The sequence below is a fragment of the Hakea prostrata genome, chromosome 10 (assembly GCF_041222555.1).
Source record: "Hakea prostrata isolate BN-2017 chromosome 10, UWA_Hpros_2, whole genome shotgun sequence".
Lineage (NCBI taxonomy): Eukaryota > Viridiplantae > Streptophyta > Magnoliopsida > Proteales > Proteaceae > Hakea > Hakea prostrata.
Genome location: NC_142609.1, coordinates 38583332 through 38727510, shown reverse-complemented (window position 1 = coordinate 38727510; position 144179 = coordinate 38583332). Strand labels below are relative to the sequence as shown.

The following is a 144179-nucleotide window of genomic DNA, read 5'->3' as shown; positions in this document are numbered from 1 at the left end:
GGATCCGAAGCATTGGCACCAGTGGAGATATTGGTGGGGACGTTACGGGATCGTGAATTCGAGGAAAAAGCAAATGAACAAGGATTGCTTGATAGTCTTGATCTGTTGGACGAAGTTCGGGCAAAGGCAATAGCACGAACTCAACATTATCAAAGAAGGATAGCGTCTCATTATAATACTCGAGTGAAGAATCGTCAATACTTAGCCGGAGATTTGGTGTTGAGAAACACCCTAGCTTCTGATCCGCGTCACCAAAGAAAATTGGACCCTTCCCCGGGAAGGACCTTATATGGTTGTGAAACCGGTCGGTTCAGAGCTTACAGTTGAAGAACGTCAATACCCGTAAAAGAGTTGGATCGTTCGTGGAATGCTAGGCATCTCAAAAAGTTTTATCCTTGAGGATGATTTCAATTTTGTTCGCGATGTAATCATTTTCAACTCAATCAATGCAATTTTTGGCTTTCAACAAACTATCTTTTGATTGGGGGGCATCATACACCACATTCAAGAACAAGATCCAACTATAAGGCATCGGATGAAAATTCATATGGGTCCTTTAACACTTATGGAAAATTTTCGAACTTTCTTAAGTCGAGGCATCGGATGAAAATCCGAGTGAGTTCCTTGTTGGCCAAGGGCGTCGGTTTGAAACCCGAGTGAGTTCCTTCTCGGACTTATTGTAGGGGGGTATTTCTCCGGAAATCCTTAAGTAAAGGCATCGGTTTAAAACCCGAGTGAGTTCCTTCTCAGACTTATTGTATTTCTCCGGAAATCCTTAAGTAAAGGCATTGTTTCAAACAACTAAGACCTAATGCAACGGCGATTCAAGTGGCTAGCAAAGTTCAAAGATAAAGTAATTTCCTATTTCTTCAAAAGATCCAAAGAGGCCAAAGATCAAAACAATTACAAGAGCTGGATACAATCTTCGATCAAAGAAGAAAGTCATCATAGGTGACTCATTAAGAAGTTATACAAGATCGACGCGACTTTGCTAGAACAAACATATGAGTCAATCATTGGTGGGGATTCAAGGAAAAGAAGAGAAGAAATGAGGATTACAAAAATATTTCGGTATGCATAAAATCCTCCGCAATTTCATACTCTTTGTCCAACTTGTCCAAGAGAAGAATGGTCCTCGACCAAACTCGCATTCAAGACAAGCTCGCTCATAATTGACTTCTTCCAGCGGAGAATAAACAGGAGAATCTTCCAGATATTGCATAATATCTCGGATCGGAAGGTGGAGGATCAATCTTATCCTTGGTCCAATCGGGAGGAGGAATACCCGTGTCGGTAAATACTTCAGGATGGCAAACAAGACCGTAGGGAGTCGTATCAAAATGAGGATCCTTCCTTAATATTGATTCCCATACTTCGTTCTCACCATCCCGGTACGCCTGCAAGTTATAAGCATTCAGCATATCAACAAAAGGCTTACCGTGTAAATACTTGAAGACGCAGGCTCTGCGAACATCGCTTGGAAGGGATTCGGGCAAAGGAACGACAGCTTGCCTTTTCGTGTAACGTTTCAGAACCTTTGGCTCCCGACTTTCCAACTGTTCGCTCCAAGTCGCCGGATCTTCTCCCCGGCATCATCCAAGTCCGACCGAAGACGACCAATCATCGAATTTTTTTCTCCCGCCACCTCCCAAGCTAGATTCCGAAGGCGAGCAATCTCAACATCTTTAGCTTCGTAGATTTCCCGAAGCCTAGAAACTTCATTGCTCAATCTATCGAGCCTAGAAACCGCTTCCACTTGGTTGTGGAAGTTACAAAGAAGACTCCCGCAAACAACTTCCGAGTTAGCAAGGAGCAGAAAAGTAATTTTTCAGAATCGAGGATAATGAAGAAGACTTACATCACCAAGTGACTTCGTAAAGACTTCATCTCGAAGTTTGGAAAGAACTGCGCTCTCGTAAGTCATTCGAGCAGCAAGACACCATTCCAACGCTCTCACAAACTCGTTTGACACTAATTCAAGCGAAGGATGAGAAGGATGAGCTACACCAAGAGAAGGATGAGCTTCATCACTTGTCACCCGACGGCGCTTCCTAGTGGCAAAATGCTCCAACTCGGAAGGAGAGGAGGAGGATGCCAAACAAGCACTAGAGTTGGAAATAGGAGCAGCACCCGCCGGGACCACACCTTCATCGTACGCCAACATAGTTGCCTCGGATGCCCGAAGAGTCTCCTTCGGGGTGCACCAACAAGCTCACCAACTAGAGCGCCGGCAACACCATCGGCAACGGAGTGATCAAGATCTTCCCGGGAAAGACGAGCGATCACTTCGGGCAAAGGAGGCGCAGGGACGGCATCAACAGAAACTCGCGGGAATCGACTCGAAGATTCACCGGCAGCAGCCGCCTTACGCTTGGAGGATTCACTAGCTGAAACCACCGCACCGGCCCCAACCACCACCGACGGAACGATTTTCTTGCAAGATTTTGCTCGATAAAGTTCGGGTTGATCTTGGGAGCCACTACGCAAAAAAAAAAAAAAAACCAGCCGTATCGAGACAGAAATAAACGACAACAACAGGGGGAAACCCTAGTTTTCTATAACTTCTCACAAAACAACAAACTAAACCCCAAGTATAACTACCGTGCAGCTTTACTCTGGGGGAAGTGGGGAAAGAGATGAGTAATCAAAAAACTCATTTGTTCGTAAGTTGATAGAGCTGTTGTTGGAGTACGAGGAATACGGAAGCAAGCCGAAGGACGAAAGGTCGCTTTGGCACTTTAGCAAATCTAACTTGCGAAGTCAGGGATAGATGGAGAGTACCCACGAAGGCTTTAAATAGCCTCGGGTATTAAGACGACGGTTGAAGGCTAAGGACAACCGACGACCTAGATCGAAATGACGCTTCGAAATCCGCAGAAAAGCAAGATCAACGGTCGGAGGGATGCCACATGGAAACATGTGGAAGCGAGCACCGATGCAAAGATACCTCCAATCGTCGCACCGCCATTAAAATAACGGATGAATTTCCGATTCATTGGAAACAATGAATGGTATACAAAGGCAGAAAACGCTTGAACTTCGCAGAAGGGAAACGTGCGGACTTTGCAATAAATGAAGTACTGGGGAAGATTAATGCATCTTCCCGAAACGCATCTTCACGATTTTTCTACAAGATTATTATTCGGCGAGGAATGAAAAGTTAAGTGATAAGTTTTATCATTAATACTTTGATATTCAAGGCAAGATTTCGGCAGGAGACGGGGAAATATAGAGGCCAACATGAAAAAGAGAAATGTCTATTCATTAAATTGAGGGTAAATCTTTACAAAAAGACAACTCCCTAAGCCTTTTCTTCATTGTTGCCCCGAGGGACCCCGGTCGGGAGAACTTTTCTCAGATCATGAGAAGAGCCTTCCTCAAGAGCGGCATCGGCCGAGTCCTCTACAAAGAACAACTTGAGACTCGGTTTGTGATTTCTCCTCCGGAAGTGCCGGCTCGTCATTCGTGTATGCCTCATATTGAGGGTCACCGGAAAAGGATCATCTTCTTCCCGAGCCCAATCCGGGAGATCCATACCAACTTTCCCGAAGACCTCTTTGTGGCATACCTCACGAAAAGGAGCAAGTGTCGAAGGCGGGGATCGATCCAAGGATTCGCTCCCAAACGTCGTTCCGCCCCCATGCGATAAGCTTGAATGTTGTAGAGACCTAGCAGCTCGGAGAAAGGTACGCTGTTCGTGTATTTCCGAATGCACTCCTTCCGAAGCTCCGGGCTTTATATGCTCGGGCTTGCTAGGGATCGCCAACTTCGTATGTTCTTCGAGCTCCCTACTTTTGATTTCAAGGCTGTCACCAAACAACGTGGCAGCCGCTTTTTGCTTCCCGGCTCGCGCGCTCAGCAGCGGCACGAATCTTCGACACTTCGAGGGCTTCCTTGAGGGAGATCACTTCTTCCTCATGCTTTTTCTCGCAGCTCCACGGTAGCTGCAGTCACACTGGTCTATTTTAGAATTGGCCTTGGCCAATTTCTCTTCACAAGTTTGCAAAGCAAGGAGCCGGTGTGACCAACCCGGCTCAATGCTTCCATGTGTTGATAAAAGCTCAACACAAAGATTCCCGGGAAGGCGGAAGATATCGAAGAAGTCATAAGAAATTATGAAAATATAACTAAGCAAGAAGACCGGTACCTTGTAGATTGACTAACAAGGGAGGTGTCATCCAGGGCTTCAAACTCCCGGCGATCGAAGGAGTAAGACCGAGGGAGCTCCATTCTCGCAGCTTTCTCGGGATCCCGAGTAACCCCGTCGGTCATCTTCGTGGTCCACTGGGGGTGAAGACCTCCTCACCATCCGTCGAAGCTTTGGATTTCTTGTTGGAGGGAGCATCAATTGTGTCATGCCTCCTCTTGGTTCGGGCGGAGGAAGAGACATTAGACCTCTCCACCATCGGTTTCTTCCCTTTACCCGAAGCATCAGCCACAGCCCGATATTCCCCGATACCCCTATAAGAGGGGTCGGGAGAGGGAAGAGAAGCCTCTTGATCTACGGTCAAGACCCCGGGCGATCGTTGCTCGGCTGTCACAACGGCCCTAGCGGCCTTCACCCGCAGGCTTTCAGTGGTTCATTCCGGGAGGCACCGCAAAGAAGAAGGACAAGAGTCGAATTCAAAACATATCACTTCAGTCAAATCAAAGGATGATGGTTAGAAGCTCACAATGAGCCAAGCCCCAAGATCGAAGGATGGAGTTATACTCCACTTCATATCCATGTATCTCTTGATACCACGGAATGGATTTGATCTTCCCGATGGCCGCCTCGTCTTCTCCGGATAAGGGAAGGCCCCGGTTACTCTCGGAAGAAGAAGTAAACCTCCTCCAGTGGGTTGGGAAGTTAAGATCCGATGGAGGCGCTCGACGTAAAAAGTATCGTTCGCGCCATCTTTTGTGGTTAGAAGGGCAAGTTCCTTTGACAAGGATGCTGCCCCTCCAATCAAGTTCAGCCTTATTGCGTTTGGACAGAAAAAACCCATCCGGGAGGATGGGAGATAGAAAGAACATGAAAATGTACAAAGAGAGAAAGAGATGGCGTAATGCCAAGCTCAAAACACAAACCCAAGAAGCCGACGATGAGACGCCAGCTATTGGGGAGGAGCATTCCGGGGACAAATGTTCCAATGATTCAAAACTCATGGAGAACAAAGGATTAAAAAAGGGAAAGCGAACCCCGCTTTCCAAAGGCATCTATATACAGAGAAAATTCACCCGAAAGGGATGAATCAACCCTCTCATCGTGGTGGGGAGCCCTAACTCGATATGAGGAAGGAAGATCAAAATCTTGGACAGCTGAAAGAAGGGTTTCCTCATTGTAAATGGAGGGGAACGCAGCCATGTCCACCATTGGACCCGGAGGTTTGAGGCTGCCTAGAAGACTCGACAATCTTGGAAGATCCAGACTCGAGAAGGACAGGAGAAGTTTTGGTTTTTCTTTCAAAACCTTTTTGAGAAACTTCAGCAAACTCTTGCCAGAGGACAGTTAGGGTTTTGTTATCACTATCCGACTGTTCGGGAGCAGGAGAGGCAAAAGCATCACTGCTATTACCAACAAGGGGTACTAAAGAAGCCCTATCGTCCGCCATTACTCGTTTCAAGAAACTACAAAAAGAAAAAGACCAATAAACTTACCGATTCAAAGGAGACGGAAGCTTGAGAGCAGGAAGGCGCGAAGGCACAACAAAGGTTCAAATTCCAGACAGAAGAATGAAACCTACGAAGACAACGAACCGCTTTTAAAACTCCCGCACGAGTGTTCAGGAATCTGAACGATCGAGATTGATTCAAAATCAGCGATCAAGATTGAAACACGTTTTGAAAGTTTGAACTCACGAATCCGAAATAGGCGTTCGGAAACCGTCGCTTGGATGACGTGAGCCACGACAGATCAACTGCAAGGAGATATGTGGCCTTACACTCACAACGCCGAGGAAAAGTGACCACCGCATTAAATGTGATATGACATTTAATGAAGCACGCAGAGATTATCATCCGACGACGAACCAGTTTAAAAACCAAGCCCTCGGGATCGACCGAACGCTTGGTCCGGGGGGCTCGTGATACGGAGGGATTATGATCGACCGGGTTCATACCTGTCCGACCCTCGACCTCGGTCGAGACGGAAAGAACCGATTTGCTCCCGAGCAAACCGGATCCGAAGATGGCTTGTCGAAGAAGAAAGCTTATTCGGTCGCAAGCGTGCCCTAATCCTACTTATGGATTCGGGTAATCACCCTAATGATGGCAGACTCGAATTGACGGCTGCGGATAATCATTATCGAAGGGATAAACACCGTATAACCTAAAGGTTATCTCAGGAGTCCTCTACTAGTCCAAACTAGTAGAAGTCTATTGCTCAACGGATCTCACTGATAAGATCCAACGACTACGCGAAGAAGGCTCAAGTGCATCCAACGAAGGAGATTCGAAGGTACACTCTATATAAACCTCACTACCATACAAGGTGAGGGGATCGATCGAAAAAAGAATACTATCTGAGACTCAGGTTCAGATACATACTGATAGACCTAAACTATCAGCGATCTGCTATCTAGATCACCTTTCCCAATTCTTCATTCCGTAGCTCGCGGGGGGCGTGCGGCTGCCCCCCGCCCGGCGGCGCCCCCCCCCCGCCGCCCCGGCCCCCCCCCCCCTCCGCCCCGCCCCCCCCGCGCGGCGGGTTCGCCCCCCCTCCTTTTCTGCCTCCTTCCTATGGCGGTGCGACGGTTGGAGGTATTCTTGCATCGGGTGCTCGCCTCCACATGTTTCCATGTGGCCTCCCTACGACCGTTGATCTTGCTTGTTACGGATTTCGAAGCGTCATTTCGATCTGGGCCATTGGTTGTCTTTAGCTCTCAACCGTCGTCTTAATACCTGAGGCTATTTAAAGTCTTCGTGGGTACTCTCCATTTATCCTGCTATCTGTAAGTTAGATTTGCTAAAGCGACATTCCGTCCTCCTGCTTGCTTCCGTATTCCTCGTACTCCAACAATAACTCTATCAACTTCTAAACAAGTGAGTTTTTTGATTACTCATCTCTTTCCCCCTTCCCCCTGAGTAAACTGCACAGTAGTAATACTTGGGGTTTATTTAATCGGGTTTTTCATAGTTAATAGAGAACTAGGGTTTCCCTCTTTTCTTTCGTTGTTGGATATCTGTACTGATACGGCTTTTCTGTTTATATAGTGGCTCCCAAGATCAACCCGAACTTTATCAGAGCGAAATTTTGTAAGAAAATCGTTCCTTCGGTGGTGGTTGGGGCCAGTGAGGTGGTTTCAGCTAGTGAATCCTCCAAGCATAAGGCGACTGCTGTTGGTGAATCTTCAAGTCAGATTCCCACAGTTTCTATTGACGTCGTCCCTACGCCTCTTCTGCCCGAAGTGATCGCTCGTTTTTCCCTGGAAGATCTTGATCACTCCGTTGTTGATGGTGCTGCTGACGCCCCTGCTGCAGAGACCGTTTGTGCACCTCCGAAGGAGACTCTTTGGGCATCTGAGGAAACTATGTTGGCGTCTGATGAAGGTGTGGTCCCAGCAGGTGCTGCTTTTATTTCCAATTCTAGTGCTTGTTTGGCATCCTCCTCCTCTCCTTTGGAGTTGGAGGATTTTGCCACTAGGAAGCGCCGTCGGGTGACAAGTGATGCAGCTCATCCTTCTCTTGGTGTAGCTCATCCTTCTCATCCTTCGCCCAAATTAGTGTCAAACGATTTTGACAGAGCGTTGGAATGGTGCACTGCTGCTCAAATGATTTCTGAGAGCGCAGTTCTTTCCAAGCTTCCAGATGAAGTCTTTATGAAGTCACTGGTGATGTAAGTCTTTCTTCATTATCTTTTGATTCTGAATATTACTCTTCTGCTCCTTTGTACTCGGAAGTTGTTTGCAGGAGTCTTACTGGTTACTTCCACAACCAAGTGGAAGCAGCCTCTAGACTCAATAGGTTGAGCAATGAAGTTTCTAGGCTTCGGGAAATCTCTGAAGCTAAAGATGTTGAGATTGCTCGCCTTAGGAAACTAGCTTGGGAGTTTGCAGGAGAAAAGAATTCGGTGATCGATCGTCTTCGGTTAGACTTGAATGATGCCAGGGAGAAGATTCGGCACCTGGAGCAAGGAGTTGGAAAGTCAGGAGCCAAAGGATCTGAAATGTTACCCCAAAGGCAAGCTGTCGTTCCTTTGCCCGAATCCCTTCCAACTGATGTTCGCAGAGCTTGCGTCTTCAAGTATTTACACAGTAAGCCCTTTATTGATATGCTGAATGCTTATAACTTGCAGGCTTACCGGGATGGTGAGAACGAAGTATGGGAATCAATATTAAGGAAGGATCCTCATTTTGATACGACTCCCTACAGTGCTGTTTGCCATCCTGAAGTATTTACCAAACTGGGCCTTCCTCCTCCTGACTGGACCAAAAATAAGATTGATCCTCCGGCTTCTTGATCCAGATATTATGCATTATCTGGAAGATTCTCCTGTTTATTCTCCCTTGGAAGGATTCAATTATGACGAGCTCACCTTGAATGCAAGTTTGGTCGAAGACCATACTTCTCCTGGACAAGCTGGACAAAGAGTATGAAATTGCGGAGGATTTTATACATACTGAAATGTTTTTTGTAATCCTCATTTCTCCTCTTCTTCTCCTTGAATCCATACCAATTATTGACTCATGTGTTTGTTCTAGCAAAGTTGTGCCGATCTTGTATGACTTCTTAATGATCATCGATGATGACTTTCTTTTTGGACCGAAGATTGTATCCAGCTCTTGTAATCTTATGTTTGATGTTGAGACCGGTCTATTATGGTTTTTTGAAGAAATAAGAAATTAACTTCATCTTGAACTTTGCTAGCCACTTGAATCGCTGTTGTACTAGGTCTTAGTTATTTAGAACAATGCTTTTACTTAAAGATTTCCGGAGAAATACAATAAGTCTGAGAAGGAACTCACTCGGGTTTTAAACCGATGCCTTTACTTAAGGATTTCCGGAGAAATACAATAAGTCTGAGAAGGAACTCACTCGGGTTTTAAACCGATGCCTTTACTTAAGGATTTCCGGAGAAATACAATAAGTCTGAGAAGGAACTCACTCGGGTTTTAAACCGATGCCTTTACTTAAGGATAATTCAAAAATTCAATAAGTCTTGAAGGAACTTACTCGGGTTTCAAACCGATGCCTTGCGGAAGGAACTCACTCGGATTTTCATCCGATGCCTCGACTTAAGAAATTCCAAAAAAATTCCATAAGTGTTGAAGGACCCACACGGATTTTCATCCGATGCCTTATAGTTGGATCTTGTTCTTGAATGTGGTGTATGATGCCCCCCAATCAAAAGATAATTTGTTGAAAGCCAAAAATTGCATTGATTGAGTTGAAAATGTTTACATCACGAACAAAATTGAAATCATCATCAAGGATAAAAATTTTTGAGATGCCTGGCATTTCACGAACGATCCAACTCTCTCTGGGTGTTGATGTTCTTCAGCTTGTAAGCTCCTGAACCAACTGGTTTTACAACCATATAAGGTCCTTCTTAGGAAGGGTCCAATTTTCTTTGGTGACGCGGGTCGGAAGCTAAGGTGTTTCTCAACACCAAATCCCCGGCTAAATACCGACGATTCTTCACTCGAGTATTATAATGAGACGCTAACCTTCTTTGATAATGTTGAGTTCGTGCTATTGCCTTTGCCCGAACTTCGTCCAACAGATCAAGACTATCAAGCAGTCCTTACTCGTTTGTTTTTCCTCGAACTCTCGATCCCGTAATGTCCCCGCCATTATCTCCACCGGTGCCAATGCTTCGGACCCATATGCTAACCTGAATGGAGTTTCTCCTATGGGTGTTCGAACCGTAGTTCTATAAGCCCACAGTACATTATGAAGTTCTTCGACCCAAGAAGCCTTGTCAGCTTCGAGTCTTCTCTTTATTCCTTCAGTAGCGTTCGGTTAGTAACCTCTACTTGTCCATTGCTCTTGGGGTATGCCACTGAGGACATACGATGCTCGATCATATATGTTCCGCAAAATTGCTCAAATTGCGGACAGTCGAACTGAGTACCATGGTCAGTGACGATAATCTTTAGAATCCCAAAGCGATATATGATTGACTCAAGCACAAATTTCTTCACTTTTTTCTCAGTAATTGCTGCCTGTGCACTGGCTTCAACCCATTTCGTGAAGTAATCAATTGCTACTATCAGATATTCCCGTCCGCCTGACGCTTTGGTGAATTTGCCCATGATATCAATTCCCCACATCGCAAAGGGAATGGGATCTAGAATTGAAGTCATGGTTTCCGCTGGGCGCTTCGATACTGTAGCATGAATTTGACAGTTGCCACATCGACGAACATACTCTATAGCAGCCTCTTGGATCTTAGGCCAATATAACCCAAGTCTTAGAATTTTGTGGGCCAGGGCTCGTCCACTCATGTGAGCTCCACAAATTCCTTCATGAACCTCAGCCAAAGCTGACTTTGCTCCTTCGGGGGCCTATACATCTCATAAGGGGTCCAAAATAAGATCTTTTGTATAGTCTCCCATTCTGAATGACAAATCTCGCCGATCGTATCTTGATCAACCTTGCCTATTTCGGATCCTCAGGTAATTTGTCATCTCTCAAATACTCAATTATCGGATCCATCCAGCAACGCTCTGCTTCAATATAAGAAATTTCTTTTTCATAATAACTTGGAAATGTTATCTTTTCAATATAGACCGAAGGGTCTAGATTTTTTTCTTTGACATTGGCTAGTCGGGATAGCTCATCTGCCACAGAATTTTCAGTCCTCGGAATCTGAGATATCTTCAAATTCCGAAATTGGTTTTGAAATTCCTGCATTATCTCTTGATATTTCTGCAAGCGTGGTTCTTTAATACCATACTCCCCCTGGACTTGGTTGATCATAAGTTGAGAGTCACTATAAATAGTAACATCTGCGATAGACAATGCTTTTGACAACCGAAGTCCAGCTATCAGAGCCTCATATTCTGCTTCGTTATTACTTGCTCCGAATGCAAACCTCAAAGCATATCGAATAATAAATCCTGCTGGACTTTTCAATAGAATTCCAGCTCCTACTCCATCTTTATTACTTGAACCATCCACATATACCTCCCAAGTGGTTGGTATAATGGGATCCTCAATGGTGGACTCCACTGGTGCAGTAGTTTCTACTACAAAATCAGCTAACGCCTGAGCCTTGATTGCGGTTCTAGGCTTAAAGCTCACTTGGAACTCGCAGAGTTCAACCGACCAGGACACCATCCTTCCAGATAAATCAGGTTTATTAAGAACTTTATTGGATGAGCCTGAAAGTATGGCCTTAGCTTCCTGGCGGCCATCATGAGAGCCAGAGCCTGCTTCTCAATCTGCGAATATCGTGTCTCCGCATCTAGCAATACGTGGCTCACATAGTAAATCGGCCATTGTTTTTTATCTTTCTCACGAACAAGTACTGCACTGACTGCTGAAAGGGACGTCGCTAGATATAGTTGTAATATTTCCCCCTTCTCTGGTCGGGACAAGATCGGCGGTTGTCCGAGTGCTTCTTTTAACTCCTCGAAAGCTTTCTGGCATTCTTCGGTCCATTTTGCTTCCATGCTGCCCCTCAAATCTTTGAGTGCCTTGAAGAATGGCAAACACTTTTCTCTAGACTTGGAGATGAATTGATTCAAAGCGGCAACTCTCCCTGTTAAACACTGCACATCACGAACAGTTTTGGGAGCCTCCATATCAATCAGAGCCTGTATTTTGGTAGGATTAGCCTCAATACCTCTCTGTGACACCATGAAGCCCAAAAATTTGCTCGAGGAAACTCCAAAGGCGCACTTTTCTGGATTCAGCTTCATTTGATATTTTCGCAGTCCTGAGAATACCTCAGTCAAATCTGCAATATGATTTGCTTTTGTAAAGCTCTTCACAAGCATGTAGTCAACATAAGCTTCAACATTCTTTCCTATCAAATCTTTAAAAATCTTGTTGACGGCTCTCTGATATGTAGCTCCTGCATTCTTCAGGCCAAATGACATGACTTTGTAATAGTAGCTTTCACAATTAGTCATGAAAGCCGTAAACTTCTCATCTTCCTTATTCATAAGGATCTGATTATACCCTGAGTAGGCATCCATGAAACTTAGAGTTTCATATCCTGCAGTCGCATCTATCAAGAGGTCAATCCGAGGCAACGGATAGCAATCTTTAGGGCAAGCCTTGTTGAGATCTATGTAGTCTGTACACATTCTCCACTTCCCATTCGCCTTTTTTACCATTACCACGTTAGCTAACCAAGTTGGGCATTCAATTGGTTTTATGAAATCAGAATTCTTCAGTTTTTCAACTTCGCCCCGAACGGCTTCATACTTTTCAATGGAGAAATTTCTCCTTTTTGTATCACTGGTTTCACCTTCGGATCTATCCAGAGTTTATGCTCTGCGACAGCCCAATCGATTCCTGGCATGTCTTCAGCAGACCATGCAAATATGTCTTTATTCTGTTGAAGAAATAACTTCAACTCATCTTTGAATTCCTCCAAATTGTTCAGACCCGATATAAGTAATCTTCTTCTTATCTTCGGTACACAGTTGGATTTGCTCCAGCTTTTCCACTGGTTCGGGCCTTTGCATTTCTGCTTCTCCCCGATCGTCTCGAATTTCTATAGGTAGAGCAGTCACCTTCCTCGGGCCCTCCTTGTCTTTTAAATAGGCAATGTAACATTGCCGAGAGATCCTCTGGTTAGAGGAAACTTGACCAATTCCCATATCAGTTGGGAATTTTATCTTCAGGTGTTTTGTCGAAACAATAGCACATATATTGGATAAAGATGGTCGCCCGAGGATAACATTGTAAACTGGCAGTTCTCGAACCACCAAAAAATTGATTCGGACTGTTGTTTCCTTAGGAAAACTTCCAATAGATAAGTCCAATTGGACAGATCCTTCCGCCACCGCAGACGACCCTGCAAAACCATATAGATGCGTGGATGAAGGCTCCATCAAGTCCTCATCCACCTTCAGTTTTTGATACACTTCATAAGAAATTAGGTCAGCTGCAGACCCTATATCAACCAAAACTCTATGCACTTCCCGACGTGCAATCTCTACCTTGATGACTATGGCGTCATCATGAGGTAAACAAACGCCTCTTTCATCCTCCTCGCCAAAGATGATAAAATCTTCACCATTTAGCTTCTTTCGCTTCGGCGTCTCTCCGGTTCTGACAAATTTGGATTTTGTCTTTAAACTGCGGAGTGATTCGGGCTCTGGTCCTCCGAAAATGGTAAGGATAGGTGACCGAGTAGCTTCACTCACCTCCTTGCCCTTCTTAGACTTCGGAGCCTCCCTTGATCGTTCTGAACTAACCGAACGATCCCTTTTAGGAGCAGCCGCGCGTGGCTCACGTGGATCCTCCCTTCTTCTGCTAACAAAATTGGACAAGTGTCCCTGAGATATTAATCTCTCAATATCTGCTTTCAGATGACGACAGTCATTTGTATAATGACCATAGTCCTTGTGGAATCGGCAATACTTTTCTCGATCCTGCTGCTCCCCAGGTTTCAAAAGAATTTTAGGTGGCCAATTCAAAATATTTTTCCTTTTGATGATATTTAGAATATCATCCCGAGGAACATTCAATGGAGTATATTCACTTTTACCGGGAGACCTCTGGCGCCAAGCCTGAGATTTTCCAACCCGATCATGGACATTTTTCTTTGGCTTCTGCTTCTGCTCAGGAGCCTTCTGTTTTTTATTGGAGACTTTGTTATCTCCTTGGCGTGCATCTAGTATCTCCATGACTTCGTCCTGCTTCTGGCATCTCTGTACCAACTCAGCATAAGTTGCAGGCATATCCTGTAGTAATAACTCCAGTAGTTTCCGGTTAGTGAGTCCAGTGAATAGAGCAGTTTTGGCTACTTGCTCATCCAAATTTTCTATCTCCATCGTTACTTTGTTGAATCTTTTCAAAAACTCTCTGATTGATTCGCTCTTTCCTTGTCTGACAGTAAACAAGGTTTCTTCCGTTTTCTTGACCTGTATCCCACTCTAGAATCGCCCTATGAATTTGCGCGCCAATTCATCAAAGTTTACGATCCTTCCAGATGGGAGGTTCGAAAACCACTTTTGTGCTGCTCCGGTTAAAGATGAACCAAAAACCCTGCATAGAATTTCGTCAGAATTACCTGAAACTGCCATGGTCTGTTGATAATAGCCAATGTGGGCCGTTGGATCTCCGGAGCCATCGAATGTAGAAAAGGTAGGCAAACGGAAGTTATGGGGAAATTGATATCCCGCAATTGGCTTGGCAAAGGGGGTCTTCCGAATGACTGAGTAAATATCCTCAGTCATCCTTCCTTTAGCCAACTGCCCTAACTTCTGATTGATGTTGGCCAAGTCGGGTGATCTTCAGCGATATGATCACGACCTCGATTAACACGATCTTCACGAGCTATTCGATCATCACGAACGGCCCGTCCATCACGAACATTCCGCTCATCGCGAACTGCTCGATCATCACGAACGGTTCTTCTGACAGTTGGTGAGTGAGTTCTCACCCCTGTGTCCAACCTTGTATTTGAATCGGTTGTACTTTCCTGCGGTCTGTCGAACCGATCGTCCCTCCTAGATTGATCGTCAACTCGTCTAGGTCCTCGGTCGCCTTCATAAAAGTTCTGACCGATAATCCGGTCTTCAGCCAATCTTTGATCACGCGGTTGATCACGTGGTAATGCGCGCCTCCCTGGATCGCGATGGTTAGGCTCTTGTGGTAATACCACTCGTCTGGTGAGCATGCGGAGTGCTTGGCTCACCTCCAAGAGTTGAATCTTTACTTGATTCAATTGATCTTGGAATGTATCAGGAGGATTACGTCCTCCCTGACCACCATCTACTTCGATAGGATTTTGGCTTCCCTGGGGAACATCTGGATTATTCACTCTAGGGATCTGAACACCGGAATCGCGCTGTGCAGCGGCTGCTGCTGCTGCTGCCGATCTAGTCACCATGGCTTCACAAGTCTTTCCCACAGACGGCGCCAAATGATCTTCTCGAGATGACCTACAAAACGAAAGCGTCAGATGCGGCCCGACCGCGGGGGTCGGGAGTCCACCTCCGAAGGCTAAGTCAGTTGATGAACTTAATCACAAATGGCTCTGCTAGAAGTACAGAGCTAAGGAATGAAGAACCTGAAAAGGTGATCTAGATCGTGAGCCCCTGATAGTTTACGTCTACCAGTGTGTATATCAATCTCCGTCCCTCACCTCGTATGGCAGTGAGGTTTATATAGAGTGTACCTTTGAATCTCCTTCGTTGGATGCACTTGAGCCTTCATCGGGTAGTCGTTGGATCTTAACAGTTAGATCCGTTGAGCGATAGACTTCTACTAGTTTGGACTAGTAGAGGACTCCTGAGATAACCTTTAGGTTATGCGATGTTTATCCCTTCGATAATGATTAGCCACAGCCGTCAATTCGAGTCTGCCATCATTAGGGTAACTAACCAATTCATAAGTTGCATTAGGGCGTGGTTGTAGCTGAATAAGTTTTCTTCCTCAGCAAGCCATCTTACGGATTCGGTTCGCTCGGGAGCGAGTCGATTCCTTCTGTCTCGACCGGAGTCGAGGATCAAACCAGGTATGAACCCGGTTCGATCATATTTTCTCCATATCAATAATGAACGCTGATCATGTTCTGCTTGATTCTCAATTCATCAAGCAATCTTTCTAGCCAAATACTTTCTTTACATGTATCTGTAGTTGCGGTGTATTCTGCCTTAGTGGTAGATAATGCCACCACAAATTGTAATAGTGTGAATGCATTAAATGAAGATTGTTGGCATATTTTCCTAGTTAACATGGACGGAACCGTCTATGGAAAAATCTGCCAAAAAGATAGGCTTTTTCGAATCAATAAAAACAAAGAGAGAAAAACTGCTGTTGGGATGGTGACATTTACTATTTAGACACTATTCACTTGTTGAATATGTGTTGAACCGCTGTTGGGATGGCGACATATACTATTAAACACTATTAACTTGTTGAATATGTGTTAAACCACTGTTGGGATGGTGACATTTACTATTAAAACTCTGTTCACTTATTAAATAAAGAAGTTTCTCTTCCCCGCAAAACACAACACAATGCACCGAGCATTTGAGGTGTGCAGGGTTTGAGGGTGATAGAGAACGACTTCTCTATTGAGTGGGTTTTCTTCTAAGTGGGTTGGGTTTTCAACAGTAGAGTTTCCTCAATATATAACCTTTTGGTAATTTTGTATCATTGTGGGTAGAGTGGTGAAGGTAATATTATCAAAATGAGATTCTTGTTGAGTGGGTCTCACATACAATGTGTGTGAGGTGTATCTACTGCAATTTCTCCTTAATTATTGAACTGGTTTTGTGAGATTGCCTTGTGGACATAGGCCATCGTGTCGAACCATGCTACTCATGTCTTTAGTCCTTTGTTAATTTTGTATTATGTTTATATTATCGTATTGGTTTCGTATATATCAATCGGTGCGAGATGAATTTCTACCACAATTGGTATCAGAGCCTCAGATGAAGAACATTGTTAGCACGTGATCAGGGTCGGTGTATGTGTATCAGCTTTGGAGAATGGCTAGATCAACTTCTTCTAAGTTTTATGCACGAAAATTTGAGGGATCAGATTATCCATTGTGGAAGCTGAAAAGCATGTGGTGTTGGTGATAGATGGGTGTGCAATTGCCTTGGAGGGAAAAGACAAGAAGCCAAAAGATATGGAAGTTTCTATCTTTGCAACAAAAGACTAGATGGTGATGGCAGGCCTATTACTTACCTTAGATGATTATGTACTTTTCAATGTCTTTGGTCAAACCACTTCTTAAGGTTTGTGGGACAAATTGAAGAATCTCTATGAAGGGAAATCCACGCCCAATAAAATTTTCCTTCGTCGACAATTATACAGTTTAAAGATGAAGGAACATACCTCATTCTAAGAACACTTAAATGTGTTCAACACCCTATTGAGCAGATTGACTACCAATTGAAGATGAAGAAAAAGGTAAGTCTTCTTCTATGTTCTATGCCGGATTCTTGGGATTCTTTAATTATGAATCTTAGTACTAGAGTTGATCTTAGTATGGAGACTATCATGGCTATGTTGCTTATGAAAGAGTCACGTAGAAAAACACATGAAGGCTCTTCCAATAATGCAATGGTGGCTAGAGGGAGATCCACATACAGAAGTTTCAGTGGGAGTTAATCGTCACGGTTGAAATCGAGACGACGTAAAAGTGGTCCTTGCTTGATATGTGGATAGAAGGGTCATTTGTGTAAAGATTGGAAATCCAAGGAGAATCAACGAAACGTCAAATTTGATTCTCGTCCTGCGTCTATTTCAACAATTTCTCAAAGTAATATTGTTGATGGATGTTTCATTAGATGATGGTATAGGGATGTCCGCGGCCCTAGATGTTGCTGCGGATTCTTGACTTGGGCGCTTTTTTTTCATTTGATGCCGCATAAGAGACTGGTCCGAGTTACCAGTCATGTTGTGGTGGTACAATTTACATGGGCAATAATAACTCATGTAATATTGTGGGAATTAGAGATGTTTGAGCTACGAAGTTCGATGGCACAACTCGTACAATCTCTAGTGTGCGACATGTACCTGGCCTGTGGAAGAGTCTATTGTCCTTAGGGAAGTTAGATGAAAATGGCTTTAAAGTGACATTGGAAAAAGGTCAATTGAAGATTACTAAAGGAGCACTCATCATTGGGAATGGCGAATTGATAGGCGGCTTGTATATAGGCTGATCGGAGATACCATAGTAGACAAAGCTATTGTTGCCAATGTTGTGACTGAGTCTGCTACAATCTAGCATAGGCGTTTGGGACATATGAGCAAGCAGGGACTCCAGATACTTCTTGGTTGATGCCTTTTACCTGGTTTGAAATCTATTAAGTTAGATTTTTGCGAGGATTACCTATATGGAAAGTTGCTTCCTTAATTGCTACTCCCGGAAGAGGTTGTTTCGGGACACTGGCTGGATTACCTTTCGAACCTTCCCCAAAGTCACCAATCTTCATTCTCTTGTCTTTGCCTTTTGTCTTGGGAGGTGACGGCAGCCGCTTACGACTATTATCCCTGCTTGATTTTCGTTGAGAAGGAACCTTAGAGGGACTGTCCTCACTTGAGACTTCGATAGGGTCGTCATCTTCCCCTGCGGCTGGCAGACCAGTTTCTTTCTTCACTTCCTAAAGAACCTCTTCCAAGGTCTTCAGTTCGGAATCGGCGGGAATCTTGGCTACTGGTTGCGGAAGCTTTGCAGGGGATTTGGGGAGTCATTCTTCGATCCTTGGGGATTCTCATGCTCCAATCTGGCGGCTGCCCGAGAAAGATTATATCTCTAGAGGAGGGTTTCCCTATCAATTGGCATACTGGAAACTGCAAAAGACAAACTTCTCAGAAGAAATAAACGAGTAGTTCCTGTCTCACTTGGGGAAAAGAAGCAGGGCTAGGGGGTTCACCAGTCATCACTCCCCACAGAATGAGGGGAGCTTCAAAGTCCATTTCACGACCATGAATGGGGCCCCCCTTCCCTTTCATAAAGATGTCATAAAAGCGCTGCTCCATTTTGCTTAAAGAGGGTTTGTCGTTCAACTTCCTAATGTCTTGTTAGGAGATAGAGGGCCAGGCAGAAGAAACATGTCCTAAGGGGACCTTACAAGCTATGTATCTATCTTTCCATCTCTTGTGGATTTGGGGAAGAGATCCTTCCTCCAAAACCATGAACTTAAGAGTGGTCGTACCATGCTTGCTAAAGTTGTACCATCCTACTCTACCAATGGCTCTGACGGAAAAGATGCATATGAACAAGTTCAGACTATACTCAATGCGGAAACGATGGCAGCACCCCATGAAACCAATGAGGTACCTCTATCCGTTCGGTGTCAACATTCCAGGTTTAAGCCCATAGTACTCTAAAGTCTGTTTGACAAAAGGGCAGAGAGGAAATCTCAAACCATTCAGTAATGAATCAAAATATAAGGGAACTTCCCCTTCTACAAATAGATTTGCCCTCTTGCAGGGACCAGGAAGCCTCACCTGAAAGTCTTCAGGGATTCTAAAGGCAGTCTTCATCAACGCCACATGATGTGGACAAAGTAGGCTGGGATAGTCAAGGGGCCCTAACCTGGATTCTAGGGTATGCTGTTCAACAAAAGAAAGAAGTCGAAGATAGGCTTTAGTAGCCATACCCGCACGGTCAAGAAGAATACTTTGTTGAGGAGTCGTTGGAACGCCAAGGGAACCAAAGACTGATCTTGGGGCTAGAACGACTGAAGAAGGACCACCTGCTTCAGGGGCAGAGACTTCTTTTTCTTCCTCTTCCTTCTAGAAGCCGGATGTGTTCTTGGCACTGGTGAAAGGATTAGTTTTTCTTGCACTCTTCTTTCCCATTTCACTCAAAAAGGAACAGATAGATTTACAAAAAGAGCGAAGATTCGCTCAATCTTGCTAAGATAGTAACTCAAAGAAAGATGATGATAGTTGCAGAATGAACAGTGCTGAGAATCAGCGATTTTCCAGCGAACCAGCAGCGATACTCTTCCATTTGCAACCCGCAATTCAAAAAAACAAAAAAAATCCAACCGTCAAGCAAGCACAGAGACGAAGCAAGAGTGAAAACAAGAGTTTCAACTTGTAAGTTTCAACACAACGGTATGCCTTGATACGAATTATTTTTCACTCTTTCCCTGCAGAGAGCTTCTTCACCTTCTTGAGTTGCTCTGAACTTCCGTTGAGCATCCACGGTAGATTGAAATCCTAAATTGCAATGAAGTTTGAAGTGGGAAGACAAAGAGGGTTGCACGGTAGATTGAAATCCTGAATCTGAAGTTTGAAGTGGGAACTGGGAAGACAGAGAGGGTTGCACGGTAGATTGAAACCCTAAATCTGAAGTTTGAAGTGGGAAGACAGAGAGTTGCATGTGTGGGATAAGGTTGACGAGAGAAGGAATATTGGGTTGAGTGTGATAAATATCACATGAATTGGCATGATGGATAGCTAACAGATGGGGAATTAATGGAAACTTTTTGAAAATTGAATTTTGAAAGTAAATGGGTGCGTGAGATAATAGGAAATTAGAAATTGAGAATTTGAGATTTAAATATTTAATTATAGAAAATTGGGAAACGAAATTAAGGGAATATTCGGCCGATATTCTAGTTTCGGCAAGTTGCGAGATACAAAATCTCGCTTACAAATTTCGTTCCTTGACGAAAACTATAACATTCACTCTAGGATGGTCAATCGATAAATGAAATTACTTAAAAACATGCGTGCTGAATACATTGATAATAAATTGTGCTACAACAAAGTAAATAATCACAGCTCAAATCACAGGTTCGGGTACTCTTATCATCCCAACAAAATAAGAAACTAGCTCATATTAAGGTTCAAATACAAAGAAATAAATACAGCCATTAAAAGAGTTCAGCTATAATAAAGATGAGGTCCCCTGGTGTATGCTTTTTGCGGATGATATTGTGTTGATTGATGAGACCCAAGTGGGGATTAATACCAAATTAGAATCATGGAGATTAGCTTTGGAATCAAAAGGCTTTAAACTTAGTAGATCGAAGACAGAATATTTAGTTTGTAACTTTAGTCATGATCGGCCAGATGATGAGGTGGTGATACTTGACGATAAAGAGATTTCTCAGAGTGATTGTTTTAGGTACCTAGGTTCAATCATAAGTAAAAGAGGTGATTTGGAAGATGAGGTTTCCCAAAGAATTAAAATAGGGTGGATGAAGTGGAGAGGTGCGTCCGGGGTCTTATGTGATCGGCGTATTCCATTAAAGCTTAAAGGAAAATTTTATAGGACCGTTGTTCGACCAGCTATGATGTACGGTGCAGAGTGTTGGGCTGTTAAAAAGAATCATATAGATAAACTCAGTGTAGCAGAAATGAGGATGCTAAGATGGATGAGTGGCAAAACTAGGATGGATAAGATAAGAAACGATCATATTAGAGTTGGGCTGGGAGTTGCTCCCATAAGTGATAAGCTTAGAGAAAGTCGTTTGAGGTGGCACGGCCACGTTCAACGGAGACCTATAAATGCTCCTGTACGGAGAAGTGATATAATCCATATTGAAGGAACTAGAAGAGCTAGGGGTAGACCTAAGATAACCTTAGGAGAAGTGGTGAGAAAGGATATGTATAGCTTAGGCCTTGTATCTAGCATGGCCTCGAATAGAACTGATTGGAGGGCAAGAATCCATGTAGCCGACCCCATTTAGTTGGGACAAGGCTTTTTGTTGTTGTTGTTGTTGTTGTAGCTATAATAAAGAAGTAGGAAATATAAAACCAAATAGATAACTAGGAGAATGCTTCCACAATGCTCCAACTCCTTATCTCCAGTAGCTCTTCCTCTTGCACGAGCTTTCCTTCTCCGTGTCTGGTTTTGTTCTTTTTTTTTTGTTTTTTGTAGCTCCTCCGCCTCCATTCCAATTCTCCCAAACTTTCCTTAAGTGATAGGGTAAAAATGGATTGTAGGATTAGAACCTTTTCTTTTGATATCAGCGGCTGAGATCCTTCATGTAATGACAAAAGGAATATCTAATTAAATAGCCCTCTTTAGTAATTTCACTAGATAATGCCACGTGTGTCCAATCTAGGAAAATCATACTACCACAATGCTGCAGAATCTCTACAACAAACTGAGAAGACTTGTTCTTTGTTCCTCTTCTATGCCTCATGTCATTTCTTCATGCATTATAGTTTTTTTTTCCTACAATGCCAAGAAAAAGAGGACTAATCAATTCCATCCATAAATTCAAGGGAAATTCATGCAAAAATGACATAAAAGACCTTTACAAGATTTAAAACATTAAGACTCACTAAAACAAAAATGATTGAGAATTAACACTAAAACAAAGAGAAGACACTCTTGAATCAAGCTATCTCAAGTATAAAATTACTAGAATTTACTCTATTTCATAGGGTTATCAAACATATTAATCGTAGTCTTATGGATCATGCGAGACATATGCTGAGTTGTGCAGGATTGGAGCAGCGTTTTTTGGCTGAAGTTGTGAATATTGCTTGTTATATTGTCAATTGTTCCCCAACAACTACTCTCAATGGCAGGATTCCTGAAGAGGTATGGTCTGAAAAATCTGTTGATTGTTCGTACCTCTGTACATTTGGTTGTGATGCTTATATGTGGATTCCAAAAGAATTAAGGATTAAGCTTGACCCAAGGTCCACAAAGTATATTTTTCTTGGCTATGCTGAAGAAGTGAAGGGGTACGGGTTTTGGGATCCTACTACCCACAGACTGGTTGTTAACCGAGATGTTGTCGTCAATGAAGATTCATTGCGGAAAGACAAAGAATGGTCAAGTTCTGATTTGCCTCAGATGTTTGAATTCGAATCTCTTAAAGAAGTTCAAACTCAACCTGTTGATGAACAGTTGACTGGTACAGATGAAGGTGATGGAGATGAAGCTAATGATGAGTATATAAAACAACCAGTTGCTGAAACTCAAGGTGACCAACAATGGCAGAGGAGAGCTTTTAGACCTCCCAGTTGGCTTAGTGATTATGTCACAACTTACACATATATCACTAAAGAGCGTGAGCCATGCACGTATCAGGAGGCCTTTGAACCCAGTGATGCTCTGCAGCGGAGAGCATCTCTGGAAGAAGAGATGGAAGCCTTATACGAAAATAAAACCTAGGATCTTGTCAAGTTACTCAAAGGACACTAGGCTGTCGGTTGCAGATGGGTTTATAAGCTGAAAAGAGACACTAATGGGACTGTTGAAAGATATAAAGTCTGTTTAGTGGGGAAAGGGTATGCTCAAAAGTTGCGTATTGATTTCAACAAAATCTTTTCTCCAGTTGTTCGACTGACGACCATTCGTGTTGTATTGAGCATAACAGCTATACTTGACTTAAAGCTTGAAGAGTTGGATGTTAAAACTACCTTTTTGCATGGGATTCTCGATGAAGAGATTTATATGACTCAACTTGAAGGATTTGTTGAAGAAAATAAGAAGGATTTAGTTTGTCGGCAAACAAATCGCTTTATGGCTTAAAGCAGGCACCCAGATGCTGGTACAAGCAATTTGATGCTTTCATTATGAGCTTGGGGTTCAAGAGATGTGAATCATATCATTATGCCTATGTTCACAATCATAGTAATGGTGGTTTCATTATCTTCTTCTTGTTTTTTGATGACATGCTGATTACAGGTACCAATAAAGATGGTATTGCATACCTAAAAGCTCATTTGGTAAGAGAATTCGATTGGAAAGACCTCGGTGCTGTAAATCATATTCTTGGGATGACTGTACTCAGATATCATGAAAATAGGAAGATCCGGATAACTCAAAAGGGTTATATTGAAAAGGTTCTGTGTCCCTTCAATTTATTGAATGCTAAACTAGTTAACACCCCACTTCCTATTCGCTGTAAACTGTCTTATGAAAAGAGTCCTTGCACAGAAACAGAGAAGATAGAGATATCTCGAGTGCCACATGCATCGGCAGTAGGAAGCCTTATGTTTGCCATGGTGTGCACCAAACCAGACATTGCACAAGCAGTGGGAGCAGTTAGTTAATACATGGCAAAGTTGGGTTGAGATCATTAGATTGTTGTGAAGTGGATCCTTCATTACTTGAAGGGTATCTATGATAGGGCTGGCTATCTATTATAATGGCCAAAATTTACAGTTGATTGGTTTTGTGGATGCAGATTTTGTAGGAGACCGTAATAAACAGACATCAACCACTGGATATTGTTTTACTTTAGTTAGTGGTGCAGTTAGTTGGATGTCGAAGTCACAAAAGAGAAGTTCATATGGTGCAAAACTTCGCTTGGGCTTGTTGTTACCTGATCAAATGTGACACTTGGCGATACGGAACTGTGAAGACTATTTTTCAACTAGTCTTCAAGTGAGAGGATGTAGAAAATAGTGTAAATGAAGATTGGTGACAGATTTTCACAAACAACATAGATGGCACCGTCCATGTAAAAATTTGCTAAAGAGAGAGGCCTTTTCAAATCGATGAAAACAAAGAGAGAGAATACCATTGTTGGGATTATGGTAGGGGATCTTGCTACCATGAAAAACCGAGATCTCGACCATCTCGGCGAGATCTAGGTTGAGATATGCCATTTTTTGGGCGTCAACTTGGTAGCCCATCTCAGTGGGTTTTAGGGTCCCAGTTGGGCTAAAACTTGGTGTTTAGCCTATTTAAGGCTTTTTGAACACACTAGTGGCCTTGGATTTGTGAGAAAACAGCCCTAAGTATGATTTCTAAGTCTACCCATAGTGTGAAACCAAAATGCTGGTGGATTAGAGAATGCCAGGTTATATAACATGTAAAATAAAACCATTAATGCTGTAGGATTAGAGAATGCAAGGTTATATAACATGTAATATAAAACCATTAAGGCATATAAAAAATCAAGTGTATCAAATACATCAAATAACTTAAATGTCATCAAGATAACATTCATATGAGTTTTACAATCTTGACTTTCGAGAATAGAATGATAAAAGTATACAACTGTTAGAAGTTCTATATAAGTCATTAACGCATAAGTTCATAAGACAAGTAGAGGATGATTGAGCTTCCTTTGATGTTGTAGATGTGCTAAAGTAGTTGCAAGTGAAACTTTGGCTGAAATCCGCAAAAAAATTTAAGAGTTCTAGCAAAGATATAGCAAGATTTCGGGCGAGATATGGCGAGATATCCCATTTTGCAGATCTCGACCTTGATCTTGTCTCGATTTATGAAAAAACCGAGATATCTCGCAAGATTTCCCACCATGGTTGGGATGGTGACATTTACTATTTAGACACTGTTCACTCGTTGAATATGTGTTAAACCACTATTGGGATAGTGACATTTACTATTGAAACACTATTCATTTATTGAATTTTGGTAAAACCTGCCTTTATTTTGCCTATAAATTGAGAAGTTTCTCTTCCCCTTTAAACAAAACACAATGCACTGAGCATTTATGGTGTACGGGGTTTGAGGGTGATAGAGAGCGACTTCTCTATGAGTGGGTTCTCTTCTAAGTTGGGTGGGTTATCAACAATAGAGTTTCCCCTTCTAGTAATTTTCTATCATTGTGGGTAGAGTGGTGAGGGTAGTATTATCAAAATGAGACTCTTGTTGAGTGGGTCCCACATATAGTGTGCGTGAGGTGTGTCCATTGTAATTTCTCCCCAATTAGTGGATTGGTTCCATGAGATTGTCCCGTGGACGTAGGCCATCGTGCCGAGCCACGTAACTCGTTATTTCTTTACTCCTTTATTAAGTTCATATTTTGTCTTTATTATCATATCAATTTCGTACGTATTGATCAGTGTGGGACGAATTTCTGCCACAAGGAGTTCGAAACTTCTTCAGGTTAGGGATGAAATCCCGCCATATATTTAAATTATATATTGAAAACTATCTTGAGGATATAGCTGAGTAAGTTGTGGTAAAGTCCATACTCAAAGTGGGCAGCCTTCCTTAAATAAATATATTTTCCAAATTCAACTTTTATGGAGGCTTCAATGTGGTATCAACCATCCTGGGGTTGGAGAAGTATATAGGAATGCAGGAATTTACTTGAAGTGGGCCTGATTTGGGGTAAGGATATCTGGAATCTGTTAATTTTATGCAGGACATGTGGATGTGAATAAACATGACAATGAATTGTCTTTTCATTCAATAGTTTATGAGAACTATACAAAGGTATATATATAATAAGTCTAAGACAAGTGTCTAACTCACAGTGTCCCTAACACCCTCCCGCAAACTTGGCCCGGGGCTGAGGCCAAGTTTGGTACATAAAGAAGTAAACACCCTACATGCAAGAGGTTTAGTGAACAAATCAGCTAATTAATGACTGGAAGGCAAAAAACGAGTCATGATATGACCCAGTGCCACTTTCTCACGTACAAAGTGGTAGTCAATCTCAATGTGCTTCGTGTGAGCATGGAAGACTTGATTAACCGACATGTGAAGTGCACTCAAGTTATTGCAAAACTAGGCAACTGGATCAGGCTGAGAAATCCCAAGATCACGTAAAAGATAACCTAACCAAGTGAGCTCAGCAGCAGTGGAAGCCATAGCCTAATACTCAGCCTCAGTGCTAGAGCGCAAAACAGTAGGCTGCTTCTTGGCACTCCAAGAAATGCAGTTAGCACCAAGAAAGGTGCAAAACCCGGTAGTAGAACGACGTGTCAATGGACACCCCCCCGCCCAATCAGCATCTGAAAAACCAGAAAGACGAAGAGAGCTATCGCGACGGATACGAATACCATAATCCAAGGTACCCTTGATGTAACGAAGTATACGTGTGACAGCAAGAAAATCAGTCATCGTCGGAGTTTGCATCGATTGACAAACAATATTCGCCGCATAAGACAAATCAGGACGTGTCATGGTCAAATATTATAAGCCACCAAGTCACCAACGATACTACAAAATAAAGTAACATCATCAAAAAGCCATGAATCAGACACTGCAGGAGCCCGAGATGCCATAGGAGTGGCAATAGGTTACATTCATCCATCTGAGCACAATGAGAAGATCAGTAGCATACTTGGATTGAGAGGAAAACCACTTCATACTTTGAGAAGTCAGTATTGAGTGATGGCCTGATACCATGTGAATAAACGTGACAATGAATTGTCTTTTCATTCAATAGTTTATGAGAACTATACAAAGGTATATATAATACATCTAAGACCCGTGTCTAACTCACAGTGCCCCTAACAGTGGATACTATCACACTTAACCTTGAAACTTAGATTTCCTGATTTAAACCTCACAGCATGTCCCTAGTATTGGTCAGCAGAGGGGAATATGGAAGAAAGGAGTTCTGCACACATATTTCAGCCCCTGAAGATGTTAGAGCTTTTCTGCCTACCAAGCTTGGCCTTCTCCCTAAACCTGATTCTCAATATTGGGGAGGATCCCCAACTGGTATTTGCACAGCTAAATCAGGTTATTATTTCCTTTGTAATCAAAGGGAAAATAAGTAAAATTCTGCTGCATCATCTTCCCATCAGAGTAAGTATAAACAAGTAAAGGACAACACATGGAATAAGATCTGGAGCTGCAAAACGCCCCCAAAATCAGGAATTTCTTGCGGAAAGCACTGCCTGGTGGATTGGCCACTTCAAAGGCTCTTTCCTGGAGGGAAATTCCTCAGAAATCCCTGCTTCCCTATATGTGGTAATGCTGATGAAACCTAAACCGCTTGCTCCTTGATTTTCCTTTTGCTTGAGCAGTTTGGTTTGGATCATCTTTGTCTTACCAACCTCCCACAGTTGATCCAAAATTAGCAGAGTTAAATTCTCTCATGGGACCTGAGTCATGGAAAGAATTAGGATGATAGAGACAGGATCTTGAGTCTATCTGCCTTCATCTGTTTGAGGCCTTTGGCTGGCAAGAAATGAAATATTGTTTGACACAAGGGACTGGTCCTCATGGAAGTACTCAAAAAAAGCAGAGAAGGATTTCTCAAAGTTCAGCTCAACTATGAACAGTTCTCATGTAGTTAGCAGCAGCCTGTCTTCCTCCCCAGCTGTACAACAACCTCAACCCAATACACCCTGGTCTCCTCCCTGTTCTGTCTACTATAAGCTAAGTTATGATGCCAGCAGCAAAGGGGAGATGGGAATTGGATTTATCGTCAGAAACCACACGGGTGCTGTCTTGACTGTGGTCTCTGAACCAATATTTCTTTCCTCTGTTATCCAAGCTAGGCTATCTTACTAAGGGAAGGTCTTAAGGTTGTCTCTGAGGGGCTATTCAACCTAAAAGAAGAAGTAGATAACCTACAGTTCATCAAGTACCTACAAGATGACCAAATACTACAGGATGTCTCTTACTCGTCTACTTTTTTCATCTCTAGTTGTTTGTTCTACATTCTCAAGGAAACTAACAATATAGCTGACTCCCTGCCTGGAAGGGCCATGTCCTTTGTCCCTTGTAAAGCATCATGTCATGAGATTGAGACAAAATTATGGACTGATACTTGCCATATACCTTCTTGATTACTATATTAGTGGCCTCTAGTTGCCATTGCCACTTTCCAAAACAATAAAACATTCATAGTATAATCTTAGACTGATACGTTTGCATACTGAGACAAACAAAGGCTGCTAGACCAAAATCTTATCGGCCACAGTAAGAACAATATCTGTTGGGTATGGTAAGCTATAGTCACTCCCAAACCACACGAACCTAGCATAGGAGCACCCAAACAGGACATGGGTTGGTGTCTCCAACTCTACAGGTGACTCTTTTCCAAATACTAGGGGAAATCTTGTATTGTTTAGGGATCATGCCTTCTCTATACAAGGGGTTAGGGTCTTTATCATAATAAATTCTTGAAATGGTGGAAGATCAACCTATTGCTTGGCTGTAGATCTTCAGTGGACTGTGTAAAACTGTGTTATATATTTATGTAATGTCCTTGTTTGATTTTGTTTGCAAATCTTTGTTTAGCTGCATTGTTAATTGTTACCATGGTGATCCTGCAGATATACATTGTTCCCAGGGTTGTTCCCATTGTTCTCAACACCACCAACATTTGTGAAGGTGGACGAGATATCCCAAACTATTGACTCGGAGAACTTCACTGTTCAGAACTCGGTCAAGTTCACTGGGCCCTTGGCCACCACTTCCTTGACCACCAATGCCAAGTTTGAAATCCGAAGCCCCAAGCGTGTTCAGGTTAGTCACCTAGCAGTGGAGAAAATGGAAACCTTTTTCATTTATAACTATTAACATATTAATCTAATTTTGTGATGCAGTTAAAATTCGAAGAAGGGATTATTGGGACACCCCAGCTAACAAATTCAATTGAGATACCGGAAAATGTGAACGTCCTGGGACAGAAGATTGAACTCGCCCCCTTCAAAGGTTTGATCACCCCATTTCAAAGTACTGCCTCCTCTGTTGCAAAGACGATTTCTAACCAATCACCCTTGAAAATACCTGTCACCAACGCCAATGCTGAGTCTTGGTTGCTCACCACCTATCTCGATGACGAACTGCGCATCTCCAAGGGTGATGGTGGGACTGTGTTTGTGCTCATCAAGGAAGGAAGTTCCTTGTTATCCTAAACAAATTTCAACTATAGTAGTTGGTTCTAAATATTTACTTTGTTGTGAATGTGCTTATTGTATGATGTAATTTGGTGGGAATGTATGCCATCTTGAGACCCTTTTTTTCATGGCATGTGTTTACTCTATGGTCGTAATATAGTAAGAAAAGCTCCTTTGTTCAATCTTGTGATCTCATCCATGGCCATTAACAGGCTATTTAAGTCAGTACAAGAGATGGCCCCATCAAGTTGGGATGAGGCATGGATGGTGTCATCGTGGTATCAATGTAGGAGATGCTACATTGACTCAATCAAGACTCTAAAATAGATGGATGTGTAAGCTGCTTCTCTATTTTTTCCTTCAGGGTGGTAGGAGGGGGGCAGTGTTGGGGCTAAGGGAGGGGTTAGAGCTGCAGAACAGATTGTAAAACCGAAAGAGAGTTCTAGTGTAGGAAGAGTCCATTCCTTCTATGTAAGGCCATTAATAAGTATTTTCTTCTTGGGTACACAACCTGCTAGGCATGCTATTGCTTCTTTCTCACTCTCCTCGCAGGTTTCTCCAACATTTAAAGTGGAACACGTCCAAACAAGATGCAAAGTATCCATAGGGTAAAGGATGAATGCAACTTTCACATTAGAAGATGACTATGAAAACTCATGAATGCAGATAAATACCCTGAAGAAAGTAAGAGGATTCAAATACAGTAACAATGGAAAGCCCTCCAGGCGAAATGTAGCAGTAGAATAGCATTTGAAAAGAGATGTTAACCCCCAAAAAAAAAAGCACAACTTATTCATTTAAGTTCAGACATCATATCAACAATAGAGGCACTAATTCCTGTTAAGTCAGTAGGAGGTACCATTCAAGCCCATGGTCCTTAAAAGTGGACTTCCCTATCAATTCTTATTCTTCCATGTATGGCTTTACTTGGCAAAATGAGAAAGAGTAACATACACGATTACAAAGTTTAAAATCCTGCAACATTAAAACCCTAATGGATACTAATTGTAAAGCAGAAAAGAAAATTTTGTTGAATCCAGAAACCAGTTAGTGTGAGTTTCACAAGATCCACTTCTCAAAAAAAATAGTCTGCAGAGAGGAAAAGGAAAGGGGGAGGGGTTCTTTTTTAATTACTTTGTTTAGTGACCATATCCATTTCTGCAAGAAGGGTTTGTTACTTCAGATATATAGTGCTTAAGCTGAAGTCATGCTTTAGAGACATATTGAGTGCAGATGCTGAGGAACCTCTCTTAGTTCGGATTCACATCGTCTGCTGCGGCTGTAACAGTTACCAGAGTGTACCATGTGTGGTTGGATAAGCATCTGTTGTCAAGTTTAAAATTGAACCTCAATGTTCCCCAAAAATAAAAATTGAACTTCAGTGGATCAAACCCAATTAGTTTAAACCGGATAGACGCAAGCCTAACTAACTTAAACCAGATACCTTCCCACAGCGCGATCGACAAGGACATTCTCTGTTGAACTTATTATTTCTCTTTTCTACTTAATAATCTTTTTTTATCTTTTCTCCTTAGGATTCCTTGTGATTTCCTATCATATTGCTTTCGTTTTTCGCTTTGGGGAGTTATAAATCTTTGTCTTTAAGATACCATGTGGACTCTGAAGAATTTTGCAGCAATAGGATCACAAAAAGAGGTTTAGACAGAGATTTTGATATCTACCATCCATTTGCAAAAGTGGGTTTTAAATTTATTAGAGTAAATTGCACTGGCACCCTAAAATAGAGGCTTTAAAGCATTGACTCCCCCACTTTATGTTTGAAAAACATAGATACCACATTCATTAAACACACTAGTCCATTCTATCAGTGAAACTGTTTTTTTTTTTTTTTTTTTTTTTTCCATTTAAAAAATGCCCCTACCAAAAGTTTGCCACGACAGATGTCACACAACAGATGGTCATCAACATAAGTTTGTCACGATGTCGTTGCCTGAATTTCTTCTAGGTTCTACTAACTCCGGTGATGTTTCTGCCGCTGCAAAGAAGGAAAGCTAGTTGTGAAGGGTTTAACCTCTATTGTCACGTAAGGCTTAAGTCTTTTTTTCATCCCTTCTTAACCCTCCTACACCTTCAGAAGCGGCTGCCCCGTTCTTCCTTGGAGTTGGTCTTGAATTTGCGAGGCAGGTGGCGGAGATACCTCATCCGGCTAGGTCCGGTGGTCTTCCTCCTAATAGCCTTCACACTCCAGTTATATTTCCTGGTACGGGCTGAAGGGTACCCGCAAGCAGATCATCTGCTCTTCTGAAGATGAAAGCTGCGGCACCCGCATCTCACATAGAGAGTGTGAGTCTTGTTCCTCCTCTTACCGAAGCTTCCTGTTCCTTAGCCCATTGTGATGATGGATATGATGGATATGGTTATTTCTTTGTTCAACTCCGTTTTCTTCTCTGGAGCAGGTGGTGTTCAAGAAGATATGATGACGATGGTAGGGGAAAATTATCTCATAGGGATCTTGGCAAATTTACTCATTCCACCTTCCAAGCATAGAGAAATAAACAGAACCCAAATGACCCACTTGGATTTTCTCCCTCTAATGAACTTGAACTCGTAGTCTGAGATGAGGACAACGTCGTCGCCGGCGACCATGACATCGATGTTGACGATGGGGATTTGGTTAATGATACAGGCTTGAATATAAACAGAGCATGGCGTAGACCAGGACTAAATAGCTAGTCATGAACGTCCCAATAAATTTCTACTCTAAATTTACTCATGGAAATAGATGCGTTACCTCTGAATTTCCATTGGAGATGCTTAACATGAATGGCCGATTGCCCATCTATCTTTATCTCCATTTCTGGATCAAACCCACCATTAGGATTTTAAGACTGATCATTGTCTCTGTCATTTAGGTGATGGTGGTGATGGTTCAGGTTGTTGCAGTCTATGGTAATCTCATGAAAGCTACCCTTCTCATGAAACTTTACCCTTGTGGAGACGACGGAGATAATCGGAGCCGAAGGCTTTTCTTTTTTCTTCTCTTTTGATTTTGGTAAGGGCATTTTTGGAATTAAAAAAAAAAACAGTAGATTAATGGTTTCACTAACAGAATGGACTAGTGTATTTAATAAATGGGGTGTCTTAGTTTTTTAAACATAAAATGGGGTGTCAGTGCTTTAAAGCCTTCATTTTAGGGTGCCAGTGCAATTTGCTTAATTTATTATGAAACATACTTCTATCTCAACTGTAGATTAAAAATACTGTGCATTAAATGCCCAGCACAAAGCAAGGGCAATTTGGTCAAGAGAATGGGGTGCATTAAAAGCATGAAGCCCTTTGAAGCCTCTGTGACCCTCTGCAATGTTATGTAGTTCCCTACTCTCTCAAACACCTCTACAATGTAAGTCCCCTACCCTGCAATGCAATGTAGCCTTTAAAACCTCTTTAATATTTATGCAAATCTCAGGGGGAGTGATACGGAAGTTTCCTACCCGACCGGGTCAAACCCGGCCGAGGCTCCACATACCTTAAGTCGGGATAGGAACCGACTAGCTTGATCAAGGTGTAATACACGCTGGACTAATATAGCAACCGTTCTCAATAGAGAAGGTCAACCCAGTCACTGATCGAACGGGACCTTAACCTGACCTTAGCCATTGGAGGCGGTTGCTTAATCTGTTCACTGCCTGACTTAGCCATTGGAGGCGGTTGCCCAATATTCAGCCGGCCTGCATCTAACCGTTTTTGCAGGACTCATCGTCTTCGGCTCGAAGGGAGGCTTAGTCGGGAGAAGCATCAGTATAACTGTTACGCATCAATTTTATATTAAAGGTAATACTTACAGTATAAGAAGGACATACTCTCCTGATAAGCATCCAATACATTTTGAGCATAGTCTTGTGTAATCCTTGCACAGGACTTTAATCTGTTTACTGTCTGACTTAGTTGCCCAGTATTCTAGCCGGCCCACATGTAACCCTTTTTGCAGGATTCATCGTCTTCGGCTCGCAGAGAAGAGCAGAACAGAAGAAACTAATTTCGCTGTTTCTGAGAAGGGTGGAGGAGTTCCCGAGATTTTACTCCCTTGCAATCTTGGGCATTAGAGTGATTCTTTGTTGGTAAAAGCGTTAGAGTGATTCAAAGCAAAGGCGCGTAATGAGAGATAGACTTATGGGACATGATATCTTTTTCATTTATGATCCGTCGTCATCATCATCAGCTTTTGGCTTTGGGAATAGTGGTTTGACGAAAACCGCTCTGTTTTCGAGGGGGTTCTTTTTCTTTTGCTTTTAAGGAGGGATGGTGAGGCAGTTTGGTGAGTGTCAGGGAATTAAAAGTAGAGGCAGAGAACGTAAGACCAAAGGAGAGGATGGTTTTGGGTTTTTTCTTCTTCTTGTGTTTGGGACCTTGGGTTGAGTGGTGGTGGTGGTTCACGGTAAAGTCTGAGACTATTGCTGGGTAGAAATGTTGTTTCTGAAGTGCTTGGTAGCAGTTTTTAAAATGGGTTTATTGAGTTTTTTGTGAGTTTTAAGTGTCTACAGTCTACGTATTGCGAAGATGAAGTTAAAGCTGATGGCAACTGTATCAGGTTAGACTTACATTCCTTTTTGTTTCTCTAATCTCTTTATGGTTCAAAGCTCGTTCATTTCATCCCCTTCCCTCTGTTTTTCATTTCTTTCCACTTTGTTTTGTCTATGTTCGCGTGAACTCATATTCTTTGTATCAGTTGCAGTCGGTTTGTTTTATTAGTTTCTAGTGAGTTCCCCATGATCTATCACCCCCAAGTTGCCTAAAATGCCGGTTAATACTAGTTAAATGTGATGATCACGCGTTGGAAGAATAGTCTTTTAAAAATGGTTGTTTTATAAGATAATATTTTGCTTTACCTGTTCTTATATTTTTAAGTACTGAAATTCCAAATTTACTGCATTTCGTTTACAACCTTTGAGTTCGAGCCTTACGCCGGAAGAAGAAGAAGAAGAAGAAAAGTGTTTGCTTGTTTGGTCCTATATTTGACTAGATTAGGTGAAACTGTGAAAGTCTGTGGTAGATAACTGTTTGATTTGTAATGTCTAGATCTAGGCTTAGATCGGATCAAGTGGTTGTCCATAAATTGAACTGTTCTGAACTTTTGATTGGCGATGTGGACCTAGATTATGTGACTTGGGAGAGAAATGTCTGTCTGCAGTCACAAAATACCAAACGCGAGGTATCTCATGCCATTCAATATTAACATGCACATGTGAAGCATATTTTTGGTTTGCTCTCCTGTAATATTTCTTCTTCCGGCAGAACACGGTCCAATTGGTATATCAAATTCAATAATTTAAGTTCTGCTTGTTCACCTTTCTTTTGGAGACTACAGGAACTCTACCAAACTTTCTTGAGAAAATAAACAGATTTGAGGAGTTGGCTGTCATTATATTGTCTTCTAGAGCAACCTATTATAATCTATAGCAATCCTATGGGGGAGTTGTACGAGCTTTGTTAGTTTCTTTATACTCTTTAAGGACCCACGATATATATTTAATTTCATTAGCTAGCCTTGCTCATGGGGTGAATAGATTTTGGAAAACGCAGATTCAATCATGAAGAGAACAAGCAAACGTGTATGTTGGTGCAGATTTCGCTTGGATCTGTAGATCGAGAATCTCACACCAATCGTTCAGATCTGGATCGATCTGGTTCAATCTCACACTTCTTGTAAAACAATTAATCTGTTAGAAACGGAGCCAATCAGCTGGATTGGCGTCCGTCTCCTACGATCTAGTCAGTAGTTGACAAGAAATAGGGTTTCAGAGCTCGCTGAGAGCTTTTGAAGAGCTTTAATGTAAAAAGCAGAAAGAGTGTGAGTGCTCTTTAGAATTTGAATGTGTTTAACTTTTGCGTGTGCTTCGTCTCTATTTATAGCTTTCCTGCGTGGTTCTCTATTGCTGATAACTGTGGGATGATCAGTTTAGATTGGACGGATATGATTTGATCCTAGTTTATGTTTCGGGCGGACCCATAGTATAACTTGCGACTCCAGTTGAATCCAGTTGGTCCAATGTGAATCAGAGTTGGGATAATTTATGCACAACATAAGCCCCCAAGCCTGCTGATCAAGTTGAAATTGAATTGAAACTCTAATTAGGAGGTTTAAACTTTTCCTTTGATCAGGCTTTTGTTTGGTCATCTTGAGTTTATTCTTCACCTGACCTTAGCTGTGAGAAATCAATTTTCTATTTAGCATAAGCTTGGATGAGAGATTGCTTGAACGCTGAGTTCATCCTTTAGTTGAGAGAGTTCATCAAAAATTCTGAGATCAATCTATAGCTTCGTAGAGCTCATTAGAACTATGAGCTCATATGTCAACCTGTGGAGCTCATCAGAAACTTCCGAGCTCAATCCTTCAATCAAATGAGTTCATCAGAGATTCTAAGATCAATCTATAGCTTCGTAGAGCTCATCGGAATCCTGAGCTCATCATTTAATCTTGGGAGTTCATCGGGTATCGTTCAATTTAACTCAACTGGAGAGATCAATCAATGGATACTGGATTCAATCAAAGCCGTTCCATTTGCATCTGGCTTTTGAAGTTAATCACCTTCTTTTAAACGCTTGACCCGCAATGTTGAGTTATGATCCTATATATCCTCCACGTGGCGAAGTCTTGACTCATCAATGTTTGAACTTCCAACACCGCTGAATTTATTTTTTTTAACTGTAATTTTGATTTTCCATAATCCAAATATTGATTTATGATCTGACCTTCATTAAGAAAATGGGTTTTTGACCCTCTTGGGAATGTAGTTAGCCATCGTAATCATCAAATTACTGTGCTCAGCCCCCAAGTCATCTCGAGAATTAGTTGAAAATCTTCCTCCGTCAGCTTTTTCATCCCCTCATAAATGCAACCTTTCAGTTTTTCAGACGTTATCCTCTCTCTGACGGACGATTACAAATGTAACTTATTCTCCATCGCACGATCCTAACGCTTTTCTTAACTTCCCTATGCCATCCACATGTTCAGCTACATTGTTCCCCCCATTAAAATATTAATTCCAAACGTTGATTCCGAGTGGTTATAGCCGTTGATTCGAAGCATCGTATATCTTCCCTCCAAATTTCAAGAGTTTCCAATCACGTCACTTCACACCTTATATTTACTTGTTCTTCGTCACCTCTCATCCTCCAAAACTCTCCTTCGAACTCTCTTACCTTCTTCAATCGTCTGCAATTTACCCTTGTCTTTCCCAAAAATCATTTGAGTTTTTTTAACTTTTATTCTTTTCTTTTTTCTTCTTGTATGGATCTTTCAGACTTGGGTCATTATCAAATCCTAAGCGTTCTTCCCTCTGATGAAACTCCATTAGATTGGAAACCTGCTCCATATGCCCATGATGAAGCGATTGTTCCATATCAGCCCTTGGAGATCACCAAGGAGAAGAAGAATCCAAAATATGCCGGACCAGAATGGTACCCTTCTACGATTAAGAAGTCTAAATTGTCCTCTTATTTGCAGGATTACTATTTTCCTCCTGAAGTTAAGAGTTTGGGTTCCTAGACCCTCTGATCGTCCTTATAACACTGACCCTGGGTTCAGTCCCTTCTTAATCATTGCCATATTTGTCCTTCTCAAGTTACTCCAAACAATTGGAGACTCATTTACTGTTTCTTTGCTTTTCATCAAAAGTTGGGGCGCACCCCTTTGTTGATCTCTTCAGAAATTATTACACCCTGAAAGTCAGATGCGAGCGAGGCTATATTCATTTTTCTAGGAGAACTTGCATTGTCAATTAGTTAGGTGACTGCTCCATTTTCACCGACTCCTCCATTCCTCATGACAACAAAAAATGGAGAGAAAAATATTGTTTCTATGCCATTTCAACTCCCAATTACCGTTCCCGGTAGAGTCTGCATACTCAAGACTCTCTCTCCTCTCCAAATCGACGTCCTCTTCTCGACAACTATGACCAACATACTTGGGATTTGATTTCTGGTGGAAAACTAGTTGACGCGAATGACCTTAGAATTGATGCAGGCCTGGCCAATCATGGTCTTCTACCAGGTACTCTCTTTTCTCTTTTTCTGTTAAATGCATGTATATTTTTCCCCCTTTCTTTGTTATGATCCAACTTTTACTTTAGGAACTAGAGTTTGGAAAATCCCTAACATTTTCGAACTTTAGAAGGCTGTTCGTGAGGAAAGAGAAGCTGAGCTCAAATCCAAAAAGGAAAAGAGATAAAGAAAAGCTTCCCCAAAATACTTGTCAGATGATCATGGTCCTAATGAGACTCCAAAAAGAAAGTCTCAAAAGAAAGCTGTTGAGAAGAAGAACCAAGTTGATCAGGAAAAGCTGATAAGAAAGATAATGATGCTGAAAGTTCTGATATGAATATTGTCAAGGTCGTGGTTGGTGAAGGTCATGTAGGAAAGACAAGAACTTCGAGGAGGAGACTTCATTCTATGGGTCCCTCTTCAGATCAAGAATTGACCTCCACCAAGAAAGGCAAAAGCAAAAAGGCTCCTACACCACCTTCTGCCCAAGGAATAGAATTCAGAAGAAAATGTTGACCCCAAGGAATAGAATTCAGAAGAAGTAATTGAGCCTGCTCCACCTATAGACCATGAAGTTTTAACTCCACCAGTGTTTGTTCCTCCTTCCGATGATAACACATTTCCTACTGTAAGAATAGCTGATCCTAGTGATCAAGGTGAGGAATTTTTTGACTATTTTCTTAGTCAATTGAAGAAAATGGTTGGAGAGATTGTCACTCGTGCTGCAGGTGATATTATTGCCCAAGTAGCTGATCAATTATTTGATGAGAATGATTATGTCCCCCCTTATGAAAAAATGCCTGAGGAAGATGTTCCCAAAGAGAACATTGTTCCTATTGATAATGTTCTTGTTGCTGCCCCCCTTAATTTGGATGTTATTCCACCTGCTCCTGCTCCAGACAATGTTGCCCCAGATGCTATGCCCAATGATAATGTTGTTCCAAATATAGTCCCACCAGTTTTAAATATGCAGGTTGATCCCCCCGTCAATTCTGGAGGTCAAGAAGATGTTGTGGCTGAAGTGGTTGACTTTCAGGTTGCCTCTAATGATGTCGCTTTAGATCCCCACCACATGAAGTTGCTGCACCCTATTCAATTGACCCTGACCAATTAGAAGATACTCAAGAGCGTTGCTGATTCTAGGGACCATTTTACTCTTCTTTGGAATTTAAAAGAAAATCACAACGCAAACTAGAATTGCAAGTTGCTCATGAGTGGAGAACAAAAGGCAGGATTCCCCGAGACAAAAGAGAAACAACTGGAATGAGCGACTCTGGTCTTTACGCTCATGCTTGGGGGTAAGAAATAAATTTCCTTCTTGAAAATATAACTATCTCTTTCACTTTCTATCTTGCTGAACTCCTTAATTCTGTTTGCAGATGCTTCGGTGCTGCTTTCAATGCTTTTTCAGAAATCATAGAAAGAGAGAAATTTCCTTCTTTGGAGAATGAGGATTTTATCAACAAGAATATTGAATTGGTTACTGAGGTACAAGAACTCAAAAGTAATTTGAAGCGTTCAGAAAGAAAACTAAAAGCTGCACAACTGAGAGAAAAAGAATTGTATGTTGAGATTGAGGGTTTGCAAGATAATTTTGCCTTGTGTTTTGATCTTTGTCAAGACTTGCAGGAAGAGAAATCTGGTTTGAAAGCCTCTTTGATGAAATACAAAGATGACCTCTTGCAAATGAAGATGCTAAAGAATGATGCCCTGGAAAGAGCCAGGCTTGCTAAGTTTGAAACAAAGGAAACTCATATGAAGTTAGACAGGCCATTGCTTGGACTAAGGGTATTGAGAAAGAAAAAGATGAATCATTGGTGAAATTTCAAAGGATTGAAAAGAAAAATTCCAACTTGGAGAGAGGAATTAGGTAGTTACAAAAGGTTGTTGGTTCCCTCTCACAGGAAAAATCTGAATTGGAAATTGAGAGAGATTCGAAAATGAGTTTGAATGAAATCTCTCAGGAAAAGGTAGCCATGGCACAGGCTTTTGGGAAAGAAAGAAGATAGTTTGAGTCTGAGAAGAAAAGAATGCAAGATGATTATCAACTTGCCTTCAGTGCCATTACTGCTGCCATTGATCAGGCAAAGGAAAGTCCAACTTTTTTGGGATTCTGCAAAAATGTGTTTAAGGTTTGCATTGACAAAATTTGGAGTGAAGTTCTTAAGGTTTATCCCAACTTTGACTTCAAAGTGATTCCTTCTTGCTCCCTTCCTACTAGGAAATTTTTTGATGCTCATAACTTGAAGTACCCTGAGTCTGACAATTCTTCAGAAGAACCTAAAGATAAGGACTCTTCAGAAGAAGAAGAAATTTCACGCTCTGCCAAAGATAGTGGTTTTGATGATGAACCTTCTGCCAAATATGATGATAACAATCCTTCTGTTTAGTCCAAAGAATTTCTCAGAAAATGTTTAGAAGAAGTTTTTTTTTTAAATTTTTTTATTACTATTGGTACTCACTTCGTTGGTCCTTTGATCACTTTTGGTTTTATTATTTTGATCAATGAATCTTTTCTTTTTGCTTCTTTTGCTTGACTGATTCGTGACTGCTAAATAATTCTTATTGATATGCTACTTTCAGAAGTAGATGACTAATGAAATCTTTTGAGAAAGCAGATGACCATAGTAACTGACGAAATAGGAATTAAAATGTTTTATTCTTCAGTGTCTTATTCAGAACTTTACAATCAATATATACACAACTACTATTTATGAAATAGGAAAGAATATCCTACCTAGAAGATTAGAATAAATAAGAAATCTACCTAGAATAGAAGATTACAATCAATGAGAAATCTACTTAGAATAGAAGATTACAATCAATGAGAAATCTATCTGGAATAGAAGATTACAATCAATGAGTAATCTGCCTAGAATAGAAGATTGCAATAATAAGAAAAATTCCTGTAATAGAATATTACAATCTGATCTACTTAGATTAAAGATACTAATAAAATATTATGATATGATTCTAAGATTTTCCACACTCCCCCTCAAGCTGGTGAATAGGCATTCTCCATTCCCAGCTTGGATATGCATTTTTGAAAGGTTGAGCTGCTCAATCCTTTAGTAAGTACATCAGCAAGTTGACTATGTGTAGATACATACGGCGTAGAAATCAATCCGCTACCCAGCTTCTCTTTGATGAAGTGTCTGTCAATCTCAATGAGCTTGGTTTGGTCATGTTGAACAAGGTTATGTGCTATATTGATTGCTGATTTGTTGTCACAGTAGAGTCTCATTGGTCCACCCCATTCAACCTTTAGGTCTTCTAAGATAATCTTCAACCAAAGTAATTCACATATTCCTTGAGCCATTGCACGAAATTCGGCTTCTGCACTTGACCGAGCCACAACATTCTGCTTTTTGCTCCTCCATGTCACAAGATTGCCACCAAGAAATGTGCAATATCCTGTGGTCGACCTTTTATCTACTGCTGACCCTGCATAATCAGCATCAGTGTATGCTTCTAGTATCATTCCTTTATTCCTTTTAAATAAAAGGCCTCTCCCTGGCGTCCCTTTTAAATATTGTAGCACATGGTGAGCTGCATGCAAGTGAATTTCCTTTGGACTGTGCATGAATTGGCTGATTACACTAACTGCATATGCTATGTCTGGCCTTGTGTGACACAAGTAGATTAGTCTTCCTACTAATCTTTGATACATCTCTCGGTCCACAACAACATCTTCTTCTCGCATTCCCAAGTTTACTTGTTGGGATCTATTGGAGTGCTTGCTTGGTTTACACGCGGCCATTCCCTGTTTCTTTAAGGAGATCGGTGATATACTTTTGTTGAGAGATGAAAATGCCTTGTTGAGAGTGAGCAACTTCAATGCCAAGGAAGTATTTTAATCTTCCTAAAGCCTTGATCTCAAATTCCTTAGCCAAGCATTGAGTCAAATTTTGTTTCTCTTTTTCTTCATTTCCTGTCACTATTATGTCATCAACATACACAAGTAGTGTCGTGACTCCCCCAGATGATGAGTGCTTGATGAACAATGTATGGTCTCCTTGACTTTGCTTGTAACCCATACTAATCATGACTTTAGTAAATCTGCCAAACCATGCCCGCGGTGACTGTTTGAGTCCATATAAGGCCTTTTTTAACTTGCATACAATATTAGCAGCTAAATCCTTCTCATAACCCGGTGGAACCTCCATGTAAATTTCTTCCTTTAGTTCACCATGCAAGAATGCATTTTTAACATCAATGTTGCAAGTCCCAACCATAATTTGCGGCCAAGGATAGTAAGATTCTGACAGTATTCATTTTTGCAACTGGAGCAAATGTTTCAAGGTAGTCAATCCCATAAGTCTGGGTGTAGCCCTTGGCTACCAACCTTGCTTTGTACCTTTCTAAAGATCCATCTGCTCGATACTTCAATGTATACACCCATTTGCACCCCACAAGTTTCTTCCCTTCTGGTAATCTTACAAGTTCCCATGTTCAATTGCTTTCTAATGCTTCCATCTCCACATTCATAGCTTGCTTCCACTCCTTATTGGATAAAGCCTCAGATAAGGTGTTAGGAATGGCAATGGTGTTTAAACTTACCAGAAAGGCTCTATGAGATGGGGAAGAATGTTTAAAGGACAAGAATTGGGCAAGAGGGTACATGGGTTTCGTTGTGCATTCTCTAATGCCTTTCCTAATGGCAATAGGAAGGCCTAGTTCATTACTATCTGTGGGCACATAGAATTCGGTTTGTAGTGAAGGATTAGTCATTTGTACCTCATTTCCAGAATTTGGTTTGGAGTCTTGAACTTGCACTGATTCTGGAACAAGATTCTTCTTCCTTGAGTACACCTTTCCTTTGCCAAATCTCACATGCTCAATATCAGAAATAGGCTCATTCATTTTAAAGTTTGACATATGTTCATGTTGTTCACAGTTTGACACAGGTGAGTCTGACACAAGTTTAGGTTGTTCACAGTTTGACTCAAGTGACATAGTGAAGTATTTGGGAGTGAACTCTAAGTCAAGTAAGGAATTCCCATTCGTATCTTTCATTATTGAATGCTCCCCCTGAAGATGAGGTGTGGAAAAATAAGACTTATGTTCATGAAAAGTGACATCAATGGAAACATAGAACCTTTTTGAAGGAGGGTGATAGCACTTATAGCCCTTTTGAGTGGAGGAATATCCTATAAATAAACATTTGAGTGCATTAGGATCTAATTTACCCTGATGTGGTCCATGAATATGAACAAATGAGACACACCCAAAAATTCGAGGAACAAGGTTATTTGTCGTTTTTAGGTTTGGGTAGAACTGGGAAAGGACATCCATTGGACTCTTGAATCCTAAGACTTTCGAAGGCAGCCGATTTATGAGATGAGTTGCTGTGAGGACTGCTTCCCCCCAAAATGACTTAGGCACATTGTATTGGAATAGGGAGGCTCTAGTTACATCAAGAAGGTGGCCATTTTTCCGTTCAGCTACTCCGTTTTGTTGTGGGGTATCAACGCACGATAACTCATGTATAATTCCCTCCCTTTGAAAGAATGGAGTTAGAATTTGATTGAAATAGTCTCTGGCATTATCAGATCTAAATCTTTTTATACTAACTCCAAATTGGTTTTTAACCATGGAATGGAAGTTGGGAAGAACACAACTAACATCGGATTTGTTTTTGAGTAGAAAAATCCATGAGACACGAGTGCAATCATCAATGAATGACATGAACCACCTAGCCCCAGACACATTAGGAATTCTAGAAGGACCCCAAATATCACTATGAATGAGATAAAAGGGGATGGAACTTCTTTTCTTGCTTAAAGGAAGTGGTCCACGCTTGTGTTTAGCAAGCTCACACACATCACAATGAAACTCATCGACATGTATGCCTTGAAACAAAGAAGGAAACAAAAGACTGATTACCCTAAAGGAAGGATGTCCAAGTCTGTGATGGTAAAGCCAGATTTTTTCTTTATTGGTTTGAGAAGGACTACCATTAGTAGCATGTGATTGGCTTGGTGCCTCAAGGTAGTAGAGTCCATCCCTTTCTCTAGCATGTCCAATCGTCCTCCCCGAATCCTTGTCCTGAAATATACAATGAGTATGGTGAAAGACTACATTACAATGTAAATCTTGCGTGAGTTTCTTCACAGAAACAAGATTTATAGATAGTCTAGGAACATGTAGAACATTTTTCAAGGTGAGGGATGAGTTGAGCTCAATATTTCCGGTTCCAACACGGTAGTTAACGAGCCATCAGCAGTAGCTATCTTCCTACTACTTGGACAGGGAGAATATGTGGTGAAAAGATTTGGTGAGTGCGTCATGTGGTGAGTTGCACCTGAATCTATGATCCAGGGGCTTGGAAGAGAATTACTAGAGACATTTAATCCAATAGAAAGTGGAAACTCACCTGAATATGCTAAAGAACATGTACCTGGTTTTTTGTTAAGGTTGCTCAAAAGAGTTTTTACACGTTCTATGTCCTCCGATTGCTGCACCTCTTTATTATGACTTCGTTCGTCATGTACTCCCCTTTTTCCGTTGCTCTCCTTTGTGCGCCCTCTCGCTGGGTTTCCTTTTCGATCTTTCCCTTGTCGCTTTCTCTGGTCCCTTTGTCTTTGTTTTGCTTCTCCTTCTCGTTTTTTTTTTTGTCTCTCCCGTCCTTTCTTGGTTCGCATCTCTTTGTGGTGCTTTGTTGTCCATCTTCTGGCATTTCTTTTTTCGGGATCCTTGAATGCTGGCCGAGTTCTCTGTTGGCGGCCCGTTGGCATCCTCCTCCCTTGTTGGCTTTGTGCCTGCTGATTGTGTTTTATTCTTCTGTCTTATTCCTTTACATCTATTACACAACTACTATTTCGTGGTATCCTACCTGGATTGTTGATCTACCTGTAGTTACTCTGTCTACCTGTGATTCAATCTGAGTCTACCTGTGTTACATCTGTAATCTACCTAGTGGTTGCTTTCCTAGAATATTCAATCTGTCTCTTAGATTGATACTAATATATTATGATATGATTCTGATTTTCCACGTTTGATCGTTTTATGTTCTTAGTAGCTGCGTGCCTTAGCATTTGATCAAAACCTTTATGTAATCGCTTGTTAAATCTTTGATCGGTTCCTGATTAGCCTCGGGCTTGGCTTCGAAGTCTTGATCATCCTCGGGGCTGATCCTGATCAACTTCGCTGTCCCTGGCTTGGCTTACTGCCGACTTTGGAAGTCTTGTCACCCTCGGGGCTTGGCTTCGGGTCCCGACCCTCCTCGGGCATGATCCTTGATTAGCTTCGCGTGATCGCCTCGGCTTGGCTTTTGGCCTCTTTCGTCGTGATGTCTTTTGTTGATTGATCCTTCGCTTGACCTCTTGCATTTACTATTATTATTTTTTGGTGGTTACTTCCTGGTCCTTCTCGCTGCCTGTATCCTTGAGCCAATATTTGTTTGCCGACAACCTTGGTCACCACATTGGTCCTTCCCTTTGCGCACTTTCTCGCATTCCTTGGATCCACACTATTTTTTCCTTACCAAATCACCAACTCTGACCTGGTCTCGTCGGCTTGTAGTCCTCTGTCCTTTGGTATTCTATGTTCCAGTACAATGCATTCTCTCTTACTTCATCTAGGAATTCCGGATTTTTCCTTAGACCTTCTTCATTTACTGCTGGATCAAATTCTTTTGACCTCTCAAAGCCTGCCATTACTTCCACAGGGGCCAATGCTTCTAAACTGTAAGCCAATTTAAAAGGTGTCTCTCCTGTTGGAGTTCTGACAGTGGTTTGATACGCCCATAGTACATAGGGTAATTCATCCACCCATAGACTATTCGCCTCGTCCAACCTTCTTTTGATTCCTTGCAGCAGAGTTCTATTGGCTATATCAATTTGCTCGTTGCATTGTGGATAGGCGTCAGAAGAATTGTTGTACTCAATGTGATAGTGAACACAGAACTCTTTGAATTTTTCATTATCAAATTGCGTACCGTGATCTGTCAGTAAAACCTTAGGTAAGCCAAATTTGAAAATGACTTTGTTTTTGTGAAAGCTTCTACACATTTTGTAAAGTAGTCAATTGATGCCACCACAAATTTTCTTCCTCCAGATGCAATAGGAAATGGTCCAATTATATCCATTCCCCACATTGTAAATGGGATGGGACTTATAATGGAAGTTAATTGATCTCGTGCTTCTGGGGGGCGACATGATGACATCTTCTTACATAATCTATTGCATCTCCGGCCAATAAAATCCTTGCCTCAGAACTTTTTTAGCTAAAGCTCTTCATCCTAAGTGACTTCCACAGATTCCTTCATGGACCTCTGCCAGTGCATATTGTGCATGTCAGATGGGCCCAGGCATTTCAGAAGTGGTTTAGAGAGTGTTCTTTTATAAAGTAGCCCATTTTTCAAAACAAACTTTGTTGATCTTCTTTTTAAGGTTTTGGCTTTCTCCTTATCAACAAGAAGAATATCATTTTAAGGATATTCAACTATGGGATCCATCCAGGAAGCTTCTGCATCAATTTCCATTATTTCTGATTTTGAATATGCTGGAGTGCTCAACTCCTCAATATATATTGCTTGTGGTAAATAGGCTGGTGATATCCACAAATTAGATTTGATTTGTAAAACCTAGATCATAACCATCATCTCTCAAATAAACCTTGTCAGGGACAATAATCCTTGGCCCTGAATTAGGGTAAAGGCGGGAATGGGCTTAGATTAGATATATGTGGCTTGGGATTGCAAAAGCCCGGCCCTATTGTATCCCTAGGGGTGGAGGGTGGGATCAAGGCTTGTCTGTTTGACTGTTTCTGAGGAGAAAGCTTAAAGGTTAGGTATAACCGTTAGGAAATTTCAGCTCCATCAACACCCGTATTCCAAATGGCCTTGTCCCTCCTACAGACCCAAGGTTTACTAGAAGTTCTGCATCATCACTTCCAACTAGGGCTGCAAAAAAGGGGTTTAGGATCAATAGAGTTGGGGTTTCATTTTGTAAATTTGTAAAATATTAAATCCTTGATATAAAAATTAAAATGTCGTATTTACAACAAAATCCCGCCATTTGATTCTACACTGTCCGATTTCTTTCAAGATACGTGGCACAATCTCGATTGCTGACTATGTGGCTGCAGCCACTGCAGCGATTAAAAATCCCGAAGCCAAACAATTAAAAAACCCTTATAACCCAACATAAAGAGGTTAAAGAGGCTGGTTGATTTGGGCTTTAAGCCCAAAAGGCAAGATCCAGGGCCTAAATGGTTTGACAATGAGTTGACAATAGTCTCAAAACCAACCCACTTGAAAGGCTGAAATCGTACCAAACTTGAAATTTTGCTAATTAATGATTCCTACTTGGATTTGGTGAACCGGAGATCGAAACCCAAACCGAAACTGGTATGGACCGAACCGTTGACACCCCTAAATTTCATTGGATTTCAATGTTTTCTTTTTGGAAAATGCTAGTGACTTGGTTTGAGTGCTCCAAACGGAAAATATACATCCGGAGCTTGGCCTCGTTCGTGGTCTCTCCAACGTCCCTGGCGCCTCGTCCGGTTTCCCATTGCCGCCAGATTCTCATTTCATTCATGGTTAGCTATTCAAGGACGATTACTGACGCGAACAAATCTACAACATTGGGGAGTTGTAGACAATCCAATCTGCCCTCTCTGTAATTCGACCCCAGAATCAGAGTCCCATCTCTTCTTCCGCTGTGAATTTTCAGCAGAAATCTAGAAGGCAATTCTTCACCTTAACGGCTATCACAAGGATCCATTTGAAAGTTTGGAAGATGAAATAGATTGGTTTCTGATGCGTCCAAAATCTGCTCAGCCCTTAGATCTCGTGATGACCTGCAAAACGAAAGCGTCAGATGTGGCCCGACCGCGGGGGTCAGGAGTCCACCTCCGAAGGCTAAGTCGGTTGATGAACTTAATCACAAACGACTCTGCTTAGAGGCTACGAGCTAAGGAATGAAGAAGCTGGAAAGGTGATCTAGATCGTAAGCCGCCCGATAGTTTAAGTCTATCAGTATGTATCTGAACCTGAGTCTCAGATAGTGTGTTTTCGATCCTCCTCACCTCGTATGGTAGTGAGGTTTATATAGAGTGTACCTTCAAATCTCCTTCGTTGGATGCACTTGAGCCTTCTTCGGGTAGTCGTTGGATCTTAGCAGATAGATCCGTTGAGCAACAGATTTCTACTAGTTTGGACTAGTAGAGGACTCCTGAGATAACTCTTTAGGTTATGCGATGATTATCCCTTCGATAATGATTAGCCGCAGCCGTTAATTCGAGTCTGCCATCATTAGGGTAATTACCCTAATCCATAAGTAGGATTAGGGCGTGCTTGTAGCTGAATCAGTTTTCTTCTTCAACAAAGCCATCTTCGGATCCGGTTCGCTCGGGAGCGAGTCGGTTCCCTCTCGTCTCGACCGGGGTCGAGGGTCGAACCCGGTTTGATCATAATTTCTCCGTATCACGAGCCCCCGGACTGCAGCGTTCGGTCGATCCCGAGGGCTTGGTTTTTAACCGGTTCTTCGTCAGAGCGATAGACTCTGCGTGCTCCATTAAATGTCATATCACATTTAATGCGGTGGTCACTTTTCCTCGAGCGTTGTGAGGGTAAGGCCACGTGTCACCTTGCGATCGATCCGTCGTGGCTCACGTAATCCAAGTGACGGTTTCCGAACGCCTGTTTCGGATTCGTGAGTTCAAACTTTCAAAACGTCTTTCAATCTCGGTCGTTGATTTTGAATCAATCTCGATCGTTCAGATTCCCGAACACTCGTGCGGGTGTTTTAAAAGCGGTTCGTTGTCTTCGTAGGTTTCATTCTTCCCCGTCTGGAATTTGAACCTTTGTTGTCCGCTTCGCGCCTTCTTGCTCTCAAGCTTCTGCCTCACTGAATCAGTAAGTTTACTAGTCTTTTTCTTTTTGTAGTTTACTGAAACAAGTAATGGCGGACAATGGGGCTTCTTTGGTACCCAATGTTGGTAATAGTAGTGAGGCTTTTGCTTCTCCTGCTTCCGAACAGTCGGATAGTGATAACAAAACCCTAATTGTCCTCTGGCGCGAGTTTGCTGAAGTTTCTCAAAAAGGTTTAGAGAGAAAACCGAAACTCCCTGCCTTCCTCGAGTCCGGATCTTCCAAGATTGTCGAGTCTTCTAGGCAGCCTCAAACTTCCAAGTCCGATGGTGGACCTGGCTCTGTTCCCTCCATTTATAATGAGGAAACCCTTCTTTTAGCCATCCAAGATTTTGATTTTCCTTCCTCTTATCGAAGTTAGGGCTCCCCTTTCGATGAGAGGGTTGATTCAACCCTTTCGGGTGAGTTTTCTCTGTACATAGATGCACTGGAAAGCGGGGTTCGCTGTCCCTTTTTTAATCCTTTGTTCTCCGCAGTTTCGAATCATTGGGACATTTATCCCGGAATGCTCCTTCCCAATAGCTGGCGTCTCATCGTCGGCTTATTGGGTTTGTGTTTTGAACTTGGCAATACGCCATCTCTTTCTCTCTTTGTACATTTTCATGTTCTTTCTATCTCTCATCCTCCCGGATGGGTTTTTCTGTCCAAACGCAATAAGGCTGAACTTGATTGGAGGGGCAGCATCCTTGCCAAAGGAACTTGCCCTTCTAACCACAAAAGATGGCGCGAACAATACTTTTTCTGTCGAGCGCCTCCATCGGATCTTAACTTCCCAACCGCCTGGAGGCGGTGTACTTCTTCTTCCGAGAATAACCGAGGCCTCCCCTTATCCAGAGAAGACGAGGCGGCCGTCAGGAAGATCAAATCCATTCCATGGTATCAAGAAATACATGGATTTGAGGTGGAGTATAACTCCATTCTTCAGTACTGGGGCTTGGCTCATTGTGAGCTTCTAACCATCATCCTTTAATTTTACTGAAGTGATATGTCTTGTTCTTCTTTGCAGTGCCTCCAAGAATGAACCCTGAGAACCTGCGAGCGAAGGCCGCTAGGGCCGTTGTGACAGCCGAGCAACGATCACCCAGAGCCTTGACCATAGATCAAGAGGCTTCTGTCCCCTCTCCCGACCCCTTTTACAGGGGTATCAGGAATATCAAGCCCGTAGCTGATGCTTCGGGTGAAGGGAAGAAGCCAATGGTGGAGAGGTCTAATGTCTCCTCCTCCGCCCGAACCAAAAGGAGGCATGACACAATTGATGCTTCCTCCCATAAAAAATCCAAAGCTTCAACGGATTGTGAGGAGGTCTTCACCCCCCAGTGGACCCTGAAGTTGACCGACAGGGTGACTCGGGATCCTGAGAAAGCTGCAGAGTGGAGCTCCCTCAGTCTTGCTCCTTCTGACCGCCAGGAATTTAAAGCCCTGGATGACATTTCCCTTGTTAGTCAATCCACAAGGTACCGGTCTTCTTGCTTACTTATTTTTTCATAATTTGTTATGACTTCTCATAATATTTTCCGCCTTCCCAGGAATGCTGTGTTGAGCTTCTATCAACACATGGAAGCATTGAGCCGGGTTGGCCGCACCAGCTCCTTGCTGCAAACCTGTGAAGAGAATTTGGCCAAGGCCAATTCTGAGATAGACCGGCTTACTGCAGCCGCCGAGGAGGCTGCAGAAAAGCATAAGGAAGTAATCACCCTCAAGGAGGCCCTCGATGCTTCGAAGATTCGTGCCGCTGATGCTGAGCGCGAGGCCAGGAAGCAAAAAGCAGCTGCCACGTTGTTCGGTGACAGGCTTGAATTCTGATGTAGGGAGAACAAAGAATATCTGAAGTTGGCTATCCCTAGCAAGCCCGAGCATATAAAGCCAGAGCTTCGGAAGGAGTGTGTTCGGAAATACCTGAACAGCGTACCTTTCTCCGAGCTGCTAGGTGCCTACAACATTCAAGCTTATCGCTTGGGGCAGAATGACGTTTGGGAGCGAATTCTCGCATCAATCCCTTCCTTCGATACTGCTCCCTTTCGTGAGGTGTGCCATAAAGAGGTCTTCGGGAAAGTTGGCATGGATCTCCCAGACTGGGCTCGGGAAGAAGATGATCCTTTTCCAGCTGACCCTCAATATGAGGCATACCTGGCTGACGAGCCGGCGCTTCCAGAGGAGAAATCACAAGCCGAGTCTCAAGTTGTTGCTGTAGAGGACTCGGCCAATGTCATTCTTGAGGAAGGCTCTTCTCAAGATCCTGAGAAAAGTCCTCCCGACCAGGATCCCTCGGGCAACAATAAAGAAGAGGCTTAGGGAGTTATCTTTTGTTTGTAAAGATTGACCTCCTTGTTAATTAATAGACATTTCTTTTCCATGTTGGCCTTTCCATTTCCCTGTCTCCTGCCGAAATCTTGCCTTGAATGTCAAAGTATAAATGATAAAACTTATCACTTAACTTTACATTCCTCGCTGAATAATAATCTTGTAGAAATATTGTGAAGATGCGTTTCGGAAAGATGCATTAATCTTCCCCACTACTTCATTTATCGCAAAGTCCACACGTTTCCCTTCTGCGAAGTCCAAACGTTTTCTTGCTTTTGTACACCATTCACTGTTTCCAATGAATCGGAAATACACCCATTATTATAATGGCGGTGCGACGATTGGAGGTATCTCTGCATCAGGTGCTCGCTTCCACATGTTTCCATGTGGCATCCCTCCGACCGTTGATCTTGCTTTCTGCGGATTTCGAAGCGTCATTTCGATCTGGGTCGTTGGTTGTCCTTAGCTTTCAACCGTCGTCTTAATACCTGAGGCTATTTAAAGCCTTTGTGGGTACTCTTCATCTATCCTGCTATCTGCAAGTTAGATTTGCTAAAGTGCTAAAGCGACATTTCGTCCTTCTGCCTGCTCCCGTATTCCTCGTACTCCAACAATAGCTCTATCAACTTCTGAACAAGTGAGTTTTTGTTTTTGATTACTCATCTCTTTCCCCTCTTTCCCCACTTCCCCCCTGAGTAAACTGCACAGTAGTAATACTTGGGGTTTAGTTAATCGGGTTTGTCAGAAGTGATAGAGAACTAGGGTTTTCCCTTTTTTTTTGTGTCGTCGTTGGATTTCTGTACTGATACGGCTTTTCTTTTTGCATAGTGGCTCCCAAGATCAACCCGAACTTTATCGGAGCGAAATCTAGCAAGAAAATCGTTCCGTCGGCGGTGGTTGGGGCCAATGAGGTGGTTTCAGCTAGTGAATCCTCCAAGCGTAAGGCGACTGCTGTTGGTGAATCTTTAAGTCAGATTCCCACAGTTTCTATTGATGCCGCCCGTACGCCTCTTTTGCCCGAAGTGATCGCTCGTCTTTCCCAGGAAGATCTTGATCACTCCGTTGTTGATGGCGCTGCTGACGCCCCTGCTGCAGAGACCGATGGTGCACCCCCGAAGGAGACTCTTCGGGCATCTGAGGCAACTATGTTGGCGTCTGATGAAGGTATGGTCCCAGCAGGCGCTGCTCCTATTTCCAACTCCAGTGCTTGTTTGGCATCCTCCTCCTCTCCTTTCGAGTTGGAGGATTTTGCCACCAGGAAGCGCCGTCGGGTGACAGGTGATGCAGCTCATCCTTCTCATCCTTCGCCTGAATTAGTGTCAAACGAGTTTGATAGAGCGTTGGAATGGTGTACTGCTGCTCGAATGACTTCTGAGAGCGCAGTTCTTTCCAAACTTCCAGATGAAGTCCTTACGAAGTCACTGGTGATGTAAGTCTTTCTTCATTATCTTTCAATTCTGAAAATTTTCCCTTCTGCTCCTTTTTAACTCGGAAGTTGTTTGCAGGAGTCTTACTGGTAACTTCCACAACCAAGTGAAAGCAGTTTCTAGGCTGAGTAGGTTGAGCAATGAAGTTTCCAGGCTTCGGGAAGTCTCTGAAGCTAAAGATGCTGAGATTGCTCACCTTTGGAAACTAGCTTGGGAGGTTGTAAGAGAAAAGAATTCGATGATCGGTCGTCTTCAGTCGGACTTGGATGATGCCAGGGAGAAGATCCGGCAACTGGAGCGAGCAGTTGGAAAGTCGGGAGCCAAAGGATCCGAAACGTTACCTCAAAGGCAAGTCGTCGTTCCTTTGCCCGAATCCCTTCCAACCGATGTTCGCAGAGCCTGCGTCTTCAAGTATTTACACAGAAGCCCTTTGTTGATATGCTGAATGCTTATAACTTGCAGGCGTACCGGGATGGTGAGAACGAAGTATGGGAATCAATATTAAGGAAAGATCCTCATTTTGATACGACTCCCTACAAGTCTTGTTTGCCATCCCGAAGTATTTACCAACCTGGGTATTCCTCCTCCCGACTGGACCAAAGATAAGATTGATCTTCCACCTTCCGATCCAGATATTATGCATTATCTGGAAGATTCTCCTGTTTATTCTCCCCTAGAAGAAATCAATTATGACGAGCTCGTCTTGAATGCAAGTTTGGTCGAGGACCATACTTCTCCTGGACAAGCTGGACAAAGAGTATGAAATTGCGGAGGATTTTATGCATACCGAAATATTTTTTGTAATCCTCATTTCTCCTCTTCTTTTCCTTGAATCCACACCAATGGTTAACTCATATGTTTGTTCTAGCAAAGTAGTGTCGATCTTGTATAACTTCTTAACAATCACTGATGATTTTCTTTTTTGACCGAAGATTGTATCCAGCTCTTGTAATTGTTTTGATACTAGCCTTTTTCAATCTTTTGAAGAAATAAGAAATTAACTTCATCTTGAACTTTGCTAGCCACTTGAATCGCTGTTGAATTAGGTCTTAGTTGTTTGAAACAATGCCTGTACTTAAAGATTTCCGGACAAATACAATAAGTCTGAGAAGGAACTCACTCGGGTTTTAAACCGATGCCTTTACTTAAGGATTTCCGGAGAAATACAATAAGTCTTAGAAGGAACTCACTCGGGTTTTAAACTGATGCCTTATAGTTGGATCTTGTTCTTGAATGTGGTGTATGATGCCCCCCAATCAAAAGATAGTTTGTTGAAAGCCAAAAATTGCATTGATTGAGTTGAAAATGATTACATCGCGAACAAAATTTGAAATCATCATCAAGGATAAAACTTTTTGAGATGCCTGGCATTCCACGACCGATCCAACTCTTTCTGAGTGTTGATGTTCTTCATCCTATAAGCTCTTGAACCAACTAGTTTTACAACCATATAAGGTCCTTCCTAAGAAGGGTCCAATTTTCTTTGGTGACGCGGGTCGGAAGCTAGGGTGTTTCTCAACACCAAATCTCCGGCTAAGTACCGACGATTCTTTACTCGAGTATTATAATGAGATGCTATCCTTCTTTGATAATGTTGAGTTCGTGCTATTGCCTTTGCCCGAACTTCGTTCAACAGATCAAGACTATCAAGCAGTCCTTGTTCATTTGCTTTTTCCTCGAACTCACGATCCCGTAATGTCCTCACCATTATCTCCACTGGTGCCAATGCTTCGGATCCATATGCCAACCTGAATTGAGTTTCTCCTGTGGGTGTTCGAACCGTAGTTCTATAGGCCCACAGTACATTATGAAGTTCTTCGACCCAAGAAGCTTTGTCAGCTTCGAGTCTTCTCTTTATTCCTTCCAGTAGTGTTCAGTTAGTAACCTCTACCTTTCCATTGCTCTAGGGGTATGCCACTGAGGACATACGATGCTCGATCATATATGTTCAGCAAAATTGCTCAAATTGCGGACAGTCGAACTGAGTACCATGGTCAGTGACGATAATCTTTGGAATCCCAAAGCGATATATGATTGATTCAAGCACGAATTTCTCCACTTTTTTCTCAGTAATTGCTGCCAGTGCACTAGCTTCAACCCATTTCGTGAAGTAATCAATTGCTACTATCAGATATTCCCGTCCGCCTAACGCCTTGGTGAATTTGCCCATGATATCAATTCCCCACATCGCAAAGGGAATGAGATCTAGAATTGAAGTCATGGTTTCCGCCGGGCGCTTCGATACTGTAGCATGAATTTGACAGTTACCACACCGATGAACATATTCCATAGCAGCCTCTTGGACCTTAGGCCAATATAACACAAGTCTCAGAATTTTGTGAGCCAGGGCTCGTCCACCCATGTGAGCTCCACAAATTCCTTCATGCACCTCAGCCAAAGCTGATTTTGCTCCTTCGGGGCCTATACATCTCATAAGGGGTCCGGAGAATAAGATCTTTTGTATAGTCTCCCATTCTGAATGACAAATCTAGCTGATCGAATCTTGATCAACTTTGCCTCTTTCGAATCCTCAAGTAATTTGTCATCTCTCAGATACTCGATTATCGGATCCATCCAGCAACGCTTTGCTTCAATATAAGAAATTTCTTTCTCATGATAACTTGGAAAAGTTATTTCTTCAATATAGACCAAAGGGTCTAGATTCTTTTCTTTGGCATTGGCTAGTCGGGATAGCTCATCTCGCCATCGAATTTTCATTCCTCGAAATCCGAGATATCTTCAAATTCGAAATTGGTTTTGAAATGCCCGCACTATCTCTTGATATTTCCGCAAGCGAGGTTCTTTAATACCATACTCCCCCTGGACTTGGTTGACTATAAGTTGAGAGTCACTATAAATAGTAACATCTGCAATAGACAATGCTTTTGACAACCGAAGTCTAGCTATCAGAGCCTCATATTCTGCTTCGTTATTACTTGCTTCAAATGCAAATCTCAAAGCATATCGAATAATAAATCCTGCTGGACTTTTTAATAGAATTCCAGCTCCTGCTCCATCTTTATTACTCGAACCATCCACATATACCTCCCAAGTGGTTGGTATAATGGGATCCTCGATGGTGGGTTCCACCGGTGCAGTAGTTTCTACTACAAAATCGGCTAATGCCTGAGCCTTGATTGCAGTTCTGGGCTTAAAACTCACTTGGAACTCACTGAGTTCAATTGACCAGGACACCGTCCTTCCAGACAAATCAGGTTTATTAAGAACTTTACTAAGAGGAAAAGTTGTAAATACCTCAATTGGATGAGCCTTAAAATATGGCCTTAGCTTCCTGGCGGCCATCATGAGAGCCGAGCACGCTTCTCAATCTGCGAATATCTTGTCTCCGCATCTAGCAACACGTGGCTTACATAGTAGATTGGCCACTGTTTTTTATCTTTTTCACGAACAAGTACCGCACTGACCGCTGAAAGGGACGTCGCTAGATATAGCTGTAATATTTCCCCCTTCTTTGGTCTGGACAAGATCGGTGGTTGTCCAAGTGCTTCTTTTAACTCCTCGAAAGCTTTCTGGCACTCTTCAGTCCATTTTGCTTCCTTGCTGCCCTTCAAGTCTTTAAGTGCCTTGAAGAAAGGCAAACATTTTTCTCTAGACTTGGAGATGAATCGATTCAAAGCAAAGAATCCTCCCTCGTTAAACACCGCACATCACGAACAGTTTTGGGAGCCTCCATATCAACCAGAGCTTGTATTTTGGCGGGGTTAGCCTCAATTCCCTCTCGTGATACCATGAAGCCCAAAAATTTGCCCGAGGAGACTCCAAAGGCGCACTTTTCTGGGTTTAGCTTCATTTGATACTTTCGCAGTACTGAGAATACCTCAGTCAAATCTGCCATATGATTTGCTTTTGTAAAGCTTTTCACTAGCATGTCGTCAACATAAGCTTCAACATTCTTTCCTATCAGCTCTTTGAAAATCTTGTTGACGGCCCTTTGATATGTTGCTCCTGCGTTCTTCAGGCCAAAAGGCATGACCTTATAATAATAGCTTTCACGATCAGTCATGAAAGCCGTAAACTTCTCATCCTCCTTATTCATAAGGATCTGATTATACCCTGAGTAGGCATCCATAAAACTTAAAGTTCATATCCTACAGTCGCATCTATCAAGAGGTCAATCCGAGGCAACGGATAGCAATCTTTAGGGCAAGCCTTGTTAAGATCTATGTAGTCTGTACACATCCTCCACTTCCCATTCGCCTTTTTTACCATTACCACGTTGGCCAACCAAGTTGGGCATTTAATTGGTTCTATGAAACCAGAATTCTTGAGTTTTTCAACTTCACTACGAACGGCTTCATATTTTTCAATGGAGAAATTTCTCCTTTTCTGTATCACGGGTTTCACCTTAGGATCTATCTAGAGTTTATGCTCTGCGACAGCCCGATCGATTCCTGGCATGTCTTCAGCAGACCATGCAAATACATCTTTATTCTCGTTGAAGAAATAACTTCAACTTATCTTTAAATTCCTCCAAATGCTCGGACCCGATATAAGTAATCTTTTTTTCATCCTCGGTACATAGCTGGATTTGTTCCAGCTTCTACACTGGTTCAGGTCTTTGCATCTCTGCCTCTTCCCGATCGTCTCGAACTTCTATAGGTAGGGCAGTTACCTTCCTCGAGCCTTCCTTGTCTTTTAAATAGGCAACGTAACACTGCCGAGAGATCCTCTGGTCAGAGGAGACTTGACCAATTCCCATATCAGTCGGGAATTTTATCTTCAAGTGTTTTGTCGAAACAATAGCACCTATCTTGGATAAAGATGGTCGCCCGAGGATCATATTATAAGTTGGCAGTTCCTGAACCACCAAAAAATTGATTCGGACGGTTGTTTCCTTAGGAAAACTTCCAATAGATAAGTCCAACTGGACCGATCCTTCCGCCACTACAGATGATCTTGCAAAACCATATAGATGTGTGGATGAAGGTTTCATCAAGTCCTGATCCACCTTCATTTTTGATACACTTCGTAAGAAATTAGGTCACCGCAGACCCTGTATCAACCAAAACTCTATGCACTTCCCGACGTGCAATCTCTACCTTGATGACTATGGCATCATCATGAGGTAAACAAACATCTCTTTCGTCCTCCTCGCTAAAGGTGATAGAATCTTCACCATTCAGCTTCTTTCGCTTCTGCGTCTCTCCGGTTCCAACAAATTTGGATTTTGTTTTCAGACTCCGGAGTGATTCGGGCTCTGGTCCCCTGAAGATGGTAAGGATCGGTGACCGAGTAGTTTCAATCACCTCCTTGCCCTTCTTAGACTTCGGGGCCTCCCTTGATCGTTCCGAACTAACCGAACGAACCCTTTTAGGAGCAGCCGCACGTGGCTCACGTGGCTCCTCCCTTCTTCTGCTAACAAAACTGGACAAATGTCCCTGAGATATTAATCTTTCAATATCTGCTTTCAGATGACGACAGTCATTTGTATAATGATCATAGTCCTTATGGAATCGGCAATACTTTTCTCGATCCTGCTGCTCTCCGAGTTTCAAAAGAATTTTAGGCGGCCACTTCAAGATATTTTTTCTTTTGATGATATTTAAAATATCAGCCCGAGGAACATTCAATGGAGTGTACTCACTTTTACCGGGAGACCTTTGGCGCCAAGCCTGAGATTTTCCAACCCGATCACGGACATTTTTCTTTGGCTTCTGCTTCTGCTCAGGAGCCTTCTGTTCCTTATTGGAGACTTTATTATCTCCTTGGCGCGCGTCTAAAATCTCCATGACTTCAGCCTGCTTCTGGCATCTCTGTACCAACTCAGCATAAGTCGCAGGCATATCCTATAGTAATAACTCCAGGAGTTTCCGATTAATGAGTCCCGTGAATAGAGCAGTTTTGGCTACTTGCTCATCCAAATTTTCTATCTCCATCGTTACTTTGTTGAATCTTTTCAGAAACTCTCTGATTGATTCGTTCTTTCCTTGTTTGACAGTAAACAAGGTTTCTTCCGTTTTCTTGATCAGTATTCCACTCTGGAATCGCCCTATGAATTTGCGTGCCAATTCATCAAAGTTTACGATCCTTCCAGAGGGGAGGTTTGAAAACCACTTTTGTGCTGCTCTAGTTAGAGATGAACCAAAAACCCTACATAAAATTTCATCAGAATTACCTGAAACTGCCATGGTCTATTGGTAATAGCCGATGTGAGCTGTTGGATCTCCGGAGCCATCAAATGTAGAAAAGGTAGGCAAACGGAAGTTATGGGGAAATTGATATCCCGCAATTGGCTCGGCAAAGGGGGTCTTCCAAATGACTGAGTAAATATCCTCAGCAATCCTGCCCTTAGCCAATTGCCCTAATTTCTCATTGATGTTGGCCAATTCCTGACCAATCTGGGTCGGATGATCTTCAAAGAATATGATCACGACCTCGATTAACACGATCATCTCGTGCTATCCGATCATCACGAACAGCCCGTCCTTCCCGAACATTCCGCTAGTCGCGAACTGCTCGATCATCGCAAACGGTTCTTCTGACAGTTGGTGAGTGAGTTCTTACCCCTGTATCCAACCTTGTATTTGAATCAGTTGTACTCTCTTGCGGTCTGTCGAACCTATCATCTCGCCTAGGTTGATCATCAATCCTCCTAGGTCCTCGGTCTCCTTCACGAAAACTCTGACCGATATTCCGGTCTTCAGCCAATCTTTGATCACGTGGCAATGCACGTCTCCCTGAGTCGAGTTGATTAGGTTCTTGTGGTAAAACCACTCGTCCGGTGAGCAGGCGGAGTGCTTGGCTCACCTCCAAAAGTTGAATCTTTACCTGATCCAATTGATCTTGGAGTGTATCAGGAGGATTACGTCCTCCCCGACCATCATCTACCTCGATAGGATTTTGGCTTCCTTGGGGAATATCTGGATTATTCGCTCCATGGATCCGAACACCGGAATTGCACGCAGCAGCGGCTGCTGATCTAGTCACCATGGCTTTTCAAGTCTTTCCCACGACGGCGCCAAATGATGCGTCCAAAATCTGCTCAGCCCTTAGATCTCCTCGTGATGACCGCAAAACGAAAGCGTCGGATGTGGCCCGACCGCGGGGGTCGGGAGTCCACCTCCGAAGGCTAAGTCGGTTGATGAACTTAATCACAAACGGCTCGCTAGAAGTACGAGCTAAGGAATGAAGAATCGGGAAAGGTGATCTAGATCGTAAGCCGCCGATAGTTTAAGTCTATCAGTATGTATCTGAACCTGAGTCTCAGATAGTGTGTTTTCGATCCTCCTCACCTCGTATGGTAGTGAGGTTTATATAGAGTGTACCTTCGAATCTCCTTCGTTGGATGCACTTGAGCCTTCTTCGGATAGTCGTTGGATCTTAGCAGATAGATCCGTTGAGCAACAGACTTCTACTAGTTTGGACTAGTAGAGGACTCCTGAGATAACTCTTTAGGTTATGCGATGATTATCCCTTCGATAATGATTAGCTGCAGCCATCAATTCGAGTCTGCCATCATTAGGGTAATTACCCTAATCCATAAGTAGGATTAGGGCGTGCTTGTAGCTGAATCAGTTTTCTTCTTCAGCAAGCCATCTTCTGGATCCGGTTCGCTCGGGAGCGAGTCGGTTCCCTCTGTCTCGACCGGGGTCGAGGGTCGAACCAGGTACGAACCCGGTTTGATCATAATTTCTCCGTATTAGTTTCAAACCCATTTCACAGGTACATCCTTGATGTCGCAAATCCAAAGGTTCAGTTTTACTGCCTCTGTTTATTGCATATGGGAGGCTAGAACCAAAGTCATCTTTAATAATGAAGAGGTTCGTACACAACGGGTACTTCGTCGTATCTTCGTGGATAATCGGAATCGTTATCGCAACGAAAATCGATAAGCCATGGACAGTGCAGAGCATCGTCAATTTTTTGAATCGTGGGATATTAATATGACTTACTTCCATCCACAAGAACGTCATTTAGTCTGATCCAGACCTCAAGAGGGATGGATAGCCATTAACTGTGATGGATATGTACACTATAACCATGGAGGCCATGGTGCAATAGGTCATGATTCAAATGGGAAAGTTTCATTTGCAATTGCAGGCGGTTGTAGAGACAATAATGTGCTACGAATGGACCTACAGGCCATGGCAAAGGGTCTACAAACTGCAATATACAAGGGTTTTCAGTTCGTGGAAGTAAGGAGCAATTCGGCCCAGGCAATTACTCAAGTTAACAATCCTGATGTGGTGCTCTAGTGTGTACGTGATCTTTTGGAATACATTTGGGAGCTTCGAGAAGCCTTTGTTAATTGTGTTTTTATTCATAACCTATGTGAGGTTAATGCTGCAGCGGACTTCTTGGCTAACCATGTCCAAGAAGACGCTGAGATTTCTTTGCTTGTTAGTCACCTTCCACACCGTTTGAGTGACATCGTTCATGATGATAGGAGTGGTCATGTTTACTATCGTTTGTAATCTACTTTTAAGTATATAATAATATATAATACACGCCTTTTATTCCCCCCAAAAAATGCTAGTGACCTTAAAAGTGAGTAATACGAGCTTAACAGGTACGGGCTAGAACTCCACGACAAGAGATACGGGCACGAGTTGCTTAATAGGTGAATCTTCTTATGCTGAAAATTTTCTGATAAGGAAGGCTATTTCGGTTTTGAAGCTTGTACATTTTCTTTCCAGGGATGTTGTAGTGGAAGAATTTAAGATTAGGATTCTTGCATTGTGAAGTCTGACTAGATTCATATAGAGCATGTTCAGGTAACAAGTGATAGAGCTTGATACAAAAGATAGGGTCATGTGCTCCTTAACAGATCGGATCATCATGAATTTATCATATGATTAGGTCCTAAAATGGGAAGCATGTCCTGTTTTGACAAAGAAGACTGGTTAGAATTCCTCACTTCTCAATACTATCACTGAATTTAGGTGATATATGGAAGCACAAAAATGTCCTGGTGATCAGAAAAGCTCTATCCACTTATGATACTTACTTGGATTGCAATGGTTAACTGCAACATGGAGGAGGCTAAAATTTCTAGTCACAGGGGTTTCATGTAATTCATCTATCCCAAATCATATCTGCAGCCTTGCCTTCCATCTCATCTACTCTATAGTTGATATAAAGCTCTTACATGCAGAGTCTAGGAACAGGAAAGCTAATTTGTTTTCCTTTCATCTTTAATTTTCTTGGATTGGGTTTGGTGAGGGGGGAGGAGCCTTGGTGGCGATGGTGGGTGGAGAATTTATCAAAATACATCTGCATGTCTGGCTATGATTTTGTTCTGGTGCTGTAACTACAACTGCTGTTCATGTAGAAAGTGTTGCTGTCCACAAATGTGAGCTTCCTTGGACAGAAGATTGAACTCTCCCCCTTCGAATGTTTGATCACCCAACTTCAAAGCACTGCCTCATCTGTTGCAAAGACAATTTCCAGCCAATCACCCTTGAAAATACTCATCACCAACACCAATGCTGAGTTTTGGTTTCTCACCAGTTACCTCGATGATGAACTACGTATCTCCAAGGGTGATGGTGGGAGTGTGTTTGTGCTCATCAAGGAAGGAGGTTCCTTATTATCCTAAACAAAATTCAACCACAGCAGTTTGTTTTAAACAATTACTCCGCTTTGAATGTGCTCATACTATGATGTAATATGGTGGGAATGTATACTATATTGAGAACCTTTTGTCAAGTCATGTGCTTATGCCATGGTGTAATATAGTAGGGAAAGCTCCTTTGTTCAATCTTTTTTATCTTATCTATGGCCATTAACAAGCTATTTAATTCAGTAAAGAGATGGCCCCATCAAGTTGGGATGGTGTCATTGTGGTATAAATGTATGAGATGCCACAGATACTCAAATAAGAGTCTAATAGATGGATGGTTAAGCTGCTATTTATTTTTTTCGTCAGGGGGAGGAGGGGGCAGTATTGGGGGTCAGGGGAGGGGTTGGAGCTGTGGAACACACTGTAGACGGAAGGAGAGTTCTAGTGCAAGAAGAGTCCTTTCCTACTATATATGGCCATTAATACATTTTTCTGTCTCTTGGGTACACAACCTGCAAGGCATGCTATTGCTTCTACCACCCTCTCCCCCTCTCCAGACTTCTCCTCTAACATTCAAAAGGGAACACTTCCAAACAAGACAGGAGTTATCCATGGGGTAAAGGATGAATACAACTTTCACATTAGAAGATGGTTATGAAAATGGATAAATACAGTAGCCAGTGAAAGCCCACCAGGCAAAATGTAGCAGTAGAATAGAAACTGAAATGAGAAGTTACCCAGAAAAAAAGCAACTTATTTATTGCATCACAAAATTCATCCAAAGTAGTTAGTTCAGATATCATATCAACAATAGAGGCATCAATTCCTGATAAGTCAGTAGGTGGTGCCATTCAAGCCCCATGGCCAGTAAAAGTGGACTTCCTAGCAATTCCTGTTCTTCCATGTTTGGCTTTACTTGGCAAAATCAGAAAGAGTAACATACATCATTACATAGTTTTATATCTTGCAATATTTAAACCCAATTAGATTCTGTCCTGTTAATTGTGATGCAAAAAACAAAACCTTCTTGAAACCAGAAACCAGTAACTGGAAGTTTCACTAGATCAACTTCTCAAAAAGAGTCTGCAGAGAGAGCCCATTTTAATACCACCACATCAAAGCTCTTTTCTCATTACTTTGTATACAGACCATATCCATTTCAACAAGGAGGGTTTGTTACTCCAGATATCAACTGTTTAAACTGACTGACATATTTGGGTCTAGATGCTGAGGAATATCCTCTAGTTCAGCAAACATAAGAGCCATCTAGGCAAAAAGTGTTGAAAGAGTACTAAGATTAATTAAACACATTATTGTCAATTTATCATATGATTAGGTCCTAAAATGGGAAAAATGTCCTGTTTTGACAAAGAGGACTGGTTAGAATTCATCACTTCTCAATACTATCACTGAATTTAGGTGATATATGGAAGCACAAAAATGTCCTTGTGATCAGAAAAGCTCTATCAGCTTGTGATACTTGGATTGCAAATGGTTAACTGCAACATGGAAAAGGCCAAAATTTTCCAGTCACAGGAGTTCATGTCATTCATCTCTCCCAAGTCATATCTGCAGCTTAGTCTTCCATCTCATCCTACTTCATTGTCGATATAAAGCTCTCTTATACGCAGAGTCTAGGAACAGGAAAGCTGATTTATTTTTCTCTCATCTTTAATTTTCTTGGGTTGGGTTTGGTGAGCGTGGGAAGTGGCCTGGGTGGTGGTGGCGTCGGATTAAAAATTTATCAAAATACATCTGCATGCCTGGCCATGATTTTGTTTTGGTTCTGTAACCACAACTGCTGTTCATGTAGAAAGTGTTGCTGTTGACTGCTGGAATTTCCCAAAATTTGATCCGTTTGAGAAGGCAATGGTGCGAATGGATCATCCTCTTCATGCCACGGAGAGGCATCGTTGGATTCCTGTACACAGAACGTCGGCGGCGCCTGAAACGTGCGAAGCGAAGCAAAGCCAATGTCGCCGGCAACTGGATCATTGGTGTTGTGTCCTTCAGTTATCCCACTTATGTCCTGGAGGAATGGGTTGTAGCTGGGTTCCTGGAATGTGGCTTCAAAATCCCATTGTGAAGACGAAGATGGAACCAAGTCATTGGCAGTGTCTGCCAATATGAGTTCCCACCCTTCTCGTCCACTGTCCTTTGCTTCTGCCTGCAGTGGCTGTTCATCATCATCATCAATGAAGAGAACTATATGTTGCCCACCCGAATATGTCCCTGTTTGATCCACTGGAAGTGTAGAGGGGCATGTCCCTGCTTCAATCTTACTTGTAGCAGTATTCAAATCTTCCAATTGGGATTGTTTCTCAACTTGGTCTTGATCAGTGGAGTCAGATGATATCGTATTCGAGTCAGTGATGCTGACAGGATCCGGTGATGTTGTGTCAGAGCCTCCTTCTAGGTGTTCTTCTGAGGTGTGGAGTTGCTGTCTATAAGAAGGTTCAGTCCTTTCAGTACTTGATTCCAATGAGTCAGCCTCATTTGATGGTGGACCAAGAAGCAAGGGAGGAGGCTTGAGCTTTGATCTTGGATTCCCCTTACTGAAAGATGCTTTATCTCTAAGGAACCCCCTTAATGTGTCTATTAGCTCATCTGCAAACTTTTGAATGCTGGGATACTCAGAGGATCGCCCCACACCCAAAAGCTTGCAAGTCGTGTAGAATGCGCTCAGTTCCTCAAATTGCTTGGAGGCCTTAACGCAGGTCTGAAATGCGTCATAGCAGGCCTGATACTGCAACTGAAAGAAGCTATCCAGGAGAAGTTTAAGGCCTTCGGAGACATCGCGATAAAAATCAAAGCTCTCCTGAACGATAGAATTGAGAGATATCTGTACCAGATGATTGGTCTTGGCAGCACCGGTGGGTCTGGTGGCGATTACTCGATCCAGCATTCTCTGCCAGCAACATATGCGGTCGATCAACATCGGGGGCATCATGTCGCACACGGCTGCTTCATTCTTTCGAGCCCCATTGTTGTAGACAGCCCTGCGGTGGAGCTTACCGGTGACGAAGGATTCAAGGCGTTCGTCCAGGTAGAGTGCGTAGGTGCGAACATAAGCCGTGTAATCCCAAGGGCTTGAGCTGGAATCATCACGGAAATTGGAGATGTTAAGGATCTTAGCACCTCCTTTCATGGCTTGAAGAACTTCATGTTGGAAATTAGGATCTCCCTCTCTGAAAAGCCTGAAAACCAACATAAGAGACTTGAGTGCCACAACCCAATTGCGTGTGCGGCCAATGCGCCTGGCAATGACATGAGCACAAGCCGCTGCAGACGGGGAAGAACTGGAGATGATACGGAGAAGGGTGTTGACGTGTTTATCTTTCAATGGTTTGTCTTCATGGGTTGTGGCCTTGAGCACTGCAATCTCAATGTTGGAGGAGGAAGAGTTGTTTGTCGATACCTTTGCGAGGCTTATGCTTGTCTGATCCTTCACTGCACCAATTGCCTTCCAGAACTTGCTGGGCATGGTTATAGAAAACCATAAAACGAAACAGAGCAGCGGATTGAAGAACAGAGGAGGAGGAGAGAAGAACTGGGTGTCGTTTGATCAACGTTTTCTCAGTCAATTACACTTGCACTTTCATAGTTGAAGTCAGAAACTGCTGTTGTTGTTGTTGGTGTTTATGGGTTTGCTTCGATTCAAACAGAGAACAGATTCAGATTTGTTTTGTTTAGATCGAAATTGAAATGGAAGAGGAAGAGGAAGAAAACATGCATAGAACTTGAATTGAGGCCCGTAAAACTCTCCAAATGGAGCCGGCCCTCTCTCTATGGTTGTTGGAGCGAGTGAGCGAGTTTGAATAACTCACCAAGCCTTCCAAATGTCTCCGTCTCCCCAACCGACGTGACGAGGACTCGCGATTTAGTCGACCGTTTCTTCTTCCTTATTTTGGAATCATTAAAAACGGTTAATGCTTGATGTGGCCCACATATCTCGCACCAAACTTTTGAATGTTCCATGTCATCGAAACTATGGTTCGTTGACCCCATCCACTCCCCCCACAACAGGTCTCATATTCTATCATATTCTATTAATTTCTAACAAGAAAATGAACCATAAAAAAATTGAGCTCTATTTACAAGTCGCATTATTTTTTTTTTAATTTAATCACAAGTCTTTGATGCAATTTATAAATAGATTTTAATTATTTAATGTAATGTTGGGACATATGTCATATATTTAAAAGAAAATAATAGTCCATTTCTTTCTTTGGACTGGATAAATTTCTCGTGTTCCTACTTAATAATATAATTTTTCACATGAACCCCTCTAATTCTATTAGAAATACACTGCACCCTATCAAAACCAAGAGCACAGCCCCGTAAAATCATACTCTCAATAAACAGCAAGTTATTAGTCAAATAAAATTTTCATATGATGATATTATCCTAATTAGGTAACAATTATATACAAGGTTTAAAGTATCACACAATACATCTCAATACGTCTTTCCATTGAATTATACTAGAGTGATACAATATTCGATACAGGACGATGCGTCTCTTAAAATCACCTAACCGATACAATACTCGATACCGATATTTTAAACCTTGATTATATACCCACCAATTTAAATCAAATTACTGATTTAGCTGAATTACCATTTTACCCTCAAATCAATAAACATTGATTCTCCTCATGGTCTCTTTATCATGTATTGCACGTTCCTTGTTAAAACTAAATTCCTTGTTCATCCTCTACCTGAAACCTACCCTGGAACTTTTGTTGGATACTCTCTTTTAAGTTTGGTCAAAAGTCGAAAGTGATCCGATCCAGAATAGATCATGGCACCTCAGGGTTTTTTTTTTTTTTTTAATTCAAAAAAAAAGTAAATATTGTTAATTAATTCTTTGAAATGAATAACAAATAAAGACATAAATTGTTTTATTCACCTGAAAATAATCTTCTTTGACCATAGAAATCTTGAAAGTGATATGTGTGAGTCATGCATGGTGACGACTAAATATTATTTTATTTATTCAAATATATAAAATAAGAGATGGGGGGTTCAATTGCTCTCGACCAATTTTTATTTTTTTTGGGTAAAGTCTCAACCAATTTAAGATTTAGGTTTCCCACTATTTCTATTTTCTATGGCCATTTTAGGTAATCAAGAATCGTAGCACAATTATATTGGAAATCTGGAATAATGAGTTAAAGTAATAAATCAATATTTACAACAACAATGACAACAACAAATCTTGTAATTATAGCTTTTCAATAGTTCTATTTGAGATTATGCTAGATAAAAAAAACTGCATTATGTATATTTTTTATCGTTATTTGTGTTAAGGTTATCTTAGGTTTGTCCATAATTCTTTTAATTCCTTTAATCTCGATTATATAATTTCTCCATACATGGGCATTTACAAGCCTTTGTTGAATGTAGTCGTACCACCTTAAACAACTTTCTTGTAGCTTAGCTTATCACATATCAGTGCTACTCTCAAACCAACTCAAATATGATCATTTCTTATTTTATCCTTCTTAGTTTTGTCACTCATCTATCTTGTCATCCTCATTTCTGTTACACTAAGTTTATCTATATGATTAGTTTTAAAAACCCAATATTCTTGAACTATACGTTATAGCTGGTTAAACGACAGTCCTATAGCATTTTCCTTTAAGCTATAAAAGAAGATTTCGATCACACAAGACTTCAAATGCACATCTCCATTTCATCTATCATATTTTAATTCTTTGGAAAACATCATCTTCTATATCATCTGTTTTTATTTTTTATTGAACCAAGGTAACTAAAATAAGCACTCTGAGATATCTTTCTTATCATCAAGTTTTACCACCTCATCGTCTGTCCGATCATAATCAAAGTTACAAAATGGATATTCGATTTTCGTTCTACTTAGTATAAAATCTTTTGATTCCAAAACTGCTCTCCATGATTCTAACTCGGTATTAATCCATGTTTGAGTCTCATCTATCTACACATTATTATCAGTAAAAAACATACACAAAGGGAACCTCGTTTTTAGTGTTTTTGGTTAATTAATCCCTTATAAGTACAAATAAATACGGGTTTAAAGTTGATCATTGACGTAGCTCAACTGTAATTGGAAATTCATGTATTTGCCCCCTCTACCCACCTGTTATTACACTTGTCACTAAATTGTGATACATATCCTTTCTAATGTGTACATATTTATTTGCAACACTTTTTTCTCTCGTACTTGGAAGATTAATGCTCTAGGAATTCTACGTACCATAAGCTTTTTCTAGATCAATTAAGAACATATAAGGTCTTTCCTATCCTCTCCATACCGTTCTATAAGTTTCCTAGTTATGTAAATAGCCTCCTTTGTAGATCTTCCTCAACCTACCTGTGGTGCTTGCTCTTCAAGAATATACTCATAATTTGATTGGATGAGTCAAAAGTAGGTTTTTGAGATATTTAGGATTGTTTTTTTTTTTTTTTTTTTTGTTAAAAGGATTGTTAATGACTTTACTTATGTATAACTTTTTGGCTAGGGAAGCAAGTCATTTTTCCCTTTCTAGATAATGGTAGAATGTTCCACCTCTATTTATGGTTGATGTTTCTTTAGTGTCATCTACGTCTCATGCCTTAAACTGCTTCACTTAATGGAGTTGCTTTTTAGTTCTTGACAAAGAAAAAAAAATCTTCTCCACATAAATCAAAATTGGTTCTCCATAATTATGGTTAAGTGTTGCAAACAGGTTCAATTATTGTTTCCTATAATTTTGTAGTATGACTCATCAGTTTAATGTCTGTATAGTTATTATAACTTTAAATATCTCATTTATTTTTGTTAATTAAAACTATAATGCTTCTCCTTAATTCATCTGACATTTTTTTGTGTATAATCTTATTAAACAACTTAATTAACCAAGTTGCACATAGGTTCTTAAGCTCTTCCATACTTCAGTGGGATTTCATCAGGGCCATGTGTCTTGCCTATTTGCATCCCCTTAGTGCTTCTTTTATTTCGGACATCAAAATTCTCTGTATATGTATATTCGAAAGTTAGTGCATTGGTAAATGGTATAACCATCCACATCATAGATGCCTGAAACATGCTTGTTTAGTAGTATACAAATAATCATGGAGGCATTGGTCCAACAAGGGCATCAAAGCCCTGGGTTTTTTGGGGGTTTCATTGCTATAGCTTTTGTCTTTGGTATTGTTGTATTTTCTCATCTTTGACAGAGATCTGCAAGAGTTGGTCTTGGTGTTTCAGTTCAGATTTTCTAGGGTTTGTAGGTTTCAGCTTACACTTGTGATTCTATGGTTTCTTCTCCAAGTTCAAGATAGAGGGTCAGGGGTTGAGGGCTCAAGATTCTTGAATCTCAAAAGAATCAACAAAGTAAAAAGGGAGACAAGGGTATATGAGGAAGGTTTTGTTCAAGGTTCTTGGATTAAGGATACTGAGATTTTCGGAGAGCAAGTATCGAGTCCCAAGTTCACTAATTTGCCTATTCCTATGAGGAGTTTGAGAATAGACATTGAGAAGTTTGATGGTACAGGGGTTTAAAGTATCCTAAGACACAATACGGTACCAGCCAATACATATCCATGTTGGATACAACCAACACGATACATATTGATACATCTCTCTTGAATTGAAAGTTGGACCGTAATTAGACCCATAGAACAAAATTCCATTGAAACTTGCGAAATTTCCACCGAAATTTCTCATTTTGGAAAATGCGAAACGAAACTCATGAGGACCGAAAAAAAGTCCTCAGGTTTGATTGAAACTGTTGAAATTTCGTCGAAACTTGTCAAAACCTCAAAACCTGTCGAAACTTGGTTCAACCCAGTTGGACCAGCTGGTTCATGAGGAAAAAAAATTCCCAAATTTCATAGAAAACTTGGGAAATTTCGTGGAAACTTGAGACTTTTTCCTGTAAATTTTATAGCTTTTCCAAATTTTTAATTTTTTTGTTTATTTCATGTTTCCCCAAATACCCTCTCCATCAGGACTTCCCTATCCAAAATGTGTATTCCCTCAGGTTGGTTATCTTAAGCATATTGATGACCAGACTCATAAAGTTACAGTTATCGATTAACTTGACAACCATAGACATAAAATGTCATGGGATGTCTATGTTCGTTGGTTGGAGGAGAGGATGTTACAGGCATAATACTACTCAACTCACAGGATGAATCCACTCTTGGCACTCCTCTAAACACTAAGTTATATTTCCCTTTTATTGTCAACTATTTTGAAGTTAGAAATTATATATTGAATATTATGTGCTTTAAGTAGTTAAGTTTATAATATACTTTTTGGACAACTCTACATTGATGTTATGTATATTGAATGACATATCTACATCGATTTTTTTAGCAAAATACAACAAATGTATTATTTATACTCTAATTAGCTTAAATACAGGATCCCACTCCAAAATACTCTCTAAAACTTGTCGAAACTTGTACGGAAAAGTCCTCGATTTCTTCGAAATTTCCCAAGTTTCCACCTAAGTTTCCCATTTTCACCCGGTCGAAACTTGAGTTTCCCTCAAATTTTTTACCATGATTAAACCGGACTTTTGCGAAGGATCATTTGGACCGGTTCAAACCGCCAAGGTTTTATTAACACCCCTACCCATCTCAATACATGTGTTTGTCGGGCTAAAAAATTCCCCTTTTTCTTTTTTTCTTTATTTGTCTAAATTCTTTTTGCGAAGACTCTGGTCTTTCAACCATGGAACCTGCAATTTCTTCAGCTTTCACAATAACCAATGTAGGTTGCATTGATCAAACCTTGAAAGCAAGAACAACCAGTAGAATAGGAATATTATAGTAGAGAATATCTTATATAAATTATAAATTAGAACGTACTGTCCTCCATGTGACCCGCAGTCCAGCAACCTTGTCTTTATAGCAGGCAAATAGAATCTTTGCAGCATTTTTCCCAATACATCATGTGTCAGAAAAATTTTCACAAAATATATCATATGATTTTGAGTTTTGAGGCTTGTGAGTTGTGACTGCTTTGAAGCGCGTGAATATTTTATTCAATCATCCATAGCCGAAAAGACATGTTTCATTCGTCTAAAAAAAGTTTACAAAAGAGGAAAATGCTTTAATTAGAGATCCTTTTAATCATAACAAACACCATGTTGTAGACCAAATAATGGTTGGATATACTCTCTTTTCCGTTTCAATAATTTTTAATCCAAACAGACCATTCAAAGAAGGGGTTGGAATTGAGATCTGGTTAGACCGGTTCCAAATTAATCATAGAAACCCAAGCCAAGAACCCGAATCCAGATCGGTCTAGACCGGAGTGAATCTTCTAATTCCAGTTAGAACCCTAGCTCCCAATCAATTTCGAAATAAAAGTGCTTTTCACCCCTTTTGGTTCATAGGAATCCAATATTTTTATCGGGTTCAGCAACTCCACTTTGTACTTAAAAGCGGTTAAAGTTCAAAGAGATCCAGGATTCTGACCCGAATTAGATCCTAATCAACCCAAATAAAACCCTAGAGATCCACAGATCTAAAGAGAAATTTTTTGGGGGATTTTCAGTGTATATCAGCCGTCCGATCCTGAGTATTATGATCAAACCATACTAGATTACTAGGATTCTTCGTTGTGGTACGAATAAATTAGATCATTTTCTTTAATTACATTAAAACAGACATTTAATATGTAGTAGACTACAATTACAATACTACTAGTCAACTACTACTACAAATGCAGTTAAATAAATGTCGATTACTCTCTAGCTTACTAAACTTTTAACCAATAAATACAGAAGTCATCCCATATCTTGGATTCCATGTCTCTGCGAAAAACAAACCTTCATCAAAGCACTGGCTTGGTCTTCATCATCTTGAGATCCTTTAACAGCTCCTTTAACAGCTTCTTTTTCTGTTCTGGTTAGTAACCTGTAGGGAACTCACACTTTCCATATTCTGCAAAACAAAAGCAGAAAATGGGTAATTGACCAACTTTAATCCATCAATCAACCTAAATCAAAGGATTAATTAAACCTGGCCAAGATAAAGCTTCCTTCCATGGAAGAAATCAAAAGGAAGAAAGTAGATTCATGGCCTGAAAGCTCCATTATGTCTGAAAAGATTTAAAGGTCTATGGACAAACTGTAACAAGATGACACTTTTGGTCCAAACAAAGTGTCTCCAGCCATCTCTAATCTTTAGATCTCTCCATAATCTCACATCGCGGTCTACAAAGACCAATTGGAAAGTGTGGGAAAATCGAAAAAGTAGGGAAAGTGAAGACTATTGGAGACCATCCATTTTGCCTTTCCTGCAACTCAATGGTTAGCAGAAACCACCACCTACTACTACTCCGGCAGCCGTAAGGAGGCGGAAGAACTAAGTTCTCTGATACCCAATTCACGAAAAATTAAGAATGAATGACAGAATGTGTAAAGAAGAAGACGTACTGGGAGGTTGAGTGACGACATAGGCAGATCCTTGGAAATCACAGGTACCCATTTGTCTTCCCTTCTTCTGGTAGTAGCTGTTGAATGCGTAAGAAGCATGAGCTTCAAGTGTATTTGGATCATAACATGTACTACCAGGTTGGATCTTCACACAATCTGCACCTCCTTCCCCACAGGCGTAATCAAGCGCCACCTGCAACCTCTCCTTCCCTGCTTTAGCATTAGCAACACACCAAGTCTGACCCGTCGACCTCGTTGGTACGCTGCTGCTTCCTTCACCTCTTACGGGTGTCAACTGGTTCTTTCCACCGCCGCTGCTCACCGGTCCCTGTTGTTTCACCTGCTGTAGTGTAAAGGGTATCTCGTAAACCTTCTTTTCATTTGGGTAGAAAAGCCCGTAATTTCTCTCCGAGCTCGGACCTGGCTTCTGGTTCTCGTTGAACAGAGCGAAAAGGTAGACTTCAATGTCAGCTTTGGGCCTCAATGGCGTTCCTCCACCGCCGAGAATGTAACGCACAAGGTTACCATTGTAAGCTGCAGCGTTCTCTGCGCTCGCTCCCTTCTCGTTCTCGTCTCCCTCGGAAGGCCAACCGGTCTCCGTCACCATCATGCCCAGATCGTTGTACTTCAAAGCAGCCATGGCCGCAAACACCGCATCGACTTGGGCGTCAAAGAGATTGAAGTAGCGGAGGCCATTACCTGCGTCAACCACACCTGGGTTCTCTCTGAAGAGCGCGTAATCAAGAGAGATAACATCGGCATTAGCAGAGTAAGCGAAGAAAGGGTAAGCATTCACCATAAGATACGAGTCAGTTTGTCTGAGAAACTCCAACATGGGTTTGATTACAGGTTCGATTAGGGTTGGTTTGAAAGATCCAGCGGAAGCAGGGTAAGAGTTTTGCAGAGCACTGAGAGCTATGGGTGAAGACACCTTGATGGAGGAATGGAGATTATATTTAACAAGCGCAGCTTGTATATTCCTCATGGCAGGGACGAGATATGCTGTTGCGTTTTCTGGGTCGACAAAAACCTCGTTGCCAACGGCAATGGCGTGGATCTGGGTGGCTGGGTAGTAAGCAACGACGTTCTTTTGAACCCACAGGTTAGCAAAGGAAGGTCTCTTTGCAGCCAAGTAGAGCCGTTCATTTGGCAAATCGACGACGACCTTGATGCCTGAACCAGCAAGGGCTTTAAGCACAGATGGATCAGTGTCGTAGAGCTTCACTCTCTCGATACCCTGAGACTTGAGGAGCTGAACAACATTCACCGCAGTAGGAAGGTTGTTTGCTACTCTACCGTAGTTTACTCCGATAGAACCCGCATCTGCAAATGTAAGTGTGTTAGAGATAGAGAAAAAAGATTCTACAAGAAAACAGAGAAATGCAGAAGTAAATTAACCATCTGTTTGCTTACCTGCAGCAAATGCGAAGACGCAGAGAAGTAAGAAGAAGACATTAATGGCGAGAAGTCCCATGCTCTGATTCTGGAAGAAGCAGGAACAGAGCATGAGAAAGAAGGAGAAGAAGCAAATCCGGTGTTTGTTTCTCCGGGAAACTGGAAGAGAGGAAAATGAGGAGTAAGTGGGGGTGAGAGTGGAGTGAGGAACTGTGGTTATGGAGAAGATGTAGTAGAGAGAGAGGGGGAGAGAGGTTAAAAGGTTGTGCGGATCAAGAAGGTTAGGTGGGCCCACTGGGCAGCTCCGTCTCTGACATTAACCAGGGTGGGGTTGTCGTGGGAAAACTGGAAATCACTTTCTCCGGTTATAAATTATGAAAATTCCCGCGAATTAATGTCGTTGTAAATTATTTTTTTGGGGTTAACGTTCCGTTATAGCGTTGAAGGTCGGTGTTCGGGAAATATTACTAGAACAAACGTATTTACTTGACGGACGTTATAACGGGTATTTACTTTGCTTTTTTGTTCTTCTCATTTAGAACGTTGGGAGCAGTGTCGCAATGCGGCGCTGTTGCGTCTCTGCGCGCCAGCTAGGGATCCACTTGTTACCATTAAAAATTAAAATGGGAATCCAAGAGCAGCAGAGACTGTTATGATCATCTTAGGTGGACCGTGGATTTATATCTTAAAATGACCGTAGTCTCATGTGCATGATTCAAAGATTTTTTTTCTTTTTTTTCCAAAGGTACATTTGATATTATAATATATCATCACTAATCGAACGGACGACAAGTGTGAGTCTTCACAGCAAATAATCTTTGACCCTCTGATTATTCTTGTGACTTATTTATGTCCTACATTTTGTGAAAAAAAATAAAAAATTTATGTCATATATTACCGTTGGATGAGATGGGGACAAAGAGTACTGTTATTTTATTTTTTTTGTTTTTCGGTTTAATAGCATCTCTCATCAAATGGTTGAAAATGGATTAAGCTTTGAGGTTTAGGGTTCGAACCCTTTGAGGTTAGGGACATTACTCAGGCCAATAAGCAATTAAGAATAAGAGGGCTTTCACAAGAAGAATCAATCCATGCCAAGTTGTAGATGCTGACCTTACGGCTGTTTTAGAAGGATTATGGCTTGCCCCATGCAAATGAAAGTTCTATGCTTAAATAGGATTCTTTGAAGGCAAAATAAACCTCATTGATCCTTGTTGCTTAGAGCCTGGGGGTTACTGGGCGAAGAGTGTCAATAAAATATCGAAACCGTTTAACCATACTGTACCATACGGTTTAAAACCGCATCGTACCATACCGATTCAAATTTGGTACGGTATGTAGCGAAACCGTTTTTTGGAATTTGGTTCAGCATGGTTTTAGTTTCAGATGGTATACCGTTGGTACATACCGTATACCGTACTGAATTATCGAATATCGTTTTTAAGGTTAGTTTAGTAATTTTAGTTTAACCTTTAAACCCTAATAGGTGAATAACCAAGGTGCTAAAGGACTATAGTTGTAATAGATGGTTCTTCTATTTCTGTAGATCTTAACCAATTAGTCTCTAAACAACTTGTGCTAATTGGGATTGTATTTCTATTATTTGTTTCCCCACCAAACAAGTTGCCTACTTTCCTAATAACCATTAACCTCATACTAGCAAAAGCCAAGAAAGCATATCGTTTCATTTGTATTTGCAATTTTCCAAGCATTTCAAGTATAAATTTTACATGGGTGTTTTGTTATATTGGAAACCTAAAAAATGTTGTCTTGTATAAGAGAAAACAGACAAACATGTAAGCAAGTTTGAATTCCTAAATAGCTAATGTTGTCTCCATTTTTTTGTCTCATTCATGTCCTTCAAGCTATTTTAAGGGTATGTTTCCCCTGGTTGTTATTTGGCTTAATCAATCTTTTATCTTTCTCATATATTGTAGTGCCCTTCTAAATTAAGGTTCATTAGCAAAGTGATATGATTTTATACCAAATGCATAACGAACCGTTCCGTTCTTTTCGTACCGATTTCTATCGAAACCGTACCGAACCTTTTTATAATATCGTTTTCATACCGTACCGAATTATATGGTATGGTACGGTTATGGTTGGATGGTTTGAAATGCGGTACCGTACCGAATTACTAATACCGTACCGTATTGACACCCTTATACTGGGCTATGCTAAAGAAATAAAGTCTATAGCTGTAAACCATGTTGCTAATTGGATGGCTAAGCTATCACTAGATTCTACAATTCCTTGTAAATTTTTTCATTATGCTAGGGGTAGATTTTTTTTTTTTTTTTTTTTTTTTGGGTAAATTGCTAGGGTTGTATTAGGATCATTGTTTTAGTCAAGTTTTCTTTCTGTTTTCAGGTCTCTGATGCCCTTTTAGTACCTCCCCTCCTAAAAAATAATATTATTCCTTAAAGATGTAGTCAATGTGTTCATAAGTTGGTCAAAATATTCAATCTTTGTAAGTAGAAAATCCCAATTCATCGTTTCTATACCCGATTGAAGTTATAAAGGATTCAGCTTAAAATAGGCATTTTTTTTTGGGAGGGGGGAATAGAGAAATAATCAAATTAGGGCTGAGTTATTGACTTACCTAGCCACACTACTCAACAACATATTTTGGGTAAATATAAGGTAACAATATGGATTTATGAAGTGTTCCAATTGAGTTATGGGTGAAGTTACTCTTGAGTTATTACCTTCAAAAAAAAAATAAATTTGATCTTGAGTGTTTGACCTAGCTTGATCCAATAAAATCAAGGTCAATAGTGTTTGATTTGGCTCGACCATTTATGGTGAAGGGTTTTAAAAGTTCATGCTTAATTCAATCTAATTGTAACCCTAGGTTCAACTAGGGTTTGGGATGAATACATTTCATGGAACTATGATCTCTTTGCCTTTGTGGTGTGTATTTCCGTTCTTGTAGCGTGTCTATGTCCGTCTTTATAGCATGTTAGTTGTAATAGAGGATATGTATGTCGTATTCTTTGAGCTTAAATATTATTGTGGTTGTTAACAACCACCTTTCTAAGGGTTTGGGCTCGACCCATTCTTTAGTCCAAGATGACCGTGTCTATTGCATGTATGACATTTGATCAAGTTTCCACTCCTTGGTTCGGATCGAACATTGTGTTTCATGCAGTTATCTTTTGTATTTCTTTCTTTTCTTTGCTGTGTCTGTAGTTTCTTTTAAGTTCAAGAATGAAGCTCTTCAGTTTCGTACAAAAAAAAAATGATTTCTTTATAAAATCTAGGAGAAAAAACCTCAATTGGATCATGCATGATGTGTGAAGTTTGGACCACCTATCCCATAATTAAGACCATAAGTGCTAGGTCTCAAAAATGAGAACTAATCTTGAATGCTGTTTAAAGCTATTCCCCTCCCAGTAATGACCATAATTAGTAAATACATGAATTTAGTACTGCGACTAATACACATATTTACTAACTATGGTAATGACTCCACACAAACCTTTCATAAAATGACTCATGTATTCTCATTATGGTGTTCATTTTGCATTTAATTCCCCCAAAAAAATAAATTTCATTTTGCAATTTAGTTCCAGGGATCTTACTTATGTGGTGAGTTTGACGTGGTGATGCATGTGGTGCCCACCAATAGATGCACACCATGTTGATTCTATTCAATCTCAACCATTTAAAAGATGGTTTGGTTCCTTTAAAAAAAATAATCCTCACTCAAGTTTGTTAAATATGTGAATTAAATGGTTGAGATTTAATGAAATTCGCGTGTTACACTTCTAATGATGGGCACCACAAACGCCACCACACAAGACACACCATGAAGTATGATTCGGTTTCTAGTGGACCCTAAAGAAATAGGAACAAACGAAAAGTCAACTCTATTGTATGATCTCACTTGAGAAACAGGGATTAGAATTTGATTGCTCACTTCTCCCAAGTAGATTAAACCCTCCTTGCAAGTGAATCTTCCATTGAATTACGAATCCAGATCATCTCCCTTGACGGAGAGCATTTTTGTGCCCTCATTACACTTTTTGATCATAAAATCAAATGAAACTCATAAAAGAAATTTAAAAAAAAAATTTAAGAGGAATGGGACCTATAGTGGTATCCTGTGCCCCCCGTTTTTGTGTGGTCAGCAAACATCCAAAGAGCGCCCGTCAAGATCCCTAATCCGAACTCTTGAATTACTAGCCCTTGTTTTTGGTAAGCAATTACTAACCCTTAATACATGATAAAATTAAGGTGCATTAATGAAAGGAACTAGTAAGATACATGATATCCTAGATTATCGGCTCCATTAAGAGGGGGTCCATTAAATTTGAAAATTGATACACTATGATGTCAATTTTAGCTTGACCCAATGGTGTTGAACAAATTTAAAAGTGAATTTCATATAAAATTATGTTTTTTTTCTCTCTTTTTGGTCATTTAAATGATGTTTCTAGCCCTTTTGCTCCTTGCCATCCTGTTCAACCAATACTTAATTGAGGTGCAGTCAAGACCAAGGTTTAAAGTATCTTATGATACCATATGATACTAGTCGATACATCTCCATATTTAACCTAATCGATACGATACATCTTGATACATCTCTTCATTGAATTACATTAAAATACATTACCTAAAGCGATATAATACTCAATACAGGATAATACGTCTTTTAAAATCACCTAACCGATACAATTCTTGATACCGATTCTTTAAACATTAGTCAATGACGTATTTTAAGTATTGGAATCAAAATAATCATTTACGAGGCTTGGAACAGTTTCACTTTTCAATTTGGCTGGTTCTAGTGCATTCTGCTTATTACAGATAACTAATCCGTCTTTTTCATTAATCTAACCATTTCACATTTCAGTCTTTCTATAATAAACAATCAAAGGTACCGTGCTGGTCTTGGAACTGACTCCATTCTTGAGCCTTGGAATAGAAAATATGATAGCTTGGACTTGGAATCTGGAAATTGATGAGCATAAATTTTTGAGAGTCACCTTTTGTAACTTCCTCAAAGAAAAAACATTAACTGGAAGGTGTGGTAGCCATTAAACACATTCCTGTGTTCAGATAGAGAATTCTCATATTATGAATAAAAGATGTTTCAAAGGCCAACCTTTTTCGGTAGTGTTGAGTGTTGACAGTTTTTATAGAATCCCATGGAGACGAGAAAAGGCAGACTAGCACTGCTGCTGTGGCTTCTTCTTTCTTTCTTCCCCCCCCTTTGTTCTTTGGCTGTTGCTTTTGTGTGGTCTTTTATTCGGGCTTTTTTTAAGTTTTTCCCTAAAATTCAGAAAGTGTAGTAGTCATTTCAAACAATGATGTGTTCAGGTAGAGACTTCTCATATCTTGAGAAAAAAAATGTTTCAAGCGCCAACCCTTATTGGTAGTGTAATAAAGTGTTGAGTGTTGGAAGTCTTTATTGTGGTTTGGTTAGGTGAATCTTACCTATCTTGGATGCTGTGGCTCCATGATTTTGATTAATATTTCTTGAAAAAAAAGTTATTTCCCTTGTGTTTGCTTGTTATGCATATCTTTCATGTCCATTGTATCTCATTCTGTAGACATCTTATTTGGTACCTATATATACTGAACCCAAACGGGTTGAGAGTGGAAAATCCATTGATGTAGGTAAGAAAGAATATTGAGAATGATGTATCTTTTTAGGGGGTAATAATGGCATGAATATATTTTTAAGTTTTTTGTAAGGCGCCCACTTAAGTGAGTCTATAATTCGTGACTGTCCACTTAAGTGGGCTAAATTGCACGTCATCTACTTTGTACTTTTTATAAAATTGCAAGTTACTTACGGGTTCACATCCTCTACAATTCTCACCCTCTGCAATTCTCTGTAATTCCTATTTAGATTGTGACATGTGTTAATTATCCAAGGGTTAGAATTAGAATCCAATTAGGAACTAAATCTAATAAATCCCTAAAATTAAGCCTTAAGAAAAGAGAGAGAGAACAAATTGGGAGAAAAATTACGGATTTATTAGATTCAATTCTTAATTGGATTCTAATTCCGACCCTTGGATAATTATCTGTTACGTGTCACAATTCTAATAGAAAATTATAGGGGGTGACAATTGTAGAGGATGTAAACCCGTTACATACCTTTTATCTTTTCTGTTAACGGGTTTACATCCTCCCTCTGGTCGCCTCGGGTAGGCAGTCATTCCAGCTTCAGAGGCAAGTGAGCCGGGTCAGGAAGGAACAAGCAACGGCCAAGGCAACCAAGCAAGTCCTTCCGCAAGGAAATGCCGTCCTGAGCGCTAGCTGATCATCACAAATAAAGAAGCAACTATGAGCCCCTATTTGAGCACGTCAGACGGAATATCTATAAAGAAGCAACGGTGGTCCCTAATAGATTCAAGGCAGCTTTACTCCACCGTAGAGTATTTAATAGCGTTAGCCATTCAATTCAGTGGGGCGCGCGCGCATCCGTTTTTCAGCTAGGTGAGCCAATAGCAAATAACCTTTTCTCGGAACAAGGGTGACCTTCACTCCCATCCTGCCAAGCTTTTATTTGAAACTAAAATGATTATTCCGCCCATAATGTGTTAGCAAATATAATTTTTATTTAAAGATTTTATGTTTCTAAATTTATAAAAAGAAGCCCTTAACTCCCATAACTATTTCAAAGATCTCGATGGTAATTTACCCACTTTTTTAATTGTCTAACACAAAAAGCGCAAAGTGGACACAAAAAAATTAGCCCACCTAGGTGGACAATCACAAATAATAGGCCCACTTAAGTGGGCGCACTGCGAAAAACTATTTATTTGGATAAATGTCTTAAAAAGTAGTATTGATGTGGCTTCTGTAAGCTATCACATGGAGATGATATGGATATTCTTTTCTAAGAATAAAATGACAAATATATTTTTCTTATTGTTATACTGCAATTATTAATTTTCTAGAAAGCGAATGGTTAATATATGTGTTGGGCTCATAATGTCACTATTATGTCACCTTAATATTGTGAGTTTGTGACATTCACATGGTTTTGGTAAATCTCTAATGTGGTTCACATATTATAAATTCATACATAGATCTAAACTATGGTTTTTTTTTCTCTCACACACATGTACGTGTAGGCTTTGATGAATTAATGTGGACCCCAACCATGTCATTGTCGGTTGATCATTCCTATCTTAGCTTAAATTTTTGATAAATAAATAATAAATCTTCTGCAATCTCAGTAGGGAATAATCATATATTATATTTGATCAAATTTTGAATTTTTTATTCGTCACCAAGTTAGATGCAATCGAAGCATTACTTATCAAAGGAAGCCTAAGTTATTATTATGATTTCTATGTATTTATATGTTAGAAAAGGAGAAGCATTGATAAGTTGTACAAAGTTAATTATCAACAAAAGTGACCAAAGTGATAAAGAAGGACTGACAAAATTTTGTCTTTCTATTTATTTCTTTAGGATGAATGACAAAATTTTTCGTTTTCTTATTAAATTAACTCATAGCTACATTTCGTATCCCTCCAATACCCTTCTGTATTCAATCAATTAGACTTTTGACAATCTTTGACCCTTTGATCATTATTGTGACCTAATTATGCCCTACATTTTGTACCCTAACAAATTTCCTATATTCCGTTGGTGGTGGGGCGGTGTTTTATTTTATTTTTGGTACCCCACCTGGGATGGATAAAACTTTCTACAGAAGGAAAGAAAGAAAGAAAAAAAAACACATATTGAGGTTTAGGGTTCAAACCCTTCGAGGTTAGAGACATAACTCAGGGTAGTAAGAGGGTTTTCACAAGAAGAATCAATCCATGCAAAATTGTAGAACCCGAAGTTACAGCGATTTTAGAAGGATTATGGTTTACCCATGCAAATGGAAGCTCTATGCTTAAATCAGATTCTTTGAAGGCAAAATAAACCTCATTGGTCCTTGTTACTTTGGCTATGCTAAAGAAATAAAGTCTATAGTTGTAAACCATGTTGTTAATTGGATGGCTAAGGTACCATTAGATTCTGCACTTTCTTGGAAATTCTTTCAGGAGATGTTGTTCTACTAGGGTTGGAGAATGCCCTAATGGCGGATCAGGATCATCGTTTTAGTCAAAATTTTCTTTTATTTTCAAGTCTCTAATTCCCTTTTTAGTACCTCCCCCCACTCTTCCCAAAAAAAAAAATTACTACTCCTTAAAGATGTAGTCAATGTGTTCATAAGTTGTTGGGGGTAATTGTATTACAAATTCTTCACACACACAAAAATGAAATTGCAATACAATTGAGAGATGAAGATCTTTAGCAAATCCGGAGAGCTTAAAGTAGCAACCGAACCAACCACCGATCGATGAGGTTGAGTCACACCTTGAGTGCTGTCTTTAAGATAATTGATGCACCCTACTACCAAAGGTTCTTCGCACCACCACCTCCAAGATAAAGCAACCTCCAACTAGAAGATAAGGTAGTTCTTCTAATCCCTTCAAGGAGCCAAAAGCTAGAGCACAACACTTGAACAAATTCAAATAAAGAAATTAACTTTGTAACACAAATTATGCAAGTGTGAGGAGTGTCTCTATTGCTCACCACATGCAAGGAAATGTTGGGTTTATATAGGCCCAAACCTCACCTTACACCCCTTAGGATTCTTAAAGCAATGAATTGGAGAATCAATTATCCACTAATGGAGAAATCAATGTCTTGTCCCTCCTCCACTAATGAGAATAAACCACCTTGACCTTACATCCCCACTACTTGGAGAAGTAACTCTCATATTCACTTCTTTGGATTGAATTGGATTTAATCCATTCAAAGACCTTAACCCCACTCATGGTAATGGCCATGAATGGTCATGAAGTTGAAATGAGAAATGAAAGTCAAGAGTTAGAATTTTGAGTAAATTCCATCATTCAAGTGACCCCACCACGCCACCAAGATCAAGACCATTAAGACCCATGACCAATGTCATGAAGGGCCTCCTTTACTTATGGTGCCTCATTACCACCCTTATCTTATGGGTCCTACACATTAACAAAATAATCAAATAAAAAAAATGTAAAAATTAATTTTGAAACTTAATATATAGATAATATAGATTTTAATAAAAAACCTAACATAAGCTGATCCAAATATTCAATCCTGGTAAATAGAAAATCCTAACTCTATCATTTCTATACCCGATTGAAGTTATAAAGGATTCGGCTTCTATATTTTAATCCTAAGGGTAGGTCAAGGGTAGATGCTTCTAGCCCTAATTCAAGATGACTGACATGTTTTTTCTTTTTCATTTTTAGTTTCATTTTGTGTTTCGTGTGGATAGGGAAATAGTTGAGTTAGGGCTGAGTTATTGACTTGCCTAGCCACACTACTGAACAACATATTTTGGGTAAATATAAGGTAACAATATGGATTTATGAAGGGTTACAATTGACTTATGGGTGAAGTTAGTCTAATGAAATCCACATATCTAATGATGCGCACTGCAAACGCCACCACGTTAGACACACCATGAAATATGATCCGGTTTTCTAGTGGACCCTATAGATATAGGCACCAATGTAAAGTCAACTCTACCAGTTGATGTCACTTGAGAAATAGAGATCAGAATTTGGTTGCTGAGTTCTCCCAAGTAGATTAAACTCTCTTTGCAAGTGAATCTACCATTGAATTATAAATCCGGATCATCTACCTTGACGGGGAGCATTTTGTGTTTTTCTTACACTTTTTAAGCATAAGATCAGATGAGGCTCGTAAACAAAATAATTAAAAAAATTTAAGAACAATGGGACCTGAAGTAGTACCCCACCCATTTTTGTGGCCAACAAACATCCAAAAAGCACCTTTCAGGATTATTAGAGTCTTGAATTACTTAGCTCTTTGTTTTTGGTAAGCAATTACTATCTCTTTAAACATGATAAAAGAGAAAGATGCATGAATCAAAGGAACTAATAAGGTACATGATATTCTAGATTATGGGCTCCTTTAAGAGGGGGTCCATTAAATTTGAAAATTAATACACTATGATGTCAATTTTAGCTTGATCCGATGGTTTTTTTTTTTTTTTTCAGTCTTCCTATAATAAACAATTAAAGGAACCGTGCTGGTCATGGACCTGACTCCATTATTGAGACTTTGAAATAGAGAATCTTGGACTTGGAATCTGGAAATTGATGAGCACAAATTTTTGTTATACCATTTTCAAAGACTCACCTTTTCAAACTTTGTGAAAGAAAAGAAAAACACTAATTTTTTTTTTTTTTTGGTAGGAAAAGAAAAACACTAACTGATTATAGAATTCCATAGAGACGAGAAAAAGATGTTTGAAAGACAATCCTTATAGGTAATGTGATAAAGTGTTGAGTGTCAAAAAGTCTTTATTGTGGTTGGGTTAGGTGAATCTTACCGATCTTGGATGCTATGGCTCCATGGTTTTGATTAATATTTCTTGAGATTTTTTTTCTTTCCCTTTTGTATTTATTTTTTACTATAGACATTTTATTTGGTACCTATACATAAAAACTAATATCTAGTCTATTTTTTACGAAGAAATAAATCATCCATTTATTATAGATGTGTGACATATGTCTTAACATAACATCAAAGGGTTGAGGTCCATTTACAAATTAAAATCAAAGTGTTGTGATTAAATTAAAAAAATTAATGTAACTTATAAATAAACCTTAACCCTTTGATGTGATATTAAGACATATATTACACATTTACAAAAAAAATGAATGGTCTATTTTCTGGTTAGAAATGCACTAGATAAAACTCATTATATATAAGAAACCCAAACGGAATGAGAGTAAAAAATTTACCAAGAAGTCAAAGAATGATAAAATTAAATAATCGAAGAGAAAATATCAAGCCGAAAAAAAAAAGAGAAAACATAGTGTACAAAACGGATGTAACTACTCCATTATTAAAAGAAGACATGACAAGGATGTCAAATTTGAAGGGGGTGGGCAAGAATATTGAGACTAATGTATCTGTTTTAGGGAAAAAAATTTTAATAGCGTGAATATACTTTTGAGGTTTTTTTCAGAGCGCCCACTTAAGTGGGCTAAATTACACATCATCTACTTTGCACTTTTTGTAAAATTACATGTTGCTTATCTTTAACTTTTCTATTAGTTTTAAATTAAAATGACCATTTTGGTTATAATGTGTTGGTAAATATAATTTTGATCCTTAATATTTAAGGATTTTAAGTTTTTAAACCCTGGATTCCTATAACTATTTTAGAAGATCTCTATTGTAATTTGTTCTCTCTCCTTTTTGGTTGCCTATAATCCACTTTTCATTGAGAAACATTAGAAAAAAACAGAGGATCCCGAGCACAAAGCTCCTTGATCCAAAGGGTAGAAATCAACCAACAAGTCCTACTGGTAATGGACAAGGCCTTTCGAGCCAGAGCATGGGCAAAAACATTTTCATCTCTAGGCAAAAAACAAACATTACAGCTCACAAATTCAGCAAATAAAATATGAATGTCATAGACAATAGATTCCACCTCCAACTCTAACGCCTGGTCTTCTTCTTCAATAGCTGAAACTAAGCCCATAGAATCTGTATACACTAGGATCTTGGTGTATCCATTGGCCCGTGCCCAACTCAAAGCTTGCCTCACTGCCATGGCTTCCTCACATTTCACCTCCACGAATTTAGCTGGTTCAGATTCAGCATGAAGCACCAAACCTTTATGGTCTCTAGCCACAAATCCCACACCACTCTTGCCTTCATCTAGTGAGCAGTTGCAGCACAAAAGAATTTCATCCATTTGAATTTTTACACCTTCCAAGCTCTGCTGTGCTTTTTCCACTGTTGGAATATGTTCTTTGAGCATGAGTGAATGTGAATGAAAATCATTCATATGGAGAGTTTGTGGAAATAAATGAATTTGTGGAAATATGTGCATGGAATACCAATGGACTATTTGGTGATTCATTGCACTAAGAGAGGTCATGAATGGAGGGTTATGAAAATACCTATGGACTATTGGGTGTTTCATCTCCCAATGAGAATTCATGAATGGAGGTTATAAGACCTTTTATTTCCTAACAACAAACTTCTCATTTCCCTATTGTGATTAATGGAGGATTTATGGGATTCTTGATTTCCCAAGAAAACCTCTCACTTCCTAGCTTGTGATTAAAGTTTAAAGCTTTTCATTTCCCATAACTTATTCATTAAGTTTGGTAATAAGTGATTATGGCTTTTCATATGTCAAGCTAGTTAAAGAGACATTGTTCACATCTATATATAGGGATCCCTCCTTGATGAAGATGAGTTGTTGTTTTGGGATATTTTCTTTCTTGTATTTGAAGAATTTTTGCTAAAGAGCTTTGAAAGTTTTCATAGTGTTTTGGGGTTCTTGTTAATGGTTGATTGAAGAAGGTTGATTGAAGCTCTTCCTTTGGCGAGAAGAAAGTTTTTGGGTTAATTCCTTCTTTCTATTTTAAAGTCTTGCTAAAGTTCTTTGAGTCTTGTTATTTTGTGGTGTTCTGGTGATAGAAGGAAGGCACATGTCAAGTTCGTCGTTGCGATATACTTTGTGCTAAGTACATCATTGTTCGTCGTTGCATCCTAGGAGACAGACGTCCGTTGAATCTTCAAGCACACTGTGGAGGGGACGAATCTGTTTTAAGGAAAGCGTCTGACGCGCCTCGACGGTTTTCCTTTACTCTTCTTTTCCGGTTCAAGTTCTGTCTTTCCGGATCTTCTCTTAATTCTTTGTTCCCCTTATTATATTATCAATTTTGGCTAACATCCACCTCTCTCTGTTCATCATTAATGAACCCCTTCGCAGTCCAAAACTCAGAGAATAGTTTAACCCAAAAGGGTACATGCAATTTAACCCACTTAAGTGGCCGTGCTGCAAAAATTTTTTTCCTTTTTTCTTTTTTAGGTTAATAATTTTAAAGAGGTGTCCTGATGTAGTTTCTTTCTGGGATGTGACATGGAGATGATATGGATATTCTTTTCTAACAATAAAATGACAAATATGTTTTTGTTACTATTGTATTGCAATTATTAATTTTCTTGAAAACGAATGGTTGATGCATGTGTAGGGCTCATAAAATCACTACCATGTCACCTTAATATTGTGACATGCACATGGTTTTGGTAAATCTCCAATATGATTCACATATTATAAATTTACTATACAAACATAGATCTAAACTATAGTTTTTTTTTTCACACACATGTACGTGTGGGGCTTTGATGAATTAATGTGGACCCCAACCATGTCATTGTCGGTTGATCATTCCTATCTTAACTTAAATTTTTAATAAATAAATAATAAATCTTCTGAAATCTCAGTAGAGAATAATCATATATTATATTTGATCAAATTTTCTCCACCCACAAGGTTATGAAAATTATAATCCAAGATGAAATTTAATATAAATCTAAATTTTAAGAATTTCTTTATTCGTGACCAAGTTAGATGTAATCGAAGCATTACTTATCAAAGGAAGCCTAAGTTATTCTTGTAAGGTGCTCATGAATTTGTCCTTCTATTTGTAATAATGCACCGAAAGGAGAAGCCCTGACAAGTTTTACAAGCTAGATTACTAAACAAAAGTGACCAAAAAGTGATAAACAAGGACAAGCTATTTGTCCTATTTATTTCTTTAGAATGAATGACAAAATATTCCTTCCATCACCACAAAACTACATTAAATCAAACAATTTTAGAAGTTTTTTTTTTTTTGGTATGCAGTACTTCATTCATTAAAGAAAGAAAAGTACAGATACATAGTTGCATGAAAACACAAGGTTCACACCGAACCAAGGAGCGGAAAGTGACCAAAGTGTAATACATGTAATAGACAAGGTCATCCTGAGTAAGGGATGGGTCAAGCCCAATATACCCTTAGAAATAATGCTGCAACAAATACAGTACCAAATAAGCACCGGCACCCACATAAGGGGAACAAAATACACGCCTCAAAGGCGAACACATAACATGCCTCAAGGGCGGACACAAAAATCGTTCAGTTGTCACAGTGGTAACATCAAAAGTGCGGATGAGGGTCAGACCCCCATCCGGCCTCCGCCGTAAAGGCGTTCTAAATTGTCGAAAATAGGTTGTATATGACTTCATGACAAAGGAACAACGAGGACAGTTGTACTGTTAAGGTTGACCAAAGTGGCAATATTGAGACGAAATCAAGCCTTTAGCTGGAGGAGAAGGATACATTTTACTTTTAATATAAGATTGTTCTTGTGCCAAGAACATAATCGTCTAGTCATTAATGAGCAAAGCAAAGTAAAAGAAAAAAGAAAACTATGAAAGAACCTCATCACCTTGAATTTCAACTCCATGGTTTAATAATATATTATGGACACAAGGAGAAATATCAAAACCAAAAGCTTCTTAAAATAAAAATAGCCCTTGAAATTTTTTGAATTTATCTTTCATAATTCATTGTGGCTATTATACTCTTAAATAAATTGTTTCTTTCCTTTAGGCTGCATTTGTTTGCTTGAATAAAGGTAGGGTGAGAAAATTCTTGAAAAAAATGTAGATTTTTTACTTTTCCTTTAAATCCCAAAATGGTAGATTGTTTGGTTGTTTGGGGTGGGAAAGTGAGAGATAAGTTTTCTTCAATCAAAAACTTGTCTGGTGATGTGGCAGCCCAACTTTCCCACCCTAAGCCATTTTAAAATCCAACATATTTTGTGGGATTTTGTGGGAGTGTTGGAAAAAGTAAAAGTGGGACCCATCACTATCACTTTTCCACAAAATTCTTTAATTTTCTTTCTTTCTCCCTCCCTCACCCCACTACATATGGGACCCACATTTTTTTTTTCCCACCTCACCTTTGCAATCAAACGCAACCTTAGTAGGATAGAATACTCAAAATAAAAAAAAAAATCACTATTTTCAAAAGTGTTTTGTTTTTATTAATAATTAATAATTAATAATTGATTTCGGTTAGTGCTTGTGCTAGTAGTTCACAAAAGCGAATGCTTGCATAGTTCGAACTCGAAACTCTAAACATTGCGTAGCAGTAGTACAAGATGCCACTATTGTATCCCCTCTTTATATTTACAAATAACAAAAAAAATTCGAGTTGACTAAGCAGTTGTGGTTCAATGGGAACTTAGATTCTAGATTTTCTATGAATTATTTTTTACCAAAATTAATAAAAATAGAAATTTTTACGTGTGGGTCTTAGTGGACCACAAAGTAGTGTTGGATCCCTTTGTGTAATATATTAAATGTTGGTCCTAATCAGACTAATACCGTTAGTTGCCGTTAAATATATTCAAATTTTAAATTTGGAAAAACCAAAATACTAGGTTATTTAATATACTATGTTATTATATTTTTTTCTCCCTTTTTTTATATATAATATTTTTAACTATATAATTAACCCTTAATGACCATTATTTTTTTTGGAGAAAATAATTTATATTAAAATTTAAAAAAACCAAAGGTTTATAGACGATAGAATTTTTTCCCATTAGCATCATTCCTAATAAGACGGGAAAGAGCTTCAGGGAGACAAAAGGGGTGAAGATGGAGTTCTTGGGTGGGTTGCAAGAATTCAGCCAGGAATTCGCACAAGAGTTCTATTCACGCACATTATATTCAAAAGCGCACGCAATAAAGTCCCCAGCTAGCTCAAGAATCTGTTGTACGAGATCCACTACATACCATGGCACTCGATAGACCTTTTGTATCATCTTAATAGCCGACTAAGAATTAGATCATATCTGGACTCAGTTGTGCCTCAAATCATGAACTTTCAGCAAAGCCAACAACAATTGTTTTAAGTTCAGCATGAAGGATGTTAAGGCTGGGCATTCCACCGGCTATGGCAAAGATCGGTTTGATAGCATTGTCAAGTCCAAGTGTCCCATAGCCTCCACGGCTACCATTTTGTGAACCATTGCAATTAACCGTAATTCAACCTTCTGGTGGCTGAATCTAGCAGAACACTTTCTCTATATCAGAAATGAATTGAGCTTGGATCTGCCAATGTTGAAAAAATTCTCTCGCTCTCGCATTATTTGAATATACTTAGCAGTTGCTAACGGTATTATCTAATTGAAATTTACATGTAATATATTGAGCTAAGAGCATTGTCCCTAACCCGTAGAAATTCATTTTTTATTTTTTGGGTAAACGTAAAAATTCATATGTTCATTCTCTTCCCCCATCGCCTCAAATCTCTGCCCGGGAAGTCCTTTCAGTTCTTCCAAGAAAAATCGGAGCCGTTGATTTATTTCTCGGTTTCCTACCTGAAGACTTCCAGACTTTACTTCTTAGAAAGAAGTACATATGACTGAGGAAAGCGATCGAACAAAGGAAGACAGAGACGAGGACAACGCCATCCACGGGGTTGCGTGAGTTTGCAGCAGAGAGGAAGAAGAACTCAAAACCCTCATCATCGTCTTGCATCTTGCCCTGCAAATAGGGGAGAAAGAGAGAGAATGTCGGCTGTGACGAACCAAGAAGAAGATAAGAAGCCCGCCGATCAATCGGTTGCTCACATCAATCTCAAGGTCAAGGGTCAGGTCTGATCATTTTTCTCTTTTGCCTCTTGCGCTTTTCCTTCTCGGTTTTTCTACTACGGTTCATCTTTGCTGCTATTTTTGATTCCTCTGCGTTCTTTGACATGTATTTTGTTCCGGTAACTGAACTTTGCTTAGTCATTTCAGTTTTAGGGTTTCTGTGTTTAGCTGCTGGCATTTCTGGACTTAACAGGATTCGTAGCCTTCTTTTTGTTTATAGGTGTCGTTTGTCTTGAGTGTCTCGTCTTCTTATATGATCGAATTATGGTCATGCAATGTATGCTTCTGCTTTGTTTTGAAGGGCGAAAACCTGGAAACTATCGAAGTGGGGCGTTTATTGTATGAAGGGTCTGATATCAATGTCAATTATGTCTGAAATTTTGATTGTTCTCTCTTGGCTTGTTTTATTTATGCTCTCATGGATTTCTAGTTTGAACACTATTGAGTTTTCTGATTCTAAAACAGAATTGGAGGTTAGACTAATAATATTCAAAGTGGAATCTGATATAGGATAAGAAAAGAGAGAGAGAGAGGAGAGAGACCAGTGTCTATTGTTAGAACTCAGAAGAGTTTTTGGTTGTATATTTTAGTATCAACTTTGTTAAAAATAGGAAAGTGGAATGGGGAACTCCTAATTAGCACATGCTGAGTGGATCCTTGTATATGGCCATCGTTTGTCTTGTGAATTTGAAGTGGGGTGGGAATTTTTTTTCCATGAAATCTTGAAGCATGGTTTGTTTGGTTCAATGGGGGGTGGGAAAGTGGCTGACAAGCTTCCTTAAGTTAAGAAGCATGTCTGCTTATGTTGCATGTCATTTTTCCCAGCCCATCCCCTTAGTTAGTGGGACTCTATCCGAAAGTGAGAGATGTAATAAAACTGGTTACAACTTTTCCAGAAAATCTTTTCCTTTCCTTTCCTTTCTTATTCCCCCACCCCACTACATGTAAGTGCCACATGCTTATTTTTCCCACCTCTTTTTATCTACAAACAAACGATGCCATAGTATTTACAAATTAAATGACTGACGATTTTTCTATTATTTTTATCAGGTAGGTGGTAGTAGGAACTAGGATGTACATATTAATATATTGGCAGGATGTCTGAAATTTCAACCATTGATTTTATTAGACCTAATTTTAATAGTTGAATTTCTTTCCCACTTAATTCTTGGAAACCCTGCTGTGAAAGTCACTGTCTGATATTTTCTGCCTTTTCTGTTAATGGGAGGTGAAGTTTTCCTTCTGTCTTGCTACCACTTTCTTGAAGTAAGGGGAAGAATCTTATTGTAGGGTTTTATGCTTACTCATCTCCATCTTCTCCGTCCCCAGTGACCCACTCAATTTGCCAAATGGAGGTGGCCTGTGGGCGTGGGACTTTTTCAATTCTTCTCATTTTCTTCCCTAGTAATGCTGTAACTCTGTCTTGCTTTGCCCTTTTCTGTGAACTTATTTATTTCCCTTTTTCCATAGATTTAAACCTTTTTGTTAAGTGGGTATCTTTCCTTATTTATCTTTAGTTATGTTGTTCTTCTTCTTTGTCATTGGTTTATGGTTTCTTGGACTCTGCATCATTGAAGGAATTGAGAAAAATCTGAGCAGGATTTCTGGGTTTTTCCTGTAATAATGATTTAGTAGTGGGGCTGATGAAACCAGAGGTCTAGGGTTAGGGTTTTTAGGTGATCCCCCTAAATTAGGGTTAGCCCAGGTAAGTCCAGGAAGGGAATTTGACCAAGCCGCAGGGTGTTGGGGTGGTTTTGGGATCCAAACTAAGGCTGGGGAATGGGGTTTAGGTCGGACATAGGTTGAGCTAGGGTTTAGTAAAAATTCTGCAGAACTCAATTGGGGAAAATGAGTTGCAGAATTTTCAGAAAACTGAGAAATTAGGGCTGATAGGATAGTAGCTGTTATGGATGTTCTCTAAGGATTAGGGCGACACTAGGGATGGGTAAATAGGTTCCAAAGGGCTGGAGATTAAGGGGAACTAGGGAAAGAAGAAGAAGCATTAATGAGAGAGAGAGAATCAAGAAGAATTTGCCTCAACGTCGTTGAGGCATTAATGAGGGAGAGAGAGAAATCACGTGATAAAGATGTTAATTATCTTTATTTTTTTTTAATATGTCTGCGAATTTCGCAGAGATTTCGTCGATTCCCCGGTTTCGGCAACCGGCGAAAGGCGATGCCCCGCTGAGATGTTGCACCTTGATTAAGATTCTTTTTTAGGATAAAATCGTTAGTCAAGATTGAGCGGAGGAGAAAATTGGCTACCGGGGAGTGGAATAAGTGGGAAAAGAACAAGGTGCAACATCTCACCGGGGTATCACCTTTCGCCGATTGTCGAAATCGGCGAAAGCTCGGTGAGATTTCACCGACATATGGGATGAAAAAACGAATGAAAAATAAAGATAATTAACACCATTAATGCCATTAATGCTTCTACAGTTTTATCACATGATTTCTCTCTCTCCCTCATTAATGCCTCAACCATGTCGAGGCAAATTCTTATCAATTTCTCTCTCAGTAATGCTTCTTCTCTCTCCCTCATTAATGCCTCAACCACATTGAGGCAAATTCTTATCAATTTCTCTCTCTCATTAATGCTACTTCTTTCTCTTTGTGTGGTTAAAAAGGCTTCAGCTTTTTATTTCACTTCACACCCCAATCAGATGATTCTTCCGATTCCAAAGCCTGCAAGAAACTTTGAAGCCTGTGTTAGGTATTCCTCTCATCATCTTTGCTTTGTTCAAATTCCAGCGAAACTTTGAAGCCCAAGCTCCCAATGTCTGGTATTAGGTATTCCTCTCATCCTCTGCTTCAATCATGCAGCGAGGAACCATGTCTCTGCCTGGTTGAAGTTGAATCAGAGGTATAGAGCAAACAAAGAATCCGTTGGAGGAAGATAAATTTGAGGAAGATGAGTCTCTGAAAGATAGAGCTAGAGAAAATGTCTACAACCAACTTATTCAAAAACAGAAGGGAAATCATCGCAGAAGGGAAGAAGAAGAAGAAGAAGGAAGGAGCCAAGGAGGTCGCTTACCGGTGATTCCAGTGAAGGTTTTGGCAGGTTCAGCGAGGTTTTGGCAGAAAACTGTTGAATTTTCGGCGATATTTTGTAATATCGAATTTCGACATATATTTTGTTTCGCTCCTCTATCGAAATTCGGCGAAAGGGTGTTCCTTGGAAAAGAGCTAATGGAAGATGAGTGACTAATGTAACCCAGGGTTTGGGTTAGATCTTCCGGCTCTTCTGGATAAGAACCAGCACAAAACTAGGGTTTCTGGTGTTTCGGCTAGGGTAGGAGAGAGGCTTAAGCTTGCTGCCTCCGATGGTTCAGGTCTTATTCTAAGGATTTTCAGGCTTCAAGGTGTAAAGTTGCAGAAATTCTGGAATTTGCTGTTCCTCAGAATTCTGCCCCAACACATGGAACAAATGGGAAAGGGGAATTAGGGGGTGACTCACAAGGCGGGACAGGCAGGGGAAAAGGACTGGGAGGGCTGTAGGAAGGTAGGGAGGGGCCTAAAGGTCCGAAACAGCAAGGGGGAAGGGGCTCCTAGGGTTTGGGGGTATGTAGGAGCTGCTGGTTTGTTGTGGCAGCAGTGTTAGGGGGTTGGGGAGTCCTGCAAGTAGGGGAAGAGGGTGAGTGAATGCTGAGATGGTGGAGGGAGGGCGGCTTCAACTTACTTGGGGCTGTTGTGTCTTGTGTGTGCACTGCTGTGAATGACTGGAAGAGAACAAAGATGCTGCTAAAATTGTTGAATATTTTAGAATTACTTTCCAGCCTAGGCCGTAAGGGGTTCCTTCCCTATGGCCCAAGCCTTTGTTTAACTAAAAATATCCAATCTGCTTTATTCATAAATAAAAAGCCTATTTATAGCCAATTACAAGGCACGTTGACTCAACTTGGGATTCCCTATCTAATATGGATCCAACAACCTCTTACTTGGACTTTTAAGTTAACAAATTCTTACTAAATAAGGACTCGAATTTCAGAAATAACTAACTCTAAGAGATAAGAGACTTAAATGACTCACTTCTAGGTAGAAACAAAATCTAAAAGATAAGATCCCCTTTGGACAATAAATCTTGTTTTATCCACAACTAACTCACTCAACGTAACTTAAAAAAGGATTATTACTGTCAAACTACTAACTCAAACAGAAAACAAAAAGTAGATCCATGACCTTTGGATCGAGGGGATTTTGTCAAGACCCAAATTCAGCCCTATAAAGGGGGTTGGAAAATGACCAAGATACCCTTGTGATAGTTTGGCAAGCAAGCTTTAGGAAGCTTCTTGGGCCCAATTTTGTGGGGGTCCAACCTATAGGTTACATTAATGACGAAAGACAAAATTGAAAGTCATTCTCTTCTACAATATGTCGAGAATTCGTTGGAGTATTTTACTGGTGATTGTAAGTAAAATGACGTGTGAGGAAAACAGGGTTTAACATAAATGTATCAAATGGTTGAAATTTAATTGATCAATACGAATGGTAGATTTTCATTCTGTAGCAACTTCTCATGGCTCCCTTGTGACGTTTTTGCCTTTTTTTGTTTTTGTGGGGTTATTGTTTGAGTATCCCTCACATGATCGCCACAGTATTAATGTGGTATGTGTCATCATCATGGGCTTTGCTGGATTTGGAATCAAGCTGATGAATACTAGAACCCTTGCAGGCTACCTTCAGAACTCGTGGGTTGGAGATGGTTGTAGGCCTTAAGATGCTAATATGTAATCAATTTTGTGATTAGGGTTACATCTTTTAAACTTAGATAAGAAGTTTTGTTTTCTTCCAATAGTATTTCACTTTTCAAAATTTGCTTGTGGTCACTTGTGCTCTTTCTTTGGATAATGGTATCAGACTTAAAGTGCATTCTAGGATATTGAGTGTGTTAGGCCCCTGGCTCGAGTCTACACCAGGTAGAACTGAAACAGGGGTAGTGGGCCAACCAATGGATGAAAATTAGTTTTTTCTGTCAGTTACGTGGTCTTACTGTAGTCAGTTAGGGAGTTAGTTGTTTGTGTTGCTTTTGTTTGGGGAAAGGGAGAGAAGGGGATATCGAAGAATTGTATTGGGTTTGGGCAAGGAGACTTGCAGGAGAGTACTGCTGGCCTCTCATAGCTGGGGTGGTGGTACTTGGTTTTTCTTGATGCTATAATCTGTATTTGCTGCTGTGTTCTACTCTGGACATAACTAATCCATTCTAAAGTCTAATTGTAAGTGAACCTTAGAGTGAGATAACATTGCTGTAATTGTGTTCCTAACAGAGTACTAGTAGTTTATCACAGCTCTTTGTTTGACATGACTTTCTGGTGAGTGGGTGAGTAGCTTTCCCATTTGTTGTTAAGTTGATTCTGAGGTGGGGAGTCTCTGGCACATGTTCATAATTGTCCAATATGAATAGATGTGGATTGGCTGGCTCTGTGATCAGTTGTATGTAGTGTCATATAGCCTGACCTAAATGTTAAAGAATATTCAACTAAAACTGGGGTTCATGCACTTTTTGAACACTTGTTTGATAATTAACTGTGCGAGTGTACACATGTTTCACTCCTGTGATTTTTCATGCTTTTTTTTTATTAAGCATCTTGTTGCTGATAGAATAAATGAGGACTTTTTGCTCTTGTAAGCTGGGCAATTATGACAATTAGGTACAGTGAAGAATCTGTGGTATTGGCAAATTTGAGCCTGAATCAGTTCAGGTGTCATGTACATGCAACTGGTAGGCCACTTAAGTTGACCCTTCCTGGATGATATCTCCAGGTTTTGCTCGACATTTTTATGTCAATTTTTCTTATGTCGTGCAACCTCAAGTGAAAATTGACCGGTCCTATTCATTAGTAGTAAACATACAAGCTGAATTGCTCCTGCCAACATATCCTTGGTTCCTAATCCTATTATATTCTTGGTTATTTTGGGTCCTCAAATGCTATTTTGGGAATTGGTTTTTTATTTTCCATGTTATCAAATGATTTTCTCAGTTTTAGCAATTGTTCTTACTTCATAGATCACTGGCAACACACTTGCATCTGTTGATTTCTCTGGTTTTAGGATGGAAATGAAGTGTTCTTTAGGATCAAGAGAAGCACCCAGCTGCGGAAGCTCATGACCGCATACTGCGATCGACAATCCGTGGACCTCAACTCAATTGCATTTTTATTTGATGGCCGTCGTCTCCGAGGAGAACAAACTCCTGATGAGGTCTCTCTCTTGCCTCTTTTTCTCTTGTTTTGCTTATTCTTGTTGCATCATGTGTTGATTGCTGAGCGGTCCATACATATTTCAAAGGCCAAACCTCTTAACTCCACCGCTTCATTGCAGCTGGAGATGGAAGATGGGGACGAGATTGACGCAATGCTGCACCAGACAGGCGGTGCAATTGCCTAGATGAAGGAATGGGTAGATTTGTCTTGTGAAGGAATTAAAGTTTTAAGTAATTCAATATCCTCAAGTATTGTACAGATACGATTGCTTTACTTTGATGCTACCTTATTTCTCAGACTTGAACTTGTGATACTGGTAAGAAAATTTCCGAGTCATAAGAATATGATGATATGTAATACCATATATGGTTCAGCTTTTGATTGTCCTCTGTGTTTGCTTTCTATGGAGTACTCATGTCTTAATGTGTCGTCTTTGATTGCAATGTTCTAACACTTGAGGTCTAGTGAGGGCTTTTTCAAGGGAGACTGCCTGTATGGTCGTTTTTCGGATTGAGAGAGATCATTTGTTTTACTGCTCTTATGGCATTGCTGATATATGGTTGAGGCCCTAGAACTTCGTAATTCTTGCTCATGACCGATTCTCAGTTTCAGAAGAAATTGCTTTATATTTGCACCCCAATCTTTGCAAATTGATGTAGGACTAAGAAGTCCTACAAGCATGCAGAGGGTTCACATTTGAAGATAAATATTACTGAATGCATTTTTTTCATATTGACTGTAATTGAAGCCTACATAAGGTTGACAAAATTACAATTTCATGAGAAGAAAGGGATGATACTAGTATTTGTATCTGTGAAACTAGATGGCAATGACATTATTGTATTAAATCTTAAGCAACAGATATTTACCCACCCTCTCCTAGTTACCACGTATTTTTTTTTTACCCCAAAATATTAACTTCTCGAATGATGATATACTGTTTTTTGACTCCTTGCATGAAACCTTTGGACTTGGAGATGGGGGATTGGGAAATGAGCGAAACTTAATTTTTACTTGCAGGCTTTATAGTAGTTGATATTTTGATTTCTTAGGAAATTTTAATATGCCAAAAAGGAAATCACTATTTCAATGTAGTTTGGTATATGGTATTTGTAGTCTAATACCATTGGTACTGGTGTAAATAATTTGAACTCAGAAATGGTCTGTAAAGTAAGTAATATATTTTCATCAATAGAATGGTTGCACAATGATACTCATTCACTAGGGTTCCTTTTCTTCTTTCATCAATGTTCTCATTCACTGGGGTTCCTTATCTTCTTTCATCAAACTTGTTTGAAAGATGAATGATTAGCTTCTTACTGCAGCAAACCCCAAGCCCAAAATCATTAGGGCAACATGTGCAACAAAAAACCAAGGTTTAAAGTATCAGTATCGAGTGTCATATTGGTGAGGTGATTTTAAGAAATGTATCTTCCCGTATTGAGTATCGTACGCTCTGGCTAATGTATTTTAGCGTAGTTCTATAGAGGGACGTATTGCTGAGTCGAATATGGATATTGTATGGTATTGTAGGATACTTTTACCTTACCCAAAACACTGTTGTATATATCTAACCCATCATGAGAGGATAGTCAACCTAATTAAACAACAGCGCAATATCGAATGGGTTGGATTTGGGTGTAGAATCATGGGCTTGATGGGCTATAATTAAACTACATCTCAGCCTTTCTTGCGACTGCCCAATAAACAGGATTTTTTTTTGGAACCAGGCAAGAATATTTTTATATTATACCATAATAAGAATAATAATTAATACATAGGTAGATAATTACATATGGCAAAATCTTCTCCCTAACCTCTCCTCTTGAACAAAGCTCTGAAGACATTCTACATCCAAGTGGAGCTCGTGAACCACCAGGCCTAGCCCTGCCAACAGGTCAACACATCTATTTGTCTCTCTCATTTTTTTTTTTTGGGCAAACAATTTACATGCTTCCTTATGAATATATACATCACCATAGCCTAAAAAGCTAGAATACATTGTGAACAAAATAGAATATGAATAGAAATAGCAAAATTGAATGGCATCTTTCCAAGATTACTAATTAAGAATGAGAAGCGACTAGGAAGACATCAAGTCCATCATCAATCTGTATGTCCCTCAGGCCTCAGCAATATTCTCATACGTGCTTTTCTTGTCTTTGCCATCTCTGCGGTTCAAATAGATTCTTGGATGTCAAGTAGGATAAAAAGATGACTTTTGATTTCCCACTGGAACTAAAAACTGAGTTTTGAACTTACTTGGCATGGCTGTTCCTTGCATCTAACTTTCAGCCATAACTAAAGAAATCAATCAAAATATAAATGAGGCTAAGCACAACCTAAATTTTTATATTTCAGATAATGTAGCTAGTACCAAAGGACATCATTAATTTCCTCTTCCTGACAATGAGGGGCATTCAAGGTTGAGCTGTATCTCAAGGATGTACCAACCGGAGCTTCAAATTTCTGTTTACAACGACTTGAGTCCTGGTTCCATAATCTCTGGGATAGGCAAGACAATTGCCGGAGAAATTCCAGCATATGATTATAGATGCTGCGCAGAAGCACATATCAGAAATCTCACCAGTCAGTTTCATAGATTGGGTGAAAAAGTCAAGAAAAGGGTCAAGGCCAACAAATATCCAACTCCAAAACATTAGAATTAAAAAGAAACCAAAAAGTAAAGAAGGATTGATAGTATATCTACTAATAAATGCTTTTTAGTGTCAAAATTAACATCACCAGGAAAGTCCAAGTTACATTTCCAAAATTCTTGATCCATGTCATTTTTCAGCTTTTGAGGATTGATCAAGGTGAAAAGTATAAAAACCCTGTTTCACCGGCAACAGAAAGTTCTGCAACTGATTGATGCCAGACAGTGTTGATCATAGAAATGCAGAATGGCTCTATATCAAAACTCACTCTTCTGACCAAAGGCTTCCACATGTAAAGAAACAGAATTCAGTATCTGGGTAAATTACACCTAAGATATCTTGCCTTTGGGAAAGCTATAAGTCGGGCTTTCTGAGATTCTAGACATCACGGGTTGGGAACCCCATGCAACAATGTTGTTAGTGCAATCTAAAGGTTGACAATGTATTACTAAAAATGAGTTGCATTATGCCATTCAACTCTATTACTTGCTACTCATCCAGTCATTTCTGGACTGGTGCTTGTTCTTCTAGTGCCTTCATTCTGTATCATGTCACTCTAAATTTACTTTCAGATCTTTCACATTACTAATCCATTACTCTCCCCACTCTTCATTCTTCAGGTTGGTGAACAGTAGGGCAAAAGTAATGTTTGTTGATATTCTTTGCAAAGCTATTGCATAGGCATTAGCAAAGCTGTTTGGATGTTACTCTCCCAACCAAAAAAGAAGAGGGGAAAAAAAGAAAAGAAAAGCAGAACGCCCAGCTTTCTCTTGTTCAGGTTCGCAAACAGTGGCAAAACTTGTTTGATGTCGATTAGTTGAACCATATTGGCTAAGTGAAGAACTTCATGGCGGGTTTTTAGGTATATCATTTTCTTGTCAAATTTTCTTTGATGTACTGGGAAGAACACTGCATTTAACTCAAAAGATATGGCACATTCATCCCTATGAATTAGCAACTGGTACACTTTCAGTTGACATGGTTGATCTTCAGGCAACATTTGAACTCTTCAAGGTGTTGAAGGCTTCAAGGAGCCGGTCATGAACCTTGGAGCCAAATAAAGCCTCATTGGTCAAGGCATGCATAAAGCAAGTTTAGTTCAGGACCTTTCAGGTTAACTTAACTATTAACCTTCAAAAAGACTCAAAAAAAGGGCAGAGATTGACAGTCTACCAAACAATGTCAAATTCTGACCAAGTAATGTTAATATTTGACCCACTAGAGCTAATATAGACAATGAAACAAAGGGGTGACACTAAGCCTTCACCAATCAATCAATGATAATTCATCATTCATAAAAATGTGCAATGAATGATCAAGAAAGTGTATTTTTCTAATTTCTATTGAGATTTAACCAAGTTCACTGCAATAATGTGTACCATAAAAGCATAAGACCATGTTTAGTCATAAATTGTTCACTTTTCCTTTTTAAGGAAAAAAAGGAAGAAGAAACAAAAACATTTTCTAGCCTGACAACAATGAACTCATTGTCACTGTTTTCAGCAAGAGATTTTAGCTGTAACCTGGAAGATATGTGCAAAGGATACCAATCTTACTGAGAGGTTACGTTGACAACAATTCTAGCCCACATTTTACAGGTTCAACCTAGACTTGGTGCGATCAAGTCAACAATATATTCCAGCTCTATTGCTAGAAATCTTAAATATGTCTTGTAATACTCATTTGATGTTTATATAAAACAATTTTCAGAAAATTTGACTGCAAGTGACAGCCAGGTGATATCCATCAATTGTCTCCAAATACACATGATAGCTTAGTCATATAAACATGTTTTCAGTCCACGTCCTTCCTTAACATCATTGGAGCAAAAATTCATTCTCTTGTTGATTCATCCAAATCTTATCCATAACAAGAGGCAAAGGGCACATGTATGATACTTGTGGAAGATATCAATATTTCACAGGAAGCAGTATGCATGGGAGAGAAAAAATAACAAGGAAATAGAGATGGCTAAAACATACCTCAAGCGGTGCCTATTGCAGATCGCACAGAAGGCAACTAAGCCATTTATTATGCTTCGGATAGCACGGAAAACCTGCAAGGGAGAGGAAAAAGTAAATTTGACAAGTACAACAATGGAATGGAATGTAAATAACCCTTTTGGGATTAAACTGAGGATTTTTTTTTTGGGGTGGGGGGTGGGGAGGAGATAGATAGGCCCAAGGAGATCTAAACTCATAATCTCTTGATTATGTGATGTTGGTGTTTGCCAACTTACCTAGTCCTTGAGGTTGAATGTAAATAATATCATGCGAGGTTCATATATAAATTTTAGATACCTGGGAGAAAAGATCATTCCAAAGTGAACGCCACATGGAAACTTCACGTGTACTCACTGTCATCTCAGAAGCTGAAGCAAACTGGAATATACCATTCACAAACAGCCAAACCTCTCCCACAAAAGGGTATACAGAGGAATATACAAAAGATGTAGTACTTCCAATCCAAAGAACCAGGCGGATAGGTGCATAAATTACTTCCAAGATGGTCCAAAATATTGGGTAGAGAATGGAGGAGCCTGAGACAATAAAAATCAACAAATGATGAGGTCAATACAATATAAAATCGAAAGCTAGGCTGGGAAATAAAGATAAAAAGTCAGCTGTGTCATACTTATGCTCCATATGAAAGAAAGGATTAACTGCACTGGGAAGAATAAGATTTCCACGAGATCCACTACTAAGCTGCAAGAAGACCTGATGGCCACCCACATAACTGAACAAAAACTTCCTAGTTCTTGGAGACAGAGATTCCAGATGGGCAGAATGTAATCAAAAAGCTCAACAAGAGGCCCAGCCGCTGGTGCCAGAATGGATAGAAATGATCTAATAGCCCGGGTAATCATTAAACCCCATTTAATGGCTTTCTCAAAATTATGAAGGAATAGCATAGTCCCCAAGTATTGAATCCTCGAAATCATCTCCCAAGTTTCTATCCAATCAACTAGGGGTCCACACAAACGTGATAAGGTAGCCTTCAGAAGCGGGACATTTTTATACAGGTCATAAAACCCTATAAGCACTGTGACAATTGATACCAGCACGTACAGAACTCTTGCTAGAGGACACATCCATGGACGATAGAGATGGCAAATTACTGGGTATGACTGAAGAAAGATAACCCAAGAGGGCAGCCCAGCCTCCAGCAAAGTAAGCAATCGCAGATCAGACATTATAATAGGCCTCAATACAAATGGAAGATATGGGTCGTTGAACTTAAACAAAATCAAGACATTACTGTACTGAGTAGCTTGAAGTTTAACTTCACTATCACTCCTGGAAAAAATTGAAGTCCCTTTATGTTTTGGTGAGCTACCAATTTCAGAGTGAGTTTTCTTAGGAAATTCATCAATTCCCCTTTGCCTTCTCTTGTATGGATTAGTAGGCGGTGGAGGTGTGTCATATGTGCTCATTCTGTCTTCAACATTTGCATGGTATACTCTAAAATTGCCGCCAAGGTCACAAATATTATCACCATCATCAGTAGGGCCAGTCATTGATAAACATTCTCGGGTATCATAAAACACCTCTCCTGTAAGGTTCCCAAACTGCGTCAGTCAAAAGAAATCAATGACTAGACCAAGAATGACTGACTCAGGTCAGATGATGGAAACTATACTTCCTGCCCCTGCTTTTAGATGGTGCATGCAAGGGCCCGAACATATCGGTTGACAAATGGACCAAGAGGATCAAGGAAACTATAAATAGCTCGCAATCCAACACGAATACTTGATACGATTAATGTCTAGCATTTAATAATTCTTCAAAAGAAAATAATTAGTTCCATCTTCCGCCTACAGTTATTATTTGAGGTTATGACAATATTGTTAATTACTATAAAGCTACTTAATCTTACTTTGTGAATAATGATTGTTCAACTGTCTACCAAGATAAAAATTATTGATCTATCATATATACCTAGATAGAGAGAGAAGTAAAAAAAATAATAATAAAAAAAAAACCAAGATTTCTACTAAGTGTGAAAACAAGCTTCCATAATGACCTTCTAAATGAACATTGGTGAGCAAATATTCAGGCCCATGAATTCTTTGTGCTATATTGTCATTTTCAGTTTTTTTTTTTATGACTGGTGGGGGTGGCAAGGGTGAAAACTGACGCAGAAACAGGGTTAGAAAGGATGACAACCAGACAACTTCATTCCCTGTTGTGGTTTGCTTTAACAAAATCAAGTATTATAGTGCAGAGGATTACCAATGATGCAACTGAAATATTCCAGCAAGAGATTCTGATCAGCTTGTGTCCCAGAGAACCATGAAGAAACTGATGCTGCAGCTTCCTGTATACCATCAAACTCCCATCTTTTCATCAATTGAACCTCTATTGCCATTGATGTATCTGTCTGCAATTGGATATAGAACCCATTATGGAAAATTAGTTAGAGAATAACAAGGAAGGTGCATCAAGCACACACTCACACACACACAGAGTACCTGAAGCTCATTCAAATAGTTAATACCATGGACATCAGCCCATGCAACCTCAAATACAATAAACCCATACAGGGTCTGACACAAGTCATGGCTTGAGAGCAAAGAATTCTTCAATTTTTTGACAGGCAAGAAAGAGCTATCTTGTGACAATGTTGCTGCATCAATCAATTGGAACCATCTCTCAGATTTATTTGCTTTACTAGTGTAGGGGCTGGAATCATTCTTCAAATCAACCGCTTTTCCAAAATCCTTTCTTTCACGTCGTACTCTACTGTTAGCGAATGGAGACATTCTGGACTGCATATAACATATACTTCACAACTTATTTTTCATTCACACCACAAGAGGGGAGGGGGTCATATGTAGTCAAGAGAAAATATATGCATGAAGGGATTCATTCCAACCTTGGTAACCATAAATTGCCACAGGTGTGCAGCCCGTGAATTCAAGTCTTTCCATGGCCGATTGTCCACCAACATATAAAAGCTTTTCGCCTCAGGGGGAAGAAAAAGGCTAAGATGTGAAAGATAGGACTGCAAGTCCCTACAGTTTAAATGCAAAAAGCAAGGTGTAAGTGTTCATATTGTAAGGATGAGTTCAGCTACAAGCCAACGGGGGAAAAATGCAATAGAGTGAGGGAATGAAGCTTATTTCATCCCCTTCTGTCGCAGCCATGCTGTGATTGAGAACAGAATAAGTTGCCAAATGAAATACATGATTCAGCAGAGTACTACAGAAATTCCCAAGGACATAATACAATTAATGTTCTCTAAAACCATAGATATTACTTCAAAATAAAAAATAGGCCCACTTAAAGACCAAAATACTGGTCTACCTTTGATGTGTCAAACATATAGTGTATGGAGTATTAGATGAGAAAGAAAGAGAGATCATACTTAGCTTTTCTTTCGAGGCTAAGTAACTTTTCTCCTTTGGGATGCATTTTTAGTAAGAAACATGCTGTAGCCTCTGCATTCTTTCCAAATAACCTAGGATGGAAGATGATAAACTCGACTCTCACCCAAAAAAAAGGGTGATAAACTTGAGTCTCATCGCCCCCCCCCCCCCAACAAAAAAAAAGAGGATGATGAGCTTGACAGTTTGAAGTATATTTTGAACAACGAACCATCTTCGTAAATCTGTTTAGACCTGTTTATCACTGGTGGGACTGTTGTGTCCAGTTATATCCCCAAAGAGTATACCAACAACAACAACAACTCAGCCTTATGCCATATAGATCTTTCAACATATTTATCAGATGAAGTGGATGGTGGACCACTCCTACAGTCTTGAGGCCTTTCATCAAAAGAGCAACCAAAAGCCCTATACATTGTGGAGCTTGAAGCAAATAACAATGATAATTTTTCTTGAGAGAAGGATATCCTTCTAAGCACCACGGATTGATTGATCAAGCAATGCCCATAATCATGTAACCAAAGGGATAGTTCAACATGAAGAAATGTTGCCAAGTTCTAGCTTAAAAGAGAGGATGACGATGTATACATTCTTCCAGACAAGGGGCATCATAGGACCTTAAAGATTCTGCATGGTTCAACTCTTATTTGCATGCAACTCACCAAATAACACACTCCTCCGGCAGATGATAATTAGTTCAGTGATAGAATCCAAATTCAATGTAGAAAGAGATATAGTTCCACATCTGTCTTAAAAATGGTAAGAACAGGTTGAAAATAGAAGAAGAAAATGCCTATAAAATCCATTTGAATGTACTTAGAATTAGCCACAGCATGACAGCAAGAATTCAGAAGATGGAAGGCAAACCTACCCAATTTGTAAACTTGTCAAAGGGAAGGAACATTGGACGTTTTCATTCGTCCCCATCGGTGATATCCTACTCTAAACTCTCCTGAAAGCGCAGAGCAAGAGTGCGAAGGCCAGAAACTACTGCAAAATGGAGCCAAAACACCACAATTAGAAAATTTCACAACGCAAGGCGAATTAGAAAAAAGAAAGACAATGACGAAAGGAAAAAGAAGTATAGGGTGTAAGGAAGATAACCTGAAGCTTTGATCCACGAATTTCCATGAGGGTTGAACTGGAACAACCAAAGAAGCGAAGGAAGAGGTGAAGAAGCAATTACCAGCGAACTTCATACCATAAATTCGTCTGAGAATGCACGAGTTACCAAATGACACGTTCACCACAATAAGGAGATGAGAAGCACAAGAAAGGCGGAAGAAATCGAAAATTTGAAACCCAAGAAAAAGCAGAGGAACAGGTGAGTCTTTAACACAGAAAGAGAAACAGCACCACCACTCTTAATGGTTTCATCTGTGCTTGCAGTTCGCAATTCAATCTTGCTCTGTCTCTTCAATTAATAGCATTATTGCATCACTGTATGGGTTTTCTTCAATTTCCTTCGGTTCTAAGTTTCATATTTATCGTCAGGAACACGTTGATGATCACAACCGTCATTAAATTCAGGAAAAAGTAAGCATTCGATTTTGACTTTCTTTCAAAAATTTTGTTGTAGGGACTAGGGATTTGTAGATGTTTCCTGCTAGATTCTGCGCTGTCTTTGCTTGAGAAACACCGATCGTATCTCACCACCGTTCTCATCTGTCGAATCATCGGCAATGAGATTCAGAAAACGGCTTATCGCTCACCGTCTCACAAATCCCTGAGTGGCTGGTAAAGAATCAACGGGATTAAGTAGGTGGGACCCACATATAAAAGCTGACAAGTTGGGAGATGAGAGGAGACCCAATTTATAGAGTCTGTTTGGATTACCTCCCCTCATTCTTTTTGAACGCACAATGAGATGTGGAGCCCACATTTACACATTGTTCTCTCTTGACGGGAAGTGATATAAACTCCAATGGATATTAGTGAGATGACCTTAAAGGAGTTTTGACTACCTCCAATCTGAGTGCTCTCTTGATGCTTTTTCCGCCATACATATTGTATGAGGGCCCACATCTGAATATGACAAGATAATTCAAAAATGGGAATCCAGTGGATCTCACATGAGCCCACACAATATTTATGGTAAAAAGGCGCTAAGGAAACATATAATGCTTCTCCGATGGAAATGTGAGCCTGACTCAACCTTAAGTGGAACATGACCAGAATCTTAATTCCACAAAGTCATACATTTGAATCATGTCAAACATTACTAGTGTTTGCTACTGATCTCAAAGCCTAAGTAAAGAAGTAGAACCAGTACATCACGTTGGTAGCCAATCGCATAAACAAAAATCAATCAAAACTCGTTTTACATGGATTCAACCACCTCACATAATCAACGCTATCTTCGGGCATTCTTCGATAGTGAGAAAGAATATGAATGGCTTAAGCCTTAAATCTATATATTAAGACTTATTATATTATAAAAACCTATGTAGTGCACCTTATATTGTTATTGTTTACGTTTGAATCATTTATCTTTAGATTACATTACTTTCTTGTTTTCTTGTAACATGCACCGAGAGGTAAAGCTTGTATAACTAGGACGGTGATTCGTTGTCATAGTGACTGGGGCCCACAGACCTAGAGTGATGTAGAGGAAAACTATGATTAGTTTAAAAGACTTGGGAGTAGAGGAGAAAACGCTTCCCCCATATTACACAGGTGAATTAATTTTCTTACTTAAACTCCAACACAAGACACTCATCTAGTGGCGGAGCCACGTAGGGACCGGAGGGGACCATGGCCCCCCAGATTTTTGAAATTTTAGAAATACCCACATATTTTATGTGTGAAATACCACTATTTGGCCCCCTCCAAAAATTAAAAATAAAAATCTAAGATATAGATGATGGGTACAAATGTCATTCTTAATAATAATCAAATGGTTATCATTAAACCCCTAGTTTCAAGGAATAAAGGGTTAAAATTCTAATTAAAAATTAACTCACGATCCATGAATTTCTCCCTATATTCTCTCATATTTTCATTTCTATTTATTCTCTAATGAATCTCTTCTTTTATTCCTATTTCTTCTCTCTTTTTTTCTCACACTTCTCACAAAATATTGGAGTAGTTAGTAGACATTGGAATTTTTAGAAATCTTCTCCACAATTATTAGTATTTACTCTCTCTTTCTCAAATTATTCCTCTCTCTCTCTCTCTCATTCACTAAGATTTTTCTAATATTCATTTAATAAAGTATAATTTTATTTTTTTTATTTAGTTATTCTTTCTTTCTCTTAAAATTTGATTTTACTAATAGCAATTTGAATTTCGTTAGAATTCAGCCATAGATTTTATGAGATCTAATCATAATCATTGATTTTTTTTTTAATCCTTAAACTTTTTTCTAAAATTTCATTCCCATTAATGGAAATTCAAATCTTGCTTAGAATTTCATCTTAATTTACCTAAATTTTTAATGTAGGCCCCACATGTCGGTCCAGACAAATTTGCCCCCCCCCCCCAAATATTCAATCCTGGCTCCTCCTCTGCACTCATCAACTATTAAATGTTTAGTTGGAGTTAGTAGCCATCATTTAAGAAACTCTTCTCAATAGATCTATTAGCTTCTAACTTAATTAGATTAAAGATAATATCACAAGAAATGGAAATATACTTAAATATGTTCTGAATGTCTTTAAATATATTTTTAGGATCCAAGAATACATGTGAACATACGATATTTTCTATGTAACTCTTGGATTATGATATGTATTATTTTTCAGATTCAAATTTTATAATTTCTCACATGGCACCTAACAAAAATTGGGTTTCACACACATTGTTTTGAATTAGAATATTTTTTTCTATCATCAAATCAAGAAATGAGGTGTATGGGCCAAAGTGTGGAAAAATAGAAGTTCAAATCTAAGATCTTTTTTAGACTTATTATCTTTATATAAAGACCACAATATCAAAATTACAGTTAATTGCACTATACAGATTAGTTTATATTCAGGTGGAAAAGAAATTTTAGAAGGGGATGAAGATGAGTGGAAATTTTATCCAGGTCTATTTTTGATAAAGAAATAGACTGTGCATTTTCCTTTGTATGAAGGATGCTTGTCCATTAGTTACATCCAAAGGTTGGGATTAAATTAAAATAATAAAAATTTTATCTTATAAATCTTAAATTAACTTTTAGATGTGACGAATAGACATGTGTCATTCATCTAGAGGAAATAGATAGTCTATTTTCTTTGTCAAAAATAGACATAATATTATGTTTAGTGGGAATCCACCTTGTTTTGTTTTTTGTGCCATTTTTGTTGTCCGGCACTTGTAAGTATTCAAATCTTTCTTTACCAAAAAATAAAATAAATAATATATATTTGCAATTAAGAAAAAGAAAAAATGTCATTTTTTAACTTGATGTATCTCTTTAGAAAAAAATTTAATTTAATATAACAAATATTCGTGTTTGGTTTCCCAAAAATGATATTGATGGTTTTACTATTTAGTATCCGGCTGTAAGAATATGGGTTGATATCATCGCATTCTTTTTTTTTTTTTTTTTTTTGGGGAAAACATCTTCATATTAATAATAAGAGAAAATTGCAAAGGTACCCCAAAATGGATGCTTCAAAGAATTCACATCTCACTTTATGTTTAAAAAACACAAAGACCCCAAAATTGAATTTTTGTTTTTATCAAATTTATTACTGAAAAACTCTTAGACACTGTTTATTATCGAGATATTTTTGAAAACAAACAGTGAATTAACTATTTTCAGTGATAAATTTGATAAATATATCCAACAAAATTTTAATTTTGAGGTCTCTATGCTTTTTGAACATAAAGTGGGGATGTCATTGTGTCAATGCTTTAAAGCCTCCATTGCAATTTGCTCTAATAATAATAACAACGATGCAATTTCTTTTAGAATGCTTAAAATCAGAATGGAGAAAAAGATTTCATTATGATTTAGATTGGTTTCCATCTAAAGAATCCCATTTTTAAATAAAGCATTGTAAATATGTATATTAAATTAATAATAACAGCCCACCCAAAATTTTATTTTTTTTGGCCACATGAGAAATTATGTTGAGTTCCCTTAACAACCCACTTAATAATAATAAATGAATATAGTCAAATTGAAAATTAGCTTCTTAGTGGGGATTGGACCACCAATATTCTTTAACTTGAGTCTCTTGAATTTAGATTTAGAATATATCAAAAAAAATGATTTTAGAGTAAATTTCATCTCCATTATTTTTGACAGGGTTAGAGGAGAATAAGAATAGTTAATAAGAGGTTTTGTCTTCGTTTATGTGTAGATGCACGTCGTATCTGCCTATGACAAAACAGGTTCGTGTCATACTTATTTATCGTACATATATTTCCTTTGATTTATTTTCTTATATTCATATTTTCTTGTCTCTTCTTTACATTGATACGCAACTCAATGGAATCTTACCAATGGCGAATATAAGATAATTAGACTTGAAAACTTATGGTTTTAGAAATAGAAAGAAAACTAATCGTTACTCTCCTCTTTCCATTCCCCACCACCCCCAACCCCAACCCCAACCCCCTTCCAAAAAAAGAAGAAAAAGAGAGTTCAAATATTCATCAACTTTGAAGAAAGTGGATTCTTTTTTAATACTTGGAAGCAAGAAATTGTGTCACATGCCTTATTCCTAGTACCTTTGAATCAGATTCTCACTTGCATAACTTTTGACTTTCTCAAATTTTTAGTTTCAAGCCCTTGATGAACTTAGGTTGGACAAAGGCAAGTTTATCCAAATGAGAGAAGTAAAAGTTTAAGAGACATTGAATTACTTCATTGGTTAAGGCTTGTTTTGGTATAAATTCATTTTCTACTAGTAAAAGTATCACGTGTAAATGTACGAGGTATTTATCAATCACCATGTATTGGTTATGGAAAGTAAATGACCTATGCATATGTGAATCTGTTAACAACAACAACTAAAGTTTGTGATCCAACGTCAAGAAGAGCATTATCTGCCAAGGTTATTATGTTTCTGGAATCCAAGTTTCTTTCCATTTAAACAACAAAATAGGAAATTTTCTATCAAATTTCTTTTGTTTGTTGGCATCTTTGGCTAGCAAGAATTGAATGAACATTTGGAAGGTTCCTGTTTACACCATTAGATGTGGCGAGAAGGGCAATGTCAGCATTCCATGAATTTTGGGTGATACAAGGTAATGGTGGCTCGGTTGATAGGAATCAGAATATAGAAGAAGAAGGAGAGGTTGGCAATTTACAGTCTAAGACACTTACAATTTTTTGTGATGCTGCATTTGATGACAACACCGGACGTGGGGGTATTGGTTTCATCGGAGTACAGATGGGAATGGTAAGTTGTGACAATGTTGGAACCTAAACTCGCCTCATCAGCAATGGAAGGGGAGGCCATTGCAGTCAGAAAAGCAATTAGATGGGCACTAGATAATGATTTTTGCAGGTGGATATCAAAATAGATTGTCTAGGCCTCAAAAGGATGTTCTTGGGTCATGAATTATTTGGGCCTTTCTAGATAATGGAGTTAATTCAAGATTGTAAGGAATTAGCCTTGGGCTGTTCTACTTGTTTCTTTTCTTTTATTTCTAGAGTCTCAAATGGGGTCGCCCATACTCTAGCATAGGAGGCCAGGTTTGTTTTTGCTAAGACCTCTTGGCCAATATCCTCTTCCTGGATTCGGGAGTTTTGTAACAGTGATCCAGTGTTAACCTCTGTTTCTTTTGAATGAAATGAAATCGTTTTCAAAAAAAAAAAAAAAAAACAACAACTAAAGTTGGAATTTGGAATAAGTTTATCTTTTAGATGTATGATTTTGATTGAACATTTTTAGTGCAGCTTATTTTTTCTCAATTAATATTTATTGGTTTTTTGAGAAACTCTTCATATTCCTTTGGCTAGTTTCTTTGAAAAATGAGAAGGGAAGAAATTGAGAATTAAATAAATTCAAATAATTTCAAGAATTTTAATTGAGTATTATAGACATCATTTATTACTAATACAAATGTCTAATTGATTGAATACAGAGGGGAATTGGAGGGAAATGAAATGTAGCCATATCTTTGAGTTCATAATTTTATAATAGTAGTATGATAGTTATTATAGCATGATTATGCCTATTTAAAAGAAATAAGTACAAAAATTCATTATTGGTCAAATAATGAAAAAGGATTTGGTGAATTTTGTCAAAAATAAATTATGGAATGAAAAATAAGTTGGGTTTTAAAAAAATTGTTAGGAAATAATAGTGAACAAGTGAGAAAATAGGGAAAAAGTATGATTGTTATTTTTAAAAAAATGTGTATTGACTATTTTACCCTCATCTTAACTATGAAATTTTAAGTAAATCTGTACATAAATGAAGAGAATGAAATTCTCACCATAATCCATAATAGACAAAAAGCCTATAATAGACCAAAAGCCTATTTTGGATGTTGGAGGTTTCTAATATATTAAATAAAAATAAAAATGATAATAAATGCAAACAATTTAAAATAATAAAAAATTATCATAATTAAGAATGATAGTTGATACCAAAAAGAGCCTAAGTGTTTAATTACTTTTAATGTTTGGTCATAGGGGTGTCAATTTTGAGACTGAACAATTGAATCCAAATCAGACCAACTTAGGGTAATTGAATGGGGTTCAAGTTGGAGATTGGAAAAACTAGTGGTTTGATCCAAAATGTTGGTGGTTCATTAGCTCAAACAGGATGGACCGAATCACTAGTCAAATAAACTTAAGAACCCCAACCTGTTATAACTTGCTTTAAAGAAAATGTAGATCATCCCTCCTAATGGCTTTACAATTACAAACTATGTGGGAACTACAAGTAAAAAAATAATAAAATATTAAAAAAAAAATCACCCTAATTCTATGGGACCCCCTGAAATTTGTGGTCAATAGCTGTCGGGGGGAGCACAGTCGAGAGAGATGATCTGATCTCGTTTAAAGAGGTTGGTTGATTTGGACTTTAAGCCCAAGAGAGAAGATCAATATCCAAATATAACTTATAATTTAAAACGGACTGAAATGTGTCAATAACGGGTTAGTAATGGTCTCTAAACCAATTCAACTTGAACCCAAACCATTAGCCAAACTGAACAAGACTGAAATTTTACTCGTAGTTGGTCATGAGTTCAACATCTGAAAACAAGAGCAAGATTGCTTGGGCCTTGATTGCCACATTCCTTGAGCCAATGAGAGCTACAATTATTTGTTTGAATGAGACTTGGAACTGTACACACTACTACAGGATGAGCAACTCAACAGGAAAAATTGCATAAAATTTTCATTAAAAGCATAATTTGCTATGCAAGAAAAGATCACTGCAAACCTCATGGAAGACTTCAAGAATGATTTGTCGATACTCCTCTGCATTCATGGATACAAAACAGTTCAACAGGCACCTTAGTTCCTTAGGTTCTTCAAGCCGATTCGCAATAATCATCTCAACCATGGACTCCTTGAAATCTTCTCTAGGATCATAAGAGTATTTATCCATGGCTACCATTATAATGCACTTGGTATCTTCATTAATCCTCCTTCCCCTGTTTCTTCTCCTTCCATTTCTTGCTTCTTCTCTTTCTCTTATCATCTGATCTAATCTCTCTTGAACCATGGCATGTGCTAAGCTTGATATCGGCGCGTGCCGGTCGGAATTCGAACCTTCGGCCTCTTCCGACGATGAAATACTAAGCCGGCAACCACAGCAGAAGGTGCCACAACCCTTTGGTTGGCTTCTCCTCTGCATCTTCGTTTATGTGGAGCTTTAGATTAACACAAAGCCACAACCTTGAAGAAGCAAGAGAGGGAATGCATAGAGAACCCAGTGACACTAATCATTTATTTACAATTGGCAAAGTGAGTTTGGTTCCTACTTTTTAGGCATTGATCATGTTTTGCTAAAACGAGATTAAGAACCAATATTTTAACTTCTTACTTAATTCCAACTTAACCCTTTTAACTAATTTAAGTTAGGGTTATAATGATGTGGGAGATGATTTTTTTACAATTTTATTAGGTGGCATGTCTCAAAATCTTGAAGCTTAAGTAGATATGTTAAACTTGATTATATTAAGTTTAATTAACAAAGCTTTTCATCATAGCTAAAGAGATGTGGGTGGCTTGGGAACATGCCATGTTCAATGCTTCTAGGGTTTATAGGGATTTGAAGTGTTTTTTTTTTCTCTAAAAGATTCACTTTCTTCAAATAAATTACCTTTGAGTACACTAAATCCATTCAATAATGGAGAAATCCGACAGGGATATACTCACAGCTGTACAAAATCTTCCCTTTATTTTCCACTTAGAGAAGGAAAACAAATCAATACCAATTTGTAGAAATTTCATTATTGTGGGTCCCACACTAATGGTTGGTGATGAATAGATAACGGAGGGTAGTGAGATACACTTGTTCAATGTGGAGGAAAGAGAAAATTTTGTTAGGTAGAGAATTAACCACATATGTTCTTAATTAGTTTAAATGATTGGGTAGGCTTTGTCCACCCATATTGCTTTATTTGGAATAGAAGCAAAAGCATATTAGTTGTCCTACAGGGCTATAAACTTAGACACACCTGTCACCTTTATAAAGAAGCGTTAGGCAATGAGTTGTTGCTTACAGCAGCTAATACAGTGGGTCCCATAGCTTTTACATTGTGGGTCCTAGTGTATTTTGACAATTAGGATTTGTACACTTTGGATGGAGAGATTTTTTTTTTTGGTTGCCAAACCCCGATTTTCAAGGCTTTGCCCTGACTAATCCGACCCGGGTCGCACGCTTGGCTGTGGTGGGTAAGTCTCCCAGCGGGGATTTTTTGCATCCACAAGGTTTCGATATCGGAACATTGCTTAAGCGGACCTAGCTGCTTACCACTTGGACCAACCCCCGCCGTTAGATGGAGAGAATTTTTAACCAGTGAGTTTTGCTCTCATCAAAAAGAGTTTTGGTAGTTCAGTGAAAGTGTTAGTTGATTTGATTTGCATCTAATAAACTAATTTGGTTTGATTTGATTCCTTATGAGTTTTTTTTTTATGAGATCACTTTGAAGGACAGTTATATACTTGGGATACATGAAAGATTATTTTTTGAGGGATGAGTTGTTGATTATTAAAGATTTTTGGGTAAATATCACTTACCTCCCCTCTTAGCTGAACAAATAGCACTTACACCCTCTCTTAGTTGGATAATATCATTTACCTCCCCTCTTACCTGTCAAATATATCAAACACCTCTCCTCTGTTAACTTTCTCGGGTTAAATTTAACTTTTACCGTTAAATATTTTTCTAAAACCCCAAACTACCCTTGGCTAAAAGTATTTTTTATTTTACCCTAAATTATCGTAATCACTCTAATAGTTAAAATACTAAATCACCCTCAATTAAAATAATTGTTAAAAATCAAAACACAAATCCGAATTATCTTTAATTATTAAAAGCCCATCATGATACCCTTTTTAAAAATTAAAAAAAAAATTTAAAGAATTAAAAAAAACACCCAAAATATTCGTGTTTAATTTTATCAACATACTCTTGCTTTTATTTAATTGCACGTGTTATTTTAATTGTTTGATAAAAAAAAAAGTATGTTGGGCTTTTAGTAATTAAAGATAATTTAGGTTTTAACTATAGTGTTTTAGTTTTTAATTTCTTTTTTGGTTTTGCCTACCCCCGGTTTATAAACCGATGGTTCTACCCACACCTGGCTGTGGTGGGTGAGTCTCCCAACGTCGCACACCTGGCTGTGGTGGGTGAGTCTCCCAACGGGGATTTTTTGCATCCACAAGGATTCGATACCGGAACCTTGCTTAAGCGAACCAAGCTGCTTACCACTTGGACCAACCCCGTTGGTTTAATAATTATTTTAATTGAAGGTAATTTAGTAGTTTAATTGTTAGGGTGATAACGATAATTTAGGGTTTAAAAAAAATATATTTTTAGCCGTGGGTAGATTGGGGTTTTAGAAAAATATTTAACGGTAAAAGTTAAATTTAACCGAGAAAGTTAACAGATGAGAGGTGTTTGATATATTTGCTAGGTAAGAGGGGAGGTAAGTGATATTATCCAACTAAGAGGGGGTGTAAGTGCTGTTTGTCCAGCTAAGAAGGGAGGTAAGTGATATTTACCCAAGATTTTTTGATTTCTTTCCTGCCATATAAAGTAACATGTGATTATAAACATAGAGATTAACTACTTTTTGGAATACTTATCAAGGGTAGGGATAGAAAGGAAAGTGATGCATAGTTGTAAGAAGGGATGCTGCATGAATTCATCCAAACGCAACTCAAATTCGTTTGGTCCATTCATAAGAGATGAAGAGATGCCAAGTTGTTTCTGTTATCATTTTCACAGAGGACACATTTAGGTTGTGATGAAGTTCATTGTGCAAGAACCGATTTGGTTGGAAGTCCAGCCTGTAGCAGCCGCTAAAAGAATCTCTTAAATTTAGGGTATAGGGGCAACTTCCAGAAGAATTTCCACCAAGAGCATAAATAACCATTTTGGTCAGGGATTCTTTGTTTTATTAGCTCTTTTGCTGCCAGCTTGGCTCAAAGCTTCCATTGCAAGAAAGAAGTGAAAGCCATGAGTCATTTCTTAAAGTCAGATGTAGGGTTGTAAGAAAAGTAAAGTAAGGATGATTTTGGGTAGAAAAATATTCCCTTAATCGATTCGAATTTGTGACTTGTGCAATTGTAGCATTTCTTGTCCAAACATCATGTTATGTGGCTCTGGATTGGTGCAAAGATTTGTTGATTGCTTATGAGGTTGTATCAATGGGTCAAACCAAAATGATGTTTCTTTTCCATTGCCGACTTTTCTTGTCACCATCTTCTTTAGGAAGGGTAAAATGCTGCAGATGATATTCCAAGTTCATGAACCCTTTTTTGACTGTATTTTCGGGTTGAATAGGGAGGCATTTGGAATGTATCTAGCCTTGAGAGTTTGGACCCATATTGCTTTTTGGTTGGTAAGAATTCTCCATCCTTGTTTCAGGAGAAGTGTAGCATTGACATCTTCCATTCTTTTGAATTCCAGGCATTGAGAGTTTGGACCCATATGTTACCATTCTTTTGAAGGTTGGTAGAGTGGTAACATATGAGTGTGAGTTGTTTTTACTTGTCAGGATGCCAAGCCAAATTTTTTTGTCAAAAGAGTCCATTTTCCTACAAAAAGTAATGAGAAATTTGAAAAATTGCATATGGTAGAGGGGTTATGAGTGGAGAACTGATCGAATTAGTACTCCCTTGCCGGCATATGACATATTCGTCGCTTTCCAGGAAGCCATTTTCTCACCATTTTGTGGAGGATGAAATAAGCATTCAATAAAGGAGGGATCCAAAGGGTTATTGGAGTTTTCATATGTTGTTTTGATTTGTTTCCGTTTTTCATTTTTGTTGATTTGTTTTCGACTTTCATTTTTGTTTGTACTAATACAATGTAAAAAGAATACTACATGGTTTGAATCCCCTCAGGTGAACCCCCGAGTTAGCTTGCGTGCACCTCAACTACATCCTCTGGGGGGACTTTAATTATTATGTTGTCTATAAAGATCAAACCCACAACCTCTCCACTAATAAGTATGCATCTTACCACTCTACCAACCTTGACAATTTCGATGACATTCGCAAGGGTTTGGGTCAATTATTTTAAAATAAATAATTATTATATTAGAAAGAGATAAAATATTACCTTATAATATGATTTCTAATTATAAATTTATAGAATTAGTCAACGTTACTTTATAATTTCAATTACACTCTTGTTTCCAATTATAATTTCAATCAACCTTACATAATTTTATTTACTTCTTTGTTTCCAGTTATAACAACTTTACATAAGTTTAATTACATTTATGTTTTTGATTAATTTCATGACATTTGCAAGGATTTTGGTTAATTTTTTTTAAAATAGTATTATTATATTGGAAAGAGATTCAAATATTAGAATTATAAATTTATAGATCTAATCAACATTACTTTAGGGCCTGTTTGGTTACTTGAGTTTGGAGATTTCAAATGTCTAGAGATTTCAAATCTATGGAGTCATGGTTCATAAAATTAATTGTTTGGTTAACCTGAATCTGTGGTTCGTAGAGTTCTGTTAAGGTGATTTTTTGAATGTACAAATGTTTAACACTTTTATAATATGAGTGAAATATTTGGATTTCACCTTACACCCATAAATCTACGGATTCAAGTTTTTAGTGTATAAAGATGAATCCCTAGATTTAATGAATTCAAAGATAGAGAGAAATAAAAATACTTGGTTTTGGTCTTCTATCCAAGTTTTTCTTTTAGTTTGTGTGTGAGGAAAAAGTAGAGAAGGTGAGAGAATAAATAGGGAGAAATTTAAAGATCATAAGTTTGTTTCTAATTGGGAGTCAACTGTTTCCTCCTTAAAAATTAGATTTTAATTATAGCCATTAAATAAAAAATAAGAATGATATGTATATCTTTCATCTTTACCTTTAAAATTGTTTACAATATTGGGAAGGGGCAAATATTAGTATTTTACATGGAGAAAGATAAAAAAAACAAGGGAAAACTAAGGAAACTAATTGAAATTTTAAAAAAATGGGGGTACTCCCCGACCTAGTGTAGCTCCACCCCTGGATGTAGTCAAGGTGCATATAAGCTGGCACAAGTGAACTTCAATTCCGCCCCCCCCAAAAAAAAAAAAAATAAAAGAAAAAAAGAAAAAGAGAAAAGAGAAAATAAAGAAAAAAAGAAGAAGAGACTACATGGGCGAAGAAATTTTTTTTTTTTGGCGGGTGACGCGATGCATATTTCTCAGTGGAGAGGTCATGGGTTCGACCCTTGCGGACGACAAGCATCCCCCTGAGGATGTAATCAAGGTGCCCTCAAATACCCGGATGAACTCAAAGACCGAAAAAAAAGAAAGAAAAAAAAAGTTTTATACACCTTTTAGGGTTGTTGAGTTGTTCACACAATCGATGTAATTTGATGCTTCACTGGAGAATAAGGATTTTAATTGTGTCAAAAGAATATGACAACGGAGATCTCTCAAATAATCACAAAAAAAATTGTTATTAAAACTCTCACCTAAAATCCATAGGTAAAATTTCCCAAATTTCATAGTGACTTCATAAGAAAACATAAGGTACATACTTATGTAGTTTAAATTAGATAAATGTTTTGATATTCACATCTCCATCAAGAATGAGCCAAATTGCAGCCTACTTTTCCAATGGAACTGTTAATTAATTAAAAGAAATGATGAATATAACTTTGCTTGTAAACTTGTAATATTTTATATCTTTTTATAATATAAAGTGACAAACAAGGGAAGAAGAAGGAATTAATTGAGGAAAAAAGAAAATGAACTTTAGGATTCTATTTTATTAGGGGCAACATTGTAAAGTCAGAAGTGATTAAGAGCAATATAGGAATTATACAATTATCAAAAGCGGAGACGGACTCACGACCTTGTTTACCAAAATGAATGTGCCAACAGAGTGTATTATTGTGCAAATTCAAGATAACATTTAGGGGTGACAGTGCTAGTTTGTCATAGTCTTGGGGTGTTTATTGTGTTTTCAGCATTTTATTTTGGGGTGTTATGATTTAAATATAAGGTGGGGATTCACCTATTTAAATTCTTAACACAATACTATGAGACATTGATATTTTATCAACTTAGCAACTCCTTGATGTTATTGGGAATGCTACTTTTCTTTTCCTTGTGAATGCAAAATGAGCCATTAGATCAACCATAGCACTTGCAGGAATGATACATAAATTTAGAAGAGAGAAAAAAAAAGGTCATGTTGTCAATGCAGGGTTGGTAGAGTGGTAAGATCCATATTTCTCAGTGGAGAGTCATGGGTTCGACCTTTGTGAACGACAAACATCCCCCTAAGGATGTAATCAAGGTGCGCGCAAGTTGGCCCGGATAAACCTCAGATACCAAAAGGTCATGTTCTCTCCATGGAATATGTAATAGTCACCACTCCACCTCTTAATATAAAAAGCTAAAGAAAACTCATGCTTATTGGGCCGTTGCAAGAAGGGTTGAAATGGAGTTTATTCGTGGCCCATCGAGCCCATGGGGCTACGCCCAAATCCAACCCATTCAATGTTGGGCCGTTGGATAGAAGCCGAAAGTTGTTTGGTTAGGTTTTTGGGTTTGAATATTCTCTTATCATGGGTTAGATATCATCCATATAAGGTTATAAACATTCCGATCCAACGGCCCCTGTAGTTTTTGGCCGCATATATTGCACTTGATGAATCGAAGTGTTTCGCCGATTTAGGGTTTAAGAATTAGGGCACCCGTTAGGTTTTCGTAGTCTTTATAAAGCTTTGCTTCATTCGTAAACTCAGTACTCGTTTTGTTTATTCTTTCGTTTTCTGACGTTTTTGGATCTTCGCTTTGGAATTTGTTTTGGCTTTTGGTCTTTGCTGTTATCTTTGATAGTGAGAAGCTCTAATGATTTATCTTTCAAACAAGTTTGATGGAAGAAGATAAGGAATCCCAATGAGGAGGCAATCCCATTGATAAGAAGAGCCGGCTGACAATCCTAACAGTAGCGATTTTGCAGCTATTCCATTCTTCCCCAATCAACGAAACATCGACTGCCTCATCTTTGATTCGTTTCGATTTCCATTGTTTTTGGTATCGACTCGCTCTTCAGGTGAGGTTCGTCGGTTTCGATTATTTGATTGGGTTTTTTGGTCTGGTTTCATTCTCGTTTTCTGTGGGTGATTATTCACGGGTCTCTGAGGGCTTTCCTTCTTTCTTCCCCTCGTTTTTTCTGTTTTTATGATTTTATATATTTTTTCTTTCTTCAAGGGAAGAGGAAGAAAACGAAAAATGTTGAAGAAGGTTCGATGCCACGTCGCCGGTAGTTATAAACAATGACCGGCGATGCTACATCGGACCCATATCAAGTTTCGTAAGCTGATAGGAATCTGTGGACTGATAATTTCCATTCATCCACGGAGCCGTTTTCTGCGATCACATTTTTTTAATTTTAATTGTTATGGAGTTTTCTTTTTCTCTGGAACTAATTTGTGTTAGTATATGATTAAAGCCTATGATGATATTGCTTGAATGTTGGAATTACCGTCTGAATTTCTTGATGACAATTGGCAATCTGAGGCTTCATGTTTATTCAATTTAGGTTTATTACTAGAATAAACAGGATGAACAGAACAAATGTAGCATGACAACCCAATAAAAAATAGGGTATATAGATTCATATGCAAATGAATCTTCTACAGAATTGAAGAAATAAAAAGAATCTTAGCCAAGAAGTTTTGAAAACTGATCCATAAAACCTCTTAGTGCCACAAAACTTTCTTGTTCTCTTTTTCTACTTTGTCATTTTAGATGCTGTTAGCAAAACAATTCTTAAGAATCCATGAGGCAATAGTCGGTATGTTGTTTTGTGGTTCCTTCAAATGCTTTTCATATCCTGAATCTTTGGTTCAGTGAATGGAGGAGAGAAACATGAATGTTCTCATGAATGTTAATACTTTTAGAGCCTAGTTGAATTCAAGCAAGAAATTCTTAATGGTATATTTAAGCCATCATGGCAGAAGAAGCAACAAGAAAGGAATCTTCACTGTGAAATCTACTCTGAAAAAGGATTTATGTACTCATTTTCATGTGGGATGGTAGGAAAAGTATTGGAAAAATAACCAATGGAGTACTTGAAAGTTGAAACACTATCAAAATTATCTGTGAAAATATCCTGCTAGGGGTGTGAAACAATATTCCCATGATATTGGTTGAATAGATTTCATCTTGCATAATTTATTCTAAAGTATCTGGAAGAAGTCATAACAAAAACAGGGAAGGCATTTGAAGAGAGTACTATTTGGCAAATCTGGCTTTCTTTAGGGAAGAACTTGGTTGTGCTTTTTAATGACGTTCAATATTTGGTTCAATAATACTTGATTGTAATTGTAAAAGATAAGTTTTTAAATTCAAATTTAAATCTAAATCTAATGTAACTAATTTATTCTTTCATCGATTGATCTTATCTCCAACCGATCAAGAAGAGTTTGACTTTTAGTTAAAGTATCAAGAAGCTGTAAAGTTTGATACTTTAACTATGACTCAAATCTTTTTTAATCGGTTGACATGAGAACAATCGAAGATAGAGTTAGTTACGGTGGATTTGAGTTCGAATTCAGAAGCTTATTCATGAGCAATTTTGCCTTGTGGGGTTTAACCTTGAATCATTTATGCTCACAAATACATGGGGCCTACAAAGTTAAGAAATAATATTTTTTTTTGCCCCCCCCCCCCCCCCCCCCCCCGCCCCCCCCCCCCGCCGGCCGGCCGGCCCCCCCCCCCCCCCCCCCCCCCCCCCCCCCCCCCCCCCCCCCCCCCCCCCCCCCCCGCCCGGGGGGGGGGGCCCCCCCCCCAAAAAAAACCCTTTTAGGGGCCGGTTGGGCCCCCCATTCTGTTGCGGGCAGAATCATGTTTCTAGGGAATCATGAGTCTGTGGAAGTAGGTTCTGTAGAGTCATATTCTTAAAAAAAATCGTGTTTGGTTACCTTGATTCTGAAAGTGAATCTGTCAGAATTAGCATTTGGTTACCCTGATTCTGAAAGTGAATCTGTCAGAATTAGCATTTGGTTACCCTGATTCTGAAAGTGAATCTGTCTGAATTAGCAGTTGGTTACCCTGATTCTGAAAGTGAATCTGTTTGTTCTTTTATTTGATTAACCAAATAACATAACAATAATTTGTCAAAATTCAATACATCAACCATGAAATTATTAAGACATATTTTTCGGTCAAGATTAAATATCAGTAATTAAACATTAAATTATTAGAACCCAGTTATATGTTCCAACTTCCAACTTAGAACAGTTGTTAACGAGTTCATCCTAAGCTTTTTGAACCCATGGTTGTTAGTAAATTTTGGTCAAAGTGATGTCACTAGTAAGGTATTTGATCCTCGGCATTAAAATGGTTTTTTTCTTGGTTTTTAATCCACAAACTTAAGCAATTAATTCAATCCAATGCATCAATCTTATTTACTTATAATTTGAAAGAAATTTGATGGCTACTTTTGGTAATACCCAAACAGAGAAAACTTGGATTAAAAAAAGGAATGCATAAATCATGATAGTTAGAAAGCATGCATTTCTAAATTTAGATCATACCCAGACATTTAAATCATAACACCTATATTTAAAGTAGTAACTTTGAATCAGAAAATGTTTATGTTTGTTATTATGATGTTGGATTATCTGGATCCCACCTACTATCACAGCCTTCAAGAATGGAAATTTTTGAACCATAAACAAGATTTGTTACACATAATTTATAAACTCTTTAGTTGTAATGTATGCATATCCCAGATTAATCTTCCAAGGGAAAAACATTAGCTTGCACAATGTACATGGCAAAAGGAAAGGTGGGTTTCCTCATTAGCACAAGATTCAGTAACCTAGCCATCTTTTTTCTTGTACGTTATACAAAAGTGTTTGTACACATTCAATGAGTCTAGTTGATTAACAAGGATAATACAATATTCATATCAAACTCAATGTTCATAACAAACATCAAATACAGACCTTCCCACCAACTGTGGGATGACGAACCAAGGTGTCAAAACTGCAGAATTCCAACTCGTAACCCTACATGTCAACCGCCAAAAATCTACATCAAGACATCAGTGTTGTCCAACTCCCATAAACCATTCCAGCCACCAGCAAGCAGAACAACTGAAATCTCCATAAGAAAAAAGGCCGCACAAATTTAACAAACAACAACAACATAACATGAAGTAACACAGGACATTGAGAAATGCTATCTTCAATGTCATCTTCAGCCTTCAAAATCTGTGCAATGATGAAACTGCTATCTCAAATCCAACCAACACTTTCTCATTTCAGGCATGAAGGCAATGTAGGTCCATGGCAAACAACTGCAACCACAATATAAATGACAACCAACAAGATGACTATCAATGCGACCCTCCAAAAAAAGTATATAAACAGTCAACAAATTAATCGGGAGCTGGCCAATGTAGCAACGAAAAAATTCATTTCTCTTTTCACTTATACAATCTTTTGTTTTCTTGTTTTTTTCTTTTTTGGCAGGGGTGGGGGGTTGTATGTCACACACACAGATTGCATCAGAGCTGAAAATAACCATCCATTTCCCTGGCATGCTTAACCTAATCTTGCATACAAGTAGATTTATATATCATCTAATTCGATGGATAAAGACCATAAACCAGTATTTTTGTTTATGATGTGTCAAAAATGGGGATCTATAAGATCTAATAAGACACTAGAGAGGGAATCGATCTGGAAGCCAGCCATGTGTTGAAAATCAAATTTGATAAAGGCCCATCCTCCTCAATACAACATGATGCTTGGGACCCAGTTACATCTTCATCTTCATCCTCTTCACATCAGTTTTGGATAAAGATTTGAAAGCTTCAACAGGTGAACCAAACGCCTTAATTTTCTAATATCATGATTCCCTAGAACGAAGACATGCACACACAAAACCATGTGCGACATGCATGTATGATTTCATACTTCGCTTGCTTCTCTTGGAACATATACACATGCGTGCACACATGCACACACACACCATGGAAAGACAAAAGTGAATTGAAAACCACTTAAGCATAACACCGCATGTATGATTTTCACACTTCTAGTTGTTTCTCTTTGGAACATACACGCACACACAAAAAAGAAAGTGAATTGAAAACCACACAAGCATAACTGAATGAATTTCACACTTCTACTTGCTTCTCTATGGAACATATCAACACTTTCAGAATAGCATTAGACCAAAACTCATTGAGTTGGCCCCCATATTCGGGGAGTTAAAACAGAGAACTAATTCATCTTAGTCTCATCTCTTCTCCTCTCTCTCTCACAAAACTCCTTCTCATCCCCCCAGAGTCTCTTCTTCTATCTACATTTACAACCTGCCTAGATATCTCCTTCTTTACATCTTCTTCAACCCATCTCCACCAAACCTGCAGCTCAAACTTGACCCTTCATCTTCCATTCCTTTTAGACAGCTTAACAGCACTTAAACTTAGCTCCTTTTATTCCTCATCTCCTCCACATCACACCAGCTCCCTCCCTTACGTATCCCTCAAAGCCTGGTCTATTTGAACTTGATAATTCACCTCCCAATAGCCTGCAATTTCTCTTCATCTAAGGTCATTATCTGATCTTGAAACCTTGCCTTCTCCCAATGTCTTATCTCTAGCCTCCCTATAAACTAGATCTGATCTTTCAATTACCGATCCGAACCTTCCACCTACACCATGGGGGTCGCCTGATTTTATTTCTATCTTAAGATTTCTTTACTTTTGTTCCCCCCCCTCTTCTAACAAAACAAGCTTTTCAATTTTAACATGGCAGACGCTTTTTAAGAGACCAACCTTTAAACCTTCAAACACATCAAAGAAAAGAATCACGCTTTAAACTCATCAAAATCAAACAGATCTGAACTCATTACAACCACAACCAAAATTATTCAAAAAACAAAAAATCAAACATCGATCAACAACTCAATTCGAGCGCTACTTGATTAAATAAGAGATAAATCCAACCTATCAGAAACGATAACCTTGAATATAGATCAGAATCGAAGAAAAAAGAACAAGATAACGAATCGAAGCAAGACTCACCGACATTGAAGCTGGATTTTGGAGATGTTGAAAAGGATTGAAACTGAAATTGAAATGAGTAAACAAACCCTGGATACGCTAAGGGATACACGAGATTTCCTTTGCATTTGAATGGCCTTCTAACACGACGTGACAATAGGATTAAGTCTTCAAAGATATTTATAAGACAACGATGCAGTTTTAATAACGATTTTGTTAACTGCGTGTGGCAATTTGGTTGAAGCAGGACCAGCGCCGAACAAGAAGAAGATGCAGAACCAGCGCCGAGATGTTGCAGAAGAAGAAGCTCGACATTGAACTTGCGATTCACCTCAACGATGGAGCACAAGGATGAGTTCCGTGACAGATGTTGATTTTGAAGAAGAAGAAGAACCTACAACTCGCGATACGGAAGCAAGAGCTCAACGATGGAGCTGAACCAAAAGTCCACCAAAACAGAGGCAACGTTTTGTAGAAATGGGAAGAAGAAGATAAGATCCCAGAATGGAAGCCAAATCACTCTCGCGATGGAGTCAAGGATCGTGATAATGGAGCTCGGACGGAAGAAGACCCCTGCGACAAAGAGAACCCTTGACAAAATTTCCCGAAAATAGTGATTCTGTTTGAGTCTCTCAAATTTATACCACGGTTCGATTTGGTGAGTCTGGTTGTTTTCCGTGGATTCTCATTTTTAGGCTAAAAAGTGGATTCCGGGTGATTTTGGGAATCAGCTTCATTCCGACTCAATATTAAACCAAACACGAGGTTTTGTTGGACTCATGATTCCCGGGACCGGGGGGGGAGAGGGAACAAACACGCCCCCAAACAAAACAAAAAGAAAAGTAAAAAAGGGGAAAAAAACAGGGGGGGGGGGGGGGGGGGGCGGGGCGCCGCCCCCCCCCCCCCCCCCCTCCCCTCCCCCCACGCGCCACACCCCACACCCCCCCCCCCCCCCCCCCCAAAACCCCCCCCCCCCCCCCCCCCCCCCCCCCCACGGAGGGGATGTGCGGGGCCTAAAAAAACAACCCCCCCCCCCCCTTTTTTTTTGGATATTTTTTTTTGTGTGTTGTCCTCGATGATGGCTATTAATAGCTTCCTTGTCTCACATCTTGACCACCATATTATTTTAGGGCCTGTTTGGTTACATTAATCCAGAGATTTCAAATCTCTGGATTCATGAATCTGAGAATTATACCCGTTTGGTTGTAAAAATCTCTAGATTCTTGAAATCTAGAGATTCATCTTTTTACACTAAAAACTTGAATCTGTAGATTTATGGGTAAGGGGTGAAATTCAGAGATTTCAAAAAAGCTATATATTTGCACATTCACAAAAATCACGTCGATCAAATAGTTTTTTATGATTGAATCCACAGATTTCATTCCACAACCAAACATCTAATTTTATAAATTATAACTCCATAGATTTGAAATCTCAAGATATTTGAAATCTCCATATTCATGTAACCAAACAGGCCCTTAAAGAATCTAACGAAGCCAAGGCTCACCCCACCCCCACAAAATCATTGTATTCATTAGAATGAGACATTAGCACCTTAACCCTTAGGAAATATAATAGAATGCAAAAATCTCCACTGCAACAAAGCTCGTCTTGTAGTGAATGACTATAATAATGATTATTAATAAAATATTCGTCTGATTATTAAACCAATAATGATTCAACTTTTTTTTTTTTAGTAAACATAATGGTTCAACTTGCGCTTTAGTCTTAGGTCTATTTATCAATTTGAGGTAAGAATTATTTTCCTTCATAGGACTCTTAGTAAGGAGGCATTCATGTTTCAACCCTATGTACTTTTGCATTTGTAGGCTATTGTTGAAATTGGCAGTGGTGACTTTCTCGTAGCTTATTACTTATTTTAGACATTCCTAGACTAGCTCTAATAAGATTATTCTCTATCTTATTTTCGTAGTCTTGCAATTCATGCATCTCAGCATCTTATTTCTATCAGAATGAATTTATTTATGTGATGCTTTTTAACAGCCTGCCAATTTGCACCATCATAGCTGGTCAAGCAATGACCCTGTATAATTTTTCCTATTGTAAAAGGATACATTGATCACACAAACACTGGATGCACCTCTCCACTTCATTCACTCTATTTTTATTCTTTGGGAAACATCATCTTCTATATCAACTTTTTTGTTTATGATTGAACCAATGCACCTTAAACAATCGCTTTGAGGAATCTCCTTATCATCAATTTTCACCATTTTATCATCTGCACAATCATGATCAAAGTTACAAACTATATATTTTCACTTTGTTCTACTTAGTTTCAAGCAGTTTGACTACAAAGTTGCTCCTCGTGATTCTAACTTTGTGTAAATCCCTATTTGTGTCTCATCTATCAAGACAATATCATCAACGAAATGCATACACCAAGGAAGTTCATCTTGAATATTTTCATTTACTATAAGTGCAAATAAATATGGGTTTAAAATTGATTTTTGGTAAAGTCCAATTGCAATGGCGAATTCACTATCGTGTCCTCCACTGTTTTTACACTTGTCGCTGAACAATTATGCATATCTTTAACTATGTCCACATATTTGTCACACCCTACCTAGCCGGATCTGGTTGTAACCGAATACCCATGGGGGTGATACACTACATGACTAAGGTTCAATGACAATTCCATACAAGCATATGATATAACATAAATCCCAGGACAAAAATAAATCAAGTTTAAATATCAAATCATGAAATTTGAAATATTAAGTTTAGAATCAACCATGTTTAAGATCAAATAAATAATCATCAGAGTTTGAAAGAAAATAATAGTTGTTTGCAGCGGAAAATGTTTAAGTATTCTGATAGAAAATACCCTCGCCTTTTTCAAAAGATATCAAAGTGTAAATATAAAATAGTGCCATAAATGACATTAGAGAGTCCCTAAGCATGATGAGGTCTCTACTGGCACCCAGCTCTGTAGGAACAGTCCTGGCACTAGCACGAAGCTTCATGCGCCTCTACTTCCTTTCCAATCGCTCCCTCCAGGTAATCTCCGGATCCTCCATTTGAATGGAGTCCTCATTACCTGCAGCGTATTCTAAAAAAACATATATATACAAAGGAATGAGTTCCACAGGACTTAGTGAGGTCAACTCAACAATCATGTCATGCATTTGTTTACAATTTCCAAATCACATATATAAGATAATAATGTAATTAATGAAAATAATATGATAAATGCATCGTTATGATGTTATGCTTTTAACTCTATCATGAAGTCACTATAGTAGACACGGATTAAGTTAAACATAAATAGTCTTTAGGTTGTCTTAGTCACTTCCCTCAACAAGAGACGTCTATTGGGTTTTCTATGGTTGTTGGGTAAAGTAATGTCAAGCCATGGTTGGGGGTATAAGTCACCACTCTCTCACATCACCATTTGCCATGAGATTTGGAGCGTGTTATGGGTAGCTCTATGCCCAATGCAAAGTCATACGGTCTCGTACTACATATGGTTTGGATATCCCCTCATGCCTAATGCCTTTTTGGTTCGATACCTTCTCACCTATGAATGATATCCTTAACGGGAGGCATTTGTTGAATCCCATTCCTTAACCCAATAGTCATCCACATATAATAGACAGGATGCTCTCCATGTCCTCTCACGAGTTGGTTACCGGTCTTGAGCGCCCAGGAGCCCTTATCTATTATATGCAATCCTACCATTTTATGATGATAGTGAGCTTGCTTGATAACATAATACCCAGCCACTAACATCACTGGTTAACCGGTTTCAATACCCCTATCGGAAGGGTAGTAGTATTCATAAGGATATCTAATCCAACACTTCTAGACACTTAGCATTCATGCACCTACTAGATGCATTCATATAAGGTCACTAGGGTAATGGGCGGACGCACAACCTTGTTTGATAAATAGAAATAAGAGAATCAAGTCTCAACCGATTTCATTCATTCTCATGTCATCAACATAAGATTTGAAAAGAAAGAAAAAGAATCAATCACACATCCTTACCTTTCGTTCGCGCAAAATCACACACAATCACATAATAATAGATATCAAAATAAAGCAAGATATCATTAATGAAATTAAAATAACAATATTAAAAATACAAGACATGGTTTGTTTAGTCCTCACCTTTCAATTTGGTTTCGCTCTCCAAAGTTCAAAAATCACAACCAAGAGTAGATAATTATGCTCATAATAATCCTAATTACATAAGAGAAAAAATAATTATCAATTAGGGATCAAAAGATGTCCAAAACTTTACTTCACGAGCACAAGTTGTTAAATAGCCTCAAACCCTTCATTCTCAACCTAGTTTCGGCAAAATCCTTATTTCACCTTCGATCTGAATTGGATCGAAGCGAGACTTTGAGAATTTCTAATTAACAGTAATAGGGCTTTAAAAGTATTAACAATTTATCCAATTAGGTCTCAAACAAAAAGCCTCAAATTCAGCTCTCGCGAGTGCCCGCGGGCAACTCTAAGAGGTTTAACGCGAAATCGTTCATAATGAATTGCGTAAACAACTCTCAAAACTAAGGGGAAACATAAAGAGAACTAATTGCAAGTATTCAATGCATGCAATATACCCCAACTACCAAAATCTATCATTAACCTAGGTTTAGAGAAGAGAGGTTGAAGAACACTCACCTTTCTCAACGATTCCGCAATGATTTGAATCTCGACGCTTTGCCTTGTGAATGTAATCCAAAATTCTTCTTGGTTTCTCCTCCTCTCCAAGTCTCAGCCCCACTCTAGCATTAGAAAATGCATGTAGAGATGAGTGGAGTCATAAAATAGGGTTTTAAACCCCTTTTTCCAAAATTGCCTCGAAACTGGGGATGGGCTGTCGACCCAGACCGGTCAACTAGTCCTATCGATAGGCCCTTGGTTGACCCCTCAACCAAGGTCCAATTCTGATGTTTTTCTACTTGAATGAAAAGTTTTTTAAGTATCTACGTTTGGGTATATTTACCTTGTCATTGGATTGTCTATCATTGATTTCTGGATGTGCAAAAATTGCCATTTGATATCTTCATGATTGACCTTCTCTCTCCTCTTAAATTCTAGGAGAGATGTCGAGTCATCCAATAACATTGGATCCATCTCCAAACTTTCGGGCTCGACTCAAATGAGCCATAGTTGTCGCCGACTTGAGTTTCGGGTTTGCGGTCCTGTAACCATGGTTTAAAGGGTTAGAAATCCGGGAATTTCACCATATTTACTTGCAATATTTCTTTTATAGTGCATGCCAAACGAGCTCTCTAGGGACTCTTCTTAAGCTTTTTCTAAGTTAATTATGACCATATTGTTATAAAATGGAGAAATATATTAAAGACAATAAAGAGAATTATGACAAGATGAGTTCAACTCTTCTATTGAATTATTCATTACATATTTATAATGGAACTAACATTTTCTTTAATATGGAAATATTACATTGTACAAAGAAATACAATATATGATTCTCACACAAAATAAGATGATCTTGATATGAAATGATGGATTGCTAAGATCTTCGGTTAATATGGGAATGCGGATTGCTAAGATCGCACGTTGAGATGGCTGAGATCTTCATTTGGAAGTTACATCTTTTGGTATGATCTCTTTGAGGATAATGGACATCCATAAATAAATATTATTTATAACACTCCCCATTGAATATCAATCAATAGATAATGTTCTCGTTAAAACCTTACTAAGAAAAAACCCTATGGGAAAAAAATCTTAAGTGAAGGAAAAAAAGTATACTTATCTAGATAATACGTATTGATAGCTGCCTCATTAAAAACCTTACCACTCAAAGATACTCAATGATGTTATTATTAGGGGGAGTAAAATACGTGATGTATTCTTTTCCCTTCACTAAGGTTTTGTCCCACTGGGTTTTGTTGTACGCACATTCTAATATCATATATCGGTTTCTTAAAATTTGAAATAAGCAATGCCTCAGTAAATAAATCTACCAAATTATCACTTGAACAAATTCAATAAACATCGATTTCACCATTTTGTTGAAGAGCATGAGTGAAGAAGAATTTTGGCGAAATATGTTTCGTTCTATCTCCTTTGATATATCCTCCATTTAATTTGAGTTATGCATGCAACATTATCTTCATATAATATTGTTGAAATCCCTTTTTCTAGTAGAAGACCGTGTGCTTCTTGCATGTGTTGTATCATTAATCTTATTAAAGTATGTTGTTGACCTAATTCATGAATCACTATTATCTCTACATGATTTGAAGAAGTGACAGATATAACTTGTTTTATTGAACGCCATGAAATAACTGATCTTCACTTATGAATAAATAACATCCTTGAGATTTAGTTTTATGTAGATCAGACAAATATCCTGCATCTAGTAAATTGATGTCCACATTTATAAAATAACATCATGTTAAAAATTCCTCAAAGGTACTGAATTTTATGTTTAACAATATTCCAGTGTCTTCGTATTTAAGAAAAGATAAATCTTTCTAATACACTTATAGAAAATGCTATATCCGATTGTGTTAGTAAGATAAATTGGTGCCCCAATTACATTTAGATATGGTACTTCAGGACCAATAAGTTCTTAATTATTTTTATAGGGTTAAAATGAATATTTTCTTTATGTCAAACGATCTCACAACTATTAGGGTATCTAATGGATGCCATTTATTCACATAAAATCGCTTTAAAATATTTAGTGCATAATTTGATTGATGAACAAATATTCCATTTGTCAAATGCTCAATCTGCAAGTCAAGACAATACTTTGTCTCTTCAAGATCTTTCATTTTAAATTATTTCTTCAAATAGTCAACTGCTTTTGAAAGCTCTTCAAGAGTTCCAATAATATTTAAGTCATCAACTTATACACTTATTATAACAAAGTTAGTTTCATATCTTTTAATAAAAGCACAATAATAAATTAGATCATTTTTATATCATTTTTTTAGTAAATATCCATTAAGGAGATTATGCCACATATGCTTTAATCATCACCCTGAAGCCTTCTTGAACAAAATTCCTAGGAAGTTTTATGTGCTTCTGTCATTCTGAATCCTTAAGGAATTTTCTATAAATTTTACATTCAAGTGAGTCATATAAATAGGCTGTAATAATATCTATTAATCGCATATCAAATTTCTCATGTACTGCCAGATTAATAAAATATCTGAAGGTAATTGCATCCACCACAAGAGAACAACATGTTTTCATATAATCAATGCCAAGCCTTTATATATCATGATTTCATTCTTTTTGTCATTTTATTTTCGCATAAAAACTCATTTGTACCCCATTGGCTTTATACCTTCAGATGTTTGAACTACATGTCAAAAACTTTATTTTTTTCAAGCGAATTCAATTCTATTTGAATTGAGTTTTTCTATTTTGGCCAATCATTTCTTCATTTACATTCAACAATACATTTATGTTCAAGATTCTCATCTTGTTGCATTGTTTCATTAATAACATAGTATGCAAAAATGTTATTGACAACTTTATCTTTTCGGTTCCATTTCTTTCCTGTAATGACATAATTAATTAAGATCTCTTCATTATTTTTAGGTACCTGAACCTCTTTTGGGGTTTTATAGAAAGTTATGCTTTTAGAATTTTCATAATCAATTGTCTTCATATTATGACCATCTTGATCATTTGCTTCATTTATCTTTTCTAGGATTTTATCTTTGGAACCAATTGATCTTCCACGATTTAAACGTTGTTTAGTTTAATTTGCATTGATAGATTGTCCTGTTGGGACATTAACCTAATTGGAATATTTGCAGATGGTATATAAGATTTAGTAACTCTTAGCATGTCAGCAAATTTGGCAATTGATTTATAATACTTTGTAAATGCATTATATTTTAAACTTTAGGTTCACATTACTCAATGCGAAGATCTAAATGAAATAATGATAATGCATTCCAATCAATCTCTTTTTCCAACTGTTTATTCTCTCCCCCTCATGTTGGAAAAATTAATCCATCAAAATGATAATCAACAAGTCTTGCTTTAAATAAATCTCCAATTATTGACAAAATATTGAATTATATAAGGTGATTCATATCCAACTTATATTCCCAACTTTATTTGAGGACTCATTTTTGTGCGTTGTAATGAAGTAATTGGAACATAAACCATGCATATAAAAATGCTAAGATGAGAAATGTTTGGCTTCTAACCTTAAGCCAATTATAATGGGGATAATTTATGACAACTTATTGGTTTGATGCGTATAAGTGATGCTGCATAAAAAATAGCATATACCCATGCTGACACATGAAATTTTGTTATCATAAGCAATGATATAACTATTAATTGGAAACGTTCAATAAATACTTCTACCAAACCATTTTTTGTTTAAATATTAGTAACAGATTATTCAACCGTGATTTCAGTTGTTATACATAAATCATAAAGCCTGAGATGTAAATTCACTCAACTTATCAAGACAAATTGTCTTTATCTTATAATATAGAAATTGTGTTCTTAATCTAATTATTTGAGCAAACAATGTCGCAAATATCAAATTATGAGTTTATAATAAACATACATGTGACAATTTTATAGATGCATCTGCTTAAATTATATATTATTTGAATGGTCAACATGATGGGTGAATGGACCTATATATTTCACACTGTATACGTTTCAAAGATGCAAAATGTTTAATCTCAACTTTAACTAGTGAACACCTAATAATAGATTTTCATTGAGAATAAACAGTACAAGAAATTTCATTTAATTAAATAATATTTTGGTTCTTCAATAGATGAAAAATGAATTTTCAATAATTTTTTACATCATACTTAATTTAAGATGGTCAAACCGGTCATGCCAAATAATAAAGTTATCAAATCGATATTATTTGAATTTACCACAACATGTGATTCAACCATACGAATATTCATGTAGTATAAACCGAAATAAAGGTCTAACACTTTTGTAATAATGTATAAATATTTACTTTTACTATCATTTGTAGTCTCAATCATTTTGATATATATATTTTCAAAACTTAATAAGTTTCGTTGAGACTTACTACAAATTAATGCATTATTTGTAGCCATTTTGATCTCCTAGGTAATAATAGATTAACTATTCCAAAACCCTCAATCAATGTAGTACTATCGAATATTGTATGAATATTGGTTTCCACATCATCAAATAAAATAACTATATTTTATTCTCTCTCAGTATAAATGCGTCATGATACATTAGAAAATATTTATATTCTTCATCAAAATGAAATAAAATACATCAAACGATATGTAGAAAATCAACATAAAAAAAATGAAAATTAGAAATGAAAAAGAATTACATTTAATATAAACAAATATATATAATATCACTTTCATTTTTATTGAACTCTAATAACATATTTTCAAAGGAGTCTGCAGTATTTAAATGTGTAGTATTTGTGAGGTCATCAAAATCATCATCTTTACAGGCAAAATTTGCATTAATATTTTTATTTTTGAAAGTCCAATTTATATCCACATTATTTTCATTCATTTAATTAAAGCTTGATAAAGCTTAATAAAATATTGTGGAGTATGATAGATAAATGCCTAAGATATTTTATACCACATCAATGATAAATATTATATTTACTTTTTGAAGTGTTACATTGAGAATTTTTATTATTCTCTTATTTATTTCTGTCATAATGATGATAATTATTCTATCTTTTGCCTCCTACTTCTATAGTCATGATCATAATTATAATTTTTCCGCCTTACAGGCTTATCATGAATTGTTGCATTCATTTAAGGGAATGAAACATAACTAATAGGACGAGCTTCATGATTTTTCATTTATAGTTCATTAATTTATTCAGCCACAAAAAGACATAATATCATTCCAAGTATTTCTTAAAACTCTTTTTCATGATATTGCTATTGTAATAGCACATTTAAAGCATAGAAAGTCAAAAAAGGTTTTTATTTCCAGTATGTCCTCATCAATAATATTTTCTTCACATAAATTCAATTGAGAACTAATTTTAAAAATTACAGAACTGTACTTATTTACAGTTTCAAATCTTGTGCAAGAACTGTATTAATTTACAATTTTAAATCTTGCAACTTCAGGTGTATCCGTAGAACTGTATTCATTTACAGTTTCAAATTTTGCAACTTCAGGTGCATCTGCAGAACTATATTCATTTATAGTTTTAAATCTTGCAATTTTATGTGCATCTGCAGAACTGTATTCATTTAAAGTTTCAAATTTTGCAACTCCATGTGCATCTGCAGAACAATATTCATTTAAAATTTCAAATCTTGCAACTTTATGTTCATTTGCAGAACGGTATTCTTTAAAGTTTCAAATCTTGCAACTTCAAATGTATTGTTCAAATGCATCCAACAATATTTGTGGTGCAAAACTTGCAACTACTATATACAATAAATAAAACCATTATGTTGAGATTGATTGATGACAAATCACAATTGTTAAGGCAATTTAATATCTTATAGTTTGTTTAACTTTTAGATTCAATAAATTACATACCTTAATCATGATGCACTTATATTACAAGATGGACAAGACAAACTCAATTTTTTTTTCAGAAATGCGCGGGGAGGTCGATTATTTTTTTCACCTTCGAATAGAAAACATAATGATAAATAGTCTATACTCTTTCTTTTCAAAACCAATACTTTGAGTGGATTCGTGTTGATAAGATGTTATAAAATGGAGAAATATTTCAAGACAATAAAGAGAATTAGGACAAGATGAGTTCAACTCTTTTATTGAAATATTCATTACATATTTATAATGGAACTAGCATATTCTTTGATATGGAAATATCATAGTCTATAAAAAAATAAAATATATGATTCTCACACACAATAAGATGATCTTAATATGGAATGATGGATTGCTAATATCTTCGGTTAATATGGGAACGCGGATCACCAAGATCGCATGTTGAGATGACTGAGATCTTCATTTGAAAGTTACATCTTTTGGTATGATTTCTTTGAGGGTAATGGACATCCATAAATAAATATTATTTATAACACATATGAAGATCTTTCATACTCCTTTTCCATAATGACAAGAAATTCAAAACAGTTTCTCATTAATCTCACTAGTACCACCGTGGATACCTTTCTCATTTGGGATCTTTGAATTGCCGACTACACTACTTGCTTGGAATCGGTGTTTTACAGTTGCAAAAGGATAACGACTATTTTTGCATCAATACATTCTCTGAAAAAGGTTAAGATGATCCATTGCAAGCCTCTTTCAACCCCTAAGGAGACATCAATCTTTCTCAAGATAGTGGACTTCCGATGAAAGATTCGACACTCAATCGAAATGCTATTGGCACACTAAAATATCCAACACTTACTCGACCTGAACCCAATTTATTGTTGATAAGGTGCGTCAATTTATGCGTCACCCTACTACATATCATTGGAGAACAATAAAGCGAATCTTGCATTACCTCAAGGGTACAACACATCATGGAATTCCTTTTTAAAAACAACAAAAATTGCATCTTGCAGCCTTTTTGAGTCTAGATTGGGCTGGCTGCGTTGATGATAGAAAATTCAGGGCAGCTTTTCAAATTTTCATGGTACTAATTTAATTTATTGGAGTTCCCATAAACAAGCTATCGTTTAATATATAAGCACGTAAACTGAATACTGTGTGGTTGCAAATACAATTGTTGAAATAACTTGGTTGCAATTTTTACTAAAAAATATTACATGCAATCTTCCAACCACTCTAACTCTATGGTATGACAATGTTGGTGCCACTTATCTTGTAGCAAAAGGTGACAAGTACCCCCTTGAGTTTGAGGGGGTTGTGTAAGAAGGAATTCATATTCAAACTCAAGACACCAAGCACCAATATGGAAATCTTATCCAAGAGGACTCCATATATGGTTGGTAGGAATTCAAATACAAGAACTATGGATGGAAATAAATTAAATAAGAAACTGTAGAACTGCAGATGGGAAGATTTCAAATTCTCAAGCAATTAGAAGGGATTGTGATAAAGGTTCAAATCCTCATTCTATGAATAGGGGAGATAATCCCCAATCAACTCAATCACTAATCCTCCATCAAACTCTATAAACATTGTTTCCCTGTTCTCTATCAAAATGATATTGAAATGTTCATAACTGTTGATTGATCTATCTTAATTGTTCTTGGCTGCAAGAATTGACAAAGTTGGAACTTTATTTAATAATACTAATTAATGATGAGTCCAAGTACACTTCTAATTAAATATGCATTGACAAATCTCAAAAATCTAATCCAACTTACATAGATTTCATCATTTACTTTTCTATTTTATAACATGCATCAGATTTACTAAAAATAGCTATTAGTAGTTGCCTTAGTGAAGAAACTTCCAAAGACGAGCCAGATGAATTTATGGTTCTAGCACTCTAGCTCCCTTGAGTCCAAGCACCAGCAATAGTAATCAGACCTTGAGATACACAGCAATGCTTCTGGTGTCATTTTTTCAAGTTCATTCTGTCTCGAAAGCGCGAAGTTGTTGCGATTCGGTGCATCCGTGGCTAATGGATACTCCTCTATGGGATGCTCTTGGGATCTCATTCTCACATAAAGCCTCATAGTGGCTACACAATCTTCATAAGGATCTTGTGCCCCTGTTTGAATTTCATACCTATAAGAGGAAAATGAGAGCTTTAGTAATAGTTTTCTATGCAAAACCGAACTTTGTTGGGGTTAATTCTAGTTCTTACCCAAGATAAGCTTCTGTTAGATACTTGAGTGAGTTGCTAAGCCTGCTTGTTTTCATTAATGGAGGGTATATGGCTGTGTCCCTGGGTCATATGATCCATCAGAAATGAGATGATTTGATTCTTAACATATATCTGCTTTTTAATTTAGTAGATTCCTTTTCCTTGTTTAGATACCTGATCATAAGTGATGGATAATCCACTCCTAAACACTCTAGTTCATGATCCAAACCATGCCCCACAAGAATCCTCGCTTTTCTTTTTCTTGAACGGATTGTCCATGATGGTTCACCATTGCACAAGAAGTCCTGAATCTTCCTCTGGGCTAGCTTTAATGGCATTGCATCCCTCAAGTGTTCAGGCCGTATTCCTGTGGTTTCGTATCTGAAAATGCATTTTTTGGCCTTCCGTTACTCGTGGAGTTTCTAGAATGGTATATTAATCAAGAGAAAAAAAAAAAAAAAAAAAAAAAAAAAATCTAAGAACCGTACACATATTGCTTTATCTTAGTTTACCGAAAGTTTGTGATTGGAATCTGGGGTTTGACATAAGAATGGAAGATGATGTTTTCATTCTCATCAACAAGGCAAACCCTGGCACAAAGATCTGTTGAGCCATCACCTCCTCCACCTACCAGTCTGCAAGCAAGTGCAACTACCCGAGGCCCTCTTGTTCTTCCATCATCAATCCTGAGGTTATCTTGTATTCCCAAGTTAGAGATTCGAGAGATCAAACCCTACAAATTAAAGGAAAAATATCATTTCTCGAACCAACCCAGCAATGGATCTGCAATTAAAACCTTCTTGATTGTCTTACTGCAGGGCTTGAACGTGAGAGTTGGCATCTCCGTCGGTGAAACCTGAGAGCACTGGGGCTCTCAAAAATAGTTAAGCATATATTACATCCTCGAACACTGAATATCCTTGCACATTCCACCTTTGGCAATGGACCTGCGAAAGTGATGAACATGCCCAGTTTTATTCTTGAGATGAATGCATGGATTGTTAGTGGTGTGGCAGCTACAAGAATTAGAGTTTGTATTTGATGCTTACCTATCAGATGTTCCCTAAGTGATTCAAAATACCTGCAACGCTTCCCACAGATACCACACATGGGCTCATGAACTGAGTGATATGAAGTCCTCATGTGATCCACCAGGTGCTCCTTTCTATTAAATTGCCTATAGCACGCTACACACTTGTTCCTGCTGATGATAACAATATGATAATGAAATATAAGGGGAGGGAGGGAGGGAGGGAGGGAGGAGGAGGAGGAGGAGAGAGAGAGAGAGAGAGAGAGAGAGAGAGAGAGAGAGAGAGAGAGAGAGAGAGAGAGAGAGAGAGAGAGAGAGAGAGAGAGAGAGAGAGAGAGAGAGCATAATTTATGTACCTTGGAGTTTCTGAAGATTCAGTTCTGCTGTCCATGCTAATTATTATTGCTGATTTATCCGAAGTATGAGAGGAGGAGACAAGAGAGGAAGAAGAGAGGAGCTGAGGATGAAGAGTGGACTACTTCTGTACTTGGGAGGTATTTATAAGCGTAGAAATGATTCTCAGGAAAAGGCACCAAGCATGTACGTCTTGGGAGTCTTCTACATATATATGAGATACTAAGCCACAAACTGGACAATAAACATTCGTAGCAATCCATTTTCTCTTGATTGGACCACGGTCCACACAACAACTAGAATCTTGCTCCAGCTTCAGATTGCTATCTCTCTCTCTCTCTCTCCCTACCATTCGTTGGTTGCAGCAAGAAGACTGCACTTACTGGAAAATGGTGGCTACGGAGGCCTGACCCTACAGACACCCGAGCTGTGGCCTTGATCGGAACAGGTCTGATCCCAAACTGAGTAAGCGAGCTATACAAAATGATCATTATTAGATGGCAAGGATTTGGATCTCTCACTAAAAGCAACTTCTACAGTTTTTTGTTTACTATGTTGATACCATATATGTCACATCCACCCAGTCGGTACTCTATTTTGCATATTTGAGTGTGTGACCTACAGCCCCAAAGATCAAATTTAGGGTGATCATATATCCACATAGCACAATAATACAATTAAAAGCAATAACAAATCATTGTATTCAAGTAATTTAAGAAAACAATTAAGGAAGGCTTTCAAATAAGATTACAAAAGTATATCATAGTGCGGAATAAAAGATACAATTCAAAAGATAGTTATAGAGTAAAGCGGACATATACTCTACAAACAAATGCGGAAGGTAGATTGAATCTCTAAAGCATAGTCTAAAGCTATTACAATTAAAAGTAAAAGTCTAGAAGAAAAAAGAGTAAAACTATTCAAATTCTTCCATGGGCTCTTCTTCTTCTTCGGTCTTCACCTTCTTCGCCTTAGGTTTGTGCTCTTGAAACTTTGGATCAGCTTTTAACTCACGATCCCATCGGCAAATGAGACGATACCTGCTATTATCAATAGGAACCATCAATGTGGTCCACACTGGTGTACTCGTCGCACCACTGGTCATAACCTTTTCCAATGACATTCGTAGTTGTACCATATAGGGAAGGGTCCTCTGTACTGGTGCACGGGATCTCTTTCGTTCTTGCAAGGTCTTTTAAAAACATATCCCTCGAAGGGTGAACTCAAAATAACTTAGCAAGTAATTCAATCACAATAAACATCTACAAACAATCTAAAGCAAACATAAAGGCAATGACATGAGACAATGAATGCAAGTATGTTTCTAACTCTATTTATGCTGGTCTCTATTGGCAGACACGCATTAATGATAGAACACCGTACTCCTCTGGGTAAGTCTCAAATCACTCTTCCCTCAACCTTCCCTATCTTTGGGGTTCTCTGCGGTAATTGGGTCAAGGTTCCCGGACATTCAATAGCGGGGTTTAGGTCAACACTATGGCTCACCACCATTGGTATGAGTATTGGAGCGTGTCATGGTTAAACTTAGCCCAATGCAAGTCATTTATTGAGTCACATCTGCTTTAGGGTCGGATCGTCCATTCCTTGCTTCCCGCACTCTTGTTTGCCCACGAGTCCAAATCTATTGCATGCAACTCTACCAATGAATGACCCCCACAAACCATAATGTATTTATGTTCTCACACGGGTTGGTTGTTGGTCTTGAGCACCCACAAATCCCTATTGCTATCACGGGTCACTTGTTCTCAATATCCCCTTCCGATAGGGTCAGATATGACAGGGTTTCTCTCGTCAAACACTTCTAGACCAAACCTAGGTCTGTCAGCCAGTAGTTAAGGAAAGTGCCAAGGGGCACCATAAGAATGCGTCCCATACCACTTCCACTGGTGTCCAATGACATAAATGCCAAGGCATTCCGCATTCTACAACCACAACCTAGGCAATCACATCACATCATGATTACATACATATCACAATATAATCCCATTCATATTCACATCATTCATAATCAATAACAGTATGTAAATCAAATCATGAATGACCTACTGTAATTGCAAAAGTAAATTAATATAGAAAATAGTTCTAAACAGTAGCTAACATATGCAAACGCAATCTAACAAAGTTTAGAATGCAAGTATGAAAATTGTGAGTGAACGACTCACCTTATATCCAACTTCGTAACATTTAAGTAAGCGATCAAAGAGCAAGTTCAAAATCACCAAAATATTCCTAAAGAAACATGTATAGAACATAAGGAACAAACTTTAATGATCGGAGATGAAACGGAGTCAAAACAGAGGTAAGTTGCTGTCAACAACACCCTTGGTCGATGGTCTTGGTTGATGGCATCGACCAAGGCTACTATGTACGGACAATAACTTCCAACTTTGGTCGGAAACTCTTTGAAACACATCCGAACACTCCAAAATTAATAGGAAAAATTCTAAAATAACATAGTGAGACTATCTATGATGATCTAAACATTTAACAAGGCCATTGAAATATAATTCCAACAAATCACTTAATAGGCTTAAACCGCTGATTCTCACGGAAAAGCTAGAATGAATGGGGATTCATTCTAAAGATAAAAAAACAGTATATTATGCATATAAAATAACTTAGAAATATATCTAACACAAATTAGAATAAAAAACTACAGTAAGAGTAAATCATGGTCTCATGCTAAATCAAAACATAGAAAACACACCATATGGTCTAAGGAAAGAGTAGAGTGAATAGAGATTCACCTTAAGACTAAGAAGATCAAAGGTTGGATCATTACAGTAGTATAATACCTTCCTCACAAGCAAAACAAATTTCAGAGTTAGTAGGGAGAATAGGTTAATGGAGTATAAGATTGAATACTAACCTTGCAGAAGAAGAAACAATGAAAGAATCTTGCTTGGATGCTTGGAATCAAACTTGGGCTTGCAGAGGAGGCTCTAGGGTTCTTCTCATGTTTTTCAAAAGTTAAGAGGCAATGTGTTTAGGTTTAGACCGAGTTTATATATGTATAGGGATCCAAAACCTGAAACTACCAAAATTAGAACAATTCTGTCCGAGGCTACTTTGGTCGATGGGATCGACCAAGGAGGATTGACCAAAGAGTTCTCTCCTTTGCAAGTTGCTGAATTTTGGATCTCAAACGCAAAAAAAAAAACACTTGGGGTCTTCAACCAACTTAAGGAAAGTCACCTTTTCCTCCAAAACAATCAGGGTCTTCGGATCTATACTATGAGATTTCAGGATTAGGATTTTGCAGTAATTCACAATATATGTTTGTCCTGATATCATATTTGAAGATGAACTTCCAAGGACGCAAAATAGGGGTAGGGGTTGAAAATGAGATATTTTGATTCATGAAGCTTCATGGGCCATGTATCGCTTGATGTCTAAAAAGAAGATAAGAAGTGAGAAGATTGAAAAGAGAAGATCTAAGATAATCTTAGGATAAGTGGTGAGAAAGAATATGCATAGTTTTAGCTGTGACTAATATGACCTCAACTAGAACTGAATGAAAGACAAAGTTCCATCTGATCATGTCCATTTAGTTGTGTCTATGACATACAAGATGGGTATGTATGAATGCTTATTTGATCGTTTGATTTGGCTTGGTAAAACCCATCCAAGAACTACACTTTCGGCAAAAGTGAAATACAGTTTGCAGATAAGATTGTAATCTTGGTTTTTGTCATGAGCTAGCTTAGAGTGAAAATCAGATTTGTCATCTTCCTTTCGGCTTACACACTTGTCCATGCTTCATTTCTGCCTGCTTCCCTAATGGCCTCTGTGCCTGTGATGACTCTTATGTCATGGGTGGGTCTGTATGGCGGTGCAAAGAAAGGAGGGCTTTGAAGTTTTGACTAGTGAAGAAACAAACAAAGAACCAAAGAAAGATAGGGAACAAGACTAAACTTTTGACCTTGGACTTATAAGTGAATGGGCTACCAACAGCATATTCGAGCCACGGATGATGTTGGAGAATTTGGAACCTTGACAATGCTTGAATATCCTCTGTAGTCTTTTCTTCTCCGACCCATAAAGAGAGAAAGACCAGAAGAGCTTCTCTCTAGATCTATTGTCCCCACAGCCAAGATCTCTCTGCATCACAGCTCGTGAGCCTGCTACAGAGGTTCACACATTAAAATGTCAAACTTCAAAGTTGAATAGAAGTCAAGGTCATCCTCCCTCATCAGTCAACACTCACTTTTCCTCGTTAGAAAACGAAATCTTTCAGAAGAATAGTCTACCATTTAAACATCTCCAGTTGTTTCCCATGAACAGGTCAAAATTATAATGACTGTAAAGAAGTAGGAAAAAGAAAAGACAAGAATTTCATAAGAAAATTTTGGAAAGTTAGCTGGTCAAATTGGTCAAAAGAAATATCCCTTTGAGATGCAATTATCTTTGATAAACGCTGTTTGAAATCTCTAGGGCTTTTTTTTTTTCAATTATTATTTATTGGCTTTTATTTACAAGATTAGATTTCTCTGTTATTTCTCAACTGAATAATGCTTTAATCATTTTCGATTCTCTATGCCGCAATCTTGTCCGTCGAATTGTTGGATGGGTGCCAGATGGACAGGTAAGGCTGAAATGAAATTAGTCTATTTAGAAATGACTAAAACGAAATCATTTCATTTTCAAAATGTGTGATTTCTCTCCATCCAACCGTTGTAAATTTATGTGGCAATTATGTGTTGCCCCGATTCAGCAATCAAACAGGACAAGATTCAAGGCAATACAGGACAAAAAGGATCAAAAGATGCGAATTAATATTCAAAGATGTTTCATCCAATGGCACCATCTTGAAAAGAAAGAGCGAAAATAGATCTGTTAGAGTCAGCAAGTTGGATTACACATCTTCCATATGCCACATCATAATCAAATTGTTTGACTCCTCTAGAAAAATCTACTGATCTATTTTGATGTTCACCAGAAAAAATACGCAAGCATCAGAGGAACAAAATAATATTTACTTCACGGTTCATAGAGATTCACCATTTTCAATAAAGGAGAGAAGTTAATATTTCAAGGTTCTATCAGAACACAAGCTACATGGACCAATATCTGAGGACCCAAACAATAGAGAGTGTGTGCATCTCAAATTCCCAATACCTAATAGCACAAGTGCACCATCTATATGTTCTTTTCAGGAAATGTTGAAAGTCAATAAAAGGAAGAAAAGAATTCAAATATCTTTTAAATAGTATATATATTAGGGGCGGAGTGAGGGGATTATTACATATAATCCAAGGAGAGCCGAACTCTTGACTTCTTACTAAGAGGTGTTAATAAAAATACAATAAGTTGCTTTAGAATCCCAAAATGGGGACCTTAAAACACTGATTCCTCACTTTATTTTTGAAAAACACAATTCACATTCTGGTAGAATGGTTAGTTGTACCACTATAAAGACTATTATAGCCTCCTTTGTGTATAATGTGGGTAAAAAGACTTCCTCTACCCTTCTCTACTAGATTTATTCTCCAATAACTTTCACCTATTTTCCTCACTCCAAACCTTTTTCTATTGTCTTCATTTGCGAGTTTTGGCCTTCGGTACCCTTCTTCTCATGTTGGATCATTGACAACTAGCATCACGTCAAATCTTTGAAACTTTCTCTT

General features: G+C 38.8%; 6 protein-coding genes, 3 non-coding genes and 1 pseudogene across 11 annotated transcripts in view; 5 read left to right on the top strand and 5 right to left on the bottom strand.

The window, feature by feature from the left end:
* LOC149002826 (chromoplast-specific carotenoid-associated protein, chromoplastic-like) overlaps positions 1-29344 on the top strand; it is a 41364-nt gene extending 12020 nt beyond the window's left edge. The window contains exons 2-3 of the mRNA XM_089137314.1: positions 28537-28729; positions 28810-29344. Coding sequence (XP_088993440.1) covers positions 28537-28729; positions 28810-29121 — 505 coding nt within the window. The 3' untranslated portion in view covers positions 29122-29344. The remainder of the gene's footprint in view (positions 1-28536; positions 28730-28809) is intronic.
* Positions 29345-61896: 32552 nt separating this feature from the next.
* LOC149002825 (clathrin coat assembly protein AP180 pseudogene) lies at positions 61897-64972 on the bottom strand (annotated as a pseudogene).
* A 5832-nt stretch (positions 64973-70804) lies between these two features.
* Positions 70805-73271, bottom strand: LOC149002824 (glucan endo-1,3-beta-glucosidase 12-like). The gene is made up of 3 exons (XM_089138116.1): positions 73065-73271; positions 71652-72974; positions 70805-71157 (listed from the first exon to the last, which is right to left on the bottom strand). Exons 1-3 carry the CDS (start codon positions 73156-73158, stop codon positions 71123-71125), a joined length of 1452 nt encoding a protein of 483 aa, XP_088994242.1. The 5' UTR covers positions 73159-73271; the 3' UTR covers positions 70805-71122.
* Positions 73272-84315: 11044 nt separating this feature from the next.
* LOC149002823 (uncharacterized) lies at positions 84316-84861 on the bottom strand. The gene has a single exon (XM_089138774.1). It carries the CDS (start codon positions 84859-84861, stop codon positions 84316-84318), a length of 546 nt encoding a protein of 181 aa, XP_088994900.1.
* A 4340-nt stretch (positions 84862-89201) lies between these two features.
* On the top strand, positions 89202-96148 carry LOC149002822 (small ubiquitin-related modifier 1-like). Its single transcript, XM_089136423.1, has 3 exons — positions 89202-89549; positions 95595-95744; positions 95865-96148. Exons 1-3 carry the CDS (start codon positions 89466-89468, stop codon positions 95928-95930), a joined length of 300 nt encoding a protein of 99 aa, XP_088992549.1. The 5' UTR covers positions 89202-89465; the 3' UTR covers positions 95931-96148.
* Positions 96149-97197: 1049 nt separating this feature from the next.
* On the bottom strand, positions 97198-105619 carry LOC149002821 (uncharacterized). Of its 3 annotated transcripts, XR_016170141.1 has the most exons (10): positions 104894-105618; positions 104661-104779; positions 103279-103417; positions 102875-103171; positions 102636-102783; positions 101038-101955; positions 100704-100942; positions 100386-100459; positions 98009-98303; positions 97198-97917 (listed from the first exon to the last, which is right to left on the bottom strand). XR_016170141.1 is itself a non-coding variant. In XM_089136422.1 (9 exons), exons 2-9 carry the CDS (start codon positions 104714-104716, stop codon positions 98117-98119), a joined length of 2058 nt encoding a protein of 685 aa, XP_088992548.1. In that variant the 5' UTR covers positions 104717-104776; positions 104894-105619; the 3' UTR covers positions 97198-98116. The 3 variants fall into 3 exon arrangements, 2 of the variants coding, with proteins under 2 accessions (XP_088992548.1, XP_088992547.1); XM_089136422.1 differs by having other exon boundaries at positions 97198-98303; positions 104661-104776; positions 104894-105619; XM_089136421.1 differs by having other exon boundaries at positions 97198-98303.
* A 13664-nt stretch (positions 105620-119283) lies between these two features.
* Positions 119284-119540, top strand: LOC149002820 (small nucleolar RNA Z112). Its single transcript, XR_016170561.1, has one exon. It is a non-coding gene; the product is annotated as a small nucleolar RNA Z112 (small nucleolar RNA).
* Positions 119541-119636: 96 nt separating this feature from the next.
* On the top strand, positions 119637-119777 carry LOC149002819 (small nucleolar RNA snoR2/U65). Its single transcript, XR_016170586.1, has one exon. It is a non-coding gene; the product is annotated as a small nucleolar RNA snoR2/U65 (small nucleolar RNA).
* A 65-nt stretch (positions 119778-119842) lies between these two features.
* Positions 119843-119920, top strand: LOC149002818 (small nucleolar RNA snoR77Y). The gene has a single exon (XR_016170617.1). It is a non-coding gene; the product is annotated as a small nucleolar RNA snoR77Y (small nucleolar RNA).
* Positions 119921-136792: 16872 nt separating this feature from the next.
* Positions 136793-138568, bottom strand: LOC149002817 (RNA exonuclease 4-like). The gene is made up of 7 exons (XM_089136293.1): positions 138534-138568; positions 138197-138348; positions 137964-138094; positions 137660-137880; positions 137322-137528; positions 137148-137228; positions 136793-137068 (listed from the first exon to the last, which is right to left on the bottom strand). The coding sequence occupies exons 1-7, from the start codon at positions 138566-138568 to the stop codon at positions 136819-136821; spliced, it is 1077 nt and encodes a 358-aa protein (XP_088992419.1). The 3' UTR covers positions 136793-136818.
* Between the last annotated feature and the right edge of the window lie 5611 nt (positions 138569-144179).

Coding starts and splice junctions, on each gene's coding strand:
- LOC149002824 (XM_089138116.1), bottom strand. CDS start 73,158: ATGCTCTGTTCCTGCTTCTTCCAGAATCAGAGCATGGGACTTCTCGCC. Junction 72,975..73,064: donor CGTCTTCGCATTTGCTGCAG/GTAAGCAAACAG, acceptor TTACATTTGCAG/ATGCGGGTTCTATCGGAGTA. Junction 71,158..71,651: donor TGTCGTCACTCAACCTCCCA/GTACGTCTTCTT, acceptor TTTGTTTTGCAG/AATATGGAAAGTGTGAGTTC.
- LOC149002823 (XM_089138774.1), bottom strand. CDS start 84,861: ATGCTCAAAGAACATATTCCAACAGTGGAAAAAGCACAGCAGAGCTTG.
- LOC149002822 (XM_089136423.1), top strand. CDS start 89,466: ATGTCGGCTGTGACGAACCAAGAAGAAGATAAGAAGCCCGCCGATCAA. Junction 89,550..95,594: donor ATCTCAAGGTCAAGGGTCAG/GTCTGATCATTT, acceptor CTCTGGTTTTAG/GATGGAAATGAAGTGTTCTT. Junction 95,745..95,864: donor GAGAACAAACTCCTGATGAG/GTCTCTCTCTTG, acceptor GCTTCATTGCAG/CTGGAGATGGAAGATGGGGA.
- LOC149002821 (XM_089136422.1), bottom strand. CDS start 104,716: ATGGGGACGAATGAAAACGTCCAATGTTCCTTCCCTTTGACAAGTTTA. Junction 103,418..104,660: donor TTGACAAGTTTACAAATTGG/GTAGGTTTGCCT, acceptor TTTAAACTGTAG/GGACTTGCAGTCCTATCTTT. Junction 100,943..101,037: donor TTCTTTCATATGGAGCATAA/GTATGACACAGC, acceptor TTATTGTCTCAG/GCTCCTCCATTCTCTACCCA.
- LOC149002817 (XM_089136293.1), bottom strand. CDS start 138,568: ATGGACAGCAGAACTGAATCTTCAGAAACTCCAAG. Junction 138,095..138,196: donor ACTTAGGGAACATCTGATAG/GTAAGCATCAAA, acceptor TCACTTTCGCAG/GTCCATTGCCAAAGGTGGAA. Junction 137,881..137,963: donor AACTCTCACGTTCAAGCCCT/GCAGTAAGACAA, acceptor TTTAATTTGTAG/GGTTTGATCTCTCGAATCTC.